This window comes from Dama dama, chromosome 26 (genome assembly GCF_033118175.1).
Source record: "Dama dama isolate Ldn47 chromosome 26, ASM3311817v1, whole genome shotgun sequence".
Taxonomy (NCBI): domain Eukaryota; kingdom Metazoa; phylum Chordata; class Mammalia; order Artiodactyla; family Cervidae; genus Dama; species Dama dama.
This window is the reverse complement of record NC_083706.1, coordinates 38,981,171-39,125,349: the sequence shown is the minus strand read 5'-3', so window position 1 is coordinate 39,125,349 and position 144,179 is coordinate 38,981,171. Positions and strand designations below refer to the sequence as shown.

The 144,179-nt window shown below is 40.9% G+C and overlaps 1 protein-coding gene across 1 annotated transcript; it reads right to left on the bottom strand.

Moving 5' to 3' along the window:
• Positions 1–68,504: 68,504 nt before the first annotated feature.
• Positions 68,505–123,952, bottom strand: SAMD5 (sterile alpha motif domain containing 5). The gene is made up of 2 exons (XM_061130073.1): positions 123,271–123,952; positions 68,505–68,761 (listed from the first exon to the last, which is right to left on the bottom strand). The coding sequence occupies exons 1-2, from the start codon at positions 123,733–123,735 to the stop codon at positions 68,699–68,701; spliced, it is 528 nt and encodes a 175-aa protein (XP_060986056.1). The 5' UTR covers positions 123,736–123,952; the 3' UTR covers positions 68,505–68,698.
• Between the last annotated feature and the right edge of the window lie 20,227 nt (positions 123,953–144,179).

The following is a 144,179-nucleotide window of genomic DNA, read 5'->3' as shown; positions in this document are numbered from 1 at the left end:
CATGCAAGTACCTTGATCACATGCTGATACAAATGAATAATTGGGAGATATTCCAATTTCTCAATTTTTACTGATGGCTTTCTAATTTCTGAATTTTTGGTGAGGGTGTCATCTCTGTTTACTAAAAACATGATAGTCAACCTCACAAATGTGTACTTTTCTTGGTGTTCAGCAGAGTTTAGTTCTCTTACTTATTACATACATTACCTTGCATTCTCATAGTCCCCCAGCCTTTCTGGATTCTTCCAATCAACCATAATATCCCCTCCTTGGAACTCCCAGAGCACAGACTTAGCCACTTGCTAGGGCACTGACAGGCACTTTATCCTGTCTTCTAATAATGTTATGGACACATCATCTTTCCTGACTTTCCAAAGACAAGACAATAAAGACTTCACTGGATGCATCTTTATAAGCCCAACACCTGCTACAGTGACTGACATAAGGTAGACAAACAAATCAGCCTTGGTTAAATCAATTACTAACTGAAAGAAACAAATAAATACTATTACAATACTCAATACGGCCACAATAAGTCAGGGTAACTAACCGTCTCACCCTGGTTGCTTGCAACATCAAGCATTTAGACTCATGCTCTTAGATTTGCATAGTTAAGCTGATCCGGGTGGGTTTCAGGTTGAGGGTTAGCTGGGGGTGATGCCAGACAGATGGGCTCAGGTCTGCTCCATACATATTCATTTTAGGCCCTAGTCCTGAAGGGGCAGAGGCTATTTGGGCATTCTTTTTTTGTGTGGTGGATGCATGGTGCATGAAAGTTCAAAGAGTGCAAGCACATTTAACGCCTCTGCGTAGGTCATGTCCCTTAACGTTCCATCGGCTGAAGCCAGTCACATGAGCCCAAATTAATGGAATGAGAAGCACATGTCGTCCGCAGGGAGGGCAGGAGGGATATGAATGTTTAGTGACAAGTACCTACAACTATGAAATTATTAGTTATTATACTGTAACTATGAAATCATCACCAAGTCAAAAAGGGACTGAAGCAGAAATTAGACTAAAAGGTTAGGAGCTGCAACCAGAAATTACTTTAAAATAGGCATGGATATCAGAGTCCCCCAAATCTAGTTCAAAACCCAACCTCACCTTTCTCATATGTATTAATAAAACTGAGGATATTAATAGGCCCTACCTCACAGAACTGTTAGGAAGACTAATAAAATGATCCATGTGAAATATTTTAGCCTAGCATCCTAAACACCAAGCAATGGTCATTTTCAGTACATTTAAATACGCATTCAATAAACATGATACTACAGCTGATGGTGGTGGGGGGAACAGGGGTGACATGAGGCCGATGTCAATGATGGCAGCGGCGACGACAGTGACAAGTCACAAAAAATTTCAATTATTCATGAATGAGCTAATTCTAATTTCAACAACTTCATGATATCTACAAAACTAAACAAACAAAGCGAAGCAAAATTTTGGCAGTCGTCTCTGCCCGTGAGCTGTGAGGAACATTCTAAAATGTTGGCTCAACTCAAACTGCGCCTATGTGTCTACATGTGTCTCCAGTTGGCGACTCTCACTCTTTGAGTCCTCTTTCCAAACCCCTCTATGTCCATCTAAGGAGTTTTGCCCCTCTTCTTTATATTATTCTTTTTTTTAAAATTTCTTACTCATTCAATCTACTATGTCAAATCATTTCTCTCATTGTCCCTTTTATATCTTTCCTTCATAATCTTCACTTTGTCAAAGCTAAAAGAACAAACTCATTTCTTCCACATCTACTTCTAGAGCATCAATTCAACACTACTGAATTTGCACTGTGTTACAGGTGCTGTATTGTATGCTGGAGAACACATAAGCCTTGCAGGAGAAGAACTCGTCCTCTTGAAACACTTGTAATCTAATAAACGAGCCAAATCTTCGATGTCTCAAGAAGACGAGAGAATGGGAAAGGGGTGATCTCTATGCAGTGGAATACCAGTCAGCCACTAAAAAGGAATGAAGTATTGACTCACGCTTCAGTGCGGATGGGTCTTGTAGACATTCTGTTGAATAAAGATGCCCATTATAAAAGACCATCTAAAAGACCAGATAAATGACTGCATTTATATTAAATTTCTAGAACAGAAAAATCTCTAGAGAGAAAAAGCAGATTAGCAGCTGCTGCGGGTTGGTGGTAGACGGGAGCTGAGGATAAATGAGGCGTGACTACCAACACATACAGGATTAATTTTTGAGATGATAAAAATATTCTAAAATTGGCTGAGGTAGTGGTTACAAAATTCTGTGAATATACTAAAAATCATTGGATTGTATACTTTATTTTTTTTTTGGATTGTATACTTTAAATGAGTGAATGGTATGTGAATTGTATATGTGGATGACATCTCAATGATACTATTTTTAAATAAAGGGGGAAAATACAGTTTGCACCAATAATTTTAAAATTCTCAAAATGAAGCAAAGGTAAGTAAAAAGAGGAATAGGAAGAAGGAGAAGCAGCAGTACCATAACTTTTTGGAATGCTGTCAAAAAATTATCTGGAATGTTCAAATTATATGCAAATTACCAGATCAAGTTAAATGCTTTGCATAAAAGCTGTTGTGCATTGGCCTCTAGAGAAAACTATTTCCATACCAGTATCAGAACTTCAGCTGGAAAAGTAGCAGTTGTCAGCTCACGGGGGTCTCCACAAAAAGGTTAGACTAGTGAGAGCAGATGATGTTCCCCGTCACTCCTAACCCACTCAGCAACCAGCAAAGCTAATGCTGTCATTGGCCACTCCCCACCCCCACCACAGAAGGAATAAGAAATTGCAGCCTGAGGGTCAGGAAACCTCATAAAGAGAAGTCAGAGCAGGAGGTACCAGCTGGAAATTTTCATATTCTCAAAGGAAGAAGAGCATAACCCTGATGAGAGTTTATCTGCAATAATTACTACAGTTCCAAAATAAAGAACTAGGCACTTTGCCCCCCAAATGCTGTATTTGGTGCATTTTGGAAGAAACTTCATTGAGCCTTAGGCATTGAGTAAGATGGTCTCTTTTAAGAAAGTAACCAAAAACTAAAACTGCTTTCTGCCGGTCATTTCATTCAACTGTCTGCTGAGTCGATGGGTTACACCTGGACACTACTGACTCACTGACCATGCTTTGTTCTTTTGTTCTCTAGAATCTGTGGCATAGAAATGCTTAATATGTGTTGAAGGAAGGAAAGAAGTTAAGACAGTGGGAAGGAAAGAATGTAAAAAAGAGAAAGGAAGAACTTATATAAATTATAAGATTTTAATTAGAAAAACCTGTTAAAAATTTAAGTTATGAGGTGTAAATAGTGGAACTGATCTAATGTCCTCCATAGCATGAACTTAGAAAGAGTATTATTTTTAAGGCTTATTATGTTGAAATGAGCATTAGCTATTAACACATGCTTTCAAATTTTATGACTCAGGACTGGATTAGAAGTGAGCAGTCTGTTGTCACAGGACACATATCAAGCCTATAGTCTGAATCATCCCTGATCCTTTGATTTCTTCTTCTTTAGAACAGGGGAAAACTAGGTCAATTTTGTCTTAAGAAAATCAAAGGATCAGGACTCACTGAAAACTCTTCAGTGGACAGTGAGTAGGTCTTGGATCTTTCAGAGCAACCACTGCTGGTGACTAGGATGGCACCCAGGATACCCCCTCCACACCCCCTCTGGGCTGTGAGAAGAGGTGACATAAACGGGAGATTCCTGATGCACCCGCACAAGAAGAATCCATATGGTCAGAAATCCAGGGATAACAGTCCATGCAAAGTAAAAGTAAGTCTGACACAGAACAAACACTTAACAATCATCATGACCACATTGAACCCCACAATTCAGATCAGTTCTGACAATCAGTATCAGATCACTGTGCTATCCGTTTTCAGACATTATTCTTTTACTACTTTTGACTGGTTAGTCATTTTAAAATGGACTGAAACCCCCAAACCTCTTCACCCTTACTGCAAAATTACATCCTGTGTCTTGCAAGCATGTGACTGGTGTTAATAACCTAAATGCGGGGCTTTTCATCTATTCCATTGAATTTCATCCTATTGGACTGCCTGTCAATCTACACCTTGAGAGCTGTTTAGACTCTGATTTTGCTATCCAATATATTAATATTTTCCCTGGCATCATAGTCAGGGATTTGATCATCACAAATACCTTTATCCACTCAAGAAAATTAGAAAATGGGGAGCATGAGAAACAGACGATGAATCTCCGTGATGTTCCACTATAGGACGTATACCAGAATGTCAAGATAGCAATGGGCACTGCTTGGGTATGGCCATTCAACCAATTAGAACCCAACCAAAGATGTTATTCTGTAGGACAGAGGTTTTCCTCTATCCTCCGTAGAGTATTAGGAGTTCCAGGGACTGCAGGAGAGAATGGAGTAAAGGGTAGGAACTAACTCTCTCATCTCCCTAAGCCAACTCTTTTTCGTTTATTTTCTTTCTTTCTTTTTTTTTTTACATATTGTATTTCCTCATGATGCTTTGTTTGAAAAAAAAAAAAATCGTTTGTGTTCAAACAAATCTTTGAAAACCACTGATTTAGACAAAATTTCTCTATTTTCTATGAGTGCATTATGAGATCCTTTTGACAAATATCTTTTGAAATTCAGATAGACTGTCCTGACCTCCCCTCACCAGCACTCCCCTAATTCTACCATCAAAGCAAATCATCTTCCCAAGTTCAGTTGGTTCCTGGTGATCGGCTTCTTTTTCTCTTTTTAATTCCCCAAATATGTTTGTTTAAAGAACCCTCTTATTGGAACGAGCATTAAGTTTATTATTTTCAAAATTTAGGACCACACTTGCCAAACCATAGAATTTTAGAAATTATTAATACTATTTTCCCCACAAATTTTTTTTCTTATTTTTTTTTCTTCCCCACAAATTCTTAAAAATGGTCAGTAATGGTGTAAAAATGCAATTTTCACATTATTTCAGTATGTTAGATTGCAAATCATTCCTACCAAAGGGTGAAAGTCATTTAAAGGAGTCAGGAGCTCTCGTATAATCTCCTTGTATTTGGAGCCTCACTCCTCTATCTAAGACTTGTAATGAGATTAAAGAAACTTCATCAACATTCGGGAATCAAACAACAAGCACATCTATGAGCATTATCAAATGGCCTACAATAATAATTATTTCATTCATGAGGAATTATATATCTTCATAGACTAAAAATATTTACTAGGCTTTCCTTCAATATTCAATAACTGTTCTGAACAAATCCCAGGCACTGGGCTATGGAGGCTGACATTATCAACCTTTCTGCACATACCAAAAATGCAGAGCGATAAGAGTGGCAGGGAATACCTGTAAAAAAAAATAGAAAATAAAACACCAGTGAAATGTAAACAGTGTCTTTAAAACTCTGGTAAAATTAAATATTTTTGCCAATGAAAAATGGCAAAATAGCTTAAAAGAAATAGCTCGGTTTCTTTTGAGTCAAATTTCATGTAGGTATAAGACTGGCAATACTTTAGGCTGTCATCCAAATACAAAGAAATGTTCACTGCAGATTTACTAGATAGCACTGCAAAATCTAGACTGGGCATCATAAAGAACACAGGAAAAAGGAAGGATAATTATGTAAAGCCAACATTTGAATGCATTGTGTGTGGCTGGCAGACTTCTCCTGACTCACATTAATATTCACATCGGGCACTGTTTAATGATGCCATTCAGAATGGGGATATGAGCAGGAAGAGGTATAGAGGCAATCAAAAAATAATTTATTGCAAGAGAAATATTCCTCCCTTTGAAGCATCATTTTAAAAAGAGGCACTTTTTTTACCCCCTGTACCTAATTTTACTAAATAGATTCTCTTCCCTGTCAAAACCCCAAGGGTACTTTATGAGAAATATAAATTGGTATGATAAAAAAAAATTCTACACAAAATGTATATCACTCAGGTGACACACCACATGGATCCTTTAAAAAAAAAATCAAACTGTGTTAAACATAAGCAGGGGCTTTCAGTTAGCAATAAGGTGCTTTTGTAAATATTTTTTTCCAGTTTCCCCAGGTAACTTTCAAAACCTGAAAGAAATGCTTCTGTTGCTGTCATTGTACTCCAGATCTGTCCAGTATCAAAAACCCAAATTAAAATTAAATCAGGAATGAGAAACCATCAGGCTATTTCCAACACTCAATTTAAAGGTTCAAGTTTCTCCTCCTTATGTAAGCATTTCCTGAGTAGTTCTAAAGCCATTTGTACTATCAGTAAAGTGGTGCAGTTCTATATTTAACTTAAAATGTTTATCTTTTGTGGAAGACCTAGAGAAAGAAAGAGGAGAAGGAGGAAGAGAAACAGAAGAATTACAACAATAAAACAACAGCACCAACACACACATATTTGAGCAGTAATTATGTGCCAGACACTTTGCTAAATGTTTTATATGCATTAATTTTTTAAGCCCCCAAAGGACCTTATATTGTAGGTACTATTATTTTTCCCATTTTAGAAACCTGGAAACTGAAAGGATAAGTAATTTTCCAAGGTCGTGGAGTTTATTTAAAACGCATAAGTTAACACAAATTACAAAGGCTAAACCTGTATCTTGGGCTTCCCTTGCGGCTCAGCAGGCATAGAATCTGTCTGCAACGCGGGAGACCTGGGTTCGATCCCTGAGTTTGGAAGATCCCCTGGAGAAGGGAAAGGCTACCCACTCCAGTATCCTGGCCTAGAGTTACCTGGACTGTACAGTCCATGGGGTTGTTAAGAGTCGGACACGACTGAGCAACTTTCACTTCAGTTTTGGCAGAATGAGGTGGCCGAGTGGTTAAGGCAATGGACTGCTGCTAATCCACTGTGCTTTGCACGTGTGGGTTTGTATCCCATCCTCGTCGACTTGCAGCTTCCACTTCCTGCCTTCAGCTCAGGCTTCCCAAGTGGTGCTGGTGGTTTTTAAGAAAAAAGAAAAAGGAAAAAAACCTTCTCCTGCCAATGCAGGAGACACGGGTTCCATCAGGAAGATCCCCTGAAGGAGGACATGGCAACCTACTCTAGTATTCTTGCCTGGAGAATTAATTTCCCTCAGCAACGGCAACTATTTTTGGGCTTCCCCCATAACGCAGTTGTTAAAGCATCTGCCTGCAATGCAAGAGACACCGGATCAATCTCTGGGTTGGGAAGATCTCCTGGAAAAGGGAAAGGATACCCACTCCAGTATACTGGCCTGAAGAATGCCATGGACCTTATCATTCATGGGGTCACAAAAAGTTGGACATAACTGAGTGACTTTCACTTCAACTTCAAACCTGTATCAGCGTTAAGTAATAAGGAAGTCAGGCAATCATGGATGAAAACAGAGGCTAAGAAAAGTCCAATAACTCTTGATTGATCAGAAACCATTTCCTATGGGAAAAAAAACTGGAAACAATTGAAATTTTTCAGTCTGGATAATGCCCCTATAAGTAGGAAGGTATTTGATAACAGATAAAACAATTTCAGTGCCTTAAATAAACATAGATTTAATTTCCTTACACATAGCAAGATATCTTGAGATAGGTGGTTGCTGCTCTTAGTTTTATAATGTTAAGGCCAATGACCCTGCAAACCTTGGGGCCATTTCCTCATTGTAACAAGAGAGCTGCTGCAATACCAGCCATTATATCACATTGAAAGACGTAAACCGGGTGTTGTCAAATGAATACACCAGAAAAGCAAAAGCCTTCCCCAAATGACTCCCAGTCCCCCAATCCAAAGATTTCCACTTAGAGCTCAAAAGACAGAACTAAGTTACAGGTCTACTTTCAACAAGAAAACAGGCTGAGAAATATGAACAGAATTATCATGACTGACTGGATGATTTGTGACAGATTGTCTGGAGCTGAGCACCCCGCTGCCTGGAATTAAAGTGGGGTTTTGTTAGCAAGGCTGAGACTGGATCTGGAGTTACACAGTTGGACATCTGCCTTCAGGATCTTTATTCATATAAAGAAACTGAGAGTAAATATTTTAGACTTTGAGGGCCATATATGATCTTTGCCATATATTCCTCTTTGTTTTTGATTGACATATATATTCCTCTTTGTTTTGTTTTTGTTTTCACAATCCCTATACAACTTAGCAACTAAACAACAGCAAACAAAAAATTCTTAGTTCCTGAGTTATCTAAAAATCGGCTATGAGTGGGACTGTAGTTTGCCTGAGGTTTCGGATAAGGATCCACATATAAAATACAGCATTGAAGAAATTCAATTAAATTAAGACTGGTTAGAAGCATTAACATATCCCTATATCTAAACTTTTATTTTCTCAAAAGGAATAAGACTGTAACTTAGGAAAACCAAATTCCTAGCCTAATAAATTTATTAATAAATTAATAAATAACAGAGTGACTTAATAGCTAAATTATTTCAGTAACTCACCTAATAACTTTAACTCTTTCAAACAGACCATATTCTGTAGAGTAAGAGACCAAAAAAGCCAAAAGTCCCCCCTCACCCCCAGCTCCAATACTAAGTGATTCTAACCCTATGAAAGTACTAAAGATGAAAGCAGCAGCATTTATCATGATGACTAAAAGCCCAAACGGTGGGACCACCCATCCATATTAACCAGAAAATATCATCAGAGTGATTCTACAATCCTGGGAAGACCCGGGGCCCTTCACAGACATGGAATATTTATATAGATATTCCCTGACATTCACACAGACTCTCCACATATGCCCCCTCCCCCATAAAATCCAGACCAATGGAATACTTGGTCTGAAATAATTTACCCATTTCTCTCAGTCTCCTTACTTGAGTCTCATTTCAACTCCCCATTTCCCTACAACTCCCAGCAACACAATGTCCAACCAAGGGAGGAGTGCCCTAAACAGTTTTGAATTTTAAAAAAGTTTAATTTCAAAAAAAAAATTGAGTGCTTCTTGTATTCTCTCTATAATGTACCCCTTTTAAATTTTTATTTATTTTTTTAATTGAAGAACAATTGTTTTACAGAATTTCATTGGTTTCTGCCCAACATCAACATGAATCAGCCATAGGTACACATATGTCCCCTCTCGTGAACCGCCCTCCCCATTCCATCCCTCTAGGTTGTTACAGAGCCCCTGTTTGAGTTCCCATTGGCTCCCATTGGCTATCTATTTTACACATAATGTACCTCTTTAACATAACAATAATCTTTTTCATGACTTCATATTAAGTAAAACCAACACCCCGGGCAGATAAGCCCTGGTTCCCAAGGCCCCACCAGAGGCCCCTGTTACTAGCATCTCTGGATCCTCAAGGAGGAGGCGGAGGTATTCATGCACCAAGCTAGGATCCACTTTCAGGTTCCTTGTAAGCCTAATTGGGGGTTTTTACATTCTTCTCTCTCCTTTGATTTCAGTACTACAAAAATTCAGAAAATAAATTTAGCCAGGAGATAAACACAACAAAAAACAAATGTATATGCCCTCTGTTAAATTTCAGTCTAATTGAAATTGGCAGCTACCATTTACGGATCCTTCATTTCTCTAATGTGCGCAATCTTACTTAAGTTTAATGGCCCTTTGAGATCATAAGTCTTCAGATACACTAGACATAATGCGGTCAGAGTTATGACGAGCAAATGCTTATTTTTCCACAACGTACACCGTTTTTAGGAAGAACTGTTACAAGGATCTGCTGAGTTATATTGTTTTTTTTTCGATGAAAATGTTCTCACAGGAAAACAAATCATGGAAACAGCAAAGATAATATCACATTACTCCATCTACCCTATCCCTTCCTGTATTATCTTCGGTGGGGAAGGAGCCAGTCACCGTTTATAATGCTAATGTAGTATTCCTACAGTTCAAAAGCATAGCATATATCCTAAAATATGGGCATACCATTTTTATGTTCAAGTCCTCCGGAATTAGAACAACGATTTTAACATTAAAATGGTTTGCCATAGGTGGCAAAGCTTCGCCATTAAGAATCCTATTGTGTGTGAGGGGTTATTGAAACATAATAACCAAGTAAGCAGTGAGCATATAAGAAGAGTCCACCTATTCTGGGAGTATGCGCAGCTCACAAGGACCCCTCTTGCTTGCCCCCTGCCCCTTCTCCCCCACATCCATAAACACACAGCTGCCCTCCTTGTAAACTGTAGTATTACCGTCCTGGGTAGTGAATTACACCAAGCCAGACCATCTGCCCAAGAACTCGAGATTGCAGCCAATAAATATATTCCTTTGAGTTGGTCTCTGGAGAAGAGAGACAGGGAAAGGTTCCCGATGCCTTTGACAATGGATTCCAGCTCAGTTCAGTTGCTCAGTCGCATCCTACTCTTTGTGACGCCATGGACTGCAGCACGCCAGGCTTCCCTGTCCATCACCAACTCCTGGAGCTTGCTCGAACTCATGACCATTGAGTCAGTGATGCCATCCAACCATCTTATCCTCTGTCGTCCCCTTTTCCTCCCGCCCTCAATCTTTCCCAGCATCAGGGTCTTTTCAAAGGAGTCAGTCTTCGCATCAGGTGGCCAGAGTATTGGAGTTTCAGCTTCAGCATCAGCCCCTCCAATGAACACCCAGGACTGATCTCATTTAGGATGGACTGGTTGGATGTCCTTGCAGTCCAAGGGACTCTCAAGAGTTTTCTCCAACACCATAGTTCAAAAGCATCAGTTCTTCTGTGCTCAGCCTTCTTTATAGTCCAACTCTCACATCCATATATGACTACTGGAAAAACCATAGCTTTGACTAGACGGACCTTTGTCAGCAAAGTAATGTCTCTGCTTTTTAATATGTTGTTTAGGTTGGTCACAGCTTTTCTTCCAAGGAGCAAGCATCTGTTAATTTCATGGCTGCAGTTCCCATCTGCAGTGACTTTGGAGCCCCCCAAAATAAAGTCTGTCACTGTTTCTATTATTTCCCCATCTATTTGCCGTGAAATGATGGGGCCAGATGCCATGATCTTAGTTTTCTGAATGTTGAGCTTCAAGCCAGCTTTTTCACTCTCCTCTTTCACTTTAATCTAGAGGCTCTTTAGTTCTTCTTCACTTTCTACCGTTAGGGTGGTGTCATCTGCATATCTGAGGTTATTGATATTTCTCCCAGCCATCTTAATTCCTGCTTGTGCTTCATCTAGCCAGGCATCTCACATGATGTACCCTGCATATAAGTTAAATAAGCAGGGTGACAGCAGACAGTTTTGTTGTCCTCCTTTCCCGATTTGGAACCAGTCTATTGTTCCATGTCCATTTTTAACTGTTGCTTCTTGACCTGCATGCAGATTTCTCAGGAGGCAGGTCAGGTGGTCTGGTATTCCCATCTCCAAGAATTTTCCATAGTTTGTTTTGATCCGCACAGTCAAGGCTTTGGCGTAGTCAATAAAGCAGAAGTAGATGTTTTTCTGGAACTCTCGTTCTTTTTTGGTGATCCAGCGGAGGTTGGCAATTCAACCCTACCTTATTCTTTACATATAAAACTTCAAAACCTCCCCCCAAGGGCTTCTCCAGCCCATCTTCCTTTCTACCCCAAGAAATACATAAGTACCTAAGAAGCTTGGCTCTGATTATCAGCCTCCACAGGCATAAACTTCAATGATAACCTGGACTTCAAAATAAAAGTCAAGCTCAGGACCCTGGGGTGTAAGAAGGCCCTGTGTGATGGTGCGCTGATCCATCTTTTTAGCTTCATTGACTACTGCTATGCACACAAAAACCCAGCCATATCCACAAACGTAAAAACATAGAAGAGTCTCTACTGCCTCCCTCCACCCTTGCCTCCCTTGGAACTCCCCCTCAGACCCACAGTCCCGACGTCCAAATCTAACCCCTCTAAAAAAATAAAAATAAAAACTTCCTACTGTTTTCCCATCAGGATACACGCAGGAAAATATAACTCTGTACAGTCCACGGAGGAAAACTGGTCTGACTACCTCCAGATACTCCAGTGGGCTAAGCGCAAGAGATGTGCTCACCTGTATCCTATTTCCAGCAACCAGGGGAAGAAGTACTCTCTGCTTTAGGAACACGGTCTCCTTCAGGAAGTTTCTCCGGGTCTTTCTGGAAGTGTTTTCGCCTTCTGTAATGTACACGCACTCGGGACATGCGATTTACACGCAGGCTGAGCTCCAAGTTGAAGGGGAGCCGAGAGCGGGCTGGATGGAGTTAGGGCAGCTAGCGAAAAGGAAGGGATGAGACCCACGGGGTGGCCCTGCACCAAGGAAGAGCGCGGCGCCTCGGCTCTTTCCCGCAAGGGTTAACGTGGCTTAAAGGAGGAAACACCAACACTCAATTGATTTGATGAAATAACATTTTATACTTCCTACAGAATCCATAACAACTGAAACGGTGATCACGTATCACCAGTCCATTAACCAGAAAAGAACTGCGGCGGAAGCTGCCCTAGTCTACTTAGGACTCCACCAGACCTTCTCCCGGGGGCATAAGCCTGCAGGGGCTCCTGGAACCCTAACGCCGGGGTGTCAGTCTTTTGGGTAATCACCACAAGAGGGCGCCCTGCTTTGCTAGGCAGCTTAGCGGAGACGCGCGTGGCCTCTCTAGACTGAGAATAGCAGTGACTATGGTCCAAACACGCCTGCAGCCGGCTGCACTTAAATAGATATCTCTAGCCTGGAAAATCCCATGGGCGGAGGAGCCTGGTAGGCTGCAGTCCATGGGGTCGCTACGAGTCAGGCATGACTGAGCCACTTCACTTTCACTTTTCACTTTCATGCATTGGAGAAGGAAATGGCACCCACTCCAGTGTTCTTGCCTGGAGAATCCAGGGACGGGGGAGCCTGGTGGGCTGCCGTCTATGGGGTCGCACAGAGTCGGACACGACTGAAGTGACTTAGCAGCAGCAGCAGCCGCCACTGATACTGAGAACAGTTTCCTGTCTACTCTGTTCCTCAAGAATTTCTGAAGGAGGCTATGCTCCCTCATTCTTAGAAAAAACAATGAAACACCACTGGTCCTATTTCCCCTCCAATTCATTTATTTAGAGACAAAAACCAGGCATCTTTTCTTGTATTAATTTGTGACTTTAGGAGTAACAAGGAGTATCTTTTCTTGAAAGTATCCTGAAGAGTAGCCTCCCTGCCATGCTTGTAGAGAAAATGCTTACACAGAACTCAGGAAAGTTTCTCTCCAGATCAGAGGTTATGCTTCTTTTTTGTCAGGTTATAGAAACTAAAGGAGCCAGAGCATTTTTCTTTATACTTTGACTACTGGAAAGTTCAGCTATAAATTCAATGTTGACTTAAGTATTTAATTCATTTCAAGTACATAGTGACTTTCTATTATTTTTTATTTTAATTTTCCAATCTCATATATTTCTCTTAAGTAAGAGTGGGGAAGATGTTATTTTTGAATGGTTTAAAAGCATGGCTCCCATTTAACTATGTTTTTGCAAAGAATTCTAGCTTTATAGTTAGAGACAGAATCTCCCTAAAAAATGAAGTAACTTAAGAAACATTGTCGAGCCAGGGGAATGTACCAAAGGAATACAATACTTGAAAGAGATGAATCCCATAAGCAGACTTATGTTGCTCAAATGGCTTAAACTGAAAAATGAGATGCTCAGAACAAGAAGCCTGGATGGCCAGGTATCCTGAGGGACACGTCCCACATTGGCCAAGTGAGTCACTGGTTCTAAGCGTCCTCAGAAACCAAAGCTCTCCAGGCTCGCTAGAAAATGGGTTCCCCATTAAGGTCTAGGTATTAGAGGGTCCTCTCTGTCTCCTCACATATGGCTTTGGGGGTGGACATCCCCCCCCCGCCCCCCCACAGTTTCTGACCTCACCTTGATCTGTCTGTTCATTTCCTGATAACTCACTTCACTTTGACTTCTGATAGTTTAACCACTAGCTTCAAAGTCCAGCTGCCTAGTGTATGCTCCCGGCTGCCTTTAATCCAAGCTTTCTCCCAAGCCTTTGGAACCCCCCTTCCCCATCATTTGGTCCAAAATGCTTCCAGCTGTCCCTCTGTGGAGCTCCTCGAGGACCAAGGCAGTTCTCCATCTTCAGGCCCATCAGTTTTCCTATTCTTATTTTCCCCACAGCTAGGCTTTAATGTTCTCATACTTCAAGCTGTATCTTATTGACTTGTGTGTTCCAACCACCCAGCACAGTGCAAGCACTCAAGAAATGCTGCTTTTATTTATATTTAAAGCACTTTTTAAAGTGCTTTAAATTTAAAGCACTCAACAAATGTTGATCAAATCATTTCACCTCTATGCCTTAGCTATATCAGTTTTCTCATTTATGAAACAGAAATTATAGGGTTATTGTGAGGATTAAGTGAGCTAAAACATAAAAAATAGAGTGTTCTAGCATATTCTATGCGTTCAATAAAAGTTAACCATTTTTATTAAGCACTCAATAAATAACCAAATTACTAGGCATTTGATAAATGTTTATTGAATAAATGACTGCAAATATAATGAATATATAGGAATATATATATAATGAATATATAGGAATAAAATGAATATAATGTCATTATCTTCCCTGGGTTTGGAGAAGGGAAAGGCTACCCATTCCAGTCTTCTCGCCTGGAGAATTCCATTAACTGTATAGTCCATGGGGTCTCAAAGAGTCAGACACGACTGAGTGACTTTCACTTTCACTTTATAATGACAAAATCAGTATTAAAAAGTGCATGACACACATGCCCAGTAGGCTTTGCCTTTTAAACAATCCATGTTAACAAGTCTGTGTGGTAATCATGGGAAGCGCACGCATGCATGTTAAGTCGCTTCAGCCATGTCTGACTCTTTGCAATCCCTTGGACTATAACCTGCCAGGTTCCTCTGTTCATGGAATTCTCCAGGCAAGAATACTAGAGTGGGGAGCTATTCCCTTCTCCAAGGGATCTTCCCAACCTAGGAATCGAACCCGGGTCTCCTGCATTGTAGGCACATTCTTTATTGTCTGAGCCATCAGGGAAGCCCCATGATGAGAAGTAGGTATTATTATCGTATGAGGCACAGGGTTGGAATGCCCCCAGAAGTATGCATTGTATGGAAGGCAGCAGCCAAATTCCCTTTCTCCGAGGCCTGTGCGCTTTCCTAGAATCCAGGCCAGTTTGACAAGTTTTACATGTGACAGTGGAGAAAGTGACCCCCATAAGCTAATGTAACCCAGCATTTGTTTCCAGCATCTGCCAGAGCAATTTCAATTAGCTTCCAGAACAGACACTACCGTGTAGCTGATGCAGCAATTTCCATTGAAAGCACTATGGAGCAATTTCATTTCATAAAGCAGTCCCCGCAGCTTAGATTTGAGAGCATGCCGCATTTGCGAAGATGGAAATGACATAATTATGTTCTAAGTTGAGTTTATAAGTCACAAACCAATTCCAAAGGCCGATGAATCTGAAAAGTTGCTTTTCCCGGGGATCTTTTTCAGTCCTCTGGGGCCTCGTGGCCTGGCAGCCTGTGCTGGGCACACAGCCTACACAGGAGATGCTGCTTCAGCTGAGGTTCCTGGGTTTCTCACGTGCTTTTCAAGACATACTATTAATTCTTCTTAATGTGTTTCTGGGTTACCAGAGCCTATGCAAATCTCCTCTTCAGGGAACAGCATCTTTACACCAGGTAAGATTCACTCAGAGAAAGACTGTCCACAATATCGCTCAGATGATGAAGAGAGAAAGCCACATGACCCCAATTATTCAAATTCACAGATGAGAAACTCGAATCCCATAGCTTCAACTTGCTACTTCCGACTTGAATGTATTTATTAACACTGCAAACAAGGGAGAAAAACTATCTGAACCAAAGATCACTCACTCTCTTCTTACTAATATATATTCTGAAATTACCATGTGGTAAGTGAATAGAACTATTAAAGCTAAAAGCTACGGTAGTAGAGTGGTGTTGGTCACTCATTCATGTCCAGCTCTTTGCTACCCTAAGGACTGTAGTCTGCCAGGCTTCTCTGTCCATGGGATTCTCCGGGCAAGAATACTGGAGTGGGTAGCCGGTAGTTGTTTCCCTTCTCCAGGGGATCTTCCTGGCCTGGGGATCGAACCCAGGTCTCCTAGATTGCAGGCAGATTCTTTACCATCTGAGCTACAGGGAAGCCCCCAAAGCTACTACGTATGTATGTATGTATACATAGCTAAACTGTGTATAGCTAATAGAGGAATCACAGTGGCCATGGAATCCTTGGAAAAGCAGGAAAGCAGGGGGGTGGGGAGAAGCATTTATTGAGCACCTAGCATATGCCAGACCCTGTGTTTTTAGCTTGCCATGGCATTCACATCTCACGAGGCTACACATGGAGGCAGGTACTAGGAGGTGGGATCCCATTTTTCAGTAAGTCATTTAAGCAACACATGTCTACCAAGGGATTCATCTCTTTGAATATGAATCCTTGTTTTCCCATGGTACATTTCCATGGCTCAACAATGAGGTTTTCTTTTTTTTTTTTTTAATTTTTTTGGTCACAAGGCATGTGAGATCTTAGTTCTCCATCCAAGGAGTGAACCCAGGCCCCCTGCACTGGAAGCAGAGTCTTAACCACTGTACAGTAGGGAAATCCCTCACCAATGTTTTTTAAATTACTTCATCCTCCAGGGACATTGGGGCTTCCCTGATGGCTCACCAATGCAGGAGATGTAAAGAGACGCAGGTTCGATCCCTGGGTTGGGAAGATCCCCTGGAGGAGGGCATGGCAACCCACTCCAGGATTCTTGCTGGGAAAATCTCATGGACAGAGGAGTGTGGTGGGCTACAGTCTATAAGGGTCGCAAAGAGTCGGACAAGCATGAAGCAATGAGCACACAGGGACGTTGAAACTCTGTAAAAACACGGTTAAATGGGAGATGTGCTTTCAAATTATGCGTAAGTAACTTCTTCCCCCATCCTTATTTAAAAGAAATATACAAAATTGGGAATCTAAAATGAAAAAAAAAAAAGAAACTCACCATATACTTGAATTACATACTTAAGTGAACATGCATTTATATCTGAACTTCCTAATAGCCAAGGGAAAAGGGGAAATGCATTGGGTTATTTAGTCCCCTGGGACGTCTGCAGCATTTTCTCTTACCAACAGAAAAGCCAAGATTAAAGTCATGACCTTGGTCTAGAGCTGCAGAGTTCCAGTGAAGAAACTGTTTATGTCTTTGGTATATTTCAAACTGTGCCTAATATAATTTATTTATTAAAAAAATACTTACACATACACTTTCAGCTCACTAAAACTATGAATCTTTCCAGCCAATATTTTCACATCACTCTGTTAAGTAAAGTATGTTTACACTGACACACACCCCAGGCATATTTCAAAGAACTAAACATTTATTAATATTTGGATTTTGCTAGTAGAGCATGCACAGCAAATTCCTCAACTATTTCTGCAGGGTGTTTATAAAAACAAGTTCACAGTCATGAATGAAATAATAGATATTTTGCTCCTCAAATAAATAAAAATAACAAGTTTTTTCAATTTTACTAGTTGTTGGTATAAATAAAAATGAGCACTTTTCCCCAAGTCACAGAAAACAGGTGCCCAAAAGGCATGAGACAAACATTACCAGTGATCTATTTTTAAGTTGATAAATATTTAAAGGTACTCATTTATTAAATCTAACCTTCAAATCAGAACTATAATGTATTTGCATGGCACTAATGCAGTCTAATTTTAAATTTCAACAAGCTTCAAAAAACCAGAAATATAGATTTTAAAATCAGTGCTAGTTATCTAATAGACTTTCTGTTGGTATTTTAAATGTACAATTGTATGTGTAAACTTTCTTCTACTTAGTATTTTTTAATTGCATATATTTCAGATATAGTGAAATGCAAAAACCTTAAGTGTGCAGAATGATGAATTTTTACATATGTATGTTCCCATTTCCTCACTATTCAAATCAACACGTAGCAAATTTACAACATCACGGCAAGTTTTTTAGTACTCCTTGTCCCGTGGAATATTACCCTCAATTCCAGGTAATCACTTTACAGCTTCTAAAATCATACATTAGTTTTGCCTGTTCTTCACCTTTATAAAGGGCTTTCCAGGTGGCCCAGGAGGTAAAGAATCCACCTTCAATGCGTGAGACACAGAAGACACCTCGGTCGTGAAGATCCCCTGGAGGAGGGCATGGCAACCCACTCCAGTATTCTTGCCTGGAGAATCCCGTGGACAGAGGAGCCTGGCGGGCTGCAGTCCCTACGGTTGCAGAGTCAGACACAGCTGAAGCGACTGAGCAGGCTTGCATCCTTACAAAATGGGGTCATGAGAACGGCTCTTTTGTGTCTGGCTTTGACTCAAATAGTGTTTCTGAGATTCTGAGACCATGGTGTTGTCTGTAACGGCAGTTCCTTCATTCACATCAGCTCACCTATTTGCCCAGTAGTAAAGAATTTACCTGCCAATGCAGGAGATGCAAGAGACGTGGGTTTGATCCCTGAGTCAGGGAGATTCCCTGGAGTCGTTAATGGCAACCTACTCCAGTAGTTCTTTCCTGGAACATTCCATGGACAGAGGAGCCTGGCAGGATACAGTCCACGGGGTCACAAAGAGTTGGACATGACTGAGCATGCGCGTGCACACACACACACACACACGCACACACGCACACACACACACACACCTTTTTGTAGGCTGCTCTCAACCTAGATGCCTCCTTCTTTGCCTAACACAGCCTGCTGATCTCGCTGGGCTCACCCAATGCCATCTCCTTCATCAAGCACTTCTTCATCTCTGCAGATACTAGCAGCTCCTTTTCTGATCATGTCTTTTTCTTTGAAACATATTTTAATCTGCTTCTTGTGGTCTGATGCCCCCATCCTGTAGAGCAATCGCCAGGAGAAATAAAGGAGAGAAGACCAGATGGATAGTCACTCAGTGGATAAATATGAACAGGCTCTGCAGCTGTGGAGCGCTGGGTGAGAAAAGTGTGTAATTTAGGCAAAGATCTAGTCTCACAATTTTCCTTCTCTCCTGCCTCTTCTGCCACCTTCCTTTCTTCTGGCCTCTCCACCTCTCCCTCTTCTCTACTTTTTCCCTCCTCTTCTTCCTTACCCCTTCCATCTCCCCCTGTGTCTCTTAAGTTTATTTTCTTTACTTTCTTTGCATTCATTTTTTCCTTTTCTTGTGTTAGTTAATTCACTTGAAAAACATTTAATGGAATATCAGGCCACTGAGCCCAGACAACAGGTGACATGACCAGTGGTCACTGAACAGGGAATCAGGAGGAAAAAATGAGGGACTCAAGTATGCCCGTGGAAGAGAAGAGCTGTTAGGAGTACAGAATAATCCCTGCATGTGTGACCAGGCCAGCGCCCAAATATCTAACTGGCCAGGAAGGTGTTAGGCCGTGACTGTGGGTTAGACTGGTCTCCCAGTGCCTGGGGCTCAAAGAAGGTGTTTAATAAGAAGCTCAGGACGCTCAACAGGGAAGCAAAGCTACAGGTTCACGGGGCTCCCCTGCACTGCACAGCCACTACAGGGGGCTCAGGGGCAAGGGGGCAGGTAATAGAGCAAGTGACTCTATAAAATATCATCATAATGAATTTTCAAAGAAAAGCTGAGATTTCAAATGCAGTGACTTCAGAAAAGAAAAAGAGAGATAAGATTGAGTCCAGGCACTGGCTCAGCGCTCCACAGGATCTAAGAGGAAGAAAGAAACTTAGATGACAAGATGTAACTTAGTATATTTTGTAAATGAGACAATGGCCCAGAGACAACCAGTGACTTATCCAATATCACACAGCGGTTTCTCTGTTCTCCAGAGTTTTTCTGAGGCCAATCTCTAGCACTGTGCCTACCACGTTTCTCAAAAAAAAAGAGGCTGAAGAGTAGAATTATTAGGGAAATAAATTCGGAGAGCAATTCAAGATAGCAGGGAAGGTCAGAATAGAATAATTATGGAAGGGGAGGTTAGGAGAGTAGTCTGAGGTCAGATTACTAAGAATTTTCACTCCAAATGAGAAAGTGCAAACTTGATCCCTGGGAAGTAGTAATGAAAACAAGGATTTTCTAACCAGAGGAGATTCAAGTAAAAACAAGGTTTGGGGAATTGCATTAGTCTGGCACTGATGCACACCAGGACTGATGGTGCTGCTTCTGTTTGGGTGGCCAGGTCAGGATGGTGCAACCTACAGCCCCTGTCACAAGCACCACACAGATACCAGGTGACCACCCCATAACAGCCGGAGCTGGGTGCTTGACCCAAGATCAGCCCGCCTGCGTGCTGGACAGCAACTAGATGATAGTCCAGCCAACTAAACCAACACCACCTTGCTTTGTGGGAGTGTGAACTTGAGACCTACAATGATAGATCTGCAATTGGTGGGGGCAATTGAAGCCAACACAGATAAGGGAAAATAGAATCAGACAGACGTGAACTGCATCAATGGCACCACGCATTTTTTTTTTTTTTCCGTTCAGTTCAGTCACTCAGTTGTGTCCAACTCTTTGTGACCCCACGGACTGCAGCATGTCAGGCTTCCCTGTCCATCACCAATTCCCTGAGCCTGCTCAAACTCATGTCCATTGACTTGGTGATGCCATCCTATCATCTGGTCCTCTGTTGTCCCCTTCTCCTCCTTTTTCAATCTTTCCCAGCATCAGAGTCTTTGCCAGTGAGTCAGTTCTTCGCATCAGGTGGCCAAAGTATTGGAGTTTCAGCTTCAGCATCAGTCCTTCCAATGAATACTCAGGACTGATTTCCTTTAGGAGGACTGGTTGGATCTCCTCGAAGTCCAAGGGACTCTCAAGAGTCTTCTCCAACACCACAGTCCAAAAGCATCAATTCTTCGGCACTCAACTTTTATAGTCCAACTCTCACATCCATACGTGACCACTGGTAAAACTATAGCTTTGACTAGATGGACCTTTGTTGGCAAAGTAATGTCTGTGCTTTTTAATATGCTGTCTAGGTTGGTCATAGCTTTTCTTCCAAGGAGCAAGTGTCTTTTAATTCCATGGCTGAAGTCACCATCTGCAGTGATTTTGAAGCCCAAAGAAATAAAGTCTCTCACTGCTTCCATTGTTTTCCCATCTATTTGCCATGAAGTGATGGGAATGGATGTCATGATCTTAGTTTTCTGAATGTTGACCTTTAAGCCAGCTTTTGCACTCTCTTCTTTCACTTTCATCAAGAGGCTCTTTGGTTCTTTGCTTTCTGCCATAAGGGTGGTGTCAGCTACATATCTGAGGTTATTGATATTTCTCCCGGCAATCTTGATTCCTGCTTGTGCTTCATCCAGACTGGCATCTCACATGATGTACTCTGCATATAAGTTAAATAAGCTGGGTGACAATATACAGCCTTGACATACTCCTTTCCCAATTTGGGATCAGTCTGTTGTTCCATGTCCAGTTCTAACTGTTGCTTCCTGACCTGCATACAGATTTCTCAGGATGCAGGTCAGGTGGTCTGGTATTCCCATCTCTCGAAGAATTTTCCACAGTTTGTTGTGACCCACACAATCAAAGGCTTTGGCATAGTCAATAAAGCAGAACTGGATTTTTTCTAGAACTCTCTTGCTTTTTCGATGACCCCATGGATGTTGGCAATTTGATCTCTGGTTCCTTTGCCTTTTCTGAATCCAGCTTGAACATCTGGAAGTTCACAGTTCACATACTGTTGAAGCCTGGCTTGGAGAATTTTGAACATTACTTTGCTAGTGTGTGAGATGAATGCAATTGTGTGGTAGTTTGAACATTCTTTGACATTGCCTTTCTTTGGGATTAGAATGAAAACTGATCTTTTCCAATCCTGTGGCCACTACTGAGGTTTCCACATTTGCTGGCATATTGAGGGCAGCACTTTCACAGCATCATCTTTTAGGATTTGAAATAGCTCAACTGGAATTCCATCACCTCCACTAACTCTGTTCATAGTGATGCTTCCTAAGGCTCACTTGACTTCGCATTCCAGGATTTATTAAATAAGAAAGCTTACTTATTCAATAAGAACTTGAACAGGAAGGAAAATAGACATTTATTTAAAGTCTGGTGAGCTGGGGAGGCAGGAAGAGAATCAGAAATCCCAGCTGTCTTAGAGCCCTGATGATAACCATCCTTTTCCCAAATGACATTTGTATGACTGTCCCCAGAGGTCTAGGCAACTGAAGTGATTCCTGTCCCAGAGCCTTATAATGAGACTGCACTACTCCAAGCAACTTCAGGGAGTCTCTGTTCCTCCTAAATAAATAATTTAAGCAGCAGAAAAGCTGAGAACTGTCTGGCCCAATTCTAGTCTTCAGAGGAGTCCATTCTCATCGTGGAAAACCTCACTGAGGTCAGGGTGATTGCCCCTCACTCTCTCTGGGTGGATTTCCCTGGTGGCTCAGTGGTAAAGAATTCCCCTGCCAAGCAGGAGGCACAGGTTTAATTCCTGGGTTGGGAAGATCCTTGGAGGTGGAAATGGCAACCCACTCCTGTATTCTTGCCTGGGAAATCCCATGGACAGAGGAGCATGGTGGGCTACAGTCTGTGGGGTCACAAAGAGTCGGACACAACTTAGCAACTGCAACTTAGCAACGCTGCCTGGGTACCTCTGACCAGCTTTGACTTTAATCAATCCTCAGTCTCTTCTCTCACCTTCCTCACTTGCACTTTCCATCTGATACTATCTGATCACTCCAGAGCCAGGCCTAATTTCCTATGAAGACCTCTGACTTTTACGGACCCCACTGATTCTTTCTTCCTCATCTCCCCTCAGTAGAACGAACACCCAATCCCAGGCTATGCCCCTGGGCCCAACCCCAAATCCTGATCAAACCTTTAGTGGCAACGAGGAAAATGAAGGTCAGACACTCCCCCAAATGACTGGTTCAGCCGCCCTATCATAAGACTGTGGCTCCAGGACAGTGTGAGAAGGTCTGATTTAAAGGACTAGTAGGTGATCTGAATTTCAAAGATCGTCTGCTGTGACTTTGACATGTCCAGCAAGTGTCTCACTCATAGTAAAATACTGGTAATAAGACAAATTTCAGTTCCATGCTTGAATACGATTTTGTGGGAGATACATTGCACAACAGATGGTGGCGGGGGGAGAGACTGCTGGAGAATCACATCCCCCAGGCACTGCTTACACACAACATCGCCCGGCTTGACAACCGTTCCCAGGAGTGCAGTCACTGCACGTGACCCAGCCATGTCCTGAATAAAGTCTCTGCTGAAAAGGGACATTTTTCTCCTGCTTTTACTCCGGTGGGGTGGATCAGCCAGGAATAATAAAAGTTGCAAAGGACTAAATGCTTCAGGTAAATTACTTCCTTCCCTCCACTGTGTGTTTATCAGCCGGCCCAAATAACTGTTCACATATAAATGTAAATGGAAACCTGAGCACGGACAGTGTCAGATGTGTGACAAGAGGTGTGTGCGCGGCATGGAAAGTATCTCATAAGTGCGAAAATTATGTGCCTAGTTTACAGAACACAGCACAGAGTATAATGTGGGATCTTCACGCTTTGCTGGTAGCTCTTTTCCCAACTGTTTAATGAAAGCGACAAAAGTCGCAATGAGTTGTGTTAACATAAACGGGACTGTGAGAAAAATTAAAGCCAGGTGTATGTGAGGAAAATAAATATTTCATATGAAGCAACTGTTTTCTCTTATCCACCAAATATGTTCCCCTGTTGGGGACCCGGTAGAGATGTAAAGTACTGTCTTTTAGGGAGTACACTACTTTGCCAGCACAAGTAGCTAACCAAGAAGCACAAACTCAATGGCTTAAACAACAGAGATTTAGTGTCTGATGATTCTGGAGGCTAGAAGTCCAAGACCAAGGTGTGCACAGGATTGGCTCCTTCTGTGGCCAGTGAGGAAAGGACCCATTCCAGCCTTTTCTCCTTGGCTTGTAGACGTCCATCATCACATTCATCTGGTGTCCTCACTGTATGTGTGTCTGTATCCGGATTTCTCTTTTCATAAGGACCCCAGTCATTTCGGATCAGCGCCCACCCTAATGAGCTCCTGCTAGTGCAGGAGCTGCAAGAGACGTGGGTTTGATCCCTGGGTAGGGGAGATCCCCTGGAAGAGGAAATGGCAACCCACTCCAGTACTCTCGCCTGGGGAATCCTATGGACAGAGGAGTCTAGCAGGCTACAGTCCAAGGGGTCGCAAGGAGTCAGACACTGAGCATGCACTGTTGTATTTGGATCTAATGAGCTCATTTTAACTTGATTACCTCTATAAAGACCGTATCTCAAGGAAGATCACATTTAGAGGTATTAGGAGTTAAGATTTCATCAAATGAATTTCAAGGGAGACACAGTCAAACCCGTATCAGGGGATTTAAAATTAACGACTTTTCAAGGTGGTTCTTACCTACCTAATACAGGAAAGTAAGCAGCTTTTAAAATGTAATTGGAATTTTAAACTCCACCAGAGTTTATAAAAACAATTCTAAACACTAAAATGGAGTGGAAACATCAGCTCCTCTTGCCACACATACAACGTATAGGACAGGGGTCCCCAACCTCCAGGATCTACTGCCTGATGATCTGAGATGGAGCTGATGGAGAAATAATAGAAATAAAGTGCACAATAAATGTAACATGCTTGAATCATTCCGAAACCATCCCCCACTGTACCGCACCACCCCCAACCCTAGCCCATGGAAAAACTGTCTTTTACAAAACCAGATACTGGCGCCCAAAATACTGGGGACTGCTGGAGAGAGGAGCTAGTGAGGGCCACCCAGGCCTGCCTCATCTCACGCATGGCTTTTTCATTCTGTTTTTTTCTGTTTCAATAAATCCAAAGGCACTGGTATTATAAAACCTCAACATTTGCCAAAACAGAATGAGGAAACTGGGTAGGAATCCAAGAAAAACAAACAAACACAGAAGATCACTTTACAGCATGTCATAATCAAAAGGAAAAAGAAAAAGCCAGCAAACTCCCCGGACCCCATCTTCCGTGCACTTCTTGAATCCTCTCCATGGCAACCACAGCAAAGGGCCAGGCAGTCTGTACTACTCAGCAAACTCACCCAAAGGATGCTGGTCCCTCTTCATACAGTTGGAAGTTCTCCCTTTTATTGAGTAGACTGGATCCTAATTCTATCTATGGGACAAACCTATCTAGTTCCTTTCACATGACAATCCCCAAGCATTATGAAGATAGGTATTCATGCACTCAACAAATATTTGCTGTGTACGTACTATATGGCAACACATTTCTACTCCAACGAGAATCTTGTCTATGGTAAACAGTCTTGTGCCTCAAACATCCTTCATGGGAAATAGCTCTTTTCCCTTTACCATTCTGGCTTTTCTGCTTCAAAGAGGAATTTTTCTCCTTGTAAAGTATATTGCCCAGAACCAGATAGAATCTTTATGGTTAATTTATCTATCAGTCCTAACAGTTAATTTGTTTATCTTTTTGGTTCAGCTCATCACTCCATCTTGAATTACTGCATGGTAAACTTGCAAAATGTTGTGATCTAATTAGTGTAAATTCTGTTGAAGAAAACATAAAGAAGTAAATGATTGTTTTTTATGGAATTTCAATAGATTTTTTAATGTGTTAACATTTTTTAGAAACATCCCTTCTATCCTTCACATTTTTCGTAGGTTATTTTGTTTTTAAAAACTTGCAAAGTATTTAAATTTATTTCAAATATCCAACATAATTCTTTGGTTTCCAGAATAAGACTAAAGCCACAGAGATTACTCAATTCTTCACCATCCATTCCTACCAACACATTTTATAAAATTAAAAATTAAAAACAGCAACATGAGCACAACATTGACCTGACACTGAAAGGGACACACAGATAGTGTCAGAGAAACCTTGGATGCAAAAACGCAACCAGACCATATTTTAGTGGTCAAGGCTCTGATTGTCCACCACAAGATACAAATCAGTGGCCACAGTTCAGAGCTTCAGAAGTTCTTACAGTAAAAATTTTGTTCTCCATTTTTTTATTAAATTATCTTACTCTCTACACTCCCAGTTATCCAATGAGGCACAGCCTAGCATTTCCCTTACAACAGCATGTGTGGAAAGAAGGTGTTTTAGAAGACGTACTTGGGAAGCTGTCGGTAAGGCAATTACACTCGACATGAATTCATTTGGTAAATTTGCCAGCCTTGGTTCACAAATTCCATGATGTTGAAGCTTCATTAAGTCAATGTGTCAGAGGATCAAAAGAATTCTTCCCACCAAGCTGAGCAAAGGATTCATGGTACTTGAAGGAAAGATAAGCCAATGCTAGTTCCCTCCTCAAAAACTAGAATTGAAACTGAATTCCCATCTAACACTACTGGCACATGCTTATGTGTTTCAAAACTCCCCAAACCTGACAACTGCCCCCAGCCCCCTACCTTGAAAATGACTTTGTAATTACATAGCACTTAATCTGACAGGGAATCTATCTCCTGGCTCAGATCTACCTGGTCGGAGGGAAAAGGGTATAATTTCCTCACAATCTCATACCAACTGCAGAACACTTGTGCTGTCTTTTCAAACTATACTCATCAAGAACTGCCAGGTCTTTAGAGTAGGAAAAATTAAGAGTAGTAATAAAAATGAGATTTTTACCTATGACTGATCCATGTTGACCTATGGCAGAAACCAACACAATATTGTAACTATCCTTAAATTTAAAATAAATAAATTTATTAAAAATGAGATTTTTTTCCACAATCTTGTCATAGCTCACTTTTGATGGTTTCATTAAATCTAAAATTCTCCAGCTGTTGGTCTGCATGTTAGAAGTGAAACATTGCTTTCTACTAATATTAAGCCTATATCCTAAATTTAAAAAAATATTAAATTTAAAATTGTGTATTTTTAATCTAGCCTCTGTGGAAAATTAAGGCCTAAAACCACACACACGGCCTCATAAACTAACACAAAATTTCTTTTAGAAAAATTCCTAGAGGATATTTCCAATGAAAGTTAGTAGCACACAGGAACTAAGTCTGACATGCCCAGTTTTCAATTATTGCATAAATATGAAAAAATCTAAAAAACCTCTATCTCCCAGAAAAGGTCGGGTTTTTTTTTTTGTATCAAATGACTTTGCTCCATTCACAGATATCCTAAAATGTTAATGTACCTGAAATCTTTGTGTAACAACTTAATGGAAAGCTATTGGTCAGGAAATTGGGAGACCACTATTCCAGACCTGACTCCATAGAGAACTAGCTCTGTAATATAGCAAGTCACCTGCCCTCAATGGACACTGAAAAAGCTAAAGAGCAGACAGCAATGAAAACACAGGTCCTGGGGTTCTGAAAGGGGGTACCAAGCGCCCATCACTCCCCAAACTCAATCTACTTATTATTGTCAGTTTCTAACTGGAGCAAATCTGAAATATTGACTCTCTAAACTTTTTCTTTGGAGTCAGAATATTTAACATGAGACCCACCCTTTCAACAATTCTTTTAAGAGCACAATGCAGTATTAACTCTAGTTACAAAGATGTACAGTGATCTCTAGAATTTGTGCATCTTGCATAACTTAAACTTTTTATCCCTTGATCAGCAACTGCCATTTCCCCCTCCCTCCAACTCCAGAGTCAGCATCACAGACTCAATGGACATGAGTTTGGGCAAACTCCAGGAGATGGTGAAGGACAGGGAAGCCTGGCATGCTGCAGTCTGTGGGGTCACAAAGAGTCAGGCACAACTTAGTGACTGAACAACACCAGCCCCAGAACCACCATTCTACTCACTGCTTCTATAAGTTAGACTGTTGTAGATACTTCCTGTAAGTGAAATCATGCAGTGTTTGTCTCTCTGTGACTGGCTTATCTCATTTAGCTTCATATCCTCCTAGTTCATCTAAGTCGTCACATTTTATAGGGAGTCCTTCTTCCTTAAGGTTGAATGATATTCTGTTGCAAATATACACCTTATTTTTGTTTATCCATTCAACTGTCAATGGACATTTAAGTTGCTTCCACATCCTGGCTATTATAAATAATGATGCAAGGAGTAGGGGAGTGCAAATACAGCTCTGAGATCTTGACTTTCATTCCTGTAGCTTGAAAGTAAGGAGTGCCTTCAACTAGAAATCCAATAAACAGTATCTCTCCTTTTGTCAATATAAACCCACATTAACATTTACAAAGACCTCCACACACAAAATTATTGCATAAAGCACTAAAAACATCACACTTGCCTGGGTAATATTATATCAGTTGGTCTAAAATTATGCTGACAACAGACTCTGTTTTATTAATAACTTGGGATCTTTTCCTCCCTAGGACTCAATTTAATTTCTGCTGTAATCACCTAGAAATAACTTCAGTTAACATACTTGATGCAATACCTTAGGAAGAAACATAAGATCAGTTTCTTTTTAAAAGAATGTGAATCTTGAACTTAAAGCCTTGTCTTTTCAATGTTATCTTTACCTTTACGTGGCTTTAAAATTACAGCATGTTAATCTGCTTCATACATAGACAATGTATTCCCATTACATCCATCAACTTCAAATAACGTAGCTGTTTTGACATGAGTTCTAGTGACCTGTGTGCTTTCAGGGTCCCCATCTTCCCATCCTATAACCTTTTGCTTCAGTATTCTTGACCCAGTATTTTCCTATGCTATTTTTAATTACCTGACAATTTTCCTTATTCTGGTTCTATACTTACACTACTGGGGTGAGAAACTTTTGTGACTATGTTTCCACAATGATCCCTTCAAACAGAGTAAAGGCACATTCTGAAATACGATCTAATATACTACCCCCATATGTAATTTTTAAAAGAGACTAGTTTAGCAAAGAAAAAAACTGCAGAATTTATGACACCGATTCAGCCCCACCATTCTTTTTAATCCAGAAGTTCTGTTCTGAATTCAAAATGTTATGTTGAAAATGATGAACTTTCACTGCCAAAAAAAAGAAAAAAAGAACGTGCGGTTTTCAGCCTGTCCAACCTCAAAGGGGAATGAAAGATGTTTCATAAGTGAGAGATTTTACCAATTTTCAGGCTGTTGCAGAGCCCTCAATCTGTGCTAAGACATTTCAAAAGTGTAAAACACATTTGTTTCTTTTACAAACTAAGACAGCACAAATGAAACGAAACAAGTTGCTGCAATTTGGTGTGAGCAAACTCAGGCAGCTGCTGCTGTGCTAACGAGATTGGGGGTTATCTTTCCAGCTCTGCCGAGCCTCCAGCCCCTTCCTTAAGGATAATTGAGTGCTAATTCAAGGGAAGGAGGCAATGGACCAAGATAGTTTTCATAAAATATGAACACTCCCCAGCACACATTCCTTCTGGCAGCTGCTTCTTCATGAAAATTCTGAAATGCATAATCGCATTCACAGTGAATGTGGTTAGCTCTATCAGTTCTATAGGTCAGCCAACATACCATGATTAATCTTTTTGTACCATATGAGATGAAAATGACAGGAATATAAGACAAAAATAATGCCTTAACTGAACTGTTTTTTTTTTTTTTATTTCATATCTTAAGTTTTCTGACATGACTAGGATTTAGGATTGTAATCTAAGGTACATTATATGTTCACACAATGTGGATATGTGTTCATTCTGTGAAGGTTTGTGAAGAATGTGTCCTCAAGATGTACTGAAGTTTCAAGTCTCTAAAACAATATTAAGCAGACACACATACAGTGGCATTTTTAAAAAAATAATAAATCACAAGTTATAGTTAAATACAAGTCTTGAACTAAAATAAACTCTTACATGAATTAGAGAAGTTGTTCTGGATATAAAAGTAATCTGATTATCTAAACATCTGAATGAAATAGTTGCATGCAGATCAGGAGAAAAGATCTACTTGGTGGTGTTCGGTGTGTATACAATATTATTAATTTACAATCTATAAATTTTTGTGGCAGAAACCTGATGGATTTCATGATTTGCTTATTTTTGTATACTCGTTTCCTAATGACCCACTGCCCACTTGCCTGCTATGCTGCACTGATTCAGAGGAAGAGATAGACCTCATACAAGAAGTCCCACTGGAGAAGCACATAAACTCCGTGTGGTCTGTTTCGGAGTCTGCTTGTGAGTTTCACATGAAATCTATGGAAAATGAATCAATCTGCTAGTCTTTCATATCATGTAAGTTACACAATCATCACAGTCCAGTCCCAAACACTGCAAGAAAAATCTACACCTATTTTTGAAGAGTCTGTTCATGTGGTTAGGTTGTTCTAAGTTTTAGCAGTCATCCCCATTGCTTGATGAACTAGACACACAATCAGGAAGAGAACTGCTCTCGAGCTGTTTGATTTCCTTAAGGAATTCTGATTTGGCATCTCCTCGCCTCACCTCTGCCCTCATCCACAAGAATCCATAATTTGTTCTCACACTTCCCACTTTCTTCAAGTCTCCTGAAGGTGTCCTATTACCATCAGACAGAACATAGAGACCCTGTGATCAAGTCTTGACAAGCTTCATCTCATTAGTGCCTTTTTTAATCATCAAGGGTGACAACCCATGATAAATTATGTCAAAACATAGGATTCTAAATGAGGAGAGGGAAAGTGAGGGAAAGGAATGTACTCCAAGAATAGATGTGTTTATTCATCTAATTTTGAAATTGAAGAGAAAGAAAGATAACCAGGGAGCACTCTGAGCTAGACTGGGGTTGGGGGTTGGGAGGAGAAGTGAGGAGGAAGAATTGCAAATGAAACTCCCCAAAAGGGAAAAGATGGGGAAGCTAGTCATTTCTCAGTCCTGTTTACTGACCTCTTTTACCTATCAAGGGATAAGGAATGTATCCGAATCCAAGAAGGAAGGAAGCAAAGAAGGGACAGAGGAGGGAAGGAAGCAAGAAAGGAAGGAAAGCAGGGAAGGAATAAAGAAAAAAGAAAAGTTTGGCATCTCAAACTGAGACACTTGGTTAGTTCCTTTGTGGGAATACATTGACTCCTCTGTGAATTCCCTGAAGCAGAGTTGGAGTGAAAGCGGTTAGCCAGAAGAGGCAGGACCAGGGAGAACCACTGCAAGAATCATTACCATCCCCTGCTACACAGAACATCTAAGAGGGGTCCTTCCCCTACGATCTCCTGCCCTAAAGGAGCTTCTCAAGGACCCAGAGAATGACCACACTGCAAAGAGAGTCCGTATCTCCTTGTCACTTTCCTTCCTCTCTCTGTTAATAGTGTGACTCTCCCTCCTAAAAATAACAATGGAAGACAAGAAGGGGGAAAAAATGGGGGGAACCCTGAGCCCAGCAAAAGTCTGAGTTTAGCAGCTGTTGCTCACAGGTCAGGCTAAACTGACCTGGGCTTTTTTGTTGGGCTCAGGGTGACCTGACCTCACAGGTCAGGCTCATCCAATAAAAACCTATGTAAGGACTGAAAGAAAGGGCCCAGGATCAGTTTGATAGAGCGGGATCTTTAGTTTAACCAGGCAGTGAGGCAAAGATGTTCTCTTTTCCACAAATCTCCTATGACAAGGAACTGACTGAAATATGACCTGACAAGGGGTCTGGTTCTCATTGCTTCTAATTCCAACTCAGGAAGGAAACATCTGAGCTGAATGCTGAGGCGTCAGAGATGTTCATGGAAAACTGTTTAGATTGGGTCTTTTTCTCCCAAAGTATTTCACGAGTCAAAATATCAGGTTTAATCTGGAAAAACTGAATAAAAAATTTAAAGTAAATGCATTTCCCCTCCAACTCTGACAAATACAATAACTGTGTTAGGTTAGAATTTATATCTTACTTCAATCATTAAAATGGAGGTGACAGATTAATTTCCATGTTCATAATTATAGAAACCTTAGTTCATTGCAAATTTTACACTTTTTTGGCAAGCAAAACTGTCTGGAACATATCACAACATGCTCAGTCCCCTTCATCTGAAAAAACAAACCTGTCTTAACTCTTCTTGCCTCTTTCACTGCCTTCTTTCCTACAAAGCCATGCTTCTTTCAAGAAATTTATATTTCCATCTTCCTATCCACCTCCAAAACTATGACAGTTTGGCATCCATTGCCATGACTCCATCAAGGCCACCAACGTCTTGGTCTTGCCTAATCCAAAAGACACTCAGAATTCAAAATGTGTTCCACTGCCCACTGGCTCCTTGGAACTCTTTCCCTGTCTTCTGTGACACCACCCGCTGTGGCTTTCGTTCCCCTTCCTGGCTCTTCTCCCACCCCACTGATCACACCTCCTCAGTTTTCATTACCAACCCTTCTTCTGCTCTCCTTGTAAATCTCTCTGTTCCCCAAAGGTCCATCAACAGTCTTTTTTTTTTTTTAATTTCCATACAGTCCTGCTGGTGAGTTCAAATAGGTCCACAACCTCAACTACTTCCCATGGCATATTCTTCCCTCTGGTTCTCTTCCACGTCCTTATGCACCTGGGACACATCTTCAAGACATCTTCAACACAGTGTTGGACACAATGGATGCATACTAAGTACTTACTGCAGAATGAATGAATGAATGAATGAATGCACATGTTTGATTTACAGAACGTTCTTAACTCTGCTGGGGAGACCAACAGCTGAATTTCCAAAGAGGAGCCTGGATTACATTCAATCTTTCAATAGCTCAAAGCTGCCCTAGAAGAGTCACCATCATCATCACTACCCCCTGTTTAATGTATATAGACAGTGGATATTCATCGGAAGGATTGATGTTGAAGCTTAAGCTCTAATGCTCTGGCCACCCAATGTAAAGAGCCAACTCATTATTGGAAAAGACCCTGATGCTAGGAAAGATTGAAGGCAGGAGGAGAAGGGGGGGACAGAGGATGAGATGGTTGGATGGCATCACCGACTCAATGGACATGAGTTTGAGCAAATTCCAGGGGCTAATGAAGGACAGGAAAGCCTGGCGTGCTGCAGTCCATGGGGTCACAAAGAGTCGGACATGACTTAGTGACTGAACAACAACAAGACAATAGATGGATGAATGCCCAAATCCAAGTCTTTCTGGTTCTAAGTCTCATGTTATTTTTTGCTATTTTATACTTGCCCACAAAAAGAGGGGAGAATCATTCTTTCCCATTTTTAAAAAGAATACTCAGAAGCTTTGTCACCTCATGGGCTCCCATTTCATCAGTGGGTTGGGAAGGCTGCGCTAGACAGACTGGCATCATCCAGCCAAAGTAATATAACTCCAGGAAGGAGACCGCTACGCAGCAGGGCCAGCCAAGCAGAGCTGAGGTGATGGGCGTCCCGCAAGGGAGAGAGGTGGCCCTAGTTTAGCAGTAGCAAGTGAAGAGAGGCCACAGTAATTCAGCCACGCCCAGAGGAGGAAGTCAGTCCTTTACCGACTAGACAGTGACTCTCTGGGGATTCCCAGGTATTGTCCCAGAAAGGTTATTCTGGGAACCTGGAGTTGGTCATGGGTTTGGAGTCAAGACTCAGGAAAACACAATTTGCCATGAAAAGTTTTACCTTGGAAAACAGTAGCTCTCCAAGAAGTCATGAAATTTATATGACTAGAAATATCGGTATAATTTTCTTGCTTTATTGAAATAAATAAATCATGTTTTAGAATGTGATGACTCTTCTCTTTTCAGCAGGAATGTTTAATTTTCTAAGTACACTTTCCTGTAAGGTGAGGGGAAATACATCTGAAAAGCTATTAAGATTTTATCAAATGTTATCAATTCATGACACCAAAGTATGTCACATATGAGAGTGAGAAGGATATCCTGAAATAATTACAAATAGATTTTTGCTCACAGCAAACCCACAACAAGCTCTGTTATAAATAGTCTCCTTTTACCGTAAAGTTGAGCAAGGGAAAGGGATTAATTCATGGTCTGAACACACACCCCAGCAGTGCACAGGGGACAGTGTCTCAACAGACATCTGGAGAAGCCACTGATTAATTAATAGATTAATTAATCAGACAGCTGTACTCTTAGGAGAGAATTTAATTGTTTGGATTAATAACCCTCCTAATTAATCCTAAAAATCAACATCCTTACAGTTGAGACAACCTTATAGTTGTCTGAAGCCCCATCTGTATGATAAATATCCTTCTCAAGCACTTACTGGCGAACTGGACAACAGCATACCAGGATGCTCAGTGCCTTCAAGGTGATTTTTCAGCTGGGTCAACACTCTTCCCTCTTCACCTCCACCATCATAACCCCACAAGTCTTTATGGCATGAAGGGGAAGTCCTCAGATGGTGTTTATTTGAAACTTGAAGCACAGGACACCAAAATAAAGCATGCCATTTCCTAGAAAGAAGGCTCTGAATAAATTTAAAGAAAGATTGCCACGAGCTAGTATGATTGATCCATATGACATTTTTCAAGATGAAACAGAAATAGAATCTTATTCCATATCACCTATCTAACAGATAAAGCAGGCATGTGCAAATATTAATAAATGGGCATGTTTGTCAAGTTAGGAGGAAAAATGGTTTGGGATAGCAGCTTATTAATAACTGGGGACAGAGAAACACTTGAGCATTTGATAACTCATTATTCAAATAGAATTTTTTTCAAGTGACATTCTTAGAGCAAAAGATAATTTCAATTCTCTGGAAAATGTGTGTTTAGAGAATAGACATTAGTCTCCAATTTTCAAGTACACATGCACAGAATCAAAAATTTTGCCAAAGTACCAATTATGGCCACAATTAAACACCAGTAATTTAATAAACAGGCAGTCAGAAATATAATCAATTTTTGCAAATCATATTAAGTTTCACAACTTGAGAATACTGTATAAGAAAGTTTATGGTAATGACTGGGCTGAGATAAAGACAGTCATGGACCAGTAAGTCCATCTATATCATGTAGACAAAAGTAGAGGACGCATTAAAAAAAAAACCTACAGAGAAAAAAAAGACAAGTACATATCCTGGCAAAGAAGAAAACATTAATGAAGATAAAAGAAATACTAAAATAATGTGGTTTTCTAGATAAATTTTAGTTACTTTTACATGGCCTTAAGTACCTTACCTAACTGGGAACCCGGCGAACACAGAAGGGGTTCCAGCTAAACACGTCATGTAAACAGGATGTATTCCAAATATATTTTCCTTAGATACTCAAGCCAGCAAAATCTATACTGCATAAGTCTATATCACATTCATCTGTGTCATAAAGATAAAATAATAATAATAAATAAAAATAAAATAAAATAATAATAAATAAATAAATAATAAAGGACTCCTGTTATCATTAGTTTCCAGATAAGAATTCAGAGGCATGACGGATATGGATGAAATGCCTACAAATCAAAATTTAGATAAATGTTGAAAAGGGTGTGGAGAAAAAGGTTTCTTCTTACACTGCTGCTGGGAATGTAAACTGGTGCAGCCACTATGGAGAAGAGTATGAAGATTTCTCAAAAAACTAAAAATAGAGTTACCATATGATCCAGTGATCCCACTCCTGGGCATACATCAAGAGAAACACATATAACTTGAAAAGATACATGCATCCCAATACTCATTGGCTATTTACAATAGCCAAGACATGGAAGCAACCTAAATGCCCATCAACAGATGAATGAATAACGAAGATTAGTATATATACACAATGGAATATTACTCAGCCATAAAAAAGAATGAAATAATGCCATTTTCAGCAACAAGGGTGGACCTAGAGATTATCATACTAAGTGAAGTAAGCCAGATAAAGTAAAATATCCTGTGATATCACTTCCATGTGAAATCTAAGAAAAGGATACAAATAAACTTATTCAGAACACAAATAGATTCACACATGGAGAAAATAAACTTATGGCTACCAAACGGAAAAGAAGGGAGGGGGATTAATTACACAGGAGTTTGGGATTAACATATATAATTATATAAAGTAGATAACCAACAAGGACCCAGTGTACAACACAGGGAAGTACACACATACATATATTCTTTCTGAGATTCTTTTACGTTATACATTATTACAAGATACTGAGTGTGGTTCCCTGTGATCCATCTAGGTGATCCCTTACCTAGAGCCAGACATCCTGGAAGGCGAAGTCAAGAGGGCCTTAGGAAGCATCACTATGAACAAAGCTGGTGGAGGTGATGGAATTCCAGTAGAGCTATTTCAAATCCTAAAAGATGATGCTGTGAAAGTGCTACCTTCAATATGCCAGCAAATGTGGAAACCTCAGCAGTGGCCACAGGACTGGAAAAGGTCAGTTTTCATTCCAATCCCAAAGAAAGGCAATGCCAAAGAATGCCCAAACTACCACACAATTGCACTCCTCTCATATGTTAGCAAAGTAATACTCAAAATTCTCCAAGCCAGGCTTCAGCAATACATGAACCATGAACTTCCAGTTGTTCAAGCTGGATTTAGAAAAGGCAGAGGAACCAGAGATCAAATTGCCAACATTTGCAGGGTCATTGAAAAAGCAAGAGAGTTCCAGAAAAACATCTACTTCTGCTTTGTTGACTATGCCAAAGCCTTTGACTGTGTGGATCACAACAAACTGTGGAAAATTCTTCAAGAGATGGGAATACCAGACCACCTTTCCTGCCTCCTGAGAAATCTGTATTCAGGTAAAGAAGCAACAGTTAGAACTGGACATGGAACAACAGACTGGTTCCAAACTGGGAAAGGAGTACGTCAAGGCTGTATTACTTATCACCCTGCTTATTTAACTTATATGCAGAGTACATCATGTGAGATGCCGGGGTGGGCGAAGCACAAGCAGGAATCAAGATTGCTGGGAGAAATATCAGATGACACCACCCTTATGGCAGAAAGTGAAGAAGAACTAAAGAGCCTCTTGATGAAAGTGGAAGAAGAGAGTGCAAAAGCTGGCTTAAAGCTAAACATTCAGAAAACTAAGATCATGGCATCCAGCCCCATCACTTCGTGGCAATACAGATGGAGAACCAATGGAAACAGTGATGGACTTTATTTTCTGGGGCTCCAAATCACTGCAGATGGTGACTCCAGCCATGAAATTAACAGACACTTGCTCCTTGGAAGAAAAGCTATGGTCAACCTAGACAGCATACTAAAAAGCACAGACATTACTTGGCCAACAAAGGTCCATCTAGTCAAAGCTATGGTTTTACCAGTAGTCATGTATGGATGTGAGAGTTGGACTATAAAGAAAGCTGAGTGCTGAAAAATTGATGCTTTTAAACTATGGTGTTGGAGAAGACTCTTGAGAGTCCCTTGGACTGCAAGGAGATGCAACCTGTCCATCCTAAAGGAGATCAGTCCTGAGTATTCATTGGAAGGACTGATGCTGAAGCTGAAACTCCAATACTTTGGCCACCTGATGCGAAGAACTGACTCATTTGAAAAGACCCTGATGCTGGGAAAGATTGAAGGTAGGAAGAGAAGGAGACGACAGAGGATGAGACGTTTGGATGGCATTACCAACTCGATGGACATGAGTTTGAGCAGGCTCTGGCATTTGGTGATGGACAGGGAAGCCTGCCGTGCTTCAGTCCATGGCGTGGCAAAGAGTTGGACACGACTAAGTGACTGAACTGAACTGAAAATTAACGCAACATTGTAAATCAATATGGCAATAAATTTTTTTTAAAATAAATCAGTATTGCAATCACTGTGAGATGAGGTGGGAAGTCGGGGGCAAATAGCCCAGAAGACCTTCAAGACCAGGGAGGACAAAAAACAAGGCATAAGGGCTGCACTAGAGACCTGAGTTAGAATCTGAACTCCACTGACTAACTCCTAGGAAAGTTATCCTAAGCTGCAATACTAATTGGGAAAAAGAATAGCCTCTATCTCAGAAGGCTGATGTGAGCATTAAGTTATTGATTGTGTGTAAAGCTTTTTGCACCATGTTAAAACAATAATACTTATTGTCTTTCAGTATGGAAAAAAAAAAGATTTCACAGTCGGTGTAAGCATTCCACACATAATGGGGAGTTTTGAGGAGGCTGCTCAAGGTGCAGTGGGTCTCCGAGCAGGATCAGTTTTCAGGGTGACATGCTATGCAGTGGTGTTAACATGTTGAGTAAGTTCTAAGGCAGTTGATGAAAATTTTTTACCATATAAAATTAAATTAATAGCTTTACCAAGGTCTTCTTCTGTAGCTTTAGAGAAGCTACATTCTGTCCTCCATTTGGGTCAGGAGGGGGGACGTTCAACTGAGTAAATATTCTGGTAACAGAACTGTCACGTTTTAAGGTACACACGTTGACATCTAAGGAAAGTGTGAAAGTGTTACTCCCTCAGTTGTGTCCGAGTCTTTGTGACCCCATAGACTATAGCCCACCAGGCTCCTCTGTTCATGGAATTCTCCTGGCAAGAATACTGGAGCGGGGTGGGTTGTCATTTCCTTCTCCAGAGGAAAACATACACACATATTACACACATATTTTAAAATGACATCGAAGTTACTTCAGTTCTTCTGTAAGTCTTTGAAGATGCTTCAAGCTCTTGAATTACCCAAGGACCAATCAGGTTGAACCTCAATTTTCCTCTAATGGCCAGAATTCACAGACATGCAAGTTGGTGACAATTTCTGATTAACCAACTGTTAGTAAAGACTGTTCAGAGTTTCCTTTCCAGTGATATGTCTCAAGTGTGGATGAGCTCTGAACCCCCACCTGCGTGCTCCATATTCCTGCCTAGTATCTTTCTCCTTTCACTACTGAAAAGAATCAGCCATCATAATAACTCTCTGAAATCCCTTTAATTATATACCTTAAAGTGGAAACAGCTATTTACCAATACCCACCTTTGTCACATAATGGATTAAACGAAAATTTGTAAAAATCCACTCAGTTTCAATTACCTCTGCTGCTCAGAACTTGGTATAATTAAAGTCAATGGCATTATCTGTAAACTTCATTATAATCTCATTTTACCTTCAATCTTCCCTGCCACCAAAACCTTTTACAAGAGATGTTAATAAAAAGGAAAAGAGACTATTGCATTCTCCTCTTTCTGCTCTTACCTAACCTCTGATCAAGTCTTAACAAGCAAAGAAATGAGAGAAAGAAGAACAAGGGAGAGGCGCAAAGAAGATCAAAGTGCTCAGATAATACCAAATGGACTAATTAAGGCTGTGAAATGGAAGCGCTCATGGTTGTACTTTTCTCTTTGGCTTCTGGTGCTTTGTATTTTACCTTCACAGGAATGAGTTTGCAGAAAGACTAAGTCGACCTCCTACAATGAATGTGTTTGCTAAGCCTCAGGACATAGAGGCGGAAAGTAACTACAAGAGATGATCTGGGAGAAGCAAGCACAATGGAGTCTGATGTCAGCGAATGATTTTGCAGTTTTAATTCTTCTGAAGTTCATGCTCAAGTCATGCCAATATCTGGGACAACCTTTCAGATACAGACAGCCTGAAAAGTACTGCATTCAGCCAATGGCGGAGAAGGAAATGGCAACCCACTACAGTATTCTTGCCTGGAGAATCCCAGGGACAGAGGAGCCTAGTGGGCTGCCGTCTGTGGGGTCACACAGAGTCGGACACAACTGACTCGACTTAGCAGCAGCAGCAGCAGCCAACTGCAAACGCCTGGTACCCAACGCCACTATACAAAGCTTGGGCATTAGCTACAATTCCAAACACATTAACTATAAGGAATCCACCAGAAGTATTGACCAATCATTCTGTAGTACTAATAACAGGTCTATTAAATTGGCAACATTTTGTACAGAAGGCCTTTCTTGTTTCCTCCGTCTAAAGTAGGTCACCTAACCCTCTTCCTAATCTCCTGTCCTTTGGTTTAGGTACACTGATCATATATTTATTTGAATATTTATCCATATCAGTATGTTGTCTGTCTCTCCCCTAGAGGGTAAGCTCTGTTAGGACAGGGAACCAAGTCTATTTTGTTTGCCATTATAAATTCATATATTTTCCAAGGTGACAGAGGAGGCTCTCAATATTTAAGAAAATGAATGAAAGAATGAATGAGTGGGCAAATACATGGGTGCAGAATTCAGCCCTGGCCACAAACTTCTTCTTTTTTTTTTTTTTTCTGGCCACAAACTTCTGATGTGACCTAGTGAAGTCACTCCCCTTCACCACAATTTCTCTTCCCTCTGTTGTTGTTATGTTTAATCACTAAGTTGTGTCTGACTCTTCTGTGACCTCATCTAGCCCACCAGGTTCCTCTGTCCATGGGATTTCCCAGGCAAGAATACTGGAGTAGGTTGCCATCTCCTTTTCCAGGGATCAAACCCACATCTCCTGCATTGGCATGCAGATTCATTACCCCTGAGCCACCTGGGAAGCCCTCTTCCCTCTATATAGCCTTAATTACCTCTGTAATATCCCAGGACAGGACTTCATAATTTTAAAAAAAAAATCATCATAAGCTGATCACAAAGAAAAGTTCAAAACTTTGCATTCAAATGTCACTCAGTGAGGTCAAGCCAACTTCTAACTACTTAAGTTTGTTCCTGGTGAACAGGAAGTGGGAAGAAAAAAAAAAAAAAGACCATGAAATCAAGCAGTGGCTGCCCTCCTCATGTGGGGTGTGACCCCCTTGCCTTCAGCAAATGCTCACTAGTTTCTGATATGTACAGGACCAATGCCAGGCACGTGAGGGATACAAAATTCTTCATTCACTGAAGGAACTTGTATTCCACGGGAGTTATACCTTCTCTGAAGAATGCTAAAGAAAAATAATTTCTTCCAGTTCCTATGTGGAAATAGCTATGGGCCATTTAAGAGATAAATACAATCTTTCTCTCCTGGAAAAACCCAAAGAAATATTTGGGAGCATTAACCCATCACAATTCTGGCTCTGACTTCAAATAAACAGGACCAATAAACCCTCCCTTCTCTGCATTTCTAATTTAGCAAGGCCTTTATACACCCTCTAAGAGCACGTGAATTTCATATTTGCATCTTATTCAAAATGTGTTGGCATTTTGCTAGATTTTTTAACTGTAGTTGGCAGCACTGAACCGTCTATTTGGGAATATAGAGCAATATCTGCTCAGAGCTCCTATTCTGGGCCCATACACACACACACACATGAATGTACATATTTAGAATATCTATGATGAATGTTTTTTTGATGGGATTAGGGGAGGGAGAAAAACCAGAGACACATCAGGTTAGTGTCCAGTAATACCACTAGATCTCATCTACTGACTGCTGACTATGTGTTGCTGCTGCTGCTGCTGCTAAGTCACTTCAGTCGTGTCTGACTCTGTGCGACCCCATAGACGGCAGCCCACCAGGCTCCCCCGTCCCTGGGATTCTCCAGGCAAGAACACTGGAGTGGGTTGCCATTTCCTTCTCCAATGCATCAAAGTGAAAAGTGAAAGTGAAGTCGCTCAGTCGTGTCCGACTCTTCGAGATCCCATGGACTGCAACCTATCAGGCTCCTCCGTCCATGGGATTTTCCAGGCAAGAGTACTGGAATGCGGTGCCATTGCCTTCTCCAGATTATGTGTTAGGCACTTGCATTTATATCATATTTAATTCCCTCAGAACACTATAAACAATTACTATCAATTACCTAGTACTGGTGGCTCAGGCAATAAAGACACCGCCTGCAATGTAGGAGACCCGGGCTTGATCCCTGGGTTGGGAAGAGCCCCTGGAGAAAGAAATGGCAACCTATTTCAGTATTCTTGCCTGGAGAATTCCATGGACAAAAGAGCCTCACAGGCTACATTGCATGGAGTCGCAAAGAGTCGGACACGACTGAGCAATTAACACTTTTACTTTTCCACGAGCCAGGTTCTATTTTAAGAGCCTGTAAATATGTCATCTTATTTAAGGCTCTCATAGTCTTATGTTATGGCAGAGCACTCAGGCAGTTGGGCGCCAGAGTCAAGGCCTGTGACTACCTCTCCATGAAATGCTGCTGTAACCCCATGTGCAAATGAGTGTGGGGCTTGGCAGGCTGGCTGGCTGGCCCACGGTCACACACCCTGCGAATGGCCAAGCTGGGCTCTCAAACTAGGTCATCTGTCTCCAGCTCCCAATCCTTTATGTCCTCGTGGTATGATGGCCACACTAGATTTGTCTCTGTAACATACATGAGGAAGAAAAGCTTGATGTCTAAGAAGCAGAGTTCGAGAAAAGAGGGAAATGTTTACAGTATGAAGAAGTTGTTCTAAAAGGTCTTACAGACTGACTTACCACATAAGTTACTGTCCAAACTTCTGAAAGTGAAATGGGTGCTATTAATAATAATACCTAGACAACAGGCAAAAACCAAGAGGTGTGATCACTCAAAAGAACTTTGATACAATCATATCCTTATTTCTATGATTCACCTTATTAGTTGACGTGAGTAAAAAGATGCATGGGAAAAATAACCCACATACCACTTTCTCTAGGTTAGGTGATCTTTATGAGCAACAAAAGTATAAATCATATTGACAAACAGATGAATTTTTTTTAGTAGTCCTCTAAAATGTATTTCAAAATATCACAGAGTAAGAAAATGAATTTTATTCAGGGAACTGAAATAACTGTCTGAAACCAGGTAATATCATTCATATCATATTATTTGCCTAAAATACTTGAAAGCAAATTAGATGTTTCAGACTCCTAGGAAGACTTGTTAAGTAGCATAAAAATTATTCTCAAGAATAAATGAGATAAACAGAAAGCAACTTTACCCTGGTCTTTGCTTCTTGTCTTCCTATTGACTCACTTTATTGCTTGTTTCACCTTAATTTCTTGGATTCCATTTTGAAAATCCTATAGCAGCAAGTATCTACCATTGTAAGAAATCAATAGAATTTTAAAAGTGGAAACAGATCTTCATTCATTTTGAGAAATGCAAAGCTTCAAACATGGAAAGTTTCCAGGTTGTAGACTATCTTTCAGGGAAATGAGTCCTCACAGTCCAACTTTATTTGCTATTATAAACTCAGAAATGGAACAGAGGAGAGGGGCTAAGTTCTGGGAGACTACACAACAAAGTAAGTCACTGCTCTGGCAGGCTGGGAAGGGCAAAGCATGTTAGACAGTGCAAGGGAAAACACAGAAGCAGAGAAGTCCCACCAAGCCTGGAAAAAGCTGCAATAGGAAAAGTAATCACGCAGTCAATTCCGGGGCCTACAGGTGCATCCCTGCTAGTGTATTAGTAAATTCACTATGACATGAGTGCAGAATATCTCTTAACCATCTATATTCATTTATTTTACAAGATTTTAGATTTATTATACTTGATGATACTTGTACAGAACAGCATGTCTTCAAGAGCCATTAAAAAAATATCTTTAGCAAGAATTATAGTTGTTGAAGGAATGATGCTGAGGCTGAATTTCCAGTACTTTAGCCACCTGATGAGAAGAGCTGACTCATCAGAAAGGACCCCGATGCCAGGAAAGATTGGAGGCAAAAGGAAAAGAGGGTGGCAGAGGATGAGATGGTTGGATGGCACCACCAACTCAATGGACATGAACCTGAGCAAACTTCGGGAGACAGTGAGGGACAGGGAGACCTGGCGTGCCCCAGTCCGTGGGGTCACAAAGAGTTGGACACGACTTTGAGACTGAACGATAACAACATAGCTGTTGCAGGTGATGGGAATAGAATGGTGAAAAAGTTACAGGCCTTATCTCTCAAAGCTTACAATCTAGCGGAGAAGACAAGAATTAAACAAGTGCACACATAAAGAAAGACAGTAAAACTCCCTAACTAAATCTAACAGGAAAATAACATTCGTTTTATTGGCATTCACGTTGCAATCAACATTGCAGGAAAACAGCTATTTTCTTCAAAGCTTAAAATAACATATAAAACCATAGACGAGGAGCAGCAGAATACATCATTTATGTGCTAATAATTGTTTATTATTTCCCATAATTTTTTTTCTCTCAGCCTATTAGAGAAAGGTAGGCGAGGAGCAAAAAAAGAAAAGGAAGAATGCTAATTTTTTTTCATTTTGAATTTTATTTTATTAATTGGCCTTTATTTTATTTTTGCTGTCATAGGCCCTTTTCCCTTCTGTATCTTTATATTTATCTTTATATCAGTTACATCTTTGTATTATTGCAATATGAATTATAATGGCTAATACATTAACCCTTGTTACTTTCACAGAGTATGGAGGAAATGATTAAAAGAAAAATCTAGGCAGTGTGGACTTATTTAGAGAAAGACCATGGTATTATTGATTAGTTTAAATGTGGGGGGATATTCAGGCAGAAATATTCTAGACTCTCTACTCAGAATCTCTCTGTAAACACCCAAAGAGCTATTAAGATGAACATTAATACATATATCCCTTCTTTAGTTTGTTTCCCTTGTGGAAGGCAGAAGCATTTTTATTAAATATTTATATGAGTGAAATTTCAGAAGATTGGGTGTTTTCGAATATATATACACAAGGATTTTTCCCCACCCTTTAAAAAATAAGTCAAATACTTCTGTTTCCAAAGCTTTCCAAATACACACATCCTAACAAATTGGTTTGTGATGATATGAAACTAGGCAGCTTGCCCATAATTGAAGACATTTTGCCAACAAGTCCCAGGCTGCCAAGAGAAGCAGTGACAACACTGAATATGAGTGTGTGATCCCTGTGTAAATATCTAGGCATTCTGCCCTTTTGAAGCCATGATACAGGCCCATATGACTGGCAGATTCCTTAATTAATCATGACGCCCTGTGATGGCCATCCTTAAGGATGACTGCTACCTCAGCTCCAAGCTAATATTCACTTCCCACCCCATTCTCTGATCTGACCCATTTCATTTTGTCATGACCACATTGTTTAGAAATGAGGCACCAAGAAAATTTCACTTAAACTACAACTCTTATCTTTTTGTGGTCCTTACCACAAACAGAACTTTGATTTTCTTAACACGTAACTTTCACTTTTCACTAGCTGTTTTCTGCATTCATGGTGTGAATATATGTTTATATTTCCTCTCTCAAACTGAGATGGTATTAGGACTTAAGAAAACCAAAGTTCTTTACAAATCCATAATTTAAGACCAAAAATAAGAATCCTTGAAATGACACCAAAAAATGGCAGGTTCTTCATACTAGGCCGTATATAGGACTTGTTCCTCCTGAAAAGAAGGAAGTAAATTGCTACTCCATTGGAACACTTTTTCAAGCTATGAAGGAGTAAGTTCTTATGCTAGAGTACTAATTTATTAAATGAATTCCTGGTCACCTGAAGACTTAATGCACCTACTAACAGAAGCACTTTGCTGCCTTCTCATTAACAGTTCTTGCCCATTACATAAAGCTCATAAGAGGCAGGAGTGAGCCCATCACTGCTCTTAAGAGCAACATCTTACTCTCTTTGGTGAGATTAATTATTGACTTTGCGGGCATGTTTTCTGACTTAACAATCACTGGGGAAAGGGTTCGTGCTAACACACCATCCAGCCTCATCCCTTCCCTCTGATAATACTTATAGCAGCATTTGGAGTGATCTCTGTAGCTTTTCATTGAAACTATCACTGTTTACAAACCCGCCTCAGGCCTCCCGCGCCTAGTCGCTCAGTCGTGTCCGACTCTTTTCAACCCCGTGGACTTTAGCCTGCCAGGCTCCTCTGTCCACGGGGATTCTCCAGGAAAGAATACTAGAGTGGCTTGCCATGCTCTCTTCCAGGGGATTTTCCCAACCCAGGGATCCAACCCGTGTCTCCCACATTGCAGGCGTATTCTTTACCATCTGAGCCACCAGGGAACCACTGATCTCCATCCCTCTCCATTAATAGATCCTCATCTAGTTGCCACGACATTCTCCAAATTCTTGTATCACCATCAGTGGTTCTCAACCTTTGGTCTGCACCATATACACCTCCTATAAATAAGAGACGCTCATTCAAGGGCTGGGGCATTGGTGATTGGGAATGAAACTTACAGAGTCAGTGTGTTGGTAATGTGAGTTGCTCGGTCATATCTGACTCCTTGAGACCCCATGGACTATAGTCCTTCAGGCTCCTCTGTCCATGGGTTTCTCCAGGCAACAATACTGGAGTGGGTAGCCATTCCCTTCCCCAGGAGATCTTCCTGACCCAGGGATTGAACCTGGGTCTCCTGCACTGCAGGCAGATTCTTTACCATCTGAGCCACCAGGAGTCAATGTGGATGGGGGCAATTATTAGAACCTCCCCCCGAAATATGGTTAACATAGCTATACATTTAGACATCCTTGATAACAGTAAGAACCATTTGTTTGTTGTAGCTATTTCTGCCAGCAAGCTACTTTTGAAAACTCAACGATTTTCTCTCATGCTCTTTTCTTCCTTTCTGTCACATTTCCTATTAAGGGTTTTATAGTTGATAGCACATTTGCCAAAGATAACACACAAGTTACATTCTGCCAGAGCTAATCTAATTAGTGGCTTGAAACCCGTTAACGATAAGTATGTGTCCTCATTTACTTATTCTAAGAAGGTATGTTACACTAACAAAATAAGTATATAATTGGAATTTATATAATAATTCATCAGTGGTAAGACACTGTGTAGAATCAGGGAAACAACTGTCACCCAAAGCCATGTTCCCACGCTGCCTGGCATGGTCGCTGGGCTTCATTATCCAGTAATAAGGAGAGGGGTGTGGGCCAGGAATTGGCCAGAGCAGCAGCTGTGAGGACAAAGCAATGCTGGTTGGGCTAGAAAAGCAAGTGGAAGGCGTAGGCTCTGGGTAGCTTCAGGCTAAGTAAGCCCTGCCCAGAACCAGCGCTGGGTCTCTGGTATTGTAGGATAAGGAATATGAGTGGCAAAGAGTTAAAGAAGCAGTGGATCACACTATAGAGATTAAAGAATTCCTTTATAAATACAATATAATGAAAAGACAAATGACAGTTCTTTGAGAAACAAAAGAAAGTCCTTAGTCAAGAGCATCTAAATGGTCTCCATGAACTGTCCATAAAAATGTGTGAAACGGGTTGGTTTGTTCGTTTTTGATGGGCTTTTAGTAATCATGGAAGCAGTACATGCTCAGAGCTAATATTCATTAATAAAGGAAAAATCATAACAATGCCTATAAATCCAACCAATCAAAGATAAAAATTGTTACATACTGCCTAGTATTTTTCCTACATGGATAGGCTGTATAAATTTTTACTGAACTCCTACATGCTTTGAAGTAGGTTAAAGTATTTTAAACTTGGTAATATAACTGAACATTTTATGTATATACATCTTAGAATAATATTCCAGAGACGTAGCTTTATTTGCAAAAAAAAAATGAACTAGTTTTTTTTCTAATAAGTTTCTTCCAGGTAAATTGCCAATTTTTGCAGACTTTTTTTAATTCCATGTAATTATCAGGTAACTCATTCCAGAGCAATGGAATCCTTCCATAAATTTCCCTTGCTCTTCATTTTACCACTCTTCAAGCAGAATGGCAAGAGGTTATGGACTACTTTATGAGCAGTTTTTCATTTCAGTATAGGGCTGATGGTTCCTGCATAAAAATTACCTGTAACCTTCTGGATCTATCTTTCAAGTAGTTATGCATATGATTTAATATGCTGGCCCAGGCATACTAGAGTCAGCTAAATATATGGATTGTATGTGTCAGCTCTTTCTCATAAATAATAATGTTGTACTTTCTCTCTCAAAACAATTGGTTGCCACAATGACAACTGATTATAGGAAAAACAAAGAGGGTTTCTTGCGATGGATCCTTAATAGGTTTTAAATAATAAAAATTAGAACGTGATAAGCTCAAAAGCATAGCGATAAACAAACATTCCCTTTGTTTAGAATGTAATCCAAATTCTTGCATTAATTCCGTGCTGTGTGTTTATATTTTGGTTCACTGAGGCTTACTGATTAGACCAGATACATCTTGTAGCATTTCTTTCAATATCCAGCTCACTGTGGTATTGGATTGAGCAACTGTTCCCTCCAGAGCGCTGATCTGGCATCTGGAGAAACAGCTGCTCTGTTTCATATTGGAGAAATATTCACATAATGAAATGTTTATGCTTAAAACTGGATATGGATTTTATACATCCTGTTTTTATGTAATGAAAGGGGTATGTTATTTTAAGAAATCATTAAGTATTCTAATGTTTAGTCAGATTTTCATTTCGTGTAACAAGATTTTCCCAGAAGCTGATGCCACACAGACCCCAACCCACCCCATCCGCCTAAAGCAACTGTGTTTTCTAGCACCTGTGAAAACAATGAAGGTTTCAGCTGTGCATCACAGCATGCAGGCCGGCAGGCACCATGGAACCCCATCTCACACAAGCAGGTGCGGCTAACACCGGGCCTCTGGACGCAGTACTGGTACAGTCCAAAGTCTTGCTCACAGCTTTTGGGGCTCTGCACCTTAGAAACTCAAACTGGGGTTTCCCCGGTGACTCAGTGATAAAGAATGCACCTGGAAATCCAGGAGATGCAGGAGATGTGGGTTTGACCCCTGAGTGGGGAAGATCCCCTGGAGGAGGAAATGGCAACCCACTCCAGTATTCTTGCCTGAAAAATTCCATGGAGAAAGGAGCCTGGTGGGATATAGTCCACAGGGTCACAGAAAGTCGGGCATGAGTGAGCACACATGCATACTATGGTATGGTAACTTAGAAACTCAGGGATGTGTTTTCATAGAGTTTTTAAAATTAAAACCACACAATTTGTAATACAAAGTACAGAGAGGAAAAGCCAAAACAATTACTGTGTTCATTTTCTGCTTTTAACATACTCAAGGGGGATACCTAGAGCTCCCCTTGATTTTAGAGCCTCCATACGGCCTGCTGCCAAGAAGTTCTGCAGAGGACAGCAGGCCCAGCTCTTTCCTAAAGCCCTAGAACAACTTTGGGAGCACAGCTTATTCCGGTGGGGACTCTTTTTATGAACATTTTTCTATTTCTATTAGCTGAAACATAAAGGTCACTTTAGGGATACAGAGAAGCTTAGACATAAAACTAGCTTTGGCGAAGCCAGCACTCAGACAGGATTTTCTCACCATCTACTGAGCCTATTAACTTACCACACTGGTCCTTTCTATCTTAGACTGAAAGACACCCCTCTTTTTTAAGGTTGCTGTCCCCCCTCTACCTCTTCCTGCACCCTTCTTAGGAGCCCCTCTCTGGATGATCTGCTCATTCCCTTCCCACATCTCACCTTTAACCCCTCTCTACAGACCCCTCAACCAACGCTAACCTACCTGCAGAACTAAACAAAACCAAATCCAAACACCTCTCCAGCCCCCTCCTCTCCCCCCAGCTCCAGCCATTCCAGCCCCCTCCCCTTCACAGCCACGCTTAGACCCCTCTTGCAGTCCTCGTTTTCTCCCCTTCCACCCATCTGTCAGAGCCACGGCACCCTTTTTTCATTGGAGTCTCTACCTTCCATGTCATGGGACTTCATCTAATGGCTACTTTTCAGTCCTTCCTTACTTAGACCTTTCACAGCACACGACATTGTCAGATGTTCTTTTTCTTGGAATTGTCTCTCTTTCTGTCTTTGGCGACCATCTTCTCTTGGCTGTTTCCTCCTACCTTGGTCAAAGCTCCTACGCTTCATGGGTTCATGTGAACACTGATGCTAGGGTGGTGTACTGTCTCTTGTCCTTTCTTTCCCTCTCTCCACACTGTGTCTGAGCCACCCTATCTTTCCTGTGGTTTTAATTAGCATGTGCCAATGACCCCCCAGACATTTATCTCCAGCACAGATCACTCTCCAGAGGTGCAGACATACATCCTCCATCCAACTGCACATCCCACCCCAAAGATCTCAAACTCAACGCATCCACAATGGAGCTCAACACATCCCTGGCCCTGCCAACAGAATCCTTGTCTTGTGCATCCTTCACGAATGAATGACATCATTCATGGAGATACCTGTCAGGTCATATATGAGCCCTCCCTCTTCTTCACCTCCCATCCCCCAACTACCAGGAGCCAGTAAAGGGGAATCATATCACTTTTCAGAGTACCTTTTTGTCTCAACAGTACTATCGCTTCTCTCTTGCAACTTTTACCTTGAGGAAGCCTGTTTAAAAAGAGAGGAAGAAAAAAATACTGTTCTTGTCCTTGGTGAGAGTCTGGCAAGTAGATTAAAATAAAAAGCCACAACAAAGCTGTACCCCCAACGTGGCATCTTTTTCCTGCCTGCTGCTGTGGCTGGAAGGCCATGTGTAGACAAACAGCAAGAGGTAATGTCACTTTCCTGCTCCTAGATCTAGGGGAGAATTTTCATTAAAAAAAAAATCATAGATTGGCTGCAAAAAAGGAATTCCAGGTACGTGAAAACTAGAAAAATCGAATGTAAGAATTTGCCAGAAATATGATCGTCAACCAAACAGAACATGGACTTGGATAGTTTTTATGAACATTTACTTCTATACTGTCTAACATGTTACTGCTAGCCACCTAACACTATTTAAATGTCAGTTAACTAAATTTAAAAAATTAAATTAAATTTTAAAATGTTGCATCCTCAGCAGCATGAGCCATACTCCAAACACTCAGCAGTCACGTATGGCTAGTGGCTACCATATTGAACGGGGCAGAATAAAACATTCCCATCATTGCACAGAGTGCTACCTGCCAGGACTGGCCCAGACAAATATAATTAAAGAAATGAGAATGGGAAATAAAGCAGAAGGAGCTAAGATTGAATGAGGGGAAAAGGCCAGTGGTAGACTGGCACTGACAAGAGCCACGCCTTTGGCCTTTATGGTATAAAGGTGGTGAAGACCAAATAAGAAGGAGGAAGTCTCAGGGGAGAACCAGGGAAAGGCTGTCATGAATTCTCAGAATAATGGTGCTCACAGGAAGACTAGCATTTTTTTCTTTTTCTTGTCTGCACAGCACAGCATGCAAGATCTTAGTTCCTGGACCAGGAATCAAATCTGTGCACCCTGCAGTGGAAGCACAGAGGCTTAACCCCTAGACCACCAGGGAAATCAAGCCTTAGCCTTAATATTAGCTCCTCTGGTTTCTTCTCAGATGACATCACTTCCCTCCTCAAAGACCTGAGCAGCAGTTGTCAGTGCTGGGAGCCAGACACTCAGAAGAGCTGGTGCGGATTTTCAGTGTCCCAGTAATCTGCTGACAAGAATATTTAAAGCGGCAGTTTGTGCATAATTGGTGATTTTATGCACTAGGCTCTTCCTATCATAACCAGATTATCATGGATTTGCATTCTAATACAGCACTAAATGACCCACACCTATATTTCTTTAGAAAATCACTCTCCATGATGGCAGGATTATGTCTCGTTTTCCCTAGCACTTAGAAGAGTGCCTGGCATGAGTAAGGAATCAATACACATTTGTCACATGAAAATACGTCGGGCTGGTGAATGCCGACAGCCATACACCTTGAGAAACAAAAGCTTGAAAATATCCAGCCTTACAAAATAAAGTAGGTCCTCTCAGTATATTAATAATATTTAGGAATCAGAGACCACTTTCCAAGCCAACAGACATATCTTCCCTTTATTCACCTATTCGTCCTATGTGCCTAAGCTCCAGAGCCACTGGCCAACATCCTTTCTTCCACTGACACCACACACTTTCATCCCTTTAGGCCTCTGCTCAAGCAGCTCCCCTACTGGGGAATCCGTCCCCCCTCACTCCTCTTTCACCCTCCCCAAAATCAAAATCCTACCCAGCTTTTAAGACTGTTCATCTAAATCATACACGTCATGCAACAGGAATTTACTTGGCATAGCAAGGAAATCAAGCCCGTCAATCCTAAAGGAAATCAGTCCTGAATATTCATTGGAAGGACTGATGCTGAAGCTGAAGCTCCAATACTTTGGCCACCTGATGTGAAGAGCTGACTCATTGAAAAAGACCCTGATGCTGGGAAAGATTGAGGGCAGGCAGAGAAGGGGACAACAGAGGGTGAGATGGTTGGATGGCATCATCGACTCAATGGACATGAGTTTGAGGAAACTCCGGGAGATAGTGAAGGACAGGGAAGCCTGGTGTGCTGAAGTCCATGGGGTCTCAAAGAGTCCGATGTGACTCAGTGACTGCATAACAACCAGTGCCATTTTGTTTGGATGGAGTGTGAATCCTCTGTACACGCACCTCCTTCCTATATACAGTAAATACTTCATTCCTCCTGTGGTCCCTTCAGAGCCCACTGTGGCACCTGCAGGAATACTAATCAATAAACTCTCCTCAAACAGCATCTTTTAGGAACTGGGCCTTGGTTCATCACACAATCTTAACAGCATAGTTGTCGAATGTGAAAATGAATTCTGATGGCAACTGCTAACATTTATTGGGCACTTACTCTATGCATAGAACTATACAAACAGTGCACATAATCCTGACACAGGTGAGGTAACTCACCCAAGGCCACATGGATTTAGGTAGCAGAAAGGAAGTCAAATCCACATGTACCCCTTTTCTTTCCACTGACTTTTGTGTTTTCTTTGCACTGTCTTTTATGATCTGTAATAAGTGTGGATCAGGTTAATTTTTTCACTTTGAATATATGACTCTATAAAATATGAATGATTGTTACCCACAGACAACTCTCAACCTCTGCTGTATGTTTTTCCTGTGGATGTTAATTCCAAAATGTTTGAAAGCATTTTTAACTACAGGATGTGGATTATAACCTATTAATATTTATCATGCTCTATGTCTATTGTAACCAAGTTTACCACCAAGGGGAAAATTATGCTTAATTTTTTTCTATAACTAGATAATGCCTTAGAATCATTTTTGAATCATGCAAAAAGTAAACTCACCCTTTATTGTGAAGACATATTTATACTCATGCAATTTTTCAATAATTAGAAACTCCGTTGGGATCCCCAAGGTGAGCCAAGAGGTACAATGGGTAGTACAAGTTACTCTCCTAACTGGAAGTCACTCTTCTTCTGGGAGGTGGGAATGAAAATGGGCATAGCATTTTATTTGGTCAATATTATTTACTATTTATGAAGCAAGGTGAATTTATACATAAGTAGACCCCAAACGTGGGGCTTCCCAGGTGGCGCTAGAGGTGAAGAACCCACCTGCCAATGCAGGAGGCATAAGAGATGAGAGTTCAGTCCCTAGGTCACGAAGATCCTCTGGAGGAGGGCGTGGCAGTCCACTCCAGTATTCCCGCGTGGAGAATTCCATGGATAGAGGAGCCTTGTGGGCTACAGTCCATAGGGATGCAAAGAGCTGAAAACAACTGAAGCGATTTAGCAGGTACACAGACTCCAAACATTCTATTAACACCACAGCTAAGCAGTAGAGTATCAAAATGACTAAACCTTAAGCAACTATTACTTAGAGTAAAAAAAAAGTCTAAAGGCAAGACTCAAAAAACTTATAAAGCAGAAGGGCAATAAACTTCTGATGGCAGTAAGCTTACTTCACAGCACTTTCTTGTCCTTATTCTGTCAGCTGTATGTAACTCTGTGAAGCAGTTTCTGTAAATGTGTTCCAACTTCTCCCCATTGAATGATACAGTCAGAGGCCTTGCCTTATTCCTATTATTGCACTTAACAGACCTATTATTTTGATAGATTGGACTTTTTAAATAGTATACTCGATGTTAGAATACAGCCTTCATCAGTTTATTCTTTTCAATTATTGGTTGAGATTTATACTATGGTTTGTGTTTTAAAAACACTAAACACTAGATTTATATATAGATTTAGTTGCTACATGCTTTTTAAAAAACTCATTTCTCAAAATCACATACAACTGGCTATTTTCCATACTACAAACACTATTGTGGTTTATATCAATGATGTCTGGAGATTTTAAATCTAAGTAGAGATTTAATTTTTCATTCAAAAGTCACTTCTTTGCCAACCCTTTCCTCACACCTCTAAAATCTAGGAAATGTGCCAAGATTTTCAGAAAACATATTTACTTATTCTCTGAATGTACTTGGAGGGAGATTAAAGCATAGAAAAATAAAAGCAGATGAATAGGACTTGTGGGCTAAAAGAGATATATTTGATTCATTTTGTTGTCAGTTACAAGAAGGAAAGAGAGAAAAAGAAAGAAGGAAAGAAGACAGGCTCAAAAATTTGAGGCAATGAGTGCAATGTTTCCTAAAACTATGCCTTAGTCAATTACACCTATCAAACTCTTAACTGAACTCCTTTGTCTTAACATGTACAAAGGTCTCCTGCATTGTAGGCAGATTCTTTACCAACTGAGCTATAAGGGAAGCCCTAACAAGAAGGAACGAGAGAAAAAGAAAGAAGGAAAGAAGACAAGCTTGAAAATTTGAGGCAATAAGTGTAATGTTTCCTAAAACTATGCCTTAATCAATTACATCTATGAAACTCTTCAATGAACTCCCTTGTCTTAACATGTACATAAATATTACCCTGCTTTGTATTTCATGGGGGGCAATAAAGTAATTTTCTAAAAATAATATTTCTAATGCTAATATTGGGATTTTATCAAGATGAGAACTATTGGAAGTTATAGTTTGTTATATGTCTAACTGGATGATCATTGGTTCATTCAAAGTACAGAAGACACTACATTTTCTCCCCAAAGGCCCAATTAAAAAATATTTGGTCACTAAATTCCTTCAGTTCAGGCATCATGGAGAATATTCACAGACATTTGGAAATGCTTGGATCTTGGTACAAAGTTGCCCACTGGGTTATATAAGTAAAAAAAAATTTGACACGTACACACTGCTATACTGAAAATGTATAACCAACAAGGGCCTACTATATAGCACAGGGAACTCTGCCAAATATTATGAAAAACCTAAATGCAAAGAGAGTTTGAAAAAAGAAAATATACATGTTTATGTAAAACTGAATGACTCTGCTATACACTTAAAACCAACACAATGTTAATCAATTATACTCCAATATAAAAAAAGGTTTAAAAAGGTCATCAATTAATTAAGACAAAACAAGAAGAATCAATATGTGTAAGAGAAAATGATTTGGGGGAGGGTCAAAAATTCCAAAATGTCTATTTTCCTCTCAGAATGTATAAAGTGATTTCAAATGGCAAATTATTATACCTTAGGGGACACACTTGGAGGAGGAAAAAGTAATTAAAAACCAGTGTAATAAAATTAGTTTCCATTTCAAGCACCTGATATATGCAGTGTGTTTTCAGGATATGGCTAGTATTCACAAGCATACCTTTTATAAATTTAAGGACACCTAAAATGAAAGAGGTGAAATGAATTTCTTAAGATACTTAAAAAGTCTCTGTGTCTTAGTTTCCTGACTTGTAAAATGGAGCAGCAACAGCAACTACTTTATTGGGCTATTATGAGAATTAAATGGAATTTGTATACCCTGCTCTGACCAGTGAAAGCACTGGCTACTTTTCACCAAGGCCACTCGGTAGGGAGCTGGGGTTCCTTTCTCCCAACGCCCCACCCTCTTTCTGCTACACCACACATACCCTGAGCATAAGGAATGGAAGCCTAATAGCTCCTGAGGACATTTAGAAACTTCAAATATTTTAACAGGGCCCTAATATTTAAAGGTCAAATAGTAAATTATGAGCTGCCACTTGGAATTCTAATTACAATATAGAGTATTTCTTGCCTGAGGCATTAGCGAGAACAAACTCCTGCTTTCAGCAGTGGGTGGGGAGGAGGAGCCAAGATGGCGGAGGGGTAGGACGGGGAGACCACTTTCTCTCCTACAAATTCACCAAAAGAATAACTGAACGCAGAGCAAACTTCACAAAACAACTTCTGATCGCTAGCTGAGGTCATCAGGTGCCCAGAAAAGCAGCCCATTGTCTTCGAAAGGAGGTAGGACAAAATATAAAAGATAAAAAGTGAGACAAAAGAGCTAAGGACGGAGGTCCGTCCCGGGAAGGGAGTCTTAGGCGGCATTGCTTGGGGTAGGGTCTGGGCCTGAGTGCCCTGAGGACAATCGGAGGGAGCTTCTGTGAGTTGCCAACATGAACTGTGGGAGACCAAAAGAGAGAGAGTAAATTAGCCGGCCCGAACACACTGCCGGCCGTTCGCAGAACAAAGAGACCGAGAGAGTCCAGAGAGGAGCTCGCAGGCTGCGGACCGGCCCAGCCCCGCCGGAGGCAGGAGGCAGAGGGGAGGGGAAGGTCGCGGCGAGACACAGGGCGCAGGCACCCGACCGGCGCGGGCGGGGACTGGGGCTGCGGACGTGGAGGGCAGAAGGCGCGCGCACCCGACTGGCGCCAGCGGAAACTGAGACTGGGTCCGCGGAGGGGAGGGGGCGCGCCACACCTGGGGAGAGTGCGCCCACCAAGCCCCTGGCTGCCTGGACCGCTCTGACGGGGAAGGCACAGAGAGCAGGCGCAGCTTTTCCTTCCGCGCTTTTGTGGAACACCTGAGGGCTGGAACCTCGCGCAGCGCGGGGCGCGCTCCATATAGAGCAGCCGGGAGCCTGAGCAGCGCAGACGGAGAAAGCAGCGCCAGCCCCGCCCCGCAGCCCCAGCCCGTCCCCGCGGCGCCAGCCCCTCCCAGCAGCGCTACGGAACTAGCTACCTGAATAAGAGTCCACCTCCGCCCGCCTGTGTCAGGGCGGAAATGAGGCTCTGAAGAGACCTGCAAACAGAAGCCAAATAAACAAAGGGAACCGCTTCAGAAGGGACTGGCGCAACAGATTAAAATCCCTCTAGAAAACACCGGCTACACCGGAAGGGGCCTGTAGATATCGAGAAGCGTAAGCTGGAACGAGGAGCTATCTGAAACTGAGCCGAACCCACACTGACCGCAACAGCTCCAGAGAAACTCCTAGATATAATTTTACTTTTTTCTTTTTTCCTTTTTTTTCTTTTTTTATTTTTTCCCTTTTATTTTCCTTTAAAATCCCCTATTACTCCCCCATTACTCCTTAACTTTCATTTCCATAGATTTTTACGATTTTTTTAATTAGGGGGAAAAAAAAACTTTTTTTTTTTCTTTTTTCTTCTTTTTTTTTCTTTCCTTTTTCTCTTCTATTTTCTATTTTTCTTTTTCTCTTATTTCTTTTAAAGTCCTCTAGTACTCCTCTACTACTCCTTAATTTTCATTTTCATACACTATAACCTTACAAAAAAAAAAAAAGAGAAGCCCTATTTTTAGACGGAAGATTATTCTCTCCCAATCTTGACTCTCTGTTTTCTACCTCAGAACACCTCTATTTCCTCCTTTCCCCTTCTCTTCCCAATCCAATTCTGTGAATCTTTGTAGGTGACTGGGCTACAGAGAACACTCTGGGAACAGACAGCTGCGTAGATCTGTCTCTCTCCTCTTGAGTCCCCCTTTTTCTCCTCCTGCTCATCTCTATCTCCCTCCTCCCTCTTCTCTTCTTCATGTAACTCTGTGAACCTCTCTGGGTGTCCCTAACAGGGGAGAATCTTTTCGCCATTAACCTAGAAGTTTACTTATCAGTGCTGTATAGTTGGAGAAGTCCTGAGACTACAGGAAGAATAAAACTGAAATCCAGAGGCAGGAGACTTAAGCCCAAAACCTGAGAACACCAGAAAACTCCTGACTACATGGAACTTTAAGTAATAAGTGACTCTCCAAAAGCCTCCATACCTACACTGAAACCAACCACCACCCAAGAGCCAATAAGTTTTAGAGCAAGACATACCACGCAAATTCTCCAGCAACGCAGGAACATAGCCCTGAACATCAACATACAGGCTGCCCAAGGTCACACCTAACACATAGACCCATCTCAAAACTCATTACTGGGCACTCCATTGCTCTCCAAAGAGAAGAAATCAAGTTCCATGCACCAGAACACTGACGCAAGCTTCCCTAACCAGGAAACCTTGAGAAGCCAATCGTCTAACCCCACCCACTGGGTAAATCCTCCACAATAAAAAGGAACCACAGACCTCCAGAACACAGAAAGCCCACTCCAGACACAGCAATCTAAACAAGATGAAAAGGCAAAGAAATACCCAACAGGTAAAGGAACATGAAAAATGCCCACCAAGTCAAACAAAAGAGGAGGAGATAGGGAATCTACCTGAAAAAGAATTTAGAATAATGATAATAAAAATGATCCAAAATCTTGAAAACAAAATGGAGTTACAGATAAATAGCCTGGAAGCAGTGGGTGGGGACACTGGTGCTATGATGGTTAACTCTATAATAGGGCATCATCACTAAAGGACTCGGGCTCCCCTGATAGCTCAGTAGGTAAAGAATTCACCTGCAATGCAGGAGACCCTGGTTCGATTCCTGGGTCAGGACAATCCCCTGGAGAAGGTTTAGACTACCCACTAGTATTCTTGGGCTTCCTGGTGGCTCAGCTGGTAAAGAATCTGCCTGCAATGACGTAGACCTGGGTTTGATCCCTAGGTTGGGAAGATCCCCTGGAGAAGGGAAAGGCTACCCATTCCAGTATTCTGGCCTGGAGAATGCCATGGACTGTATGGTCCGTATGGTTGCAAAGAGTTGGACACAACTGAACAACTTTCATACACTATTAAAGGACTCAAATGAAAAATTATCATTCCATAGCAGAAGGTGCTAAATTTTATAAAATATAATATTTAAATCATTTAAAGACTCTCCATGAACCAGAGATCCCCATGAAATACAGAATACAGTAAACCAAATTTGCCAATATGTATTGTGTATGTATGTATGTGTGTGTTAGTTGCTCAGTCCTATCTGACTCTTTGCAATCCTAAGGACTGTAGCCCACCAAGCTTCTCTGTCCATGGGGTTCTCCAGGCAAGAATACTGGAGTGGGTAGCCATTCTCTTCTCCAGGTTATTTTCCAAACCCAGGGATCAAACCTGGGTGTGTCTCCTGCATTACAGGCAGATTCCTTACCACCTGAGCCCACAGGGAAGCTCACGTATGCCATGACTGTAGGGTAAATCAGATCAGAAGACCACAGAGTAATATTAACACAGACTTAGCTACAAAAAAAGTCAAAAGAAATTCTTATGGAGTCTAAGGTAGTTACAGGCAAAATTACAAATATATAATTATCAAAACTTACTAATATATAATATATAGAGGAACAGAAAGTAAAATGAGATGGGTGGTACTAATTTTCCTCATAATTTTACAGGCAAGTGTAATTTGTGGATTTGAAAGCACACTTTGCCCCATTTCAATGACATCAGGACAGAGAAGAGTGGAAGGGAAGCTACAGCTGATGACACAGGGCTAATGACTCAACTATGCTATGAGGTGTGCATATGCCAACGTGGATGCCATTCCTGGTAGGACAATTGCAGAGACTCTAGCCTACATTTCGGCTAACAAACCATTTAATCACCATTTGAAGAAAGAATGAGACACTGTCTGGAAACCTTCTGCAGACAAGTAAGATCAAGATAGTACCAGCATCTAAACTCATATTAATAGAAGGGCTTGGATGAAATCCAGAGATGACAGAGGCCCTCAGACAGGCTCCGTGAGCCATCCTCCTGCCGACCAGGACACTGTGAAGACAGACCTGAGTCCAAAAGTGACTCAGAAGAGTCTGCCTAGAAAAACGCTGCAGGATGACCTCATGTTTCCTTTGCTTTTTTTACAGTTGTGTGTGTCTGAGCGATAAATCATAAATATCTGTGTATAAAGAAGTCTAAGATGGCTCTGCTGATAAGCTAAAAAGAAAAATCTTAATGGAAAAGCTGTATGGTGTACTAGTTGAACATTTCTTCTCCCTTAGTGGCACTTACTAGCAGCCTTACCCCCTACAGCACCGTAGACCTGCAGTATATTTCACCCCTTCTTCCTCTTGTCTCCTGACCCCTCTAGCATGCCATCTTTTAAGATAAACTTTCTCTCATCCATCTGCCCTCTCCTGCTTCTTAATATAAGGCCCTTATAATAGAGGAGCCTGGCAGGCTACAGTCTATGGGGTCGCAAGAGTCAGACACGACTGAATGAATGAGCACATGTTTGGTCTCATAATAATTTAACCCCATAAAACGTAAATAAAGGTTAAGGTGCTTAGTCATGCCTGACTCTCTGCGGCCCCATGGACCATAGCCCGCTGGGCTCCTGGGTCCATGGAATTTTTCAGGCAAGAATACTGGAGTGCGTATTACTCACTCCATTTCCTCTGCCAGGGGATCGTCTCAACCCAGGGATGGAACCTGTGCCTCCTGCATCTCCTGCACTGCCAGGCAGGATCTTAACCACTGTACCACCTGGGAAGCCCCACTGTTTGTGTAAGACAGGTATCAAAGTATCTTTGCATCTTCTCTAGTAACACAGCATACACTAGCATTCATGTGATAAGTACATTCATCAGAGTTTGATTAACTTTAATTGCAAGAATAGATTTATATTTTATTAACTTTAATTGCAGGCATAGGTGATATCCTTCTCACAATCCACGTTAGGAAAATATAACCAAAGGAAAATCATAATTCCAATAGTGTGGCAATTTGGTACTTTCAGATGCCTTCACAAATTATAATAGTTGATATATTCCCGCAGAAGAAAACTTAAATGAGCATGTAAATTTTTATTTTATAAAATATTTGCATTTATAATTTTATACAAAAGGAAATAGGAAACTCAGAGGACTTGAATAACAATAAACCCCCACCTCAAGGTGAACTTCTGATAAAGAGAAATTTGGTTTCTTGGGTCCTGGAGTGAAAGGCACGTATGTTTGCAACTTCTCAGTCATGTCGGACTCTTTGTGACCCCATGGACTATAGCTCTCCAGACTCCTCTGCCCATGGGATTCTCCAGGCAAGAATACTAGAGTGCATAGCCATTTCCTTCTCCAGGGGATTTTTCTGACTCAGGGACTGAACCTGGGTCTCCTGCACTGCAGGCAGAATCATTACAATCTGCGCTACTAGGGAAGCCCCAGTTGAAAGGCATGTTCTCCTTCAAACACAAAGGCCATCAAGTCCCTGCAAGTTCCCTGAGACCAGAAATGCCCTGGTAGAACCAACTGACACAACTTGAGTTCAGTCTCCTTAGATGTGAGCAAGTTCACTTGGCTCTTCATTCATTCAACAATATTACTGAACCCCTACGACGTACTAGAAATGCACCAGAACTACATAAGGATCAGTCATGAGCAGGGAACAACTCTAGTGGGGGTGAACCAGAAGTGCTCACAGCCTTGGGAAGGTCACAGTAAAAAAAACAGACCACGTCACCCAGTGACTTTCTTCTAAAGGACATGATGTTATCCACAGATACCATCTGTTTCCCAGACCTTTCACAGGGTATGTTTAGGTAACGCTGTCCAGTGGACATATTTACAGACCTGAGAACAGCAAAGGGGTGAAAGGAAGTGGTTAGACAGCTACTCACCAGAAAAATCAAGACTAGATTGCAATCAGGGCTTCCGATTTACAGGTCAGGATTTAGAAAAAAAAAAAAGATTAAATGTATATTCTTTGCTCAAAATGGCTATTTTTGCAAACGCTAGTATGTAGATTGATTAATTTCCAAAATGAAGTTGAAGTTGAATTGATAGAGCTCAGCGGATGTACAAGAATGCACACCGATTATATACAATCCATGATTGGTGTTCATTACTCAACCAAGAGACAGATGAGATTCCACAGATATCCTGTTAATGGTACATGGATGTAATAAAGTGGAGAAAGTGGTCCAAAAAAGTGTCCATAATTATATGAAGGCACTCTGTCCTTGGAGTAACTCTAGGGTCAGGGAGGGAGGGGAGGAAGCTTTTCACTAAAACTGTTCAAGATTCCTGTTTTAAATTAGGAAATCCTCAATGGGGCAGCATATGACCTGCAATGAAACTAAAAGGCATTCATTTTCCAGATTCAGTTGACAGACTTTAAAGGCTGCATTAGGCGAAGTGATTTTACTAATAACATAAACCATCTTATTTTCTATTAAATCCTCCTTACTTGGGATCACTACTGCATGCTCATACGGGTAACGTTTTTTTAAAAGATACATTTTACAGCTGCTCACCAACATTATTGACTTTTCTAAATAATGCTCAACAGATCAAGGAAGATTTGAAGCATGAAATTTTAGAGCTGAAAGATTAGGTTTTGCTGGCCCCCGCAGAACCCAGGGGGTGGTTGGAGCTTTAGTTTATGAACAAAAGCATGTCTTGAAAATCTTTGAAACTAAGTTGAAATTAAGGCCAGTCTACAAAGATGGGTCTTTTTTTTAAGATACCACAGATCCCTTTAGGTATCTTTCTAGGACCTGACATCAGACAAAAAGCCAGGATTAGAGGATCTGGGAAAACCTCAACTGTCTATCGCCAGCGCAGTATCATGGTGGGCTTGTCACACACTCCAGGCTCCAGTGTGTCTTAACTACACAATTTCTGAATCTATTTAGGTCTTCCTTAGGTCCTTTTTCATTTCTAAAAATCCAAAATCTGCATATTTCTTCCTAATATTTATTCCACATCTTCCTTGTTTTAAATTTACTTTCCTCTCATCTTGTATTCAGTGTGAATAAAAACAGCTATTCATTATCATCAAAACATACCACATGATACCACATATACACAGAACCCAAAACACTATTTCAAAACTTCTTTGAATTAATGGTGGGGGCTGCTTATCATGTGCTAATTAGTGCGCTAAGCGTTTACAGTAATCATTCCATTTGTTCAAAGGTCCTGAAGGCAGAAAGTGGTAAGGCTGGAATTTAAATGTTTAGGTCTCATGACCCCCGAGATGCCGCTTATTTATAGTTGAATCACATCAACCTGTGGGTGATGGAGTTTCAGGGACTCTGGGAGCCACAGCAGGATCTGTGGGAGAAACTCTACAAATGACCCCACTGACCCCCTAATTTATCCCAGCACTCTCCCTCCCACTCTGGGGGGCCGCAATAACTGGCACAGAATTGCATGCTATTTATCACCCTCAAAAGTACTTTTTTAATCAGAAGAGAGGTGGGGAGAGAAGGGAGAAGCCACAACACACATATACATAACCATCACACAAAAGCATCCAAGCAAAGATCATTAAGGATTTATTTGAATTTTGCATGCAGTGTGGGGAGCCAGGCTTTCTCCTTTCTTCTGTGTTAGCACTCTGATTTCCCATGCTAACCATAATGCTCCAGTATCGTAAACATTTATATATCATCCATTTAAATAACGCACATACTAGGTCCCATTCATTGAAATGTAAATGATCACACAAGAGCCAAGGCGGGAATCGCAGTGAAAGCTGTAACATTTATTGAACAGAGGACATATGTTTGCAGATCACAGAGCTGCACCAGCATACATTCCAGGGTTCATAACATGGTTCCAATTCAGCTTCCTCACACAGTCCCTTTTTCAAATGCTAACTGAAAGGAAAAAGGTGTCAATGGCAATTGCATACACAAAACCACAGGGCAACTTCCATTTAGAGTGCATCTCTGCTCTACTACCTAGACGGACACAAGGTGCTTTTCAGACCCATGCACAGTTTTGTATGATCAAAACTTTTCAAAGAACAATGCTTTCATAACCCACAGGGTATCCAAGAATACTGTCCAGCTTATCAAGCTGAGCAACAACATCAATGAACAACAGAATTTCTAACATTTGTCTTAATCAATATCCCATTTTGCCCTAAAGATACTCAATACAGCATCTCAATTTTTGGAATAACAAAGGAAAATTCATCTGACAAAGGGCATGGTACAGAATATATCTATAAAAGGTACTTCTCATCAACATTAAGTAGCCAACTGCTTTCCTTTTGTTCTAGTGGAAGAAATTCTGGCCAAACTGTTAGAAAGAAAAAAAAAAAACCCACCAAGATCTTTGAAGTAGTCTTTAACCTCCAATTTTCCTCTAAACATTATCTTTAAAAAATAACAATAAAAAATAAAATTTAATTTCTAGGAATTTAAACAATTTAAAAGAAAATCTCTATTTTGATCAGTTAAAAAAAGTAAGGTTGTTCATTTTCCTGAACTACTGTTCTTTTTTTTTCCTTTTATGGAAATATCTAAAATAGTGATCATGAAATAGAAAACGATTATATTTTATCTCCTTAAGAGATTAATAACAGAAAGCTGAAGAGGATTTTCGAATCAAAGAATCTGATCGTGTAAAACATCTGTTGTAGGAATGATTCATTGATTACCACTTGGACTATTAATAAGAATAAAATTAGGAAATCTAAAAGAGAAAGCCTAGCTGATTCACTTTGCTCTGCACAACTTATTTTGTTTAATTTAATACAGCATCTATGATCTATGATGGCTTTCTTCTAAGCACAAGTTGTCAGCTGATCTCTTCTAAGAATTCCCTATTACTCCATCCTTGGTCTGAATGGAGGTCTGGCCATTTAAGGTGAAGCTCTTGCTTATATCTTGCATATGTCTCTGGATATAATCTTCTTCTTTATTTTGAAATTCAGAAACCCTCTGTCTGTCTGAACATGATATTTTAACACATAATTAAATATTGCATGTAAATATTAATCGTTTTGTCCAAGAACTAAATTTTCCTTCTTTTTTGTTACTGCTCAATGCTTATGGAAAGACCTTTTTACAACACCCAGACTCTTCACTGACAACAAACCAGACAGGCTAATCTGTTTGCTGGCAGGTGCATCCCAGGCATAGCACATCTGGTTTCTCTTCATCTAGAAAAGAGTTTGCCGATCCGCCATCATCTGCTTTGTGTCTTGGCTGGATTTATCTCAGAAAAGACTATGGGGGAATGCCCATGTGCACTCCTAATTTGTAAATCACAGTCACAAAATGAGAGGAAAATGCACGTTTGTCCTCACTAATTTGCAGAGCAAATTTATAAATCTAGAGCTGTTTTAAAAAGAGGTAAATTAAAGAGTTCCTTTATAAGTGACTATTTCCCCAGACTTTAAAAACGCTGACCTTAGTCATTGGTTCATTGTTTTTAAAAATCACAGTCTTTTCATTCTATCAATAAACACTTATTCAACCCTACTATGAGCAGGCACTGAAACCCTGTTTTATCCTTCCTAAAAGAAAGCAAGGGTTTCCCAGGTGCCATAGTGGTAAAAAATCTGCCTGCAATGCAAGAGATGCAAGAGATGTGGGTTAAATCCCTGGGTGGGGAAGATCACCTGGAGAAAGAAATGGCAACCCACTCTAGTATTCTTGGCAGGGAAATCCCATGGACCGAGGAGCCTGGTGGGCTCCTGTCCATGGGGTTGCAAAGAGTCAGACAAGACCGAGCGACTAAGTGCACATACACACACCCACAAAAGAAAGCAAAGGGCCTTATTCAGTGGGTTTAAGAGAGCCACAAGGACAAGTCAACTTATGCCTGAGTGGTCTACTTAGTTTTAAGGTAATCTCTTTTATATAAGAGGGAAAAAAGAAGTCAAGAGAGTGAGGCACTGTGCACCTCCTATGTGTCTAAGACCATGAACTGCGTGGGTGAATGCTGCAGAACGCTTAAGCCTCTTAAGAACTAAGGAAGGGTATTTATTCTTCCCATTTTATGGACAAGGATAAAAGTCTTTGTCTGTTCAAGATCATTTCCCATGCTACCATCTCAGTTTGTCTTCTTTTTTTTTTACAATTTTTATTGAAGTATCATTGATTTACAATGTTTAGCCAGCTTCATGCGTAGAGTACAGTGAATCAGTTATACAAATACATATATCCAGTCTTTTTTTTAGATTCTTCTCCCATATAGGTCATTACAGAGTATTCACTAGAGTTCCCTGTGCTATATAGTAAGTAGGTCCTTATTAGTTATCTATTTTTATATATAATAGTTAGCTTATTTTTCTAATAGAATCATCACAGGAAAAAGCTATCCACATGATTCTAGAATTTGAATTCGGATCTGAGGAACTCCAAAATGAAAACTCAATGCTTATTGTTTCTGTTATTAATTTCACAACATCAAGATGCTATAAATTTCTCTAGACTGAAAAAATGCCTGAGTAATAGCTATTCTAAATTGATTTAAATTCCTTTGTGAGGAAAGAACTCTTAAAATTATGCATTCACTCTGCCAAGAATATGTGAGTAAGATCTTCACCTCAAAAATTTTAGATCAAATGAAGAAAATTTTGCTATAATCCTCCCAATTCCTCAATATTATGAAGTCTGTAATTAACCTCTCTCAATGGTCTAGGAAATACAAATCAAGATAATCCTCTAGTTTTGATAATATATTTATTTATGCCTCCATTATTTCCTTCCCTTTAAAAAATTAAGGATACCATGAATATTAGATAAAAGGAAAAAACACTGTCAAAAATTACTCTTCTTAAGCATTATTCTACAGATACAATTCATGGTAAGATTACTTCCTTTCTCATATCTATAGTCTAACTCTTAACTCATCTTCATTTAATGCAAAGGAATTAATCGGCTTCCTTCAATACTTTCCTGCTTATTTTAAAGCTTTCTTCCTCTACGTTCAGGTAAGAAATCTTTAAAATCCATAGGCTATTTCACTGTTCTAGATTGTGCCTTTTAATTTAGATTGCTGTTGTTGTTCAGTTGCTAAGTCACGTGCCACTTCGTGGACTGCAGAACGTCACAGCTCCTCTGTCCTCCATTCTCCCCAAGTTTGCTCAAATTCATGTCTATTGAGTGGGTAATGCTATCCAGCCATCTTACTCTCTGCTGCCCCCTTCTCCTTTTGCCTTCAGTCTTTCCCAGCATCAGGATCTTTTCCTATGAGTAGGGTCTTTTTCAATGAGTCAGCTCCTCACATAGCTGGCCAAAGTATTGGAGCTTCAGCTTCAGCATCAGTCCTTCCAATGAATATTCAGGACTGATTTCCTTTAGGATGGACTGGTTTGATTTCCTTACAGTCCAAGGGACTCTCAAGAGTCTTCTCCAGCACCACAGTTCAAAAGCATCAATTCTTAGCCCACTCAGTCATCTTTATGGTCCAACTCTCACATCCATACATGACCACTGGAAAAAACCATAGCTTTGACAATATGGACCTTTATCCGTAAAGTGACGCCTCTGCTTTTTAATAGGCTATCTAGGTTTGCCATAGCTTTTCTTCCAAGGAGCAAGCATTTTTTAATTTCATGGCTGCAGTCACCATCTGCAGTCATTTTGGAGCCCAAGAAAATAGTCTGTCATTGTTTCTATCGTTTCCCCATCTATTTGCCATAAAGTGATGGGATTGGATTGCCATGATCTTTGTTTTTTGAATGCTGAGTTTCAAGCCAGCTTTTTCACTCTCCTCTTTCACCCTCATCAAGAGTCTCTTTAGTTCCTCTTCACATTCTGCCATTTTGCCAGAGTGGTATCATCTGCATACCTGAGGTTGTTGATATTCCTCCTGGCAATGTAGGTAGAGGATTATCATTTTCAGATTTCCAGAGCAAACCCAAAGAGAAGATTTAAACTTGGCAAAATAACTGAAGTTACACATTATACAAATAGAAAATCAAACTTGAAATGACTGAAGAATTTTCTAGTTCCTGTAGATTGCATCATAATGCCCAGGGTGAAAATAATAGATTTTTCAGAAATCAGGTCCTCTCCAGCAACAATTCAACAAATGCATGAAAATGTACATCTGTGAAATAAATCTGCCACAGATGCTGCACCTGGAAATGAGGTCTAGAACAGGAAGCCATTTATTATCACAATAAATCATATCTATAATCTATAGAGATCCCCACTCCATGAAAAACAAACAAAAAAAACCTAGTTTGAAAATTTTAAAGACTCTAGTTCACTTAAAAACAATGATGAAAGGTTGATTGCAATATAACTCTTACAGAGCTGCAAGCTACAGCATGTTGTTTAAAAGACAATGTATACATACTTTCAGAGCTTAATTTCCTTGCATTTGTACTTAAGAATGAGACTGACTTTACCCAGTCTAAATTAATCTTTAGAAGAGGCTAAACTATGTACACCTGATATTTTTAAAGTGATTAAAATGGCCCTTGGAGACCTTAACTGCCTACCCAATTCCAGTATGCACCAGGAAAAAATGAAGGTAAATTTCTTTTTTGTCTGAGAGTTTCCTACTCTTGAGTATTGTGTGATGTAAACTTTTATCTCTTATGTACATCTAAGCAGTGCAGAGAAGACTTTGGAATACAGTACTGCCTAGCTGCTCTCAGAAGTTGTTTGACTGTGGGGCTGGCTATGTTTCTAGATCTTTTTGATGGTCTCCTTTCAACTAAGTTTTTGGTCTTCTCAACATGGTTGCATTTTCTAAGCAGAAAAGAAAACAGCCAACATTCAAAGGCAAGAACATCAGGAAGCAGAAAAAATTCAAGATTCATCTTCATTTCCTCCTCTCACCTCCTTCTACTCTCCTTCTAGGCTCTGGTTATAAAGGGCTCTTAATATCCACTCCCACTGCTCACCCCCCGCCAAAGGCCTGAAATCAGAATCTGGGGAGGCGATCTGGGCCATAGCAGCGGCCAGGGCTGAGGAAAACCAGCAGGCAAGCCACACAGCTGGCCCTTGCTCAACGTATGTCAGAGTAAGACTCTCTTACAAGTCCCAACACTCAAGTTCAGTCAGATGAAATTTAAAAACAGAAGTTAGAAAAAAGTTTCTTCATTTGCTTTTCTTTTCTTACAAGTGTATCTTGTAAGGAACATAAATTTGTCACCATTATCATTGTACCTATATGTGAAATACCTATAAAATACCTATATAAATAGCACTTGAGTTCCTTCACCAAACTATTCTATATAGAATTACGTAAAATATCTCAACCTATGAAAACACAATCTTATATGAAGTGGAAAAAAAATGTTTAAATACAAAATTAAAATGACTATTCTCAAGTTAAAGGCTAATTTAGAAATGATGTAATGTCTAGCTATTGCCAGAAACTTTTTTCTCTTGTATTACACACTTAAAATTAGATTAACCAAAAGCTTTAGCCAGTCTCATTTGTTTTCATCAAGAATTTATAGTATGGAGGGCAGAACCCCCAAACACGCAGAAGACTATTTCTAACAATGGTATGTTTTTTTAAAAAAATTAATTCAGTACTTCTTTATGTGTGATATTTCACTGCCTTTTATCTAGCTATTATGAATGTGTTACCCAGTGTACTAAGTTGATAATTCCAGAATTTTTCCAAGCAAAAAGTTAGGCTGATGAGTATTTCCAGGGTCATCATCCATTTCCCTTTTGGAAAGAAGTTTCTAAATATGCCCTTTTCCAGTCTTCAGGCACCTTATCAGTCCTCCACGAGTTTTCAAAAATGATATCTAGCGGTTCTGTGATGACTTCGGCCAATTCATTAAGAACTCTAGGATGCCAGCCATTGGGACCTGTGGATTTGAACATATCGGGGTTATTTAAGTTCTCCTTTACCCATTCTTCCCCTAGTCCATCATGGATTTCTGCTCCATTTTTTAAGTCATACTTGTCCCTTTCTGGTTACCATATGGACTTATGAAAACTAACTTTAAGACTCTGTTGTTTATCAATCAATTTTCTCTTTGAAGCTAATAAGAAGAAAATGTATTTTATTCTTCTCAAGCCTATATTTGTTTTTTTAAAAAGAGAATAGGAAAGTAAAAAAAAAAAAATTTTTTTAATACATCTTGTAATAGTTTCCCTTCCCAAATCACATCACTCAATTCTACACTTTGGCAGCCTTAGTCATAGAATATCAGTCAACTTACTGCAAAATATTTCAAACGCTACCTAGCTCATGCTCGGGAGGTATGTATCTACCCAGCTTGTCTGTGTAAATGATAATTCAAAATGCACCTTCCCAAATAAAAGATTCACAATCATCTTTAATCATAATCATTTGTGTGCACAAACAGTAACTTTTTGACACAGGCATTTAAAAGCATATTTGTGCATAAGCTGGACAGAGATGAATAAGGATTTCTTATAAAGCAATAACCTAGCAGAATTCATCTGCTATTGTGTGGTTATCTGCACCAGTGTTCCGGGATTGATATTACACTAATTATCTCCAAGTTCTGATTGGTGTTGACAGTTTTAACCCCTTCATGGTCACTATGATTCCTCCACAAATGAAAAGCAGCAACAGATTACAGTTTCCTGCCCATCTGTCACTGTTATGCCCTGGACCAAGACTCCCTTGACAGATCAGAAAGGACAAAGGAGAGGGAAAAAAAGAGTGCAAAGGAAGAATGAGGATGCCTCGGTCTCTCCCATGATTTTTGATATGACCAGCAGACTGTGCTGCTTGGATTCAACCATTTACTTGTTTTTTTGGTGTGTTTGTTTTTATTGTTGTTTAACTGAAAAAACTTTTGGAAAAGGTTGAATCACTTTTGCTCTCTTTCATTTTTTTTTTCTAGTCTACCACTCTCCAGTGTTACCCCAAGTTTTATCTCTTGCAAAAAAATTGTATTGCAGGCATTATTGAAAGACTTTAAAAAATTATTCTGCACATTTCTCTAGGGTACATTAATTTGTTTTAGCACATGCCATGTTCACCCCTGCTCAAATAGCCACCTGCTGATAGCAATATGTTAACTAATATGTCACTATTAATTACTTTGGGTAAAATCATCCAACAATTGCATCTAAATGGATAGAAAGTATTACTAGCCATGCTCAGAAAGTTTCTATCCCCAGAGAATCAGGCTGTTTTCAGATATTTTCATCCCTGTAATACCAAGTAATAATATCTTACTACTCTCTAATATATTCAAATAGTCACTCAGATAAACCCATATCCAAGGTAATCAATTCTTCTATGAAAATCAAGCTCCTATTATAAACTATGTAAAAGCAATGTTCGATCTAACTTGACAAGCTAACTTTTTTGTTTTTTGTTTTTTGAGGGGAGGAGTAAGGCTAAGTTTAGCTTAACATGAAGGCAAAACTGTTTCATTTTAAATGCTCTAATAAATGAATAAATGAAAAAGTGCTGCAACAAAAATGTATTTGCTTTAGAGTGTGAGATAACTTGGTATTTCTAGCTGAAAAACCAGAAAGAGCCTCTGGTTACAGCATTAGGGCAACCAAGAGCCAACTCATTAGAAAAGACCCTGATGCTGGGAAAGATTGAAGGCAGGAGGAGAAGGGGATGACAGAGGATGAGATAGTTGGATGGCATCACCAATTTGAAGGACATGAGTTTGAGCAAGCTCTGGGAGTTGGTGATGGACAGGTAAGCCTGGTTTGCTGCAGTCCATGGGGTCGCAAAGAGTTGGACACGACTGAGCGACTGAACAACTGAACAACAAAAGACCTCAGGAAGACTACAGCTGAATTTTGACAGAGTCACCAAGGAAGGAGACACCATCTTGAGGAGACTCTTACTAAAACAAAAGATTCTCAGATGTCGCACCGCGCCTGATACAGCTCTGCCTGAGGTCAGCAAGATACCCCTGCCAATCATGAAAGGTCATTGTGTTAAAGATCATTGTCTTCCAGGAACCTATGGACATAAAGAAAATGCCTTGGACAGGCTATCATTTAGTAAAAGTAAGCACCCTTCACATTAAACTCAGCTAAAGATGTGGACCACAAAGTCATTCACAAATCTAGCATCAAGCTAACAGCCCCAACTGAAACCTCTTGTGTCTTAGGTTCAGCAAAAACAAACTGCATTTGATTAAACAAGCCCAGCCTTGCCATTTGCTAGTTTTCATTCTTTGGGGGAAAGGGTGGGAGGCAGACAAACAGGATTTCCGCAGTTGGGTCATGGAGAGTTTCAAGATGTGAGAGCGGTCTCAGAGAACAGTAATTAGCGGAGCACATGTTGCTTCATGATCAGAGGAAACATTAGTAATTTCCCTGCTAGGAAGGCTCCTTGGAGCTCTGACACCTGGCATGCACTGTGACATCCTAGATCCTGCTCCTTATAGATCCTACTCTTCAAGCAGAAGAGAAATGAACAGATGTTTACAACTTTGATCAGCATTAAGGAGATAACCGCTAAAAAGACGTCTTATGGGCAAACAGGCGATGCCAGTCCAGCTCATATTTTTCCATTTCATTTTCCCCCTAAGTTATCCAGCATATTCTACAGAGAGAAAAAAAGAAGCCCTTTCTTGATTCCTCCAAGGAAAATAACAATCTGTTTTACACACGTTTGGGCTTTCCAGGTGACGCCAGTGCAGGAGACACAAGAGACACGTGTTCAGTCCCTGGGTCAGGAAGATTCCCTGGATGGGGAAATGGCAACCCTCTCTAATATTCTTGCCTGGGAAATCCCATGGACAGGGGAGCCTGCCAGGTTATAGCCCATGGGGTCACAAAGAGTCATACATGACTGAGAACACACACATACACACACCTTATAAGCACTTACAGCCTTCTTTGGATATACAGCTAGGTTGACTTAAAAAAAATAATGCAAGAAACTGCCTCAAATCTGGTCCTTTCTCAAAACTCACAAAAATCCATCTCTGAACCAATAAATGAGTGAGTGAAAGTAGCTCAGTCATGTCCAACTCTTTGCAACCCCATGGACTACACAGTCCATGGAATTCTCCAGGCCAGAATACTGGAGTGGGTAGCCTTTCCCTTCTCCAGGGGATCTTCCCGACACAGGCATTGAACCTTGTCTCCTGCATTGCAGGCGGATTCTTTACCAACTGAGCTATCAAGGGAGATCACAGGACCAATAAATGGTAAATTATATTTTTGGTTCTACTAATGCTCTTGAAGCTTTACTGTTTTTACAGACAGGGTTTACAAAAATTGAATGCCAGCAGTCTGTAATGTGCCAAATTATTATCTATTTCTGAGGAGATATTACTAAAAGGTTTATAACCCTAGCTGGCCTAATTCTTCCCCGACCTGCTTTGAGACACTCAGAGTTCTTACCTCAGGGCCATACAAACCTAATTCCTGGGCTGAATTGCGGCTTTCTCAGTTTTATTTGTTCTAGGCTATTAGGAGGGTGAGAGAAGAAGAGAGGAAGTCTTTCATTTCCCACCTATCTGGCAATTCTAATCTGTTAGAGTTCCAATTGCAGAAACGGAAGGGGGTGGACAGAGGCACAGAAAAAGTTCTTTAAAGAATAAAAAAACTATTATCCTGTGGCTAAATATTAAGTCTTATGAGATAATGTGTGTTTTTTTTCTCAGCTGATTATTCTGATTTTTAACTGACTTCAGGTCTGTTACTCTTTTTAGCTTCTAATTTCCCCCTAATTAAAAGGCAATCAGTGTCAGATGCAGGCTAAGCCATTTAGAAGTTATTTTGCTATTGTGATATTATTTAAAAGGATGTAGCCCCACTGCAGATGTAGAACCAATAAATTCTCCACATTTGGTGGCTGAGATTAAAAAAAAAAAACAAAACTGGTGACTGTACAATAATAGTCCATGCAATTTCCTTACAGTTGGGGGTGGTCAACTGTCTCCTAGGAAAAAATTAATAAAAAAGAACGGTACAAGTTTTGCCTGGATGGCACACATGCACTAATCTGATGATATACAAGATTTTTTTTTACCACATGACTTTCTCAACATTTAGCCATGTCATACTACCTATCATTATGGATCCAAGGAAGATTGGTAATATTCTAACAGACTGGGGGGGGTGGCAGGTGTGTATAAATACAGCCTCATTTTAGCTTCAAATTTCTCCAAAGGCATAACGACATTTTATATCCACTTCTTTATATCCACTGCAGCCGTGAAATTAGATGATGACTGCTTCTAGGATGGAGAGCTATGACAAATCTAGAGAGTGTATTAAAAAGCAGACATCACTTTGCAGACAAAAGTTCATATAGTCAAGGCTATGGTCTTTCCAGTAGTCATGTATGGATGTGAGAGCTGGACCATAAAGAAGGCAGAGTGCCAAAAAATTGATGTTTTTGAACTGTGCTGCTGGAGAAGACTCTTGAGAGTCACTTGTCCAGCAAGAGATCAAACCAGTCAATCCTCAAGGAAATCAACCCTGAATATTCATTGGAAGGATTGATGTTGAAGCTGAAGCTCCAGTCCTCGGCCACCTGATGCAAAGAGCTGACCCACTGGAAAAGACCCTGAATCAGGGAAAGACTGAAGGTAGACGAAAAGAGGGCAACAGAGGATGAGATGGTTGGATGGCATCACTGATTCAATGGACATGAACTTGGGCAAACTCTGGGAGATGGTGAGGGACAAGGAAGCCTGCCTTGCTGCAGAACATGGGGTCGCAAAGAGTCGGACTGGACTTGGCCTCTGAACAACAACAGCAATATCCACCCTGGGAATATTATAGAGCACGTCACATACCACTACTGCTGGCTGATTCAACTGTCCACAGTATAATTTTTACATCCAATTTCTCAGTAAACTAAGTTGCTATCAAGAAATTTCAGTCTAACGAGTCAGATAGGAGTATAGGTACCTTTGCCTACATGGCAGAGAAAAAAAAAAAAAATCAACATGTTCACTAATCCCATCGGTATCTTCATGGTCACCTTTCAGTTCCTCCAAAGGCCTCTGAGAGGCGCCTCTGAGCTGCTGGGAAGGTTGAGGCTGCCTCCCTGAATCTGAAGGACAGACACAATGTCACGTTACACAATGAGGGTAGGTTTCTTAGGGATTCTATAGACTAGAAAAACGTCTGCCCTCTCCAGAATGATCTATGTATACTTTCTTTTTTTGACTGTAAACACAAATACCCAAATGCATTATAAACCGCTCTTTACAGCTATCCTGTCTTCATGTACGGTGTGTCCTTGCTAAGTACTGATTTACTAGCTAGTTCCTGGACAAAACTAAATAGGTTATAACAAACTGCACTGCTACTCACCACCTTCTCTGGATTCACAAGAGTTCTAGGCTTCACTCAGGATTAAATTTGCAGCTTTTCAACAAATGGAAAGTATACTGGAGAGGATGGAAATTTTCCTATCCCTTCTTATTCAGCAAACTCTCAGGAAAAAACTCAGAGGTTAAAAGACAAAAGCATCTTTGTTTACTCTCTCCTCCAGGCATTAACTGGCTTTATAATTTTTCCAACTGAATAGCTATGTAAATTCCAGATTTCTTAAAAGCACTTTGTTGTATATATCGCATATTCCAAATATACTAAAATTCCCCCACCTGGAGAGCAGCCCACAGGGCTGTGGTCTGCAAGCTGCAGAAAACTCAAGGAGACAGGAGGCCCGGGACCTCCCTCACTGCCCAGAGTTGGTCCTGTCTTATCTCTACCAGGAAGAAATTATCAGGAGTTGAACTGTTAGGGATTCTGAATTGTTCTTTCAGAAATTTTATAATAATTAACAGCTGGTCACAACATGAAGCTGGGGCTAAGTCACCACACTTTCAAGAAATATAATAGCACAGTTAAGGAGGCGAAATAGTAGCTGGAGGGGACAGTGCTTTTAAGAACAAGGAAGGATCTGGGCACATTTACAGAAGGAGTGGAAGGGTTCCATGGAGAGAGACCAAATGCAAGAAAACAAAGGGATAATTATGGGCCATAATTATGACTAGAGCCAAGAGTAGATACCCTGAGGATGGATTAGTCTTAGAGGGGAGAGGGTAATTCTTCACTAGAAACAGAGGGAACAAAGAACAGATGGGCAAAGATGCCAACACACTTTGAGATGAAGGAGAGGCAAGGGAGGGAGATCTTGTGCAACAGACTCGACGTTCTAGGTAATGACATAGCCAAGGCCATCTGCAGAAGGGGAAGTGGGGGCAAGGGTAGAGTTTTAAGGCACCCAAAGGTGGCATGGGGCAGGGGGTGGTCTGAAACAGTCACCAAAAGAATTGCAACATGAAATCAGTTTGACAGTTCCAAGAGGACAGATTTGGCTGGGCTGGGCAGGACTGGCATGGAATTACAGTGAAAGGGCATTTAGAGTTTTTCTGTACTATGCTTCAGAGTCTCCAAATGCTACCCCAAATAGTGATCAAGACACAGGCCTAGAAACCCTCAATAGAAGTCCAGAATAGAAACAATGATACATGCTACAGTACGCTGAATACTAGGGCTTCCCAGGTGGCCCTAGTGGCTTCCCAGGTGGCTTGCCAGGTGGTGGTAAAAATGCACCTGCAATGCAGGAGATGCAGGAGACGTGGGTTCTCATGTCCATCGAGTCGGTGATGCCATCCAACCATCTCATCCTCTGTCGTCCCCTTCTCCTCCTGCCCTCAATCTTTCCCAGCATCAGGGTCTTTTCCAATGAGTCAGTTCTTCTCATCAGGTGGCCAAAGTATTGGAGTTTCAGCCTCAGCATCAGTTCTTCCAATGAATATTCAGGACTGATTTCCTTTAGGATGGACTGGTTGGATCTCCCTGCAGTCCAAGGGACTCTCAAAAGCCTTCTCTAACACCACAGTTCTAAAGCATCAATTCTTCGGTGCTCAGCTTTCTTTATAGTCCAACTCTCACATCCATACATGACTACTGGAAAAACCATAGCTTTGTTGGCAAAGAGATGTCTCTGCTTTTTAATACCCTGTCTAGGTTTGTCCTTACAAGGAGCAAGCGCCTTTTAATATTGTGGGTGCAGTCTCCATCCATAGTGATTTTGGAGCCCAAGAAAATAAAATCTGTCACTATTTCTCTTTTTTCCCCATCTAATTGCCATGAGGTGATGGGACCAGATGCCTTGACCTTGGTTTTTTAAATGTTGAGTTTTAAGCCAGCTTTTTCACTCTCCTCTTTCATCTTCATCAAGAGGCTCTTTAGTTCCTTTAGTTCTTTACATTTGTAGTACATACTATGATTATAACCAGTCTACCTCAGCAACAGTCAACAACTACTAATAGTAACTGAATAAACTTCTTCTGTGCCAGGCACTGTGCTGAGGACACAGTATATTTAAACATAATCTCCTTTACTTCTTACCATAAGCCCACATGATGGCTGTCCTGGAATCAGTTTTACAAAGAATCTGAGGCTTTCAAGTGTAGATACCCTGAGAGTGTCAAAGAGCTAATTAGTGGCAGAGCAGTTCTATCCAACAGTGAAGCCCACCCTTGTAGAAGTATGTCTGCACTCCCCATCATTTTTGTTTTATTTATTTATTTACTTATTTATTTTGGTTTCACAGCATGCAGGACTCACCCAATCAGGGATTGAACCCATGCTCCCTGCAATGGAAGTAAGGAATCTTTTTTTTTTTTGGAAGTAAGGAATCTTAACTACTGGGCCACCAGGGGAATTCCCCCCCACCATTTTTGATCAGGAATGTACAGTAGTTGAATATCATCCCCCCAAACTCAAGTCACCTGAAATCTCAGAATGTGAACTTGGAAATACAGCCTTTGCAGATGATGTAAGCTCTGTAGATGCCATCACGGGTGTCCTTTCAAGAGGAGAGGAGACACACACAGAGAAGAAAGCCACATGAAGACAGACACCCAGAATGCAGTGATGCAGCTGTTAATACAAGCCCAGTAATGCTAGGAGCCACCTGACCCTGGGAGAGAAGCAAGGAAGAATTCTCCCTTCAAGGCTTTGGAAGGGAGCATGGCCTCACTAAAACTGTGTTTTCATACTTCTGGACTCCCAAACTGCTAGAGAGTAAATGTGTGCTGCTTTAAGCCACTCAGTTTGTGGTACAGCCCTCAGAAACTAATATGGAACCCTTTCATAGAAATATATAATTTCTCAAATGAGCTTAGGAGTATTTTTAATCACTTCATTTTCAGCAGTACATGCAAATGTGATTTTAAGCAAAAAGTATTTCATTTTTATTCAGGGTAAGAAATGTGCATAATACTTACTTAGATATTATATTTAATGTCATTCATAATATATAAGAAAATTTTAACTTCATCCTATTAAATAAATGATGCCAACTATTTAATTATGTAGGAAAAGTGTGATTTATAAAAAATACATTAAAAACTAAATACTATGTTTCTGCATGGCCTCCATGTATATTAAGATGCAGACTAAAAAAAAAAAAAAGATACAGACTGAGATTTAACTATTTCCTATAAGATCAAAAATATAAAATAGTCAGCAGTTGGGGTGAATGTTTTTATTTTGCGTGATGTTCACTAGTTTATATACTTGAATATTTACGATTTGCTTTAAATTATAAGATAAGAAAAAAGGTTTCAGTAACTACTTGTAAGTATTTCTCTACAAATCACATACTACATACGTGGACATTTTTATTTCCAGTAAGTTAAAAATGAATGTAAATGCTAGTATTTTTCTATTCTGCTATCAGTTATTGAAGAATTGAAGAATGAGAGTTTAACATGCAATGTAAGCATATTTGAGCTCTAAGAGGTTTTCACTTCACAGAGGAAAATATGTAAATAATTTCGATTGTATGCTTAAAGATATGTAATGAAAGAGTTACTATTCCCAACCTGGAGAACTTTTTTGACTCCTTTAATAGTTCAGAAACCTCGAGCTAGTCAACATGGCAATTTCTATATTAGCAGTTCTCAAACATCTGGTTCCAGGAACAATTTGTAGTTTTAAAAATCACTGAGGATTTCAAAGAGCTTTTGTTCATGAATTGTAACACATATATAAATAAAATAACTTGATATTCACCATACTTGAAACTGCAAATGAGAAATATTTAAAATATTTAATTCATTTAAAAATTAAAATAGTACATTCATCATGTTAACATAAATAACATTTTTATGAAATATAAATATATTTACCCCAAAATTAATAATAAACATGGCATTGTTTTGCATTTTTGCATATCTCTTTAATGGCTAGTTTAATAGGCTACCGAGTACTTACATCTTCCACACTTGAACTGTGATAATATGTTGTTTTAGTTGAAATATATGAAGAAAATCTGTCATTAGAAAGAGGAAAATATTTTAATAGCTTTTTTAGGTAGACAATCATAGACATTCTTTTGATACCATGCCAAAATTGACAACATATAGCTTCTTAAGTCAGTTACAATGTGAAATCTGAAACCATATTAATAAACTTTTTGTGTTCCATTAACGACATGAAAATCTGTCTGTCTTCTACTATTAACAGATCCTTTCTCATATGTGACTTGGTAATATCATGCATTAATCATTTGGAAAGTACTGGGTTCCTGAGTTATGCAAATCTTCTAAATGTTAACACTTAATCATCATTCAATGTCAAAAAAGAAACATATGCTACTATACCACCACCTCATCAAAAAAGACTTCAAGTCTTGGGAAACTGTCAGTTTTACTGTGGCATACACAAGTTTTTAATGTAAGTTTTACTTAAATATTCAAATTTTATCATTAACAAATATTGTCCATTGTTTTTCTTGAAATATTACTAGTCGCTCAGTAGTGTATGATCCTTTGTGACCCCATGGACTGTAGTCCACCAAGCTCCCAGGACTTTCCAGGCAAGAATACTGGAGTGGGTTGCCATTTCCTTCTCCAGGGGATCTTCCTAACCCAGGAATCAAACCTGGGTCTCCCACATTGCAGGCAGACTCTTTGCTATCTGAGCCACCAGGGAAAGGTTCACTTTATTCACTTTCAAGAAATTTAGCTGCCAAATATCCAACAGGTAACTACAGTTTGTTCTGCAGTATTCTTCTAAGTGAAAGTGATATTCCATGATTAAAGCAGCTAGTTGCGCTAGTAACTTAGACAACAATAGAAGGAGTTGGTAAGAGACAAGGTTCATGTTCACTTCCATTTGCAACAGAAATCTTTGTGAGTGGTTATCATCTTGTCACACAAAATTTTTTTAAAAAACATGTACTCAAAAGTTAAGATTTAACAAGCTTACTAATTTCTACTGCTTCATCAAGGACATTTTAAGGAAAACAGCCATTTTTTTCTTTGGCACGTGTACAAGAATGCCATAAGCACTAATGCAGTTTAGTGTCACTGCCCTGATTGGCACTAATGTGATAGCATTTTTATACCTAGTGGCTTTTGTGCTACTAATGCAAAGGTCCACAAGGTGAAAAGGCAAATAATGTCAAAGAGCATTGTTATGAAATAATTATTACCTTGCAAACTACTGAGTCTTGGGGACCCCCCCCCCCAGGGAATCTATGGACCACACATTGAGAACCAGAGCCTAAACCACTTCTAGACACCAGAGTCAAGGTACAGGCCACACACACACACACACACACACACACACACACACACAAATCACCAGTGGATCTCAGACCAATGCATCAGTCTGGAATATAATTCTGCCCTTTGCAATGATAACTCCTTCCTTACAATCACTCTGCATTTACCTTCCTGGCTCCCTACCCGCCTCAACCTCATGAAACTAGGAAGTCTGTATATAGGTCTGTATATAGTCCTTCTGCCTTAAAGGTGAGTTGACTTTCTTCCTCTGGGGAGAGGGTTTGCAAAGATAGCTAGGCTGGCTTGGGGGGAAGGACAGAGCAGAGGGAAACACTAGTCAAAGGGACTATGCTTGCCAGCCTTTACAAAAGCAAGAGCTTTTGAAGTCACTTAGGCAATTCTGATAAAAAATAACCCTTTGTCTCTTGGCGTCCAGTCCCAGCACCCCGAACACTGAAGCGTGGCCTCTACTGGGCTTTAACCTTACCTGCCAAATTGGAATGGGCAGGGAAGCAAGACAACTGTCATAATCCTCTTTAGCAATTCCTTGGAAAGCACATTTGCATGTTTAGTGGCAGCCAGAGTGAAGCACTACTCAGGGGCTCTCTGCTATTTTCCATCACTCCACCTCTTCTCTGGTTTTGGCAGGGGAAAGAGGGACACTTTCAAATGCCTCAAGAAAGCCACAAGCTCTGATGCCCTCATTCTGGGTCTTAAGAACCATCAGCTAACTTTTTAAAAAAACAAAACAGTACTTATGAAGTCTTCTGAATAATCCTCATAATGTTGGCCTTATCCAAATGGACACTGAGGAAATATAAATGGGTTACCTGAAGCAGCAAAAACATGTAAATAGGACTGAGTTCCATCACACACTGAAGGTCTTTTGCACACACACACTTGCTGTTATGAAGTGATACTCTGAGAAGGTTTGGGTGCAAAACACGAATCAGAGGGCTTCAAACAGTTACAGTTCAAGGTAGCCTAATGCCATGTGTCCAGAGGAAGTCCAGGGTGGCTGTGTGTGTGTGTGTGTGTGTGTGTGTGTGTGTGTGTGAGATGTTGAGGCGGGGAGGGTGGGGAAGAATGGAGGAAGCATGGGTCTACTTCTTCAAACCAAACCAGCCTATCCTCCAGGGGAAGAATGGTGGCTGTGTGTGTGTGTGTGTGTGTGTGTGTGTGTGTGTGTGTGGAGAATGGTGGCTGTGTGTGTGTGTATGTGTGTGTGTGTGTGTGAGATGTTGAGGCGGGGAGGGTGGGGAAGAATGGAGGAAGCATGGGTCTACTTCTTCAAACCAAACCAGCCTATCCTCCAGGGGAAGAATGGTGGCTGTGTGTGTGTGTGTGTGTGTGTGTGTGAGAGAGAGATGTTGATGCGGGGAGGGTGGGGAAGAATGGAGGAAGCATGGGTCTACTTCTTCAAACCAAACCAGCCTATCCTCCAGGCTTTCCTTGCCAATTATCACATCCCTTCCTGCCAGACAGAAGTGAAATTCTAGGGGAAGCAGTGCAGGGTTAGAGATCCGTGCTCACTCTGGAAGGAAACTCCAGGCTGAACACTTCCTGGACAGGTGGCCACGGACATGTAGGTGCTCTGTGCTTCTTTCCTATCTGAAATGGGAACCACAGTGCTACCTACATTTCAGAGAGTTATTGTAAGAATTAAATGAGAAAATATTTGCAAGACGGTTTAGAACAGTATCTGGCACAGTGTAAGCTGATATAAGTGTCTGAATGTTTTTTCTAACACATGCCCCATAACAGGCATGGAATTCTATTTCTTCATTCAATCACGGAGTGATATAAACCCACCCCTAAGGAGGCATAGATACTTAGACACATCTTCAGAACAAAAACATAATGGATGTGCGGCAGCATTATTAAGTTAGTCATCCACAAATGTTATTAGAATAAATCATGAATAATGTGTATGCTTTAAGCACTGTCTAGCCATTAACTTTTAAAAATTTCATTTAGCTTTGTGAAGCATGCCCTATAGAACGTAACTCCCATAGCAGTCGTTCTCAGCTTGTTCAAGCATAAAGACCTCTTTTTAATTGTTTTAAAACGTAAGACCCCCCACTTCTGCCACAGGGCATGTGTGTATGCACCCCCCAGCCCCACTACACACTCACAAAAGAGAGTAACTTCATATTATATTCTTCTTACTTTCCTCCCACTCTTTGAGAAAAATTGTTGCTTTAAAAGTGACCAAGAAGGAATTCCCTGGTGGTTCAAAGGTTAGGACTCTGAGCTTTAGCTGCTGAGAATGTGGGTTCAATCCCTGGTCAGGAAACTAAGATCCCCCAAGCTGCATGATGCAGCCAAAAAATAAAGAAAAATAAAATAAAATGTACACTGTTGTATAAAAGAGTGACCAAGAATTCAAGAACTCCCTCAAATAAATTTATATGAAACATAGTATTTATGCACAAATCCACTGAGAGTAGTTGGTACCCAAGTATGTTCCAAGACCCTTGGATTAATTCCTCAAAAGTCTGGGTTTCTCATGTTAGAAGATGCTCTCACAGAGGAAAGGGAATCATCAGAAACTAAGATCATGTTCTTGAAGAAATTCAAATACATTAAAATAAAAGATTAACCAAGTGAAAGTCAAATGCCAAAATCGCGACTTCTTTAATACTGTGTGGTCACTCCAGTCATGCATGGGTGAGTATGCCAGTCAAGAAGTATTTCAGTACATCTGAATACAGCAGTATTTCAATAAGCTTTTAAAGGCCAACATTTTTTAGGACTTAAATCAGAATAGTTTGCTTTTATCTTCACACAATCTTCCACAGTTGAGCCTGACAATTTTTCATTGTTTACTCTCTTAGGAATCTGACCCACTGTAACAAAGATGTTAAAAAACAGAGAAACAGATAATCCCATGTAGTTTCTGCAAGAATCATGTCTGGTTCCAGAGATAATAGAAAGGACCGAAATTTCCTGGAACTAATACAGATCCATGGAAACATCCCCAAGCAAAAACAGAGAGGTTCAATGGACTGAACATCTTTCAGACAATTCAAAACTAGGATAACAAGAGATTTCAGAAACCCCCTATTGTTGATAGGAGTTTCCCTTGTATGACATGGAACACAATCCCAAGAGCTGACTTTCTGTCCCTCAGATAAAACTGTATTTAAAATATGTATAAACATCTGCTGAAATCACATTTAGGAACCAGTTCTTCAGTTATTTTCTTCTGTGTTTCTCATTTCCTTTGGGACCTAATGTAAAATCACCTCTCACATAACTGCATTCTGCCATCAGTTTGAAGGCAGAGTTGTTTTTATTTTAGGATATCATGTGCAAAATCATGCTATTTGACACTACATTATATTCACAGATGATGCAAGTTAAATAAAGACACCTTGCTGATTTCTTAATATAGATTCAGCTAAGATTAGTTATGCATCTGCCACCTTAACATTCCGATTGGGGGGAAAAAAGCCTTAGTTAAAAATCACACTTGCATCGGAAGCGCTTAGAATTTCATGGTTCATTTAAGAGCATCACAATCAAGAATTTAATTATGTCAGAAAAGAATAGTAGCTTCTTAACAACCAAAATGGCCACCCCTCCATTTCTCTCGCTTCCACCGCCAAAGTGGGTCATTTCCCTTAACCTTTACGGGCTTGTCCTCTGATCTATGGAACACCGAGTTTGATGAGATGATTTTCAGATACCCTCTGGTCTTATCATGCTGTGATTTTAAGACTTCTAGAGAACAGACTGACAAGGAGGTGAAGGGGAAACAGAGCCAAGATGCTATGGGAACTTGGCCAATTCAGTTCCTAAACAAGGCAGTATTTCCCATGATGCAGACACACATTCCACCTGTCTCTTGTCAGTGAGCTGGCCACTGGGAGCGCCCAAACAACAACAGTTTCACCAAAACCACAATTCTGCATTAACATTGAAACAACAGCTGCCTACTTTATTCAATCCATCCTATTGTTCATGCAAGGAACTCTATGACACCTGTTATAAAGCAAAATTCAACTGAGGAAATGTGAAGATCTAATTGGCTTTTAAAATGAATAAATAAAACTTAAACAAATAAACATTCGCCTAGTAGCAGTAGTGTAGTGTCAGTTAGTCGTGTCTGACTCTTTGCGACCCCATGGACTGTAGCCCGCCAGCCTCCTCTGTCCATGGGATTTTCCAGGCAAGAATACTAAAGTGGGTAGCCATGCCCTCCTCCAGGGGATCTTCCCATCCCAGTGACAGGACTTGGGTCTCCTGCATTGCAGGCAGATTCTTTTACCTCTGAGCCACCAGGGAACCCCAACAGTATGCTAGTCAATAAATCACTGAACCTCAAAAATACATGATTCCTCCCAAATAAAGTCTGTGTTACAGCATCAGAATGGACTGAGAACTAAGGACAGGAAATTAATCTCTGTGAGGTGGAGGGGAAAGTCGTATTTTGGAATCAGCAAATCTAACAATAAGTTCCAGGCTGAGTAACAAAGTACTTATGCTTGACAGGCTTCTCTAAATGTAGTATAATCCTTTACAGTGTCAAGTTAACATTTACACCACTGAATTACTTAAAGAACTCACTCTGGTGGTGGATAATGTTCTAATTGATTCAATTAAAAAAAGGTCTGACTGGTTCCTCCACCAAACAGAGACTGAGACAAAAGCTTTAGGTACAGGTCATTTATTTGAGAAAGTATTCCCAGAGAGCAGAAACAGTGGCCAGGGAGAGTGAAATAAACACAAGGATGCAACTGGCCACTCTGATCTGCTGTTTCATTCTGTAAGTTGGTCAGAGGAACCTCAGGAAATGCATTTCAGAACCATGCATGCGAGAGAAGAAAGAAGAAACATTTAGCCCTCATCTTCTATTACCCACTTGTCAAGGTTTGCTTCGTGGGTGGTCATTTTTCTGCACTTCGTGCTTATACATGTTGAGTGCCCAGTCAGCTCTCATGGGAGCTAGTGACAAAGTCAAAGGAGCTCCTGGCTATAAAACAAAAAGCACAGGCTTGAGCCAATGAGCCATCAGGCTACACCTCTGAGCTACCTGTTGAAGCCTGTGCAGAACTGTTCACTCAGCAGTGGGTGGAATAAGAAATAAGGCCAAGATGATTTGAACTGATACATACAAGCATCAGGCATGCATATAAGTCAGGATGGGCCACTTATGCTGCAGTAACAAATGACCCCATGATTTCCTGAATTACAACTACTAAGGTTTCTTTTTACTCATGATGCAATTCCCAGGTGGGTATGCTATGATTCTGGGACATTTTCCTCATTCTAGGACCAAAGCTGACAAATCAGTCTCCATCAAAAACATAGCCAATCATTGTGGCTTGAGGGAAAATATTAAATTTGTGAACTCTGGGAAAATTAAAACTGTGAACAATTTGTGAACTCTTTATAAAGCTTCTGCCTGGAAGAGGTCCATATCACTTCTACTCACCTTTCATTGACAAACATGCCATCTGCCTAAACTTAGTTCAAAGGGCTGGAATGTATAATCCTTTGGCAGAGAGGAGTATAATGTAGGAAGGTGACTGAGTCTATTACTCTGTACTTTCATTTTCACAGGAGAAAAGCCAAGGGTAAGAGGAACAATTCACTTTAAGGAATTAAAGCAAAAATTCTTTCATGGCACCATCTCTTCTCTGAGCACATGGCAATCAATATTTAGGAATATTAAGTCTCAATCAAAGATAATAAATCTTTTTCCAATGAGGAAAAAAAAGCACAAGGGATGGGGAAGGATAAGAAACCATCACACGTCCTATGTTGTGAATTTCTTCATCTTATGGATGTTGAAATGATTCTCAGAAATCACAAATAACGTTGACTTCTAAGGACAATAATGACAGACCTGAGCCAAGGCTTCAATTCTCTGTATTCCCATTCCAGGGCAAAGGTGACAGGAAGCATTCAACATCATTTTATATCCAAGTTACCTGAAGAGTATATACACTTTACAGAAATCTCTTTTTTTTTTTAATTTAACAACTTAATGTAACAATGAAACAATTTAAATAGTGAGGCAAGCATTCCCTGACAAGACAAAATTCAATTTAATTTATTAATAAATACCACTTCAAGTAAGCATGTTACAGTTAGAACATTTGATTTACCAGCCTGCTGACCAGCAGCATAGAGGTCTTTGTATTAATACAAACTTAAGTACCATCAGAATTCTGTTAGAGGAAACAACCAAGACGGAAAAGCGAAGAGGTTAGAAGAGCCTCACTGAAATAAAGGGAGTCCCTATCTGGGAGAGGAAACTGTAACCGCCAAGACTTTATTTAATTTGATCTGCCTCAGGGGCCAATGATGAAAGGCTGGTAGACCATTCCAGTCATTTATTCATTCCCTCTGTATTTACTGAGTGCTCATCCTTCACACAGCACAGTTCTAGGTACTGGGCTCAATGCTGAGAAGAGCAAGGCAGCAATGTCCCTCCCTTCATGGGGTGTACACTTTGGGGAGGGGGAAGGGATGCAGAGAATAAACAATGAGATGTGCAAATAACCAAGATAACCGCAAATTAGGGCAGGTCTTTAAAGACAGTACTAGCGGTTTGAAGGGGAGAGGTGGGATGCCAACCTGTAAGTGGTGATCTCTCTGAACAGGCAACACGTAAGAAAATTATGACACGATTATGTAAAGTGCAACCTGGCTGTTAGAAACAGCAACATTATCCTTTAAGGGCTATAGTTACTCTAATAAGATCTCTGAATGTTTCATTCTCTGTGCTCTCCCCCCACTTCCCATTCTCCACTAAATTTCTCTTTTAATTGCCCAGTATTATATTTTCTCCTTGCTTTATTTATTAAATGCATTTTTATGATTATAGTCTTAATTTTAAAAAATAAGCTATTTTATATCCCCATTATCCAAATTAAGTTGCTTTTTAAGTATTTTGTATACATCATGAATACTTTGCAAGAAAATTCATCCTCCCATCTCACCAACCTCAGTTTCCTCCTCTTCCCCTACCTGCATTTAATTCCTGTTGTAGAAAGATTTCTTCCCTTTCAAAGCTGTGTTTGCGGGGGTCGGGGCGGGGACAGGTTTCTGCACAACAAAAACCTATCCTGGGCAGAAACACCTAAGGGAGACAGAATTCTAAGAACGTGGTCACTGTCTCTTGTCTTTGTCCAAATTCCCTGCCCTTTGAGTAAGGCTGACACCCATGAGTTCATGATGTCACTCCCATGATTAAATTACACCCTATGACAAAACGCAGTCTTCGGGTTGGCTTAATCTAATTCTAGTCATTTTAAAACACAGTGTTCCTCTGGCTACAAGACAGAAAGAGAAACTGGGAGCAGGAGAAGGACTTGGCTCACCACTTCCAGTTTGAAGATGGAAGGGCTTACATGAGAAGGAATACAGTCAGCCCCTGGTTGCCCACCAGTAACAGCCAGCAAAAAAATGTGGGAACCTCGAATCTACAGCTGAACAAATTGGATTCTCCCAACAACTTACAATCTTAGGAGCAGATTCTCCCCCAAATCCTCCAGATAAGAGCCCAAGTTGACTGATACCTTGGCTTTGGCCTTCTAAGACCCTGAGCAGAGAATCCAGCCAACTTGCCCAGAGTGTGGACGGCACAGAACTGTGAGATAATCAATGAGGGTTATTTATAACCATTAAGTTGGTGGAAACTTGTCATGCAACAAGAGAAAACTAATACAACATGTAACCAGATTTATCAACCTAGTATTCTATCATTCAGTTCCGTTCAGTCGCTCAGTCGTATCCGACTCTTTTGAGACCTCATGAACTGCAGCATTCCAGGCCTCCCTGTCCATCACCAACTCCCGGAGTTTACCCAAACTCATATCCATTGAGTCGGTGATGCCATCCAACCATCTCATCCTCTGTTGTCCCCTTCTCCTCCTACCCTCAATCTGACCCAGCATCAGGGTCTTTTCAAATGAGCCATTGGGCACCTACCAACCTGGGGAGTTGATCTTTCAGTATCCTATCATTTTGCCTTCTCATACTGTTCATGGGGTTCTGAAGGCAGGAATACTGAAGTGGTTTGCCATTCCCTTCTCCAGTGGACCACATTCTGTCAGACCTCTCCACCATGACCCGACCATCTTGGGTGGCCCCACATGGCATGGCTTAGTTTCACTGAGTTAGACAAGGCTGTGGTCCTGTGATCAGATTGGCGAGTTTTCTGTGATTGTGGTTTCAGTCTGTCTGCCCTCTGATGCCCTCTCTCAGCTTCTACCGTCTTACTTGGGTTTCTCTTACCTTGGATGTGAGATATCTCTTCACAGCTGCTCCAGCAAAGCGCAGCTGTTGCTCCTTACCTTAAACTGGTAAATAATGACTCCTTCCCACCTGCAGAATGTGCATCATTAATTCTAATAAAAGGAGGGGAATTTTCTGGGAACAAAGTGGGAGGAGGGTCAGTGATGAAAAAGTGAGAGCCAATGTGGGACAGATTCATGGCAAACACACGGTATGATTTACCCTGCCCAAGTGCAGGGTCAGAGTTGTGCTGGGCCACCAACTTCTCTAAAGGAAGGAAAGAGAAAAGCCAGGAAAAACTAAAATATGCCACATAAGTGACAGGAAACTAGGTACAACCAGCTGATTTTCTTATCAGTTCTTAGCACAGGGAGTAGGGGGATGGGGGGATGATAAAATTGCTTAAATGATGTCATGCCTTTCTGGCATTTTTCCAATGATAAATTCACATGATTATATGCAGAGTTCAGAAGCATTTGCATACTGTGGCAGAGGAAACACTGTGTGTTCCCCTGATGCCCCTTCCTTTTCCTTGGCACAAAGGAAGACTACCGTTTCAGGCTCCCCTACCAATATGTTAGGGATATGATGGAGTTCTGGCAAACAGGATTTAAGTAGAAATAACAGAAGTCATCTCCAGGTCACACTCTTTAAAAATAGCAAGATCCAATCTCAAGCTCTCTTGTCCCTGAAGAGGCCTTGTGCTGAGATGACAGGCCACTAGATAGATGGAGTCTGGATCTCTGAGTCACTGTGTGGAAGAGAGCCTCCACCAACATATACTAGCCTTTCTTGGGACCATACATAAGTATCTGTTAAGTTTTTGAAATTGAGTGGGGGGAATTTTCTTACTATGGCACAGCTTAATAATATTAATTTATCCTAGATAATACATGTGTATTTGCTCATTTGATTTAATTTAACAAGTCTGGACAGAATCTCTTTATCTTAGACTTTTTCTTGATTTAGTGCAACATCTAAGCATTACACGAGGACATTAACACAGGAACTTGAATATCAAATTTAATTACTGTTATGAGAAACTCACATTCTGACACATCTGATATTTACACTGGATAATTTCTGTCTTACATAAAGCTACAATGAGGAGCACATATACACATGCAAATTTATACACATACATGTAATTATCAACAGTAGGAAAAATGACAAACCCCTTCCTGCAGTGCCAGTTTTAAAAGTGTATTGGCCTTGACCACATCTCTGTCCCCCATTGACCCCCACATCAGAAGATGGGCCTAACCCTATGATCTTCTCAGCCTAATTTAGCAATGTCAACCTGGAACAAGGACAAGTTGAAAGTAAAAACTAGCAATTGTTTAGCAGGGAGAAGGACTCACAATGAGAAGTCGAATTATTTCCCTGAACATTCAGAAAAGGTATTTAACCATTTGTAAACCAGGAGACAGGAGTGACTATACCATGATTTCTAACCTAATCACCCATCTTCCATTTACTTGAATTCAAAAGGCCTAAGAAAAGACAAAGGGCTAATATATATTCTTTAATGTACAAGATTATAATTAACCTAATGTCTCTTTCAAATTTACTATTATCTATTAAAGAATAAATAATTCTGCAGCCCTCTAATACAGCTCCTAAGCTTTAAATCACTGACCATAACTAATAAGCAGCTTAATAGCAAGAATATCCTAAATAGAGCCACAGACCACAATTTCACTGAGTGTAAATCATCATCATTTTTAATGCAAAGGCAACAGCAAATCTCTGTAATTACTGGGCGCATTTTGAATCACTTTTATTATTACTGCACTGGCCCCATTAAAAATCCAAAACACTGAACTGCATGGAATATAAAACTGGAATTATGATACCCTACAAACTCTAATTGAAATCCATAAATTTGCTGCTAGTATTCAGAATTATTTTGTTGCCAAAGAATTTCAGCTATTCAGAATTAACTTTGAAAGCATTCGCTTTGTCTCAAGCAATAAGTAAGAGCATTTTACATTGCCAAATTAGGGGAAGTCAATTTTGGAGCAAAACTATGTGGACGGTTTCTTAATCACTCAGGATTTACATTTCTAAGGAAAACCATAATATGAAAAAAGAAAAATAGAACAGAAAAATCAAATGGAATATACCATCCACAAAAGGATATTAAACAGTGTATCCTTCCCCAAACCACATCAAAAAACTAAGATCATGGCACCCCATCACTTCACGGCAAATAGAAGAGGAAAAAGTGGAAGCAGTGACAGATACTCTTTTCTTGGGCTCCAAAATCACTGTGGATGATGACTGCAACCACGAAATTAAAAGACGCTTGCCCCTTGTAAGAAAAGCTACAGCAAACCTACACAGCATATTAAAAAACAGAGACACCACTTTGATGACAAAGGTCCGTACAGTCAAAGCTACGGCTTTGCCAGTAGTCATGTACGGATGTGAGAGTTGGACAATAAAGAAGGCTGAGAGTCAAAGAACTGATGCTTTCGAATTGTGGTGTTGGAGGCTCCCGAGAATCCCTTTGACAGACAGCAAGGAGATCAAACCAGTCAATCCTAAAGGAAATCAACCCTGAATATTCATTGAAAGGTCTGTTGCTGAAGCTGAAACTCCAATACTTTGGCCACCTGATGCGAGGAGCAGACTCATTGAAAAAGACCCTGATGCTAGGAAAGATTGAGGGCAAGAGGAGAAGGGGGCAGCAGAGGATAAGATGGTTAGAGAGCATCGCCGACTCTGGACATGAATTTGAGCGGACTCCAGGAGATAGCGGAAGACAGGGGAGTCTGGCATGCTGCAGTCCATGGGGTTGCCAAGAGTCAGACAGGGCTTAGCGACTGAACAACAAATCACTGCCAGAGCCACCCTCACTAATCGGATGTGATGGGGACTGCAACAGTTCCAAAAACAGCAGCATCAATCTCCTTACTAAAAATGACCAAAGGATGTCACTCCATTTACAAAAAGTTTATAATGACAACATTCTTGTCTGTGCACATATGAGCAATGAATGAACACGGGACGGGCCACCCAGCCACTGGAAGGGATGGTGATATTATGAACATAGATTTATGTGTAAGTTTAATGCTAATAATATAATAACTACCTCTTAAATATATTTCATAAATACTGGCATTCACATGAATGCACATATCTGTGTAGCTACAGTATTTACTATTTACATCATAGGGTTGAGCATGCAGTGTAACCATCCTATTAAAATTAAATTTCCTATATACTAACTCCTACTAATTTGCCTAATGTCCACAATAGAGGTTACAGCCCTGCAAAACTAACAATTTTCTTTTAATAAGGTTGTGCCACCATAGGGAGCCCTTTTATAAATTGCATGCATTATAATTTTCCAATCACAATGCACTGGCATCTGAAGGGCCTTAATCTCCTTTGAGTATCTTATTTTTGAAAATACTTAAAAAAAAAAAAAGATTTTGCTCTCCCTTGAACATTCCTTTCCCACTGCTTATACATGTTTGCTTATATTTCATGTTTTCCTGGAAAGCCTCCATTCCTCCTCTCAATTCAAATCTAAACCTGACTCAAATTCCATCCTTTATGTTAGAAATTCCCAGATCACCCCACCCTGAAGGATTCATTCTCCTTATTCTAAACTCAGTTCAACTAGCAGCCCCCTGCTTTCCCCATCTTTGCTGCCTTAAGCTATCACTTAACTTATGCATTTAATATTTCACAAATTTCTCTCTTCTTATCAACTGTAAGTTCATCAACAGAAACCATGCCTTCATGCTGAAGTATTTTTAAAAACTGTCCATAATTCCCAATACTTAAGAGTTCCATAATTTTAGGTTTAGAAGTTCTTCCTTAAGTTATTTGGACCTAAATGTTGTCATAATCTCCAGTTTGGCTCCAAGCAAATCAAACTTACAGATATGGCAAAGCAAAGACTCTGATAGTAATTTTTTTTTAATTAAAATTTTTTCACTTTTATGTAAGTTCAAGTAAGTTCTATAATTTTGACTTTGCTATCCAGTAATGACCTATACAGGAAAATAATAAAGAGTGATTATATGCAGATGTATAATTAATTCAATTCACTTTACTGGACAGGAGAAACTAACACAACATGTTAAATCCACTATACACCAATACATTTTTTTTTCTAAATTTCTGACTTGCTCTCACTAGAACTTTCTCCAAAGGAGTGAGCAGAGGAAATTCTCATTTAAAAATCATTAAAAAAAAAATGTTTCTAGATGTCAAAATGTACGTTTGTGTTTAAGCAAATCAATGCAAGCCAGGGCAAAAGACACAACTTTCAACAGAGAATTTTCTAGCCAATTCTGCAGCCAGGAGAAATGTGACTTCAAATCTTGATTTTGTCAAAGCCAGGATGGGAAATAGGGTTAGAATGACACGAATCGGTGATTCTCAAACCAATGAGTGACCCAACCTGCTGTGTGCTTGTTATCTGACTCTTACTCCTTGCCCTAACTGTTCTTTCAGACAAGCTCCTGGTAACTCTGCTTGGGAATTCCTTATGAGATTTTTGCTTCATAAAAGGTACTACAGAAAAACTGAAAGCCCTTTCACTCCTGACATGGCATGTCTCTACAAACACTCTCATTTTATATGGAAGGAAACTCAGGCTGAAAAGGCTAAAGGGCTCACCTCACTCAGGACCCCAAACTAAAGTAGCCAATGGCAAAGCAGGGATCAAACCCCCCAAAATCCACCTGTGTCCTTCTGCTGCATGCTACGTACGGCAGGCCGTCACACTGTGGCAGGAGGTGACCTGCCCCCCTCCCACCCTTTGTTATGTCCAGGTGGGGAGTTTGCACCGGGATTTGTGATGGTTCATTTTCTGTATCAATGTGGCTTGGCTATGGTGCCCCAAGACAGTCTGGACGTTGCCATGAAGATTTTTTTTTTTAATGTGGTTAACATTTAAATCAACCTACAACAGACTAAAGCAGTTTTGCCTGAACAACATGGGTAGGTCTCATCCAGTTAGTTCAAAGCCTTAAGCGAAAAACCGGAAGTCTCCCAGGAATGAAGAAATTCTGTCTTCAGACTGACTTTGGACTCGAGACCACAACATCAGCTCTTTCCTGAGTCTCCAGCCTGGCCCACAGGTTTAGACACGCCAGCCCCCACAATTGTCTGGGCCAATGCCTTAAAATAAATCAGATTCTCACTCCCTCCTTCTCTTTCTCTCCACACATACATGCACAAACACACATACCATGCACACACCCCACTGATTTATTCTGATCCTCTAATATAGAATCCTCACCCTTTTCCAGCAAGTCTCTCACTGTCTTTTGCCACCACTAAGCTTCCTATGTATCATGTCTTGCAATCCTATTGTCCCTGAAAGCTTTGCCTGATCCCTAAAATGCTCCCTTACTTGATCAAAGTCAGCTCTGCCATAAAGGCTTCACTGGTGGCTCAGATAGTAAAGAACCTGCCCCCAATGCAGGAGACCTGGGTTCGATCCCTGGGTTCGATCCCTGGATCAGGAAGATCCCCTGGAGAAGGAAATGGGAACCCACTCCTGCGTTCCTGACTGGAAAGCCTCAGGGACAGAGGAGCCTGGCAGGCTATCGCCCATTAGGTTGCAAAGAGTCGGACATGACTGAGTGACTAACACATATACACAAAAGCCTTCCCAGGCCTTTGACCTAATTGTGTATTTTGTTCCTTAAAAGTGGCCCGCTCAATTTGATAAACCTTCATTTCCAAAAGACCTGGCTCCATCCCTGGGTTCCATAGATGGGTGGGCCTGGGCCGCAGCTGGAGTCTGAGCTCCGAGCTTGCCCACCACACCTCTGGCAATGCTGCCAGACTCCTCCCCTGCCCAAGGTCTGACCATTCCTGGGTCCAGGCTGCGTGGCTGGTGTCAAATCTCAGCTCAGAAGAACTTACGTTAACTTTGACTACTTAAAATCCTACAAGTTACTCGCACAATAAGGCCTCCTCAGTGGAGCGCAGTTAATATTTAATAACTGGCTCCCCAGCGGGCAGGACAAACGAAGGCAGGGTGCGGGAGGTGGCAGCCGCAGCTGGAGCGGCGGGGGCCAGGGGCGCGACCGTGACCCAGCGGGGCGCGGTGCTGCTGAATTACAGCGACGAGCTGGAAGGGCTTCCGTGGTAGCTCAGCTGGCAAAGAATCCGCCTGCAATGCAGGAGACCCCGGATCGGTCTCTCAGTTGGGAAGATCCCCTGGAGAAGCAAATGGCTACCTACTCCAATATTCTGGACAGAAGAATTCCATGGGCTGCAAAGTCCACGGGGTCGCAAACAGTCGGACACGACTGAGCGACTTGAACTTTCACTTTCACAGAGGGGAAAATGAATGCACAAGGATACATTCATAAACATATTACACATGTTACTGATGTAAATGATGCATAGCACATCACTTACAAAAAGATTTCACTTACAAAAAGATATCCAGTATCCTTGCCTGGGAAATCTCACGGACACAGGAGCCTGGGGGCTGCAGTCCATGGGGTCGCAAAGAGTTGGGCATGACTAAGCAACTCTTAACACCCCTTATGGTAAATTCCATAATACCCAAGTGATTCTCACAGTATGCTTTTGTTGCTTTGGGCTGAACACTTGTGTTGGAATCCAACCCATAATAATAATAATGAGCATAGTTCTGACCTGAATGTTGGTTGCTCATTTCTTGAAATTAATGAGCAAGATGAAAACAGAGGCAAGGGTCCTCTTAGCGCACATTCCATTGAGTGGGTGCCTGCCTGGCAGCAGGCATGGTGTCCTGTCTTGGGGTTGAAGAAGTAAATGAGACAAGGGCCTGCCTTCACATCTTATAGACTGAAAAGACTTAAAACAGCAATTATCCTGTCATCTAAGATTACAATTAAGTACTGCAATTTCAGGCAGAATATTTTAAGTGTTGTGCCAAATTCACTTCTAAAATTTACATAATCATAACTATTGGGACTTGAGTGTAGATTTCATATGTGGACTGGACTTCATTCACAAAAACAAGTTTAAATTTTTTTCGGAAACATTAGAACAAAAATTAATTGAGCATTTTAAATCCTAAAGAATCTCTTTGGTCTCCAAAACGGAAAAGAAAAAAATATATATTATTTTTAAATCCTTGAAAGTTCAAGGGCCCTGGGATAATTGAAATATATATTCTGGTTTTGTTAGAGACTTCTCAAGCCAGAAGGGATCTACAGTGGGGGAAAAAAGGCATGTTTCATAAACAGAACACTGTTTCATGTGCCACAGTCAAGACAGTAGTTTACAATTTTAAATAAGGCTAATTCTAAATGAAAGTAGGTCAAGTTCAGAGGTTAACTTGGATTAACTTGGATCTGTGTAATGTGATTTGGTAGTTCTTAGAATAACAGATTAAGACGTCAAATGGCAGAAATTGCAAAGAAGGCTGATTATGCAAAATGCCCAGAGCTCAGAACCAAGGACTTTTCTCCCAGTGTTTAGGAAGCACAGCCTGGCCATGCATCTCGGCAATTCCTCAACTCCACCCCAAGCCACTCTGCACCCCTGATTTCTGCCTTTTAGATGGTGATCCTTAGCATTTACAGCAAAGCCTTTGTAAGGTCTGCTTCTCACTGTTTATTCTGCCTAATTAATTAATTTCATAACCCTCAAGAGTCACCACAAAGATTTAAAAAACAAAAACAAAAAAAAGCTAGTTGTGGTTGAGAAGGCAGGGGTGGGGGCTGAATGGCACGTCTCTAGGATGCCAGCAAAAGGAAGGAGTGGGCAGGCCCCAGAGGGTACCGTGGGCTGTTTCGCTTTGCACTTCTCTGCAGAAAGGAAATGAGAACTGACATGCCCTATCACTTATAAAAAGCTCTCTGCACCTGCCTCCTGCACACCGCCCACCGGCCCTGCTCCAAGGTAAATGCCAACAAGAAAAATGTGCATGTGTGTATGTGACACACGTGTGCAAGACTGTGGTAAGTAATTATCGCTAAAAAACACTCCTACTCTAATATTAACCTGATTCCTTTCCTAGTCACCTCTACTTATAGTTTAAAAGGTTAATTTTTTTTTTCATTTTTATGGGATGGCTCTGCAGGTAAAGAATCTGCCTGGCAAAGCAGGAGACATAGGTTCGATCCCTGGGTAGGGAAGATGCCCCGGAGAAGGAAATGGAAACCCACTCCAGTATTCTTGCCTGAAAAATCCCATGGACAGAAGAGCCTGGGGGGCTACAGTTCATGAGGTCGCAAAGAGTCGGACACAGCTAGGCACACACACAGCACATAGCTGATTTTCAATGTTGTGTTGGTTTCTGCGGTACACGAAGGTGAATCAGTTATACATATATCCACTCTTTTTTAGATTCTTTTCCTATATAGGTCATTACAGAATACTGAGTAGACTTCTCTGTGCTATACAGATTAGTTATCTATTTCGTATGTAACAGTGTGTATAGGTCAATCCCAAGCTATTCCTAACCTCTTTCCCCCAGTAGCTATTAGATTGTGTTCTACATCTATAACTCTATTTCTGTTTTGTAAATAAGCTCATTCGTACCATTTTTTTAGATTCCACATATAAGCAGTGTCATATGATATTTGTCCTTATGGTAATTATTGCTAAAGAGAAATCCCAATCACAAACAACAAATATTTCCTTTCCTGCGATAGAAACTCTTAATATGTTTGCTGGATAGCTCTGTTTGTAGTATTTTTTAAAGGAGACTATAAATATTAGAAAAGTACCTTTTCCCTATGTGGTAAAGACTAATCTATCTTAAGGGGGGAAAAAAAGATGCTGAAGAGTCTATTTATGATATTTTTAAATGTCCTTTCAATCTGTTTCTAAAGCTAACAAACTTTTTCTGCTAACTTTATTCTTTTAAACATGCAAAAATCATAAGTATCTCAGTTACCATTCGCATTGTATAAACTGGGCAACCTCTGAAAGAATTATTTTATGATACTGTTCAAAATAGTCATATAGCTCTTCCCTCCTGTGGCCATCACTGAAGCGCCGGCAGCCAAAATGAAGTTCAATCCCTTTGTTTAAAAAAAAAAAAAAGCCATATATTACAAAGTATTTATAAGTGCCCAACTCATTTTTATTGTATATTTTAAAATATGCTAAAATGAGTATAGGACTAGCAAAGTGGTATGAAAAGCATTAATAATAAATTGCTTTGCTTTAAGTGGGAAGAAGTAGGAAGAAAGTACAAAAGGTTCAAGAAAATCATTACCAGTAAGTTTATTCAGCATTTTCTGCGAATGCCATCCTTTCTTTATGCAAACCTTCCTATAACATTATCTGTAATGAAATGGTAGTTGGTGTCCAATTGTTCTGGGTATCTTAACAACACAAAGAAATAACTTATTTGCATCTACACCACATAAGTAAGACAATTAAATGTATACTGTTAACAGAATCAAATGTTCAATTCTAGAAGATAAATCTACCTAAGTCAATTCTAAAGGAAATAAGTCCTGAATATTCATTGGAAGGACTGCTGCTGAAGCTGAAACTCCAATACTATGGCCACCTGATGTGAAGAGCTGACTCACTGGAAAAGACCCTGATGCTGGGAAAGATTGAAGGCAGGAGGAGAAGGGGACGACAGAGGATGAGATGGTTGGATGGCATCACCGACTCGATGGACATGAGTTTGAGTAAACTCTGGGAGTTGATGATGGGCAGGGAGGCCTGGTGTGTTGCAGTCCATGGGGTCGCAAAGAGTCGGACACGACTGAGCGACTGAACTGAAACTGAAGTTACATCTAAGTTGATATTTCTCAAATTGCTGGATTAAGGCCAAGGAGAATTATTTTTCAAAAATATTATGGTGTACACAAGAATAAAAAGTACACATTATTTGATAAGGTTACCAGAACCATATTTATAATATTTTTAAAATATATAAGAAAAACGGTTTACCCTATTTATACAAATATGGCTGGAAAGACAAATATTTTGCTAACAGTTCTACTGTCAAGATGCCTGTGAAAAGATTCACCATCTTCATCTCTAACAGCAGCTAAACACTGAACACATAATAGTTAACTTTCTGAGTGCTTACTGTGTACACCAAGCACTGTGATAAACACTTGGTATACATTTTCTCCTTTAATCTTCAGAACAATCCTATAAGGTAGGGAACGCTATCTTTCATTTATACATAAGGAAAGAGGGGCAGAGGAAGATTAAGCCATCTGCTGGAGATCACACAGATCAAAAATGAGGGAGCTCAGGGCATCTGACTTGAGAGCCTGGGATCTCATCAATTATATATACTGTTAAGCACTTGCTTAGTTGGTTGTTCTCTAGTAAATATCACACAAGTATGCTATGGACTTACCTTCTTCCTTTCCAGACTTACTTAAAACTGTTGTAATAAGGAGTGCTTCTGGATTTGGGAGAGACTGAGCTCTTCAGAACGGATCACCTTCACTAAGCAACCACCTAGTTCCATCAGCTTCTGAGCAACTAGCCACTTTTAGCCTTAGAGTCAAGCTCAGATCCCAACATGTGACCCAGATTGACTTAAACCCCAACAGCATGACTGCCTGTCAGGTGGTGGAATTTAGATGCAACCCCCTTACGTCAGTGTTACGGGTTGAATTGTGTCCTGCCTAAAATTCACATGCTGAAGTCCTAAGCCCCAGGATCCCAGAATATGACTGTATTGAAGACAGGGCCTTTAAGAGGGAATTACAGGATAATAAAGTCATATGAGTGGGCTCTCATCCAATAGGACCGGTGCCCTTATAAGAGGCGATCAGAAGATCAGGACACAGACAACACACAGAGAGGAGACCCAGTGAGAAGATGGCCCTCTGCAAGCCAAGAAGAGTCCTCAAAATGGAATCAACCCTGCCTGCACCTTGACCTTGGACTTCCAGCCTCCAGAACCATGAGAAAATAAATTTCTGCTGTTTAAATCACCCACTCTATGGTATTTTGTTACAGCAGTCCCAGTCAACTAATACAGTTTAGCAATTAAATCCATGTTCAGCCCTTGCAGGAATAGCCTTAATTATATGCTTTTCACCAACAAAAAAGGAAAAGTAGTTGATTACCATTAGAGAAATGTAGGAGATAGTTTTTTAAAACAAAGCCCCAAAGTTGGAGGGTAGGGTGGAACCCAATAAACTGGTGCTTGTGGATAAAGAAAATCAGAATTCCTGAGGAGATAACAGGGAAAAAACAAAGAATGATGAAAGCATGAAGAAGCTTTGTAAAATAAATAGGTTTAGGTAACTGTCCTGGTCAAACATATCTGACAGGTTCCATGCAATGGAATAAATTCTACACTCCTTAGCACTAAAGCAAAGTACCTCACAAAGCCAGCCCAGCCCTAAGCGTCATCCTACACTAAATAAGCCCCTGGAAGAGGAAATGTCAACGCACTCTAGTATTCTTGCCTATATAATCCCACGGACAGAGGAACCTGGCGGGCTACAGTCCATGAGGTCGCAAAGTCAGACACGACTGAGCGACCGAACTGAAATGAGTATCATAAACCATCTAGCTTTCCAGATGGCATATTGGCTGTCTCAGTTGTGCTTTTCTACCTGTAGGTAAGCATATCAACAGACTGATCCTTCAAAAGCAGCAGAATTTGTCAAGCACACTCAGGGACACTGACAATAACCAGCACTTCTCTAACACAGGTTGACAGGTGTTTCTCCCTTCACGAGACTCTGTGACACAGGTTTCAGCTGATTTTGCCCACACATGATCCAACCACCATGGTTCACACCTCAACTTTACAATCTTAACTGCTCTCTTTATGACTTTGAGGGCTGTGGTTTAAGTCTGACCTTTCCATTATGACTAACAATGATGCCAAGTCACAAATGGGAAAAGGTTTGAATCAGATCCTTTGAAAGCTCTAGCTATGTACACTCTGGATATCAACTGATTTTACTTAAAGATTGAATACTATTTATACAGAGTTCTGTTTTTTAAGGTTCTAGTCTCTCTGTAATGGTGTTCCATGGACTTTTAAAAATGTATTTCCACTCCCAAACAGGTCAGCTGATGACCAGCTTGCATCAGGGGTCAACCACATCATCACCTCCTCCAGAAGATCTTCCTGCTTTCCAGATCAGATACCCACTCCACTGACTCTCAGAGCAGGCTCCCACGCCTACTCACAGTACTTATCACAGTCAGAGCATTGTAATTCCCTATTGAGTGGTCTGTTCTCATAATAAGTTCTTGAGCGCACAGACTGAGTCTTATTCTTCAGGATAATTCCACCACCTAACAAACAAAGTCTAACAGAGAGAGAATGCCCAGTCAAAAAATGTCAAATGAATGCAGAAATGAGTTTATGCAACAGCACAGCAACATCAATTTCATAGTAAAACAGCATCGACAAAGAATGGCACCTGCCTTTCAGTAAACAAAGGGTGTTACAGCATCAAGCCATCAACCACTTCAGCCACCCTTGATGGGGTACCTAAGGGGAACACAGGTTGGGGAAAAACTGGCCCTAGATAGTTAAGTGAAGGGAAGATGCTCAGTCATGTTTGACTCTTTGTAACCCCACGGGTCTACCATGCTCCTCCGTCCATGGGATTTTCCAGGCAAGAGTACTGGAGTGGGTTGCCATTTCCTTCTCCAGAGGATCTTCCCGATCCAGAGATCAAACCTGGGTCTCCCACATTGCAGGCAGCCGCTTTACCATCTGAGCCACCAGGGAAATCCTTAGATAGTTAAAGTGCATATCAAAGGAGTAATTTGAATAAGCTCAGACTCTTGCATCTTCCCATACAGAGAAAAGTGCTAAGCTCATTAACTTCAGACATCTGTTTTTTCTTTAATTAGCAGTAATCTTTTGATATTTCGACTACCTGGATTCTTTTTTGGGTGTGTGTTTGATTTTTTTTTTGGGCAAAATCTCCTATGTACCCTGGCTCCTCCCTTACCTGTTTGGAACCTTACATCCCTTACCTCCTCTCCAAGTTATCTGAGAGGCTATATCCAGTAAGTCCGCTAAATAAAACATAATCCTCAACTTTTAGGTTGCAGTTTTTCAGTGAGCAATAGTAATATTTATCTAGATCCTTACTTCAGATCATCAAGAACACATGGATATCTAAGTCTTCCTTCCCCTATTACATTCAATTGCTAAAGCAACACAGAGATAACATTATTTGAGTCCTTACTGTGTTCTGGTAATTTTCCTAAGTCCTTTATGTCTATTATTTAAATGCTCACAAAAAATTCATATAAGATATCAAGGATTGCTATCCCATTTTACAGATAAGGAAAATAAGGCCCCAAGAAGAGCAGTAACTTATCCAACCCTCCTCACATAGCACAGCATTATTGTAGACAGAAAGTATCACATAATCTCAAAATTATATTTTAAATTTTTTCTAAGACCTTACTATATGTCCTTCTAGAGTATACTAGCATTTGGGGATAGGTCTGTTTAAATATAATTTGCATACAATAGTGTATCCTTTTAATCTATTTGGCTCAATGAGTTTTGACAGACATATACAGTCATAAAACCACAACCACAATAAAATATATAGCATTTTCATCATCTCAACAATTTTCCACGTGCCCTCTGGCAGTCATTCCCATCCCTCCATCCCAGCCCATGGCAATCACTGATCTTTTTTTCTGTCACTATACTTTTGTCTTTTCTAGAATACAAATGGAAGTATACACTATGTAGTCTTCTGAATCTGCCTCCCTTCATCTTGCATAAGGCTTCCGAGGTTATTGCCAGGGGTCAATTATTTGTCCTTTTTTCTTGTTTGGTAGTATCTCACAGTATGGATATATGACAATCTGTTTATACACTCACAAGCAGATCAAGATTCGGGCTGTTTCCAGTCTGGGACTATTTTCAGTAAAGCTTCTATATATATCCATGTACAAGTTTTTGTATGGACACACGTTTAACGTCTCTTGGGTACAGCTATGAATGAGGCTGCTTGGTTGTGTGGTAAGCTACTCATAGTACCTTCATAAAAATCTGCCAAACTGTTTTCCAAAGAGGTTGGACCATTCTGCATTCTTATCAGAAATGTGCATTCTACTTGCTTTATATTCTTAACAGCGCTTGGTTTTGACAGGCTTTTTCATTTTAGCCATTCTAACAGTATCTCACAGTGGTTTTAATCTGCATTTCTCTAGTGACTAATGATGTTGAACATCTTTTCATGTGCATAACTGCAGTCCATAAATCTTTAGTGAAGGTCAAAATGTTTGTCTGTTTTCCTGCTGAAATGATTTTCTCTTTATTGGTGAATTGTTAGAATTCTTTCTGTATTCTAGTTAGTCAGTTCATCAGTTCAGTCACTCAGTTGTGTCCAACTCTCTGCAAGCCCATGGTCTGTAGCACGCCAGGCCTCCCTGTCCATCACCAACCCCCAGGGCTTGCTCAAACTCATTTCTATCTAGTCGGTGATGCCATCCAACCATCCAACCATCTCATCCTCTGTCGTCCCCTTCTCCTCCTGCCCTCAATCTTTCCCAGCATCAGGGTCTTTTCCAATGAGTCAGTTCTTCGCATCAGGTGGCTAAAGTATTGGAGCTTCAGCTTCAGCATCAGTCCTTTAATCCTACAAGCACTTTGCAAAGTTTTTCTCTCAGTCTCTGGCTTAAACTTTTATTTCCTTAATATATTTTGAATACATTCTTTAACAAAATAATTTTTAATAAAGTTTATTTTAGAAAAGTTTCAGATTTATAGAAAAATCAAGAAGGTAGTATAAAGAGTTCCCATATAATCCCATACCCCTTTTCCCCTATGGTATTTTTTTTTATAATAGCCATTTTTTAACTTTCAATCTGATAGTTACAACATCCTGGTCATTCCTAGGTCTGGTTCTATTGACTGCTTTTTCTCTGCTAAGTCAATTTACTTTTCCATTCCTTTTGCAAATCTATGAGTTTTGATTAAATGCAAAACACTATATGTAAAAGAGCAGCTGAGACCAAGGTAAATGAATTTACTTCTGGGAGGGGCACATCTCTTCTGTTCTCAGGCTATTATTGTGAGTGGCTGTGTTAATCTTACTGAAATGGATGTGTGTTTTGTTGTTGCTATAGTAACAAGGTACAGCAAGAACTATGAATTCCTCTAGCAGGAGATTTCAGCTACCTTATGTTTAGTGAGAGATCTGGAGTAACAGAGGTGTTTTTCCTAGTGTTCCGGTCCGCACCAATACATGGTGGGGTCAGAAGGAATTTTCTTTACTCTCCTGTTGCACGTGTCTTTGACAGACCTTGTTCACCTAAGCTTCAGAGGTGAGGCTTTCTCAGCATCCCTTCCTTCTCTACCCATGAATGACAGCCAGTCTCTACCTTGCATCGCTGGAGGATCGCGGGTCCATGCCTGCTCCTCCCCAGCTATGGCAGACCCCTGGTTAATATGAGTTCAGATCCTGGGCATAAATGGATTTCCCACCCCTCCCTTGGTTGTTTGTTCAGTTGCTCAGTTGTGTCCGACTCTTTGCGACCCCGCGGACTGCAGCACACCGGGCTTCGCTGTCCTTCACTGTCTCTCAGAGTTTGCTCAAACTCATGTCCTTTAAGTCAGTGATGCCATTCAACCATCTCGTCCTCTGTTGTCCCCTTCTCCTCCTGCCTTCAATATTGTACCTCCCTTGGTACAGATGGGCTTTATCCAGCATCAGTGCAGGGCTGGGACAGTACATTTTCTATACCGATCCAACTAATCTGCCAAAAAGAACCTGGATCCAAGTGTTTGGGCAGCTTTCTTGCCCATCCCCTGCCTGTGACACCTTTTGTATCCTATGACAAAAGTTCTGGGACACTGCTGGATTTTGTGCCTGTCTCCCATCACATGCATGCCTGCATCACTGACAGGCTCTCTCTGGTTTTCTGCCCCACTCCTAATCTTTCTCATGAGTACTGAGTGAAGGCTCATGGAAAAGAGTGGCAAGCATATACAGATCCTCTTTGTGTCTGGGGTGTATTCGTGTTTGTAACCATTTAAAATTGTTGTGCTAGCCCATACTAGCTTTTTAAAATTTTCAAAAAATTTTGTTCATTGTCTTAACATCTGCCTTGACTGCTGGTAAAAGCAGAGACATTACTTTGCCAACAAAGGTCCATCTAGACAAAGCTATGGTTTTTCCAGTAGTCATGTATGGATGTGAGAGTTGGGCTATAAAGAAAGCTGAGTGCTGAAGAATTGATGCTTTTGAACTGTGGTGTTGGAGTAGACTCTTGGGAGTCCCTTGGACAGCAAGGAGATCCAACAAGTCCATCCTAAAGAAAATCAGTCCTGAATATTCATTGGAAGGACTGATGCTAAAGCTGAAACTCCAATACTTTGGCCACCTGATGTGAAGAACTGACGCATAGAAAAAGATCCTGATGCTGGGAAAGATTGAGGGCAAGAGGAGAAGGGGACAACAGAGGATGAGATGGTTGGATGGCATCACCGACTCGATGGACATGAGTTTGAGTAAACTCCTGGAGTTGGTGATGGGCAGGGAAGCCTGGTGTGCTGCAGTCCATGGGGTCACAAAGAGTCGGACATGACTGAGTAACTGAACTGAACTGACCATGATGTGTCTCTTCTCTCCTTGGAATTTAGATCACCTGGCTGCCTTTAGAACTCAGATCTCTGATGGAACAAACAATAGGCATGATATTGTACATTATGCATCTTTTTCTCATGGTTAAAGTGGGAGCAGTGCCTTCTTGTGGCTTTCTATACCTTAAATGAAAGTAGAACTATAGAGCTTAATATTATTTATCAAGTTATTGATCCTATAGGATATGACAGTATAACCAAAGGCTTTCTCATTGTTTTGAAACTTTCCTTCTACACTTGATCTTAGCCAAAAGGCCAAGAAGCGATTGAAACTTTCCTTCTTTCCAACAAAATTAAGCCTCATATTCAGTATGTGAGTCTTTTTTTCAGACTGAAATGATTTGAAGGTTTCCTAGGCATATTCCAATTAAGACACACATGGTGTTCACAGATGTAATGTGGGCTGAGCTTTACTGGAACTCAACAATATGTCAACTAGTTCTTCAGAACAAGACAGTTTACTTCCCCATGTGTAACTGCTACTCAATTTCAAATATCCTTAATTTTACTGCAAAATAAGACCATTAAAATAGATGAACCTAAGCAAAGGGGGTACTTATTATGAATGAATAAATATATTTTTTCAACAAACAAATCAAGACAGGTGCGACTGAAAAAAAGTATCCTTGAAAGTAATTTTTGTAAACAGTGCTGCAATGAATAATGGTGTGCACATATCCTTTGGGCTATTTACAATAACGAAGACATGGAAGCAATATAAATGTCCATTAACAAAAGAATGGATAAAGATGTTGTACACACACACACACACACACAATCGAATATTACTCAGCCATAAAGAAGAATGAAACAATGCCATTTGCAGCAACAAGGATGAGATTATCACTTCAGCAACCCAGAGATTATCATATTAAATGGAGTAAGTCAGAGAAAGACAAATACTGTATATCACTGATACGTGGAATCTGTTTTTAAATGACACAAATAAAATTACTTACAAAACAGAAACAGACTCACAGATACCAAAAACAAACATATGGGCTTCCCTGGTGGCTCAGATGGTAAAAGAATCCTCCTTCAATACAGGAGACCTGGCTTCCATCGATGGGTTGGGAAGATCCCCTGGAGGAGGAAATGGCAACCACTCCAGTGTTCTTGCCTGGAGAATCCCACGGACAGAGAAACCTGGTGGGTTACAGTCCACAGGATCACAAAGAGCCAGACCCGACTGAGCACAAAGTTACCAAAAGTGACACACAGCAGGATAGCAGGAAGGATAAATCAGGAGCTTGGGAAGAACACACACAAACTACTCTACAGAAGATAGATAACCAACAAGGGCCCACTGCACAGGGAACTCTACTCAGCACTGTGTGATAACTATATGAGAAAAGAATCTAAAAAAAATGAATATATGTGTATGTATAACAATCACTGCTGTACTTCTGAAACTAACACACTGTAAATCAAACATACTCCAATAAATTAAATTTTTTAATTTAAAAATAAAAATCTTTTAAAAAGTAACTTGGTGGGAGATAATGCTTATTACAACAGTAGCACTATGTACATGATCAAAATATTAAAATATTAATAAATCATTTCTCCCTAGAATGTACATTTCTAAGAAAATCAGCTTTGTCTCATTACAGCCACATTTTTTGTTTGTTTTACTTTTCATTTCATTGTTTGGGATTTGGAACTAAAATAGGACTACCCACTAAATGGCAACCTACTCCAGTGTTCTTGCCTGGAAAATTCCATAGACAGAGGAGACTGGTTTGGGGTTGCAAAGAGTCTGACACGACGGTGTGACTGAGCACATACTAACTAACTTGTTTACTAAAATGACTTCCAATTGTTTCAGAATCCCACCTCAAACACCAAAAATGCCACTAGAGATGTTCAAAACCTGTCCTGGAGGCTACAAAGCAACTCAGAAGAAGTATTCCAAGAAAGAAAAGAATCACTTGATTAAATGTCTGCTTCCCATACTATTCTACGCTTTTTCTAAAGGAAGAAAAGCCCTGGATCTTAAGAATTTATCTTAAACTAAAATTGGGCTTCCCTGGTGGCTCAGTGGTTAAAGAATCTGCCTGCCAACATGGGAGACATGGGTTGGGTCCCTGATCAGAGAAGATGCCACACGCCACGAGCAACTTAAGCCTGTTGGGCCGAAACTACAGAGTCATGTGCCCCACAGCCTCCACAACAAGAGGGGGAGCGTGCTCAGTCGTGTCCAACTCTTTGCGACCCTAAGGACAGGCTCCTCTGTCTATGGCATTATCCAGGCAAGAATACTGGAGCGGGTTGCTGTTTCTTCCTCCAGAGCATCTTCCCAACCCGGGGACTGAACCCAAGTCTCTTGCATCTCCGGCATTGGCAGGCGGATTCTTTACCTCTGCGCCACCTGGGAAGTCCCACAACAACAGAAGCCACCGCAAGGAGAAGCCCAGCACCATAAAGAAGAGTAGTCCCCGCTCACCACAACTAGAGAAAGTTCGAGAAGCAACAAAGACCCAGCACAGCCAAACATAAATAAAATAAAATAAAATAAAATAAAATCACAAGTTATGTATATAGCAAAGACAGTAATACAGTAAAAACTGGGACTCCCCTGGCTGAGACTCTGTGCTCCCAATGCAGGGGACCCACGTTTGATCCCTGATTAGGGAACTAAATCCCACATGCCACAGCTAAAGATCCCATGTGCCACAACCAAGATTAAAGAGCTCAGCTGCATGCAGCAACTAAGATCTGGCACAGTCAAAAAAATAAATATTATTAAAAATACAGTAAAAACTCTTGAAAATCAGAACCAAAAAGAACTAGTATTTGCTGTGCAGAGTAAGTTAGACAGTAACATACACAGTTAATGATGACTGATTGCTTCATCAGTGGATTAACACTGATGAAGATTAACACTCAAGATTAACAGGGACTTTTGTCACCAAACTGATGTGATTTAATTTCTATATGACTCTCTTTCCAGTCTCCTTTTGCCAATCAGTATCTGTAATGCATGTTGAAAGAATGAAGGCATTCTCTTTGTCTTATCAAGCATAAAATATGGATTCATTCTATCATGAGCCTGTGGAATTTACACTAATTAGCAAGCTATTAAACTTTTAAAATAAAGTGAAAATCTCTAGGACATATCCACTCCCTACCCCACAACTAGTCCTCATCTTCCTCACCTATAAAACAGGGATAGCACAAATAACATCGTCACTCGCAGAGACCTGTGATGAGGACAAAATGAAAGACTGTGATAAAGCACCCTTAAATAATATAGACTGTTATCAGGATTATTATCCTGCATGAAGGAGGTAGTTTAGTGAAGAAGTCCCCTCCTGATATGTAGAGGAAAATCAGACATATCCATAATTAATTCATATAAGGTCAAATCATGAATGTATATGTGTTCAGTCACTAGTCATATCCAACTCCTTTTTGCAACCCTATGGACTGTAGCCTGCAGGCTTCTCTGTCCATGGGATTTTGCAGGCAAGAATATTGGAGTGGGTTGCAATTTCCTCCTCCAGAGGATCTTCCCGACCCAGGGATCAAACCCAACTCTCTTGCCTATGTCCCCTGCCTTGGAAGGTGGATTTTTTTACACTTGAGCCACCTGGAAAGCCCTTGAATCAAGAATACGTCTAAATTTCACAATGAGTGAATCCAAGCACAGTGAAAGTGGTCATATTACAGGGTGAGCTCGATGCTCTAGGAAGCTCTTGCTTTTTCAGTTTGCCTGCCTTCAAAAGAACACCTCTCCTATTTTTCCTACAAATCACTTGTAACATAATTCAGCATGTGCATCCCAAAACAGCAATCTTGGGGGTGATAAAGAAGATCCTGCATCCTGTCAGGGAGTAGGACTAATATGACTCAGCAGGTCAAGCATGTCACTGCACAATGCTTTAATACACGATTAGAAGATTCGATTCATCACTATTTTCAAGGTGAGTGTATCAATATAAGGAGCCATATTAACAGAGATAAACACATGGCCCAAACTGCTCTGACAAGAAGTGGCAGTAAAAACTCTTATTTAAAATGACATGGCAATAAAACCCAAAGTTAATGTCACCAACCTAACTCCAACTCTCCACCACCTCTCTGTAATGAAGTAGGTCTCAAAAGAATGAATTACTTTGCATACCCTCTGGCTCCACTCTAATCTATAATGGATGCAATATGCATATCCTGAATTATCCTTCTACTGCGCAAGCCTAAGCAAGCTGGAGATACAGGGGGTGTGTGGGACCCCAGACAGGAACTAATCCCATCTTTTCTTTAGATGCTTTACAAATGACGGTGACTAGAGCACTGACTTTGGATGCAATTAAAACTCATCGAATTATCTTTTTTTTTTCTTTCACATTTAAGTAGAGCCACTTTTCATCTTAACTGGATCCTGTAGTTAGCAAGTCCTAAGAATTACTCAGGGGCTTCCCAGGTGGCTCAGCTGTAAAGAATCCATCTGCCAATGCAGGAGACACAGGAAACACAGGTTCGATCCCTGGGCTGGGCAGATTTCCTGGAGGAGGGCATGGCAACCCACTCCCGTACTCTTGCCTGGGAAATCACAAGGACAGTGAAGCCTGGTGGGCTACAGTCCATAGGGTTGCAAAGAGTCAGATACAACTGAGTGGTTGAACACACACACACACACACACACACACACAAATTACTCAACTTTTTTAATGTAAAATATTTCCCCTTCATAAAGACCATCTACCACTTTATTACTTTCTGGCCATGAAAATATGGCTAATACTTAAAGCAGTACTACTTTTGTCAATCAAGAGTTTCCCAAGGAGAGCGTCCTAATCCAGCAGTGTTTCATTCTGTATTGACACACGGCTACTTTAAAGTGCCTATATCTTTACTGCATGAATTGATGGCCAGCTTGGGAAGCATTGGGTGCATCCATTTCTACAAACTAAGCTGAATGCAGCAACTGAGGTAGCTGTTTCATCTAGAAACATACCATTCCTGTATCCCATCTTTAATATTTGCTTCAATGGCCTTTTAAAATAAAAGTCATTCTATTTGACCTTTCAACAAATGTTTAATTGTCAATCAAGGATTTGCTCCAATAATATTTCTTACAGAGTTCTCCCACTTTATCTTTATTACAAGTGGACTGTTGTTTCTATGCAAAGCCAAACATTCAAATTAAAATGAATGCCACTTCAATTTCTTTTATAAGGGTTTTCTATTTAACATGGCATCTGGCAAGCAGCCCCATCTGTATTTTCCATTAAAAGGTGTGGGGTGGGGTGGGAGCAGGAAGGGCAAAGACTAATTGATCAGGGAGTACAAGGTATGTGGGGGAAGTGGAAGAGTGGGAGGATGGAGGAGAAGAATATAATTCTAGAATCTGGGAGCAATTTCCTGAACTGCACATGGTGTGGGGCGGTGGGGGGGTGGGTAGCCCATTTTGGCTGTGAAAACAGTAAAATCAATAAAGATTCAAGTTAACTCCTCACCCCCCTCAGAGTCTCTGCCCTCTGGTTCAAAGACAAAAATATCTCCACAAACCAGAAAACTAAATCATTACTCACAACTCCGTGTCAATTGCCTTTTGAGTAGGAAGAGTGTGGCGCTGGTCCCCCCAGCTCACTGCGGTCACTGTCTCTCCTGCCTGTCTAGACAGAGACGACAACTTCCAAAAGCTCCTGGCAGAAGTCAACTGTAATAATATCATGACAACAACTGTCGCAGTGGTTACCACACTGAAGGTAAATGTCAAACATCATCGTGAAAGGAAAGATATGTAGCATAAAAGACTGTGACAATAATCCGGGCGTGAGATCACAAAATTCCTCCTCACACGCAGGTTGCTTCAAAAGACATCACTTAAGGATGGTTTCATGTCAGGAAATGCATCACAGCGTTAGGCCCAAGAAGAAAAAGACTCAACCATTTTTAAGTTGCAAAAAAAGACATTTGCTAGAATCAAATGTCTATTCCTAATAAAAAATGCCTACAAAATTACTAAAACCAAAATGCTCTGCAACATCACAAAGGATATCTTAAGCTGAGAGCCAACGGCAGAATACTAACAAAATCCTTGCAGCATGTCTGTCCATTAAAATTTGGAATAAGACAAAAACACCTACTTAGCATTATTACTTAGCATTGCCATATAAACTCTAGCCAATGCAATAAGACCAGAACAGACAAATAAAAGCTGTAATTCCTGTAAGTAGGTGATAAAATTTTGTCTATATCAGATTACATATAACATTAGAACTTTATCTTATATCAAGTCCCTAAATAAATTTCAGATGAATTAGAGAGTTTGATGTAAACCTGAAACCAAAAAAAATGATTGGAGATATAGGTAAATATTAACTGACTTTTAATAGAGAAGGAATTTAAGGATAAAATAATTACAAATACTATAAGGATATTATCATAAAATATTATAAGGATAAAAGTAATCATGAAAATAGAGATTGATTATATTCTTCATTCAAAAAAAGAGGAAAACATAAAAAGCAAATGGTAAATTGGGCAAAATATTTTCAACTGTTATACCAGACAAATAAAGTACATATGTTATAGATATTTTAAAAGCTCTTTGAAATTATGAAAAGAACAACTAGCCTCAACAGAATCACAAGAACATAAACTAATAATTTAAGATAAGTCTTCATATTAAGAATAACCTCATAATCATACATTTTTGTATTATACCACAAACATTAGCCAGATGTTTTGAGGAATTACTATCCGTCAGTTACTCTCTGAGGTGTTTCTCACATATTGTCTCTGTATTCAACACTCTTTAAGAAGTGGGTGATAATTTACCCATTTTATAGATGGAGCAACTCAGTTTCAGAAAGATTAAATAATTTGTCCAAGTAAATGGTAAAAAGAAAAGAGACTTTAAGTTCAATTCTAAATCTGTATCCCCTATATTCTTTCAGTCTGAAAGAAACAACTAAAATTATTGATAAGATAGAATACATAAGAGTTTAAAAATTTTGGACATCCAAAAATAAATCATAAAATTCTAAGCTAAACCAACACTCTGAAAAACCTCTGCAACCTTTATGCAACAATGATTATTTTACTTAATATAGAAAGAATTCTTACAAAGCAACTGGAAATGGTTTCACCACCAACAAAAAAAGGCAAACATCATTAAAAAGCAGTACATAATTATAAATATAAAAGCTACAAATACAAAACTATGTTGATTGGTAATCTAAGAAATATCATTCAAAGAATGATGAAATACTACTTCTCAAACATGACATTTTCAAATAATAAAGAAATTAAAATAATCAATAATAACATGGGTAAGGCTTCAACCCAATAAGAAAATGACTGAATTAATTATGGTGTTAAACTAAGATAGAATACGTCTTAGTATTAAAATCATTTTTCAAATGATATCTGCTAACACAAGAATAGCCTTACCCTTATTCTTATCCAATACCAGATTTGTGCATGTGTACAAGACAGAAATTTCAATTCAAGGATGATTTTTAAAGAAATACACTATGAGGGTTAGAAACTGTACAGATCATTTTAAATTTCTTCTCAATCTGTTTCAGTGTTCTCCAAATTTTCTCAATTCAGTGTATTCACTTTTCAATCAGAAATGTTTTAAAAATTGTATTAGAAACATAATGATTTATGCACTATCATAAGAACACTTTAAATCTGTACAGTTCTTTTAGAATTTACAAAGTAACCTTATAAATATTATCCCATGTAATTCACACTACAGTCTTTTGAGATATATACTGCCACCATTTAACAAAATAAATAACTTTTCTTAAACTGAAAAGATCATATTTCTTTATGTCTTCCAAGGACAGGGCAGAGAGAGGGGCAGGCAAAGAAAGGCCCTTAAAAGAAAATGAAACTCTGAATTATGAGCATGCCCTATAGAAACTCTAAACAATGTCAGTGATACAACATTTCTCCCTGAAAAAATCTTTTGCTGGCCTAACTTCTAGCTGTCACAGTTATTGTCAAGTGATAATGGTATTACGTTCCCTTCAAACTAGCATCTTTTATTGCCTGTTGTTTTATAAGCATTGTGTTCCACATGGGAGTTAATTCAGAGAACTCCTGGTTATATGACTGGTACCAACCCACAAACTTGGTTCTAAGAGTCCTTTTCTAAAATAAGTTGGTAAAAGTGGTCATGTCTCTCCCATGATACTACATGAATAAGTCAAACAAAAAACTGAAAGTAAACAATGATAGCACCATGATTTGTTCAGAAACAAACAAGACTTGAATTAGTTCAATTCTATTATTCTCACGTGACCACTTAAAGAGTTTTCACTTGTGTTGAAAAGTCAAAACAGGGAAACAGTACAAACTGGTACAGACTACAACGGGGTAGTATGTTAAATTGGTTAAACGCAAATTCTATTTCATAGATGGAATGGTTTTACTACATTTGAATTCTTGAAAACTGAAATGCATTCCTTATTTTAATTGTTAACTCTTTAAAACAAAAAAAAAATCAAGAAAATAAATACTGTGTATTATTCTCTGACTTTTACTTAAAATAATCTTGTCAAGTAGAGGTAGAATGCTGAAAAAATACAAGTGTCCAATCAACAGGTTCATCTTTAGTCTCGTTATAAAGTTATGCTCTAGGAAAAATACCTTAAAATCGGAATATCTGTTCATTAGGATTTTGGTAAAGAATACACACGAATTGTTTTCCTTGTCTTTTGAGCATGTTCCAAATGTGGTAGATCTTATTTTGTTAGTATTTATAACTTTATGGAAACATAATAGGAAGGTTTTAAGAGCTCATCAGACCATTTATTTCAATTAGAAGCAGTAATGAAATCTGTTTAAACTATTAGATATCACTTAGTCTCTATGTAAGACAGATTGTATACTTAATGCCTTTTGGCATGATCCACAATTCCTTGTCCTTAATACTTTTCATATTGATGGAAAACAAGGATTCTCTTCCTACTTCACCCAGACCTCCTCAAGCCCAAAGCAGCAGTTTGCTCTGAAATAACATTTTTCATAAACCTGAGAAAATAACTGTTATAAACCTTTAGTTCACATGCTGGCAGTAGCAGTAATAAGCCTTAGTTATAAGCCAAGGATTCAATGCTGTTTCTAGCTCTACACAGACTATGACCTTGAAAAGTGGTAACTATCATGGTCCTGGATGTACCTGCCCTCACCATGGGCAACGTTCTTCCAAATGCCTTTCCTTTCCAAAAAATAACACACTGGTCCACTATACTCATGACGTCACACTGCTTGAACCTAGTGGGCTAGATGTGGCAACTACTCTAGATGGACTCTAAGACTTCTGCATGTCAGAAAGTGGGAAATCCAACAAAAATCCAGGGGCTTTCTATCTCAATGCAACTCTCAGGGGTCCAATGGTGTGGGTTATTCTGAGACACCCTATCTAAAGTAAGGATGAGCTGTTGCATCTGGCTGCTCTGACAATCAAAGAAGGGGCACAGTGCCCCTTTGGATTCTGGGGAAAACCTATGTCCCTTCTGGATGTGCTGCTCCAGCCCTGTTACCAAAAGACCCCCCAAATCCGCTAGTTTTGAGTGGGGCCCAGACCAAGGGATTCCCTGGGAGCTCAAACGGTAAAGAATCTGCCTTCAGTGCAGAAGACTCGGGTTCGATTCTTGGTCGGGAAGATCCCCTAGAGAAGGGAATGGCTATCCACTCCAGTATTCTTGGTGGGAAATTCCATGGACAGGGGAGCCTGGTGGGCTACAGTCCACGAGGTCGTAAAGAGTCAAACACAACTTAGCGACAGACACTTGCACTTTCAGGGCAAGGGGAGGCTGGGCACCAGGTCCAGGCTGCCATGCAGACAGCTTGGGCATCTGGGCACGTGCTCCAGCAGTGCCTGTCTTCTCACTGGCAGGGAGAGATGCGCTGTTTGGAGGTGCTTTGGGGAAACCTGTAGGTAAATCAGTGCAGACCTTTAGGATCTTCGAACAAGACTCTACCGAACCTTAGTTTTGAACATCTAGCCTCCAGAACTGGCAGAGAATAAATTCCTACTGTTTCACACATCCAGTTTGTGGGAGTTTATGATCACAGTCCTAAGAAACGGATAGAAATTTTGTTCTAATGAGTTCAAGGGTATCAGCTCATCTAATCACTTTAAGGACTACAGCCCACCAAGCTCCTCTGTCCATGCGATTATCCCAAGCAAGAATACTGGAGTGGGTTGCCATTTCCTCCTCCAGTGGATCTTCCTGACCCAGGGTTTGACTCCACATCTCTTAAATTTCCTGCATTGACAGGCAGATTCTTTGCCACTAGTGCCACCTGTACAAGGACCAATCACCTTAAGAGTCACCAGTATTACTACTTTTTAGAGAGGGGCTTCCCAGTTAGCTCACCTGCTAAAGAATCCGCCTGCAATGCAGGAGACACTCGTTCAATTCCTAGGTCAGGAAGATCCCCTGGAGAAGGGATTGGCTACCCACTCCAGTATTCTTGGGCTTCCCTGGTGGCTCAGAAAGAACCTGCCTGCTAATGCAGGAGACGCAAGAGACTCAGGTTGGATTCCTGCACTGGGAAGATCCCCCAGAGGAGAGCACAGAATCCTACTCCAGTATTCTTGCCTGGAGAATCCCATGGACAGAGGAGCCTGGCAGGTCAGTCCATGCGGTCACAAAGAGTCAGACACGACTGGGTGACTAAGCAAACAGCAGAGAGATGAGCCAAAGATGACCTTGCATGGGGCAGAGCTGGGACGTGAACTCCGTAGTCTGGTTCTGAGCCTGTGCTCTTAACCACTGGACCATCATGTCAACAGAGGAGTAACAGGCACCCACAAGCCTCTCTCACCTGGATGACCTCCATAGGATGCCATCACCGTAGAAACCATGTCCTCTTAGTTTGGGAGCTCGGTTCTCTATCTAGACTCTCAGCGCCCTGCTGTTGAGGGCAGGCTGATTATCCAAAGGGTAGGTGACTGCCCAATGTTTGACTTGAAGGCTCCCTGCAATGCCCATGAATATCCAGTATTTCCTGGTAAGAGACTGATTTTGTTAATGGCAGACTGCCCAGACTGGCACAACCCTGAGGGTGATCCCTTTCTTCAATTTTGCACCATGGCGCCCTACCTGCCTTACCCTGATCCTGGCCCTGCTGCCAATATCTTCTTTACAAATGACCTGCCAGAATAGCACTTTAAGTCCTCGTTCTTCTTTGATACTACTTAATGAAGAAACACAACATCTGAAATAAACACAAGCATAAAATTCTCCAATTCTCGCTAACTTTTGGAAGTAATATTCAACTTTTACATGGTGCATCCATTCCATGTCAGGTGGATGCTCCACATCAAGGTCCATTAAAGAGGAAGCAGGAGGATGTCTGCCTAGCTCTCTGCTGTAAAGCCAAGGGCTTGGCACATGGCATTTGATTAATGTTCATCAAGTAGGGTGGATGGATTGACGGATGCATGGATGGATGGATGGCCGAAGGTCCATGGATGCTGAAAACCCATAGAAATTAAACTATGAGGAGCATGATGAAATGGACAACCCCGCCAGCACACAAGCTCTTGTCTCCTTTCTCTCTCTTTTATCCACAGTATTCTTTTCAGGGAATAAAAACAAACAAACAAAAAAACCTAGAAAGATCTTCTCTTGCCCAGATTGAGGATACTGATGACATTGATTTGATTAGAAAAAACTGAAATTTGCCAACCTCCAGTCTGTCCAAAGGAACTTCACAAAGGCAGAAATTCTTGGGAGAAGGGATATTTATTGTCATTTCAGCTTCTGCCAGGACCCAAGGCACAACTCCAAAGGATACAGGCCTATCTGTGCCAACCTCTCTCTTTCTAAATATTTCTTCTATATCCTTTACCCTGGTGCCAGACACAGAAGCCCTCATGTTCCCTGTCTCTCCAAACAGCTCCATCCCAAGCCATCTCTTCCAGACACCTGTGAATAGCCCTATTACCATGAAAGTCTGAGGCGTGAATGAAGTTTAACATTCCTATAGTATTATTAGGTAAGGTTATACTAACTCAAACAGTTCTAGTTGGTAGCTTGTGGCAAGGAAGTATTTTCCAGTGAAATCCATATACCTGCTCCATCCATGATCTACCCTAGAGCTCCCCTTCCGCTTTCCCAAGTCTGCTAGAAAACAAGATACTTTCACAGTCCCCCACCATCCACATTTCATGGCAAGTAGATGCGGGGACAATGGAAACATTGACAGACTTTATTTTCTTGGGCTGCAAAATCACTGCAGATGGTGACTGAAGCCATGAAATTAAAAGACACTTGCTCCCTGGAAGAAAAGCTATAACCAACCTAGACAGCATATTAAAAAGGAGAAACATTACTTTGCCAGCAAAAGTCCATCTAGTCAAAGCTATGGTTTTTTGAGTAGTCATGGATGGAAGTGAGAGTTGGACCATAAAGAAAGCTGAGCACTGAAGAAGTGATGCTTTTGAACTGTGGTGGTGGTGAAGACTCTTGAGAGTTCCTTGGACTGCAAGGAGATCCAACCAGTCAATCCTAAAGGAAATCAGTTCTGAATATTCATTGGAAGGACTGATGCTGAAACTAAAACGCCAATAATTTGGCCACCTGATACAAAGAACTAACTCATTGGAAAAGACCCTGATGCTGAGATAGATTGATGGCAGGAGGAGAAAGGGACAATGAGATGGTTGGATGGCATCACTGACTGGATGGACATGGGTTTGAGCAAGCTCCAGGAATTGGTGATGGACAGGGAAGCGTGGCGTGCTGCAGTCCATGGGGTCACAAAAAATCAGACACGACTGAGCAACTGAACTGAACTGAACCACCCACATCCACCATAACCCCCATGCACAAGCATAAACTTACACAACACAACATCATACATAGCCTATAACCTGCAACCTGCAGCACAAATATATGAATAGTGAGTGTGGTTTCTATTCATGTTTACTTATATAAATCCTTTTAGCATTGTTCTATAATATTTCTATTCAGGCAAAGGTGCTTCCCTTGTGCCTCAGTAGTAAAGAATCTGCCTGCAATGCAGGAGACCCAGGTTCGACCCCTGGGTCGGGAAGATCCCCTGGAGGAGGGCATGGAAACTCACTCCCGTTTTCAGAAGAGCCTGGCAGGCTGTAGTCCACGGGGTCACGAAGAGTCGGACACAACTGAAGTGACTAAGCAGAAGCAACAGCCTAAACACCAGATTCAAAATACCTAATGTTTATCTATTAACACAATGTTTGCCAAAAATCTGTACTCTCTCCATCTCCCCCACTGGTATCATGTGGGCAGAGAAAGGAAGACACTTCAACGTCACTGCAACAAAGTTCCCAGTCTCCTCAACCACCCCTCTGTCATGGAGAAATTATCTCCTCCCCCTTTCCTCCCAGTTCTCTGGACACAATTCCCTCCACTTCCTTGATCTCTTGGGTCATCTCCCTTCTCCCATTCCGTCACAGGCTCCCTCTCCCCGATGTTCTCCCACCAACATTTAACACATGCTATAGCTTCTCTCATTCTTGAAAAAAATACAAATCCATAAAACTCCTCGCTTGACCCAAATTCCCCCTTCTTCCTCCAGATGTAGCTTCAGTTCTATCTTCTCAGTCTGACTTCGTTAAAAAGTTGTCTGCAGTACATCCAGACAATGGAATATGACTCAGCACTAAAAAGAAATGAGCTATCAAGCCATGAAAAGACCCAGAGGAATCATAAATGCCTATCGCTAATAAGTGAAAGAAACCAATCTGAAATGGCTACAGAACTCTTAACTATGTGATGTTCTGGAAAAGGCAAAACTATGGAGATGGCAAAAAAAAAAAAAAAAATCATTTGTCCCCAGGGGTTGGGAAAGAGAGGGATGAATAGGCAGAACACAAAGGATTTTTAGGGCAGTGAATATACTCTGCTTGATACCATAATGATGGCTATATGTCATTCAGTATACATTCGTCCAAAGCCACAGAATGCACACCATCAACAGTGACCCCTAATGTAAAATCTGAACTTTGGATGATTACAAGGTACTGATGTAAGTTTATCAATCGTAATAAATGTACCACTTCTGGTGGGGGATGCGGATAAGAGAGGCAACCATGCTTGTGTAGGGGCAGGGGTATATAGGGAATCTCTGTACCATTCTCTCAGTTTTGCTGTGAACTTAAAACTGCTCTTCTAGAGACTTCCAGGATGGTCCAGTGGTTAAGACCTCACCTTCTAATTCAGAGCATATGAGTTTGCTCCCTGATCAGGGAGCTAAGATTCCACATGCCTCATGGTCAGAAAAACCAAAACATAAAATAGAATCAATATTGCAACCAGTTCAATAAAGACTTTAAAAACGGCCCACATACAAGAATCTTATTTTAAAAACTTAAAAAAAAAAATAAAACTGCTCTTTAAAAAAATTAAGTCTTTAAAAAGAAAAAGTTGTTTGTGTTCCCACTTTTACTTCCTCTCATTGGTCCATCACTTTAACCTGCTATTTCAGAGGTCCCTGCTGGTATGGCTGCTACTTCCCACGGATACACTTCGTTCTTATCGTGCTTGATCCCACTCTGACCTCCTGACCAGTCCCTCCTCCCTGAAGAATCACTGCTTCCGATGACTCACCCTTTCACCTCCCTCCAAGGTTCTTCATTCTCTGTCCACCTCTCAAATCCTGGTGTTCCCCAGGGTTCTGTCCGGGTCCCTTCTCTCTTCCCCCTCTACAGCTCACTCATCACTTGTGGTTTCAACACAGGCACAACTCCCAAATCTGTATCTTTTGCCCCAGCATCTTTTCTCTGCTCCATAGCCATATTTCTAACTGTTAACTAGATAAATATGTACAAATATGCCTCCGGCATTGGACACTCAGTGTGTTTAAACTCGAAGGCAACATCTTTGTTTCCAAACTTTCTTTTCTCTTCTCCATAGCCATATTTCTAACTGTTAACTAGATAAATATGTACAAATATGCCTCCGGCATTGGACACTCAGTGTGTTTAAACTCGAAGGCAACATCTTTGTTTCCAAACTTGCTTTTCTCCTGGGTTCCCTACTCAGGAGAGGGTATCGCAACCCTAGACTGTCATCTCAATCTCCCTCCCCTCTCACCCTTGTCATTCAAACGGCCATCCAATCCTGGCAACTCTACGTCTCACTTACCTCCACGGTGCTTCCCGCTGTCGCCAAGCAGTCCAGGCTGTAGCACGTGTCTCCTGACACTGTAACCTCATCCTAATCCTTTGGTCCATCTCTGGTCAGGATCCATTAATAGCTCCCCTCTTGAGATATGGTCCAAGTCCATTCAGGACCAGCCCCGCCTGTCTCCACCTCCTGCCACTTCCTCCAAGCACTCGGGGCTCCAGCCAGACTGAATCCCTCTACATCCCCTCTGCCCTGCTGGATGGTGCCATCCCCTCGCTTTCTGGCCCTTGCGCACACCATTCTCTCTGCCTAGAACACTTGTTCCCTTTAGGTCCCTCCTCTCCTTCAGGCTAGCCCCTGCATCCTTCAGTTCCCAGACTAAAGACCAGTTCTAGAAAGCCTGTCATGGTCCCGCCTCCCCACAGACCAGATTGGAAGCACCTGGCCGTGGCTCATGTGCCTCCCATGAAAGCAGTCAGCACACCTTATCATCGTTGTTCATTCGATTCTGTCTTCCCCACCAGATCCCAAGTTCCTGGAGGGCAGGGCTGGTGCATTCTGCCTATCTCAGTAACCTGGAGCCTGGCAGAGCCTCCGCAGAGAGAAGCTTGGTAAAGTAATGAGAAAGGGCTTCCCTGGCGGCTCAGATGGTAAAGCGTCTGCCCGCAATGAGGGAGACCTGGGTTTGATCCCTGGGTTGGGAAGATTCCCTGAAAAAGGAAATGGCAACCCACCCCAGTATTCTTGCCTGGAAAATCCCATGGACAGAGGAGCCTGGCGGGCTACAGTCCATGCGGTCGCAAAGAGTTGGACATGACTGAGCAACTTCACTTCCTTTCATTCTTACACAAAGCTTTACCTAATCCTTACTTTGTGAAAATATGTCCTCATTTCATGAAGGTAGAAAATCGCCACAGTCAGAGAAGCTAAGGACAGGGCAAAGGAGGAAGTCATTCAATGGTTTTAGATTTTAAGCAGCGCTCTTTCCAAGTTCCTGGTTTTCCAAAGCTAGACTGCCTTTGCAAAACAAAGAGAAACTTACTTTTCTTACATTTCAACTGACCTAAAAAAGGAAATTGACAACTGTTGATAAGATGTAATGAACACAACAGTGTCACAGAGTTCCTGGGAACATTAACGGTTGTTGAGGCAAATACCACAATCCTATACAGTCCTTTCAAGTAATTCTTGGGGAAATTCTGCAACTTACTTCCTTCTGTAAGGGCTCACTCTTCCTGCCTTGATCACCCTTGGTAAAATCTGCTTTCAAACCATCTAATAATCTCACCACAGTACAAAAAAATTACAAGGATCAGCCATGCAGAGACTATAAAGGACAGGTGAGGCCTCTCTTATAAGCAGAATTCCAAATGCACATAATAAATATTATATTTTCTGATTATGACAGAGCCAAGGAATCTGAAGAAATTAAAAATTGGATCACATTTTAAAGAGGAGTCCTAAACCTGCAAAGAAACAGGCTGCATCCGAAAACATCTTAAATAAGCTAAAATCCAAAACTGAAAGAGATAATGGACACATAAGCAACAAATTCAGAATGACCAACATAATCTGGCACTATACATGTGCATGCTCAGTTTGGACTATACTAAGTATATTTTGCTTTCTAAGTATAATTATTTATAATTTAGTGTATGTTTTTCTTGTAAAAAATATATAAAGTTAACAGAATTTTTTTAGAATTAAATTTGTCAGCCACAATTTTCTGGTCCCCAGTTGGGAGCATCAATGGAGGAGGAACAAAAACATTCTGGCCCCATTTTATTCTTCAGTTTGAGAAAGAGAATTGCATATGCATAGAAAGTGAAAGAGGGTACATTTTTATTATCAAACATTATTGTTATTGGGTTTATATATAAGTTGACCAAAATTATTATTTACATGGAAAGCAAATTGTACTACAATGTAAGCTGAAATTTTCTTCAATAAATTGCTCTTACTCAAATGTATTACCATATCATACACTGATTTAGGCAGGAATGCACAGACCAAAGCCGATGCCAGGACACTCATGCCCTTAGAATCCTCCTCCACTGATTCTTTTTAGCTTCTAAGTTTGATAGTCTGTCTTTTTCAGCATCAGAATCAAAATGTGCTACTTCCTGCACATCAACCTCGCCTGCAGCCCATCCTCTCCCCTGTCCTCCCAGCCTAGCACCCAGCTCTCCCGAAGCATAGGCAAGACCGAGGGACCTGAACCTGTTCTTGGCATCCCTGTCCGGCCAGGACCTGCCCTGTGCTCTCACCCTGCGCTCTCACCATGCGCCCAGGGGCTCACACTCTCTCAGCCCAAGCTGGGCTCACTTCCTGGGCTGTTATCACAGAAGTCCAAGCGGCCTGAACTCCTCTGACCCTCTGTCTCCAAGAAGGAGTGTTTATAACACACGGACAGTCAAAGTCACTATGTATACACAGTGTGGATCTCTAACTCTATATGCCTGAGAAAACTGCATCCTCCTCTTCATTGTACTCTTTGGGGCACACATCAGAAACACAGAGTGGGTAACTGGAATACATGTTTAACTGGAGGCAACCTGTCCTCCAGACTTGCCCTCTTTACCCTCTTTACATACTTCTTATAAAACAAAAGTGTACTCGTAATCAGATTATCTGAACTGCCTAACAAGACAACATATGGATAATATTAAACCTTCTATTCCCCTCTCCCCTACATACTGTTGTCTACTTTTTACAGAGTTTTCTTTGAAACTTCCCTGAATGCAGACATTATGGTCTTCAGACGATAAAGCAATGCACGCGCCCCAAACAAGCACGCAACGTGTGGATTATCCGCCTGGCCCTGTTCGCACGCGGTGTTCACTCCTCGCCAGCAGCAGCAGCCCCTCCATCATTTCCCCTGGGTTCCTCTCTGTCCTGACTTTCCCGCTGAGGCGCTCCTTTTCCTGCAGTAACCCCGGGCAGGCTTGAGGATTCCCTGTCCTGTCTACTTCCTCAAGTCAGGACCCCTCTACCTGGAAGGCTGCAGAAGCCTAAGCTGAACAGTCTCAGCTGGAGGCCGAGCTCTTTCTGCGAGACTTTCTGCGGTGAATCATTAAACGCCCAAAGCCACAGTTCAGCCTTCCTCACACAGCGGCTGCCACAACTTCCCTGCTTCTTTCCAGGCTCCTTCCCCAGGGAATTCCTCACTGGTGACGGAAAATCTCACTTCCTTGGGTTGTGCCCTCCTTTCCCACATTGGAACCCACTGAGAAGTCCGTTGCACCTGCTTCATCTCATCTGAATTAATAATCAACCAAACTGGTCGTGACCCAGCACAGAACGGAGCAGCGCGCCTTCAGTGGTCCCAGGACCTCCAACGTCCTGAGCACCCACTACCTCCCTCTGCCTAAGTTGAAGGAACTTATCCCAAGTGGACCGACTTGGCTTTATGTTAACTTTCCCCCTTCACTGTTCAGGTCAGCCATTCACGTTCCAAATGTGCAGCAGTGCTGGGATTCGACTGAATGGAATCGAGAGCAACAGGGCATCAATTCTCACTCTTTGATGAAAAGAGTTGGCCAGTTTCCCTTGGCAGCTTCTCGAAAAGGCAAGGAGAAGAACGAGAAGAAAGAAAGGTCGAGAACCACGTGGGGTGTAACCATTCTTCTGGTACCCCTAGACCCAAAACTACACCGAGGCTATTAAGAACTGCCCGGGGCCCCCCGGGGGAGCACCGAGCGTCCAGTTGCTGGCCGAGACTACGCGGGGGACTTGGTCCTAGCGGAGAATTATTAACACCTGGGTGAGAGGTCCTGTCTTAACACCAGGAAGGAGGGAATAAAAGAGCGAAGACAGAAAGAACACAGAGAAGGATCCCAAACACCCGAAGCATCCTCGTCTCGCGTCGTCTCCCGGAATGGGCTGCCCCAAGCCGGAGCCGAGCGGCTGGGCGGGTCCCTCCCGCCGCGCGCCCCGCGCCCCGCTCCCCGCGCCCCGCGCCCCGCGCCGTCCGGGCGGCGGCTCCTTACCTCGCGGGAGTACGGGGGCTTGCTCAAGTGGATGCCGTCGCGGACGAGCTTATCCCGGATCATGATCTTCAGCTTCAGTTTCGGGTAGCTCACCAGCTCCCTGCCGCGAGGGGCGGTCGTCTGGCAGCGGGCGTCCCCACGGGGGCCCTGGCTCGGGCCGCCGCACGACTCCCCCCGGCGGCGCGTGGGGATGGCGAGCGGGGACGGCCCGGGTGGCGCGGGCGGCGGCTGCGGCTCCAGCGTGAAATAGAGGCCGGCGGCGGCGGCGTCCTGCTCGCGCAGCCGGCGCACGGCCTCCAGGATGCGGCGACGGTGCGCGGGCGCCAGCACCCCGATGGCGTCCAGGTCCGGGTCCCCGATCTGCTTGCACACCTCCAGGTCATCGTAGCCGTTATCCACGAAGGACTCGGCGTACTGCGGGAGCTGCAGCGCTTTCAGCCACTCGTAAACTATGTTGGTGCACATGGTGGCACCGGAACCCCGCCGGCAAACAGCGTCCCGGCGCCCGAGAGGCACCAGTTCTGAGAACTTTTAATCCTCTTCCTCCAAAGGGAAAAAAGAAATCTCGGTAAAGTTTTCCTTTTAAAGAGAAGGACAGGGCGGGGGACAGAAAGCCATCAGAAGCCTGAGAAGGGAGTAGCGGCAAAGCAGCAAAGTGAATTCCCCAAGCAACCCGGAGCTTGCAGGCACTGGCGGCTGGGCGAGCCGCTCCACGCAGCCCCTGGATTCGCCGCCGCCGCCGCCGCGGGGAGGGGCGCACGGCGGGCGCGCGAGGGGGCGGAGGCGGGCGGGGCCCGGGCACACCCCTCGGACCCGCGCGAGGTCAGCGGTGCCTGACTCCGCCCCGGACCTTCCTCAGCCGGGACGGTCCCCCGGCTGCACCCCGCATCTCAATCCCTGGCCGCCGCCGTGGGCGTCTGAATGCGCGCCCCGCGTTGGAGAGGCACCTCCTCCGCGCAGACGCGCGGCCGCCCAGGAGCGCCTGGTCTCCGCGAGTGCGAGTCACGGTTGTCCTCCTAGCGGGAAAAGGGGTGGGCTTCCAAACTGCCGGGCTCCAGCGGCCGCCTTGGATGGCTTTTTACGTGTCTTTTTAATCCGTTTTCTCTAGCCCGTGGAAATCTCTGCGGTCACTTCTTCCCGAGCCTCTCTGACTCCAGCCTGCGCGCTCGCGGGCCGCCCAAGGGCGAGGCTGTGAGGTCAAGTTTCCCCTCTCGTTTCCCGATCCGTGTTGGATTCCCCCTTTCGTCCGAGCCCGCGCGCAGGCCGGAGCCCGGCGGTCCGGCTTCTCAGGTGGACCGCCGCTCAGCGCCAGGAGCAGCGGCGCTTTGGCTCGGCGGGTGGGCGCGACGCGGGGACCGCCCGTTTCCAGCCGGCGCTGCGCTCGGCCCCTCCTCGCTGCAGCTGGGCGCACCGGGCGGCGGAAGAGGCTGGTGCTTCTGCCTGGCTCGCGCTTCCTAGACCCCGGGGTCCGCGAAAGTTTGGGTTGGGTTGTGCTTTCCCTCGGCTGGCGCATGCCTTGCGGTCCCCCACCGGGTCCTCTCACCCTCGTGTCCACTACGCTTTCCTTCCGATCCCACCGCCACCACCCAGCATCCTGCCCGGCCTCCCCGAGTGGCTCTGACCTCCAGGGACGACACTTCGATGTGTTCAGTCCTGGAGCCTGGGGAGCAGAGCGCACGCCTCCCGCCCCGCGATCGCATGGACATCGATACACCACCACCCAGCTCGCGTTAGAGGAGACGCGCGGACCTCCGCCCGCCACACTTTCTGTCTTGGGAAGAACGAAATCTACCGAGTTGTCTCTTTCGTGATCAATACCTGAACAGGCCTAACCCGAGGAGCAGGTTGAACAGCCCTAGTACCTCGCCCGAGTTTTCTTGAGTGTCTTGACCTCTTCTTGGGCTCCGGAAATTTGGGTCTAGGTACTCGGTGGGCAGGGTCACTGTCTCCTCTCTTTTCGGGGAAGGGCGATTCAGCTTCGCACCTGAGCCATTTCATGACCTGAACTGGACATTTCTCCAGGAGTCTCCATGGGGGCGTGCCAGCCACTAGCCCCGACCCTGGGGGTGGACCACGATGATTTCAGTGACGTTTCCAGACCCGCACATTTGGTCTTTAGGGCGGGGAGAGGGTCCGCTTTACCTAAATCAGAAGAGCTTAACCCCTTTGGGGATATAGACCCCTTAAAGAATCAAATAGCTTTTGCCCTTTAAGGCGGGAAACTAACGCACCTAATTACACCCAAAATATTCCCTATAGTTGGGGGCGAAGGAAAGAGGATGACCCGGGTTCCCAAGCCTCGGGACTAGCATATTAAGAACAGTTGCCAGAAGGATCTGCCTGGAAGGAACCTCGTGGAGGTGGGAAATCGAGCGCGGAGAGCCGTGGGGCTGCAAGTAGCCCTTCTCCATCCCCTCTGGGTCACCCCTTCCGGAGCTCGAGCTGGAGTCGTCGGCTCTGTTAGGATGCTCGTCCTTTGCGCGCTTCGGCACTGGAAGCACTAAGCCCCTTCCGCCGGTGGCGGCTCACCGCCTCTCTCGCGCCAAGGCGGACTCACAGTGCCCCCTAGCGATCGCGTGGCTGAATTTTAAGGCGTTCAAGTTGCCCCAGACTTGATTTATTTCAGCGAAAGAAGTAGCTTCAAGGTTTTATACTAGTTCCTGGCCCCCCTTTAAAATACGAATATTTATTTTTTGCATCAGATTCACCCTTGTACCCAGACACTGTTTCATAAGGACCTTTGACTTGTAGGAGGCAAATATTCCAGCACTTTGAAGAATGCTGCTGAGAAAAGAAGTTATAACAGATATTTATTTGAAACTTCCTATATGCCAGGAACCTACACATTTCTCTGTATATATGGTAAGTATCATATTATTATACAGGATGGGGCTCCTCTGGTGGTAAAGAATCTTCCAGGAGACAGCGGTCCGATCCCTGAGATGGGAAGAGCCTCTGGAGAAGGAAATGGCAGCCCGCTCCTGTATTCTTGCTGGAGAAATCCCATGGACAGAAGAGCCTAGTGGGCCCTGGTACACCGGCGTCACAAAAGAGCAAGACACAACTTAGTGACTAAACAACAACAAGATCCTACAGAAGAAAGGCAGGCATCTAAACGAATCCCCGTTCCTCCCACCCAAGATGTCACCACTGTTCACAGGAGAGCGAGGGTTAGAACTCAGAGGCATTGATTCAGTGCTTGTGTTCAGCCAGGAAGCTTCTGGAGAACATGCAGAAAACATCTGACTGGTTGTAAGAGGGGAAGGCATTTTGTTTTTAGAGTGGGAAAGTGAAAGATCCAGGTGGTACTGCTGTGATTTTTTTTTTCCCTTTCCCCAGTCGTATGAAAAATCCAACAGTGTTACCAAGGGGTTCTTTGCTTGCTTATCTACAGCCCTTTCCCCTCTGTGAGCTGAGAGATGTTCACCTTGCTCATTAATCCTTAGTGACGGGCAGCAAGTGTTTTTATTTCCATTTTATAATTAGGGAAACTGGTTTGGGGAAAGATAAATGACTTGCCCAAGGTCATACAGTAAATCAGGGCAGAGACAAGAACAAACCTGCCATGTCAAAGTGTCTCCCCAGCCAGCGGCAGTGATTCTCCCTTTATTTATGTGCAAGTCAGTATCCAATTAGGAAATAAAGCATCCTGGTACTCTCTTTGGAAGGGAAGCCTTTTCTAAATTAATCACTTGCTAATCAGTCATAAATAAAACTTACTGTTACCTCTAGAGAAAGCCTGCTACGTGGAGTCTTCACTAGTCTGAACAACAGAAACACTTTCCAGATACTTCTACTAACCTCTCTCCTTTCCCGCACTTGCTCAAGCCTTTTATGTGTGAGCCCTCAAGGCTCTTTCTTCTGCTTGCCTTAGCATATTGAACCTCTCTAAATAGATTTAGTTCCAGAGGCAACTACGTGTAATCTCAAATACAAAAGTTTTGTAGGTTTAACGGGAGGGAGAGACACAAGGCTAAAATTCAAAGTAAAATAGGCAATTTTAAAGATTTAGAACTGTAGTATTTTGGAGCTAGAAGGCCTTTCAAGGTCATCTCAAGCATCCATGTTTACACGAAGGAAGTTGAGGCTCTGAAAGTCAAGTCACTTACCTAAGGTCACACTGCTGGTTGGTGACAGATCTAGGACAGGAACCCAGATCTGTTTCCTCACGAGTTCTTCACAATGCGCTGCATTACCTCATTTTTGCTCTAAGCGCCTGGCTACTGTCAAAATCATTCATTTACTCATCAAATGTTTATTAAGTAGGCACTTCAGTGCCAGGCACTGAAGCAAAAAGAGAAGAGTTATTTTTCATTAATTGGAACTGGAGGGATTTCAGCATTCCAAATATGTAGAGAATAAACCCATAGGTTTTTTTTTTTTTTTTTTTGTATGTGGCTTCATGAATTAAGGTTACAAAGGTGATATTTTCTTCTATCTTTAATTAATTATTCAAATTCCATGAATCATTACATTAGCCAAAATTTGTAATTAAGCTATTCTACATCCAGACAAAAATGTACTTTAAAAAATACAAGTGGCTATTATGCTTCTAGGCACAGCCTTAGAACACCAAATTAATTTACTCAACACACATTGTCAAGTACCTATAATTTTACAAGTATTCTCAAGTGGTATTGCTTTATTAGAATTTCTTTCTTTTTTAAAAAATGTCCAAAACATTTATGGTACTGATTATTATTTAATGCTTGGGGCCAGATTTTTTTTTAGAGAGAGGACCCCTCGCCTGATGAAAATAAATGATAAAATAGGTTTTATTTTTTAACCTATCTTAGACAAAGTTTCTAGAAGTTTCTTTTTAGGCATTCTTTTGAACTGTTTTGTAATGGTAATAACTGGCAAAATGCCTATTGATACTCAGTGTAATAAATTAATGATAATTATATTCAAGTTTTAAATTCTAAATCTCAGAAGATAGCTTTTCTACTTTGTTCAGACTCTATAACTTGATTTAAGGATATAGAATGAAAAATAATTTGTTTTGAAATTTTCTTGGTGCCACATAAGGTTTCATGAAGTTTCACACCATTTTTTTTTTTTTTGAAGATAAATGTTCACACATAGGGTGTGTAAAAATTAAATTCCATTAACATCTATTAAATGTCAGTCCCCAGGGTGTCTAGGCTTGTAAAAGTCAAGGATATATAATATTAATCTTAAAATGCAGAATATGTCTTGCCTCTGTTTAAACTACGAGCTGAAAAGTATCTAGGAGGAGCATATGCCATAAGGAGAAAAAAGAATAATGGACTTGAGTGATGTAACAGGCAATCTGTTCTCCAGTGGCTGGGAGTCAGGCATTGGGTTGGCAACTTAATTGGGGGCAGGGTGGGCGGGGACGTCTGTTAATATGCCTGAGCTGTATACATTATACTTGTGTGTGACAACACGTATATGAAAGGAGGAGAGACATGGAGCAGTAGGGAGCAGCAGCAGGATTCCATTAGATAATTCATTACTATTATAACAGACCTTTCTTTCTTTAAGGAAGGAACAAAGGGTAAAAAAAAAAAATGTTCAAAAAGTCAGAGACCTGGAGATCACTAACAGAAAGAGCCAAGCAAGAGATTAACAGCAATAGAAAATAAAATGAGACCCCTTTTTTTAACAATCTTATGCTCTTATCTCTGGTCCACTCTCCTGATGTTCAGCTGCTCAGTCATGTCTGACTCTCTGTGACCCCATGGACTGTAGCCTACCAGCTCTCTGTCCATGGGATTCTCCAGGCAAGAATACTGGAGTGGATTGTCATGCTCTCCTCCAGGGGATCTTCCTGACCCAAGGATCCAACTCAGTTCTTCTGCACTGCAGGCTAATTCTTTACCACTCTGGTAAGCCCCCCAATTTCTATATTTTCAAATGCTCTCAGGAAGTGAAGGAAAGAATTAGTTCGGTATTTCCTAAGGTAAAGATGATAGGTGAAGCTATTTTGTTAAATGATAGACAGCTCTTAGGAGTAGCTTTTTTTTTTTCTCATTTAAATCAGCAAATTTAACTTACCACCTGAAAACTAGGTTATACTGATATAATCAAAATAATCTCAATACAAGTGAAATGATATTGATGAAAGCTAGCTCAGACAAGTCCAAGTTATTTACCTAATCACAACCGTGAAATCACTCAGTTTATGAACAGGTGTCAAAAACTGAACAAATACTAGTTGTTCCCATCTAGCAGTTGATTTCCAATCCGGTCTTAGGACAAATGATTTGGTGAGGCTACTTCCTAAGGTCTGTTTGGCTCCCTATTGACTGAGAGGTTGTAGATGTTCTTTTTTGAGACAGACTAATTTTGTGTATTTGTTTTCACCTCTTTCTTCTTACTTGGTTTAAGTTTGCTGTTGGGATATACACTCTAAAATTCTTGAACACTCTTGAACCTTTAACTTAAAGGAAACCTGCATTTAATTGGGCCCCCTATGGAAACCTTAGTTTGTCACCATGAGCTTGAAAGCTTCTAAACACAGATTTAAAAAAAAATAGTCGGTGGTTATTAATCAATGTGATTCTTTGATATTGAATAAATAAATACATCCACATTTAGAAGTTCTACCTATATCAGTGTATTTTCCAAATATTGTCACAAAATCGTGCCTGCTGAGAGATCCACTAAAAGAGGAAGATAAACCTATCTGTAACTGAATAGGAAAAGTTCATTGATGTGGTTTTAGATCTCACATTGCAACTAACCTTTAGAAAACTAAAGGTTTTCATCAAGGTTTCATACAGTACCAAGAAGAATATCTACAATTATCTGAAAAGGGTGTTAAAACAATCCTTCCACTTCTAACAACACCTCTTTGTGAAGATGGATTTCTTTTTTTTAATGTACTTCAAGTAAAGCAACGTATTGCAACAGATTGAATATAGAAGCAAAAGGAAGAAGCCAGCAGTCTGGCTTAAGAGATTAATAAAAGAGATTAATAAATATGTTAAACAGTGCTCTTCTTAACTAATTTTTTATTTTGGAAAATAGAGTTTTCCACATAAAAGCTATTTATGTTAACATATAATGTTTGATTATTGTTATTTTAAACAAACAACTATTTTAAGTTTGTGGGATTTTAGTTCCCTGACCAGGGATCAAACCAGGGCGCTTGGCTGTGAGAATGTGGAGTTCTAACCATTGGACTGCCAGTTAATTCCCAAACAAAGAAATATTTTAAAGTTTTCTCTGTTTTACTTTCTAAAATAATAAATACAAGTAGATAAAATCCACAAAAGCAAAAGCTCTGCAGGATCCTCAATAATTTTTAAGACTATAATGTACTCATAAGGCAAAAAGTTCGACAGCTGCTAATCTAAGTAGTATGTCAATGGCTGACAGCATCACTAAAATAGAGACATCCAGATATTACTATTACTTCCAACTGGAAGTCGACACTACCTGTGAAGAAGTTTTGCTAAAAGTTATGTTAAACTTGATTCTGATCAAAGTTCTACAAATAATTAGCAATTTATAGGAAACACTATATCGCCACACTTACAAGAGTGTGAGACTAAACATGTGGAAGGTACAATCAGCAAAATCCAGAATGAAAGGAGACTGCATGAGAAAAAACACCTTTTTTCTTCCACAAAAGTGGCAAAATAGAGAGTGGGTGGGGAGGGGAGTTAGGAGACAGGGACTTTGACGAGGAACAAAAGGCAGATCAAACAATTAAAAAATACACTTTTTCTGGAACCTGATTCAAACAAACGTTGTTAAGTATTTTTATAAGAAAATGAGAAAAATGTGAATATTGACTAAATAGTTATTGATATTAAGAAACTGATCATTTTAAGGTGTGAAACCAGTATTACGGTTAAATGTGTGTTTTTGGTTTTTTTTTTAATGTAGCCACTCAATAGAGATGCAAATTTTGCAGGTGAAATGAGATAATGCCTAGATTTGTTTCAAAGTTAACCTGGAGAGGTGAGAAGTTGAGATACCGAGTTGGCCAAAAAGTTCTGGCTAGCAAACCCAAACAAACTTTTTGAAAAACCCAATTCATGAAACAAGCTTAACCATGAATTGATTGTTGAAGCTGGGTGATATTAAATTGGGGTCAGTTTATTATTTTCTTTATGATTTTACATTTTCCGATTTTCATAATAAAAGGTAAACAAATATACAGGCAACGAAAATACCACATTATTCCGTGGGTGACTTGAAACTCTTAGATGAACACAAGGTGGTCTGTTTAATTACAATCCTTACCACTCTCAAGGGGGCTTCCCCTGGTGGCTCAGTGATAAAGAATCCATCTCCAGTGCAAGAAACACAGGTTCAATCCCTGGCTTGGGAAGATCCCCTGGAGAAGGAAATGGCAACCGACTCCAGTATTCTTGCTTGGGAAAACCATGGACAGAGCAGCCTGGCGGGCTACAGTCCACGGGGTCACAAAGAGTCAGACACGACTGAACGAACGGGGCATGCACGCCACTCTCAAGAGGTGACATTGACATTGACAGAGATCAGAAAGATTATGCAAAGGTCAGAGTTGCAGACAGCTAGAACTACGCCTGTGACAAAAGCTCCATTTCAAAGGTGGAACTAAAACTAAAAAAACTTTAAATACCTTATTTCATTGATTCCTTTTTATCATTTAATGTTCACTGAGTGCCTATCGTGTTTCTCACACTCTCGTAAACGTGGAGATACAGCAGTGCCTAAAGAGGGAGAAACTTTCTGCCCTTGAAAGTTTCGAATAAAACACTATATCATTTCAAGTGAAGATAAAATATAGAGAAAAATAAAAGGAAGAGAACATGTCATGAAATACCTGGAGGAAGGAGTGTTCTGGGTAGCCGGAACACCAGATGGAAAGGTACTGAGGCAGGATCAAACGTGGTGCATCTGGGGAGAAACGAGAAGGTTTATGAACTGTCAGGGGAAAGTAAACGCACAGGAGCGTGGAAGCAAGAGGAATCAGAGGGGCGAGGCAGGACCAAATTGCTCTAAGGGGTATTTGGCCCTGTTTTAAACCGGGTGGCGATAGTGGTAAAGAACCGTTCTGCCAGTTCAGGAGACATAAGGGATATGGGTTCGATTCCTGGATCGGGAAGATCCCTTGGAGGAAGGCGTAACAACCCACTCCAGTATTCTTGCCCAGAGAATCCCATGGATGGAGGAGACTGGCGGGCTACAGTTCATAGGGTCTCAAAGAGTCGGACACAACTGAAGTGATTTAACACACAGCACACGAATATGATGAAAAGTCACTGAAGGGTTATGGGCCAGGAGAACTTGAGCTGATTCATAATTTAACAGGACTCTTCTATCTACTTCATGGAATAGAGACCAGAGGGATCAAGGGCAGAAGCAGTGTTCAATAGGCCTTTGACTTGGTCCCTACAGAGGCAAATCTGGGGTGAGAAATGTTCAGAATTTATGACACAGACATACCTCATTTTATTGTGCTTCACTTTATTAGGCTTTAAAGATATTGCATTTTTCATACATTCGAGGTTTGTAGTAACCCTGACTTGCACAATTCTATCAGTATCATTTTTTCCCCAACAGCATTATCTTTTAATTAAGGTCTGTACATTGTTTTTAAAGACACAATGCCATCACACACTTAATAGACTTCAATATAGAGTACACATAACTGTTATATGCACTGGGAAACAAAAAAATTATGACTTGCTTTATTGTGATGTCCACTTTATTGCAGTGGGCTGGAATTAAACCTGCAATATCTCCAAAGACTACCTGTAGTAGTAATGCTTGCTCGATGTGGGCTGTGGACTCCTAAATATTTGGCATGAGCAAGTGACAGACCAGTTGCCATCTGAGAGACAGGAGTGAGTTTGGGAGTAGGGAGGGAGAAGAAGCAAGAGTCCTCATTCTGACATACCAAGTTTCAGGTGCCTGACAGTCATCTAAGTGGAGTTATTCAAGGGGTGTCTGCAGCCAGGGGTGAACAAGAGGCAGAAATATCGTTGTTGTGGTGTTGTTTAGTTGCTCAGTTGTGTCCAATTCTTTGTGAACCCATGGGCTATAACCCACCAGGCTCCTCTCTCCATGGGATTTTCTAGGCAAGAATTCTGAAGTGGGTTTCCATGCCCTCTTCCAGGGGGTCTTCCCAATCCAGGGATCAAACCCAAGTCTCCTGCCTTGCAGGCAGATTCTTTACCACTGAGCCACCTTGGCCATTTCAGCATGTAGTTGGTACATAAAATCATTGGATAAAGTGAGACTAGATTAAAGAAGGCAAGCAATGAACATTTAGAGTACCTCAACATGGAGACTCTGGGAGGGACTCCGAGGAGCCACAGGAGAGGAGAAGGATCAGTCAGTGAGCTCAGCGTGGGACCTGTGAATAAGGCTATTTCAAGATGAGCAACTGCATTCATCACTGCCGAGGGTTCCAGAGGTATAAGGATGAAACTGACCTGGATTGGCAACAGGAAGGCTAGTTTCTGGCCTTGCCCACAGCAATCTATCCATGGGGGTGGGCTCAAGAGACACAGAGGGGAGCAAGTGGCTGTGACAATATAGGGGTGTAACCATAAGGGCTTTTTTAGTTTCTTTCACTTTCTGCCATAAGGGTGGTGTCATCTGCATATCTGAGGTTATTAATATTTCTCCCAGCAATTTTGATTCCAGCTTGTGCTTCTTCCAGACCAGCGTTTCTCATGATGTACTCTGCATATAAGTTAAATAAGCTGGGTGACAATATACAGCCTTGACATACTCCTTTTCCTATTTGGAACCAGTCTGTTGTTCCATGTCCAGTTCTAACTGTTGCTTCCTGACCGGCATATAGGTTTCTCAAGAGGCAGGTCAGGTGAAGTGAAAGAGGAGAGTGAAAAAGTTGGCTTAAGACAATTAAGATCATGGCATCTGGTCCCATCACTTCATGGGAAATAGATGGGGAAACAGTGGAAACAGTGTCAGACTTTATTTTTGGGGGCTCCCAAATCACTGCAGATGGTGACTGCAGCCATGAAATTAAAAGACGCTTACTCCTTGGAAGGAAAGTTATGACCAACCTAGATAGCATATTAAAAAGCAGAGACATTACTTTGCCAACAAAGGTCCATCTAGACAAGGCTATGGTTTTTCCAGTGATCATGTATGGATATGACAGTTGGACAGTGAAGAAAGCTGAGCACGGAAAAATTGATGCTTTTGAACTGTGGTGTTGGAGAAGACTCTTGAGAGTCCCATGGACTGCAAGGAGATCCAACTAGTCCATCCTAGAGGAGATCAGTCCTGGGTGTTCATTGGAGGGACTGATGCTGAAGTTGAAGCTCCAATACTTTGGCCACCTGATGCAAAGAACTGACTCATCTGAAAAGACCGTGATGCTGGGAGGGATTGGGGGCAGGAGGCGAAGGGGACGACAGAGGAAGAGATGGCTAGATGGCATCACCGACTCGATGGACATGAGTTTGAGTAAACTCCGGGAGTTGGTGATGGACAGGGAGGCCTGATGTGCTGCGATTCATGGGGTTGCAAAGAGTCGGACATGACTGAGCCACTGAACTGAACTGAACAATAAGGAACCAGAAAAATGGGTGGGGGCTAGAGAATGTTATGCAGTATGGAAGGGTCTTCTTTAGTAGTGAGAAATTTCTGCATGTGGGCTGCCAAAGGGAAGGATTCAGGAAGCTGGAGGGGGAAGGGTGATGCAGGAGCAGAGCTAGGAGATGTAAATGGAATCCAAGGCAGGCGTGGGTGCTCTGGCCTCGGGTAGGAGCCCAGCTGGTGCATTTCATTTTCAACAGATGAGAAAGCAAGTCTGTGGGGACAGACACAGGTAGCTAAGTAGATGTGGAGATGGGAGGATGTGGAAGTTCTGTTCTGATTAATGACCAAAGGCAAAGTCATCTGATGAGAAAGAAGAAGGCGGCAAGGGAGATAGGAGATGGTGTGGGAGCAGTCATCCTAGAGAGTGGGAGAGTGAACTGACTAGAGAAATATAGCAGGCATGCCAGGAATCCCCAGGTCATGTTTGCAGCTCGTGGCCATAAACTGAATGAGACCGGTTGGCAGCATTGTATGTTCTTCTTCAGTGGCATTGAGCCGCTCCAGTACAAGTGCAGAGCTGCCGGAAAATTCACTTTAAATAAACCTTGACTTAGAAAAAAAAAAGAATAAGATGCAAGAGAGGATTTACATATAGGAAATGAAAAAGTGGAATAATCCAACAAACTTAAAATTTGACAGTCTTTCTGTTTTCCAACATAAAGCAAAGAAAGAACTGATCTAGTTAATTGAATAATCTGGCTAACAGAACTTTGTTAAGTAAGATTGTACACATTTAAAGGATTAGTATAAATAAAATACTTACTGAGACCATACTTGCAACCTTCTTGATTCAGAGGACAGTGTGGTATGTTGGGGTAATAAATAGGAGCATCAGTTACTCATTACAGTATATCAGTATATGAGTACAGTGCAATACTAATCAGTACATCATTACTGTACTAATCTTGATACTAGAGAGAAGAGGAGATAATGACTATACTTGATAGAATTCCAGATAATCCAATTTACATTCTAATCAAAATTATCTTAGTATAATCTGTCATCCTGAAAATGCTGCAGGAAAGGAAATCAAGACTCAAAAATGTTTTTCCAGGGTCTGAGATCAGTGGTGTAGATGGCGAAAATGATTTACAAATCCCCATGAGCACATAAATTTCAGGTACAAAGGAAATAAAAGAACACAAAAGCTCCATGAAAGGAAGAGTTTCTTCTCTAAATTTTGTTAGATTAATTTAATCCTATACCTAGAAATGATGGGAAATGACTTAAGCTTTTCCTTTCCAGAAAATTCTGAAATATTGTGCTGCCAAAGGTAAAAGGAAAGTGGGAATAATTTATATTGTGAAAGATTTATAAAATATAAAAGCTATAAAGTAGACTTTTCCTGAAGACATCCAAAAAGAAGATCTTTAGAAAAACTAGGTTCTCCAAGCAATTTTATAAGATTAATGGGAAAAAGTGTTTAAAAGTTTCTTGACAAAAAACTTAGGGTGTCCACTGAAATAGAAATTCTATGAAGCAAAGACTGAATGATAAATATGAAGTGAAGTGAAGTGAAAATTGCTCAGTCGTGTCCAACTCTTTGCAACCCGATGGAATGGAGCCCGCCAGGTTTCTCTGTCCATGGGATTCTCCAGGCAAGAATACTGGAGTGGGTTGCCATGCCCTTCTCCAGGGGATCTTCCCAACCCAGGGATCAAATCCAGGTCTCCAGCATCACAGATTCTTTACACTTTCAGCTACCTGGGAAGCCCGATAAATATGAATAAAATGATAAATATGCAATATTACAGGAACTTACGTCTGTGTATTTTCTAATTCCGTAAGGAATTTCTGGGTAAGGGCAGAATTATTTGAAATAAATGCCACAGATGTTAGTGTGTAGTAGAAAGATACAAGGTCGTGCCTTTCTTTAAGATACACATAGCTCCTATACTTTTATGGGAATGCTGTGGGCTTCCAAGGTGGCACTAGTGGTAAAGTTTCCACCTGCCAGTGCAGGAGATGCAAAAGAGGCAAGTTTGATCCCCGGGCCGGGAAGATACCCTGGAGTAGGAAATGGCAGCCCACTCCAGTATTCTTGCCTAGAAAATTCCATGGGTAGAAGAGTCTGGTTGGCTACAGTCCATGGGCTTGCAAAGAATTGGATGTGACGGAGCAACCGAGCACAAATATGTGATATTATACGTCACAGAAATCACCTAATAGTTTTTTTTAAATGTCTCACACAGTACAGAGTAATCTATAAGTAAAATATTTTAACATAACTTCTTTTTGTAAAATTCCATTTTTCTGTAATAAAATCCCAATCTGAATTTCCCTTTCATATAGATTTTTCATGTGTCCTACATCAAGTTAAGACAAGAGGAAATTCAAAATATTCTTTGTACATAAGAAAAAAATGTCTTCTGCTTCTTAATATCAGTACAAATGAATGGGCTTTAAAGACACCAGTGAAAGATGAATTCTCAGATCCAGCAGCCCCTGCTTAGTACGATTATTAATAATAATGTTAATATTAACTTCTTGAGAGAACAATTAGATTTTTATAGCTTTGTATATATCACACCAAGCTCAGTTCACTTAATACTGTTCATAAAGTTAAAGTAGGTCTTATGCTGGTATTTGTCACAATGTAGTTCAACTACAGGAAAGGCGAGGCCTTGAAGCTCCAACACTTTGCCCACCTGATGTGACGAGTTAAAGACTGTGATGCTGGGAAAGACTCAAGGCAGGAGGTGAAGGGGGCGACAGAGGATGAGATGGTTGGATGGCATCACTGACTCAATGGACATGAGTTTGAGCAAACTCCGGGAGATGGTGAAGGACAGGGAAGCCTGGCATGTTGTAGTCCATGGGGTCGCAAAGAGTCAGACATGACTGAGCAACTGAACAAAAACAATGACAAAGAATAAGTTAAACAAAAGACCACATGCTTTCTTCCAAAGTCACTTGCTTTTTTTTTTTAATTCTGTGATTCCAATGTCTTGCTCGAGAATGATATTCCATATTTCTAGACATTTTTGCGATAAATATAATGAGTACCTGACAATAATTTACTTTTTATAATGTATGTAGTTATAATGCAAAATTAACTACCAATTTTTAACAAACTTTGACATAAACAGTCCTCTCTGTGTGAATATGGATGACCAGGTCAGGGATCTGCTTTCCTGTAAAGGGCCAACAGTAAATGTTCTAGGCTTTGTGTTCCACATAAGTATCAGAAAACACTCTTCTCGATCATTCCACAAAGAGCCCAAAATGCATTTCCCCCTGAAAAAATTTCGTCATCTACGTATACTTGTATTGTATCCTTTACACAAATGTCCCCTGATGTAAGTGAAGTGGAAACACATTCACATATCTCGATGATCCAAGATCAACCTTCTTTTGAAAAGCCATAAGGTGATTTCCTGGGGCTTTCCCGGTGGCTCAGCGGTAAAGAATCTGTCTGCAATGCAGGAGACATGGGTTCAATCCCTGGGTCAGAAAGATCTCCTGGAGGAGGGCATAGCAACCCACTCCACTTGTCTGGAAAATTCCATGAACAGAGCAGCCTGGTGGCTATTGTCCATGGGGTTGCAAAGAGTCAGACATGACTGAAGCGACGGGGCATGCACGCAGGGGCATTTGCTGGGATCACCTTGAGAACCAAGGTCCTTTTTTTTTCTTTTAAGATGTCTTTGATGTAGACCATTTTGAAAGTCTTAGTTGAATTTGTTACAATCTTGTTTGTTTTACATTTTGGTTTTTTGGCTTCAAGGCATGTGGAATCTTAACTCCCTAACCAGGGTTTGAACCCACAATCCCTACATTGAAAGGTGCAGTCTTCACACTGGACCACCAGGGAAGTCCCTGAGAACCAAAATCTTTGAAGGTCCTCGCATGTTTGAGGGTTTTCTTTGCAAACCCCAAGGCCGTGACCACCTTCGCCTTATGACAGAGCCAACTCCACTCACTTTATCATGGAACTGACTGTGTAGGCTGATATTCACTAAATGGAACACAGCAAACAAACCAAAAAAAAGACGACAAGCAATACATGACACAGAATTCTTTTTCTTATTTGTCCCTGGGCTGTGGCAATGAAAAGTACTCTAAGGAACAGCAGTAAGGAATATGAAAAGACGAGAGTAGTGGGCATTACAGTGCCCATTCTAGCTGACTTCAGAAGCACCAAGGCCAAACTTCCATGAAATCTTTTAAACATAAAAGTTCGTGGTTCTCCCTTTGAATCTGACAAGTTCTTTAAGCACCTGAAAGATCAAAGTGGTAAGAGACTGTGGATTTTCAAATATACAATGTATTTTTTGTAGAGCGGTGTAGAACTGTGTGGCCCTGTGGTGATTCTTAGCTTTCCAAGAGGCATTGAATAGTAAAGGTCAAGTTCGAATTCCAGCGGATTCTTGACAGCAAAATAAAAATACATCTGGTAAAAATAATACTTCTCTGATAGAGAAACATAGGTTTGCCAACTTTAAAAAAATACAGTAGGTTCAGTTCTGCCATGTTTAAAAAAACAAGAGAATAGGCTGAAAAGTATCACCAGAAACAGTAAGCAAAATTGAATAGTAGCATTAACTTCCCTATAAAAAAAGGTTTGAGAACAGCAGTTATATAGAGACTTCATTGAGGAAAGGGGTCAATGTACAGAAATGTACACCAAAAAAAAAAAAAATTCATGTTATTATTTTTTAAATTTATTTTTCTGATAATCAAACTATCCAGGAAGGCAATACACAAAAAGGGTCACTGTGATTATTTTAGGATGATGAGGTTATGAGGGAATTTTAATTTCTGTTTTATACTTTTCTGTATTTTTTTATTTTTGCAATTACAATATATTTACAAGCACAAACAAGAAATAGTGAATGAGTCACTAAATATCCTTTTCTAATATGTATATTATCTCTGGCATTACTTTCTTCTGGAGGAGAAGGACCTTTAAAGGATCTGACTCCTTTAAAACCAGGCTAGGGATTATAATAAAGAGCCAGACTCCAATTTTGATGTTTGACTGCCCACAGCTTTTAATCCTTACCTTTCTCTCTCTGGCCTGTCACAAACTGGCGAGTTGATAAGAAAGAGCAAGTGGATCCAATGGGAAATTCAAACCACACAAACCTCTGCAAACCCACTAGAATTCTCACCATGGTCCCAAACCTCAACCACAATAAAAACTCTGAGTTAGTTTCCTTTCCTTCCACTCTCAAGCCATTTCGACCTGTGAGAGGAGCCTCCCCTCCAATCCCCTCCCCTCTAATCCCCTCCCCTCCAATCCCCCCTGCCCAGAGACCTCAGTTATTTAAGCAATTAACTTTTTCACAACCTCTCAGGGTGTGCGTGGCATTATCAGTCTTGACATCTGAACCAACATTTAGGTGGAGGGTCTAGCAGAGACCTGGACTCTGGGAACTCTGAGCCTCTCTGGTTTCCTCCTCTTCTACCTGTCTTACAAATACCCCCAGGGTGGCAGCTCAGTCGTGTCCGACTCTTTGTGACCCCATGGACTGTAGCCTATCAGGCTCCTCCATCCATGGGATTTTCCAGGCAAGAGTACTGGAGTGGGTTGCTATTTCCTTCTCCAGGGGATCTTCCCGACCCAGGGATCGAACCCGAGTCTCCCGCATGGCAGGCAGATGCTTTATCATCTGAGCCACCAGGAAAGCCCTTACAAATACAGGTGTTTCTAAATTGAATTATCTCCTGTCTTCTCTGGCCACCATTTTGGATGATTGCAATGACACTTGCAGGTCATCTTAGCACCACGAGCCTGGTTCAGGCTTTCCATCACCTCTCACAGCAGCATCCTAGCCCCATCTCCTGGCTCCTGCCCTTGCCCCCATCCTGTGTATTCACACACAGCATCCAGAGCAATCCTGTTCACATTTAGCCAGGCATCTGTTTGGTGCCCTCCAGGTTTGCCCATCTTTTCTCTCAGAAGAGAAACCAGTGGTTTCACGACATTCTGTAAAGCCCTACAGAATACATCAACAGCCCCAGCAACCGTCCTTACTCCACTCCAGGACGGTCGTCTCCTTGCTGATGGTCAAGTATGCCAGACGCACATGCTGACCCTTGGAACCTTAACCCTGGCTGCTGCCTATGCCCAAAGCTTCCCCACCTGACCTGCCAGGCCTGCTCCCTCACTTCTTCCTTCATCTTTATTCAAATGGGCTTTTTTTGGCCACCCTAATTAGAGGGCCAAACAAATAAGCAAGTAAATAAGCAAAAATTCTCCCCCACTACTGCAGAGTTCACTCTCCTGATTTTATTTTTCTCCCCGGAACTTATTATCATCTAACACAATATTTAATGAGATTCAATCAGAACAGAGATTGGGGGCAGGATAGTGGCTGTTTTGTAAACTGTTTACACTTATTTCCTAATATATGATAGGTGTTTAATGACTATTTTTTGAATGAATGCAGAAATGATGAGCAGTTCTTTAAAAGATCAGTAAGGATCTATATGGTGGAAAAATCCACACAGCACTTCTAGACCTAGCAAGCTTGCATTAAAGAGTGTGCATAATTTCTGTAATTTCTTGGTAAAGAGAATACTTTCATTATATGCATAATTGGAATAATGTATGTTACTGTATTAATGTATATACACATGATTCCTACTATTTGGAAACCATTTGTAGAATTCAAAGACACTTAGTTATTAGAATTTTTAAAGCCCTCTAAAATCTGGCCCTCTTGGCCCATTCCTTCAGATGATTTTATTTTGAAACATTGATTGTCTACTGTGTTTACAGATTTGTAGCAGAATGATTAGAGCAGTCTCAAAGAACTTTGAAATAAAACGAAAATTGGTCTTATTCTTACTAGCTCTTCCTAGCACTTTTCTAATTTATCTCTGTCGTTTCATTGTTTAAAGTTAAGCGTGCCGCATTGCACGCTCCTCTGCCTAGAACCATGCGTGTGTCCTATAGATAAACTGGGAAAGAATAATGTGCTAATTTGTGGGCTCCAGAGCATGGTTGCGTTTAGGTTTTAGCATAAACTTTAATTTTAACAAAGAGAAAATGGCAGATTCAATTATAGATGTGGAAAGCCTCAGAGACAACTAGGAGTAAAGGAAGACAAAGTCAGAACCATTACAGTTTTAAAATAACAATAGCGTTAGTATTTCACTGTACAAAGCACTTTTGAGAACTTCATCTTTTGTGTACCTCATTCACTATAAGCCTTGATATAAGTATTTTTATCGCTTTAAGATGTGGAAACCAGGGCTCAGAAAGGCTCTCGGTCATTTATGGTCACATAACTATTAAGTGTCAGACAAAGGATTATCAACCCCAGGTCTCACAGCTCCAAATTGTATGTTCTTTTCTTTGCATTACATTAACATATCCTTGTTGATCCTTGATCAACAATTATCAAAGCACCTGAAATAATCTGATTTTTAAAACCTTTCCAAAGGCAGCTATGCAAAAGCAATGACAAAAAAACCTTGCCAAGAGTAGGTCTTCCATAATTGAAGAAAGAGATTGAGAAGCAGTCAGTGTCAAAATCAGAAGAGATGTCAAAATAAAGTAAAATTAGAGACTTCACAGAAAGAAAGAAGGGTAGTAAGAGTGGAGATAAATGGCCTCTCCAGGTGCCGACAGCATTTCTATGGAGCCACAGTGTACCTCCTGACACTCAAAAAATTATTGTGATTATTATTAAAGGTATAAGAAAGAGCTTAAAGTTTAACAAGACCTTCTGTGTGGTTGGTAGTCAAGCAGTCTTAATAAGGTCACAGTCTATTGTGTATTTCTTGTGAAATGTTTCAGACTTTTCTTTATAAAGATATTTGCTTGATTTTTAGCTATGATACTTGAAATTGATGCTCATAAAAATAATGGACACATGTTATAAATTTGGACATAACCAGAATTTCAAAAATAAAACCAGTGCTTTGAAGATGGGAAAAATAGTTCACAAAGGAATTTACTGTCTTGTGAATTTTTAAGAATACAAGAAAATAAATGTCATAAAAAATAAAGTAGCAGATCCTGCTGTTGTAAATTGCATACTAATAAAACATTTTTCTTCTTTAATATTTCAGGGAAAAAACAGTTGTTCCAGAAGATAATAATGAAAATTAAATTAAATATAAAATTGTGTTGTCTGTGAAACAAACTACTTTTCATAAAAATGAGTTTTTGAAATATATATGGGCTTATTTCAAAATTTTCAAAGCAGAGCAGATCATAAATTAATCATATACAAGGATAAATTACACATTTGCATTCTAGGCATCTGTTTTGTCATCTGCTTCACTAGATTCTAATTATGAGTTTTAAACTGGACAACCTGTACATGGTAGAATTATTATACTTAAGATATTAACAGAAGCGTTTCTTAAACATTTGGTTTACACACTTAACTTACCATGAGGCATTTTATTTGATCATAATTTATACACCTAATTCAATTTTTGTAAATGCACCTAAATCCATTTGGTTGAATTGCGTATTCATATGAAATGCTTGCAGGTCGAGTAGAAAGTAAGGAGCTCTCTTTTTGTAAAAATAAATATTATCTGCAATTTTATTTTCCCATCTTTAAAGTTATAGGCTAGGTTTGGAAATAAATATTCTCATCTTAAAATGTAAAGAGTATAAAAAAATTTGAAATTCTTATAGACATATGTCTTTTCTGGCTTTCTCTACAAATAAGAATTTCCTTCTCCTTAATCAGACTGTGTTAGGAGATGTTATCATGAGGAATAATATCTAAACATATTTAACGGGGATTTGACACATTCACATATTTAAAAAGAAAATGTTTTTCTTACACTTATTTTAAGAGAAATATATACTCACATCAAAAATTTAGAAAATAGACAATGAAGGAGAAAATAGTATTTCTTATTTCTCATTCTTACCACTACTTATTCATAATTCCATCAACCAAGGATAACTGCTATTGGCATTTTGGCACATTTCTTTTGCACTTTTATACATTTTTTTTCACTAATTTAAATGGACATAAAATGAACACTTTTGTACATTTCTCTTTGTTTATATTTCTGATTATATTTGTAAGTTCCTAGAAGAAGAAATGCATTATTGATATCCACTGGATAGTTGTCCTCTGCACAGAAACTTCTCTGATATTTTCCTTTTTAGGAGCACTTCCTTGACTCCCATGATCCTCTCGAGGTACATCCCTAGTTCCTATTATTCCTTATAGAAGAAGTACCAGAGTTATCTTTACCTCTTGTTTCTCCTTAGCTCCTCCCAGTCAAATGTCTTTCCCCTCTTCAAGATCACTCTCTTCAAAGATCACCCATGACTCCCCAACGCTGTCAGATTTAAAGAGCTCTTCTCTGTTCTTTCAGCAGTATTCAATGCAGTTACCCACTCCCTCCTCTGGAAATACTTCTTTTCTTGGTTTCTGTATCAC

Coding starts and splice junctions, on each gene's coding strand:
- SAMD5 (XM_061130073.1), bottom strand. CDS start 123,735: ATGTGCACCAACATAGTTTACGAGTGGCTGAAAGCGCTGCAGCTCCCG. Junction 68,762..123,270: donor AGCCCCCGTACTCCCGCGAG/GTAAGGAGCCGC, acceptor TCAAATCCACAG/GTCCCAATGGCTGGCATCCT.